Raw genomic sequence first — 144,179 nt, forward strand, 5'->3', positions numbered from 1 at the left:
TTTTCTGATATTTCCAAAAACCTCAATTAAATTATGGCAAAAAATATACTTTACATTAAAAATGTTTGTTATAATAAGAATGTTAATCTAAATCTGCACAGTTCAACTTTATTTGATGCAGTTAATAATGATTGAGCATCCCATTTGGCTTTTCATATACAAGTCGTTTGTAAAGTCATGGGTAACTTCACGAACAGCTTTATGAAACACCCCCCAGGGGAGCTTTTCACAAAGACTAAGATTGACTTTAAGTTGGACTTAACTACGGCAGGCCGGTAGTGCAACAGTTCACTTCACTATTATGATCTTTGGATATTATATTTTCCTTCAATAATGAATTATCCAAAAATGTACATTCTGTAGATTTGTGACCATGATTTGTACGTCCTTTGAGCGACCAATGCCAGTTAATGGTGAGAGCAAACAGTGGCCTGAACAGCCTGCCATATTCAAGTCCCACTTAAAGTCTTTGTGAAACACTCCCCTGTAATGTCTGTACATTGTATTTGAATCACAGGGATGTTGCTTTATGTGTAATCTTAAATCTTGAATTGTAAGCTCAAAAACACTTTATACACTAGCAAGTGAACAAGCTGTAATCTGAACCCTCTTCTTATTAGTTTTTTTTTTTCAGTTTCTCTTCTCTCTTAGCTCTTATATCTTTATCTCTCACCCACTCCACATCTCTCTCTCACTCCCTCCCTATTTCTCCTCCCTCCCTCCTTCTCTTATCTCTCTCCCTCCCTCCTCTTCATCTTTCTCTCTCTCTCTATCTCTCTCTCTCTCTCTCTCTCTCTCATCACGCCCTCCTCTTCCTCTCTCATCACTCCCTCCTTTTCATGTCTCCCCTCTTCCTCTCTCTTACACACACATAAATACATAAAACAATACTTCATATAGCTCTATAATTCAGTTGTTTTCAAGGTTTTATACATGAACATTGATCTGCCAAGCATGAATTGTATACATTCAAAATAGTAGCATCGTTTCACACATGATTATGGGTACCCACAGAAACATGAAAAAAATCATTGTTTCATACCTTTTAACAACCAAGACTATGAAATGTCTCATTTAAATTCTCTCCCTCTTCCTCTCTCTCTTTCACTCTCTCTCTCTCTCTCTCCCTCTCCCCCTATCTCTCTCTCTCCTACTTCTTATCTCATCCCCACCCCCTTTCTCTCTCTTGGTCTGCCTATTGCTAAAATGTAATCTAAATTTAATTTGGCAAGACCACTAAGATATTAATTTTAAAAATAAAATGCTTTAAAAATTACATAATATTTTAACAAGCTCTTAATCATCATCATAAAATAATATCCATTTTGATCGACACGTAGCTCTTGGTACAGACACCATCTACAATAAATCGTTTCAAAATATGCCTGTGAGCTAAGGCAAAAGTATACAAACTTAATGTGAATTACAAGAAAGGGGACATATAAAAACACCACATGAATACAAAGGGCTTCAAAATCATCTCAAAAATATGAATCACGATTCATGACATAACAAATCCATGATTTGTTTCAATTATCACCTATAATATACATGTATTAATATTTCATTCATTGCTACAAGTTTCAAATATGTTCATAAGAACCATGTGCATATGTAGTACGAGTCTTCAATCATGGCGGCTTTGCAGCTCTTTCTATCCTCTTTCAATCCTCGAAACAAGCGGAATAGTCCTCTGAGTGCAATCAGAGCATAATTCTGTGTGTTTTGAGGATCGACAGAGTAGCAAAGCTGCCGGAAGTACAGTGTTTGCAGTATATATGATTACATACATATCCTTATTATGTTAATCTATTTGAATTTACATATTGCATACAGACAGATTTTAGGCATTCAACTGGAATAACATGCAGGCTTGAGATTGACTCCTAACTGCTTATCACAATTAAAAGTAAACAAGTAAACATGAAATTAAAAAACATGGGCTCCTTCCCCCTCCCCTTGCAAATTGTGCAGACCCTTTGATCAGAGATTATTCTTATAAATCATTCTGACAGACACATTGTTGTCTGTTTTCAAACTTAATTTTCCAGCTATCCACAGTGTACTTATGTAATGACATACAAAAACTTGTAATGATCACCATCTACAATGCCTTTTGCTTTGTGGGTGTTATCTACAAGTTTCATTCCAGAGATGGGCAGGGCCATATTATATATATTCATTTTCACTAAAGTGACGCTTGCAAGTACTTAACTTAGCCTTCAAAACACATGCATATATCAGAAAGAATTAGACAATAGATATGTAAGATATACAAAGTACTTTCATGGTGAAACTGCTGTGATCAAAGAATGAGAACCATATGATACATCCAATAGATATACTCCAACTCAAAAGCGTACTATTGTATTACCCGCATGTGTGTGTGATTGGCACCTTGAGATAAGTATTGACTAATGGTAGTAGTACTCCAAATGTGAATGAAAATTGAAAACCTGGACAAAATGAGTATAATTTCAGAATATTAAAGACATCTGTGACTAGGTGCATGCAAATGTACAATAATTAAGCCAGATAGTCAGAATGCATTGCTAATACATGTTGTATCAGTGAGCATCCACCTCTCGCTCATGTACGATTCATAAATGAAAATAGGATTGGGGTATGAGAATGTTTATAGTTCATTTGTATCCCCTTTGTTATGATTTTCATATGATATGTACAGGTGTATTCTACAAGCCTGTTGCTTTTTTTTTATTTAGGTATCCTTTTAACCCATTATTTTGCCAATTTATGTATAAATATATAATATATATAATTATAACTGCTATACATGTTGGACAATAAATGAACTGAAATCGACACTGAAAATTGAAAAATTTAATTGAATATAGGCTACATTTCAGACAGGATTTTCCCAAATAGCAAAGAGGACTTAAAATTGCCAATTTAGCGCTCATGCTGCTACAACTTGGACCCCCCCCCCCTTAAGCTATGAAACTCTTGATAACCCAAGTACAATTTCAAAGTCAATGATTTGTATAAAATTTTAGATGCCTCATCACCGTAAAAGTAAACACTTTACCCCAAGTGATATATATGTTATAATGCTAGGAGGAATATACTTCACTAAATAGTTTCAAATCGAGATGAAAAGAATTATTATCTGGCTGTATATGAAGTGATAAAATCATAAAATGAATCCAAGATATTGTATGATTAATAATTACCACATGCAGATAAATAATTTGATCAAGGCACAAGAACATTCCAAACACTCATAGTTTTTGTAGTACATGAATTGTCCGACTTCAACAACCTGGACCTCTATAAAGTTGACTTTAATAAGTTCAAGTTCAAGTTCAAGTTTTATTTTATCAATATGTACAATGTACTTGATATGAGAAATTGTTGTCAAAGTCTAGAGAAGCAGAGAACTGGTGCAGTATGGATTGTGAATTATTAGATGGACGAAAAAACATTACCAACATTGAGTGCATCAGGTAGAATAAGCTGGTCTAAGTCAACAGTTGACAAAAAATAGTCATGATTGTAGACAATGACCGAATGCATGCATGTAGATTAAATTCTTATTAAACTTATTGCATTTACGCAGGACATAGCAGCTATAAACGCACCAATGTTATTAAAGTATTCTCATTAACACCAAATGCAGATCTATATTTACAAATTATCACAATCAATTTGCATAATCAAATTAAGCAGAATACATATCATTTGTCTGGAGCGAGAAGGGAATTAACTGTAAAATGACATGAGTTAACGCCCAACTGGCTCCAAACAGGAAAGCCTACATTACTAATGTAAGTCTACTCCATAGTACATGTGAGTTGTTTATATTTGCAGACATATTTTACATGTATCTATATTTGTTGTAACCAACATTTTGCAAGCAACAAGCAACAGGGTAAAAATTTGTAAAATTGAATCCATGATTTTTTTTTTTTACAAAAATTGATGGACCCAGAAGGATACCTTCCAATATCAGATTTACATTTGATCTGTAATATATTTAAAAAATAACCTTCCATGAATATATTAGCTGCCATTACGTCTGACATGCCTAGAAATGCCTCAGACAACAGGTTTCGAGGTGGTATTGCATTGAATGCAGTGATGATATTTCCAGACAGTGCACAAGAATCAAGATCCCCACTCCATGGGATGTACATGTACATATATCCATAAATCTCTTTAGTGCATATATCCAAGCCATTAATATATTTTGTATATTTGTATTCTGTATAGGAACCACCCAATTCCTGTCGGTGATAAACGGATATTATCCAGTGCAATATAGTTCTATATCCTAGAATTCACTCAGGAGGAAGACATGGAGGGATCAGGGCACATATTTTTATATGCTTGAAAGAAGTCTGTGAAATCAACATACGGATCAATCATGCCATTCTCATCTACCTTTGCCTTGGCTTCACGCCCATTGAAATCAAAGACCCTCTGAGATTCCTCTGTACTAGGATTAGTAGAATCTGTACAGCTTGATGTCCGAGTGTTCTCTGTATCTTCCTCCGTGTTCTCCGCCTGAACCTCATCCTCTTCTTCAGCGTAGGTAGGGCGGGGTGTGTGCTGTAATTCATCGAAATTAGGCGGGGGAATCCCCGGCTGAGGGGTCAGATCACCAATTATCCGTCCAAAAGGAGAGCGTTGCTGGTCGATGGGGGATACAACATTGTTGTCAACCTGGATGTACAGCGGTGTCATCAATGAGTTTTGAGAGTCTGTGCGGGTTCTGTTGGGTGTTGTGATCATGAGTCTTGGAGGTTGCGGCGAACCCTGCGGTACTTGGGGAGAAAACGGTGCTGATACAGAAGTGTACGGGGCTGCTGGTGCAGGGCTGGACATGCGATTCCCCAACGGGAAATTGAAGTTGCGGACGATGAGAGTGATGTCGTCTCGTTTCTGACAGATGGCCATGCGGCCCCCTTCCGACAGGTAAGTGTCGTGATGCCTTCGGACTACTTTGTCAACAACAGCTTGCGCAACACCGCTTAAGGTCGCCTGGACCTCAAACTCAGCCATGGCCATGTAAGCTAGGTCCAGGTTGGCTTGAGAGGTGCCCGTAGCTTCAATGAGTGACTGACTGAGACCATTGGAGTACATCATCAGGAATCCAGTCATGTTGGTCACATCCAAGCCACCTATTATGTCAGGTTCAGCTAGGATGGGTTCACTTGAAGCTTTGCTGTAAGGAAGGTCAAATACAGGGGTTTGTAATTCTACTAAAATAAATGATTGGTTATGAAAAAGGATGCAAAATATAAACTCTTGTTGAAAACAGTAACGATATTGTGATCTTGTAAGATCATATCATAAGTTATTATGAAACCTAATATGACTGAGCTTTAGGAAAGCATTATCTGAGGGAAATATCAAGATATGAATAAAGCATATAAAAGAGCACATGTTTATCAACAATAAAGTTGGCATAGATATTGAATAAATCCAGATACATGTTTCTCTCACAGTATCAATTGAAATCTTTAATGACAATTTTTGTATTTAAGGCGAGGTTTTTGCAGCAGTTTGTTAGATGGATTGATGGAAAAGCAGACAAAAATTTAAAATGTTGTGGGGCTCCATGCTGGCAGAGGCACAACCGCATCCTCCTTTTTTTTTTTTTTAAATGACCATCTCCCAACCGCTCCCTCCAATATAACCCTTCTTTGGGTAACCCTTCAGGTGTGCCAGCCAGTCTATCTTACACTAACCAAATTCCAACTTCAACCTAAGTCGTAACACTACAGCCTAGCCTTAACCCTACATGGTTCAACTTAATATAAAACCCAAATGCAAATCTAGCCCTACATCTTTCACAAAGTAAAGTCTGGAGCAATCTTCTTCAGAGCCAGTGTTGGATCATGTCATCTATTCTTTTTGTTTAAGGAGTGTTTAAAGTGACTCAGTAATCCTTTAGGTCAGTCAGGAATCCCATGACTTTTACAAGCCGATTGCCTGTCTAATTATCAAGATATCTATGATTGGAAAACAAAATTTCCTTTTTCGTTTTCCTAACGGTTTTTATAACATTACAGTCTATTGGGGAAAATTAGTATGGTAAAACTGGTCACTTAAAGATTTTTACTTTTTTGAGGCACTTCTTGATCATTTGGAAGCACAATTTTTTGGGGGGGCTTCAATATTACACCATATCACAGACACGGATAACACGTAGGGCCGTGCATCTCAGATTTAACATTGTTAAACAATGCCTTTAAAAGAAATAGTTTCATCCGATACTTACCATAGCAGTGTGTTCTCCTTGTATCCTCCCTTGACCGTGTGGTTACCGATCGTCCTGGTAGCCATCTTATCTCCAAGCAGCTTGTTAGACTGTACGGTATTGGTGTCTAGACCTAGCTGACTCAGTCTCAGAAGCTCATCTTGATTGTTGGTGGTGTGGTCCACACTCAGCTGTCTTACCTTAGTGGTGTTGTCTGGTTCCAGGGTGCAGAGAAGTGCTCTGGAATCACCTGTGGTGGGAAACATAACAAATAGAGGTGTCGTGGTCGAGTGGATTTGTCACCGGACTGTGGATCACAAGGTCCGTGGTTTAAGTCCCGCCGCGGCACTAATGTCCTTTGGCAAGACATTGATCTACATTTGCCACTCTCCACCCAGGTGTTAAATGGGTACCCAGTAGGATGCGAAAGCTAATGTGGTTAGATTAGCAAGTGTGTGCTTGTAAAAATGACGCTTGACTGGAATGCTCCCCAGGGAGTGGAGAATGTGCATACATTGTGTGCGGTTAAGAATGAATCCGATGACCGGGGTAATAATATATATCTGTAAAGGGCTTTGATAGGGCCTGCGGTCCTGAAAAGCGCTATATAAGAACAAACTATTATTATTATTAAATAATTGGCACAATACTGTAAAACAAGAAAGTTTTGTGGATATGCCATTTTCGTAATGTAACCAAATGTAATGCATGTCTTTGTGAAATTTTGCCTTGATATAAATTATCTTTTTCATCTGATATAAATATTTCAATAGTAAACATGCAAATCGCATATATTACTTGTTGTTATTCTCATTCCCACCTCTTCCTTTTCTTCTCTTCCTCATTACTTATTGTCACCTCTTCCCTTTTTGTTAATGCTTTTGGGCGTTTGTGGTGTGTGCCTATATGATACTGAGATAAAGATACCTGCTGTAATTAATGGTCTTTTTTTTCTTCTAAATATATATATATATATATACAGTATATATACCTTGTAATTTTTATTTCTTTTGCAATTTAATTTATTTTTGAAATATTGTGTTTACCTTGATAAGGGGCTCATTTACAAGCACAAGTTGATTCTTAGAGGTCCTTACCTATTCTTAATTCTGTATTTATGATTTTGTTATGATGCCGAATAAATGAAAATTGAATCGAAGAGAACTATACTCACCTACATTCGCTACAAAGAGCTTATTAACATGAATCAGAGCTACAATGGCTGACGTTCCCCCGCTGATATCTGCCGTCATTGAATGGAATTTCTCCATCTGTTCTGGGTACTTCTGGAAGAGCTCATAGTCACTCACATCCTATTAAATCATACAGAAAAAAAAAGATACATTCAACTTTCTTCCTTCTTCAGATTAAAAGACAGCAAAATCTGATGCCATCTATCAATATAATCTACATGTTTCATCCTTTATCACATGCTACTAGAGAACAACTAAGGCATATCTGTCTGAAACATTATCCATGGTTTACTGCCTATTGCTATTTATTTGAGCAACAGGGCAAATTCAGAAAGTAACAAGTCATGCCAATTACCGTTACCCAATTTAGTAACAGCCAATATCACTATCACGCTTCTAATTTCATCTTGATACGTCGCTCTATTGTGATATAACTGTAGCTACATGCGCCCTCTTTATAGCAAACAGTACCTAAGCAGTGCCCATTGGTCCCCCCATGATCCTCTTTTTCATATGTTAATTGAGAGCTGATTTAATGAGATAACCACCTGTCAGTGACCTTGCAGGGAGGTATAATCCCTCCTGGCGAAACTAGTGCAGACAGGCTTTAAATTAACTTCATACCAAAAGTGTGTGTATAATATGGTGTCACTCCCCCTTCCACAAACTCATTAATAAATGATTGGTGTATGTTAACATGCTTTCCCTTAGCACCATTTTAAGATGAACAGACTTGCAAAAAAACTAACATCAGGGAGGGAGAGTTTAAGATTAGCTCTCTCAGCGACGACGTGATCCAGAGACTCGAATAAACCCCGCTCCACCGTCACGAAGGCCCTCAGCAGGATGCGTTTCACTTCAGCATCATCATGTACTGAACTCAGCTGACCCAGGAGCAGTTCTGCAGGCAAGCCTTGATGGGCAAACCCTGGGGCGTATGTACCATCATATCCATCAAATATGGCATACAAGTAGTCATCTTGTTCCGTCCTATAGGAGGTCGAATAAAACAAGAAATTGTGAGATTCGAAATTGGGTTATTCCACTGCAACTTACGATGACACAGATCATAGTTAAAGTAACCTTTTCCTCCTAAACACTAGTCAAAAACCCAAATGATGTTCGACCAAAATTATAAAACTGCTTCATCGGAGTGATGAATTAAAGCATAGAGGTGAACATAGAAACAAATTAAACTGTTGCTAACCTTTTAATCCTACAATGCCATCTGATATTATGATGTTTTCTCCCATAATGCAAGAGTACACGTACATAGAATGAAATGGGGCTTATTTCACTTTTTATATTCATTAACCTATCCCCCCCCAAAAAAAAAAAAATAAATAAATATATATATATATGATAATATATACCCAACATGGAGAACCATCTTTTGAGACATAAATGAAATATATTGGTAGATCTATATAGTCTACCTGAAATGAAAGAACTTGTCTTCATATTCATGATCTTCGCTTCTGGCTCCATCTTGTCTATAGACCTGATTGTTAGAGTATCCGATCCCTGAGTGACGGCAGACAGGTAAGTCATCGGTCCAGCTCTGCAGAGAACCCTGGGTTTCAAAAGCATAAACAAATTTATTTGTAAAATGAATAGTATTGTTTTACAATATTATAAAGATGAGAAATATATTGTATGTCTATCTGGAATGGAAAGACATTTTGCTGTAAAATGGCAGTTGCTACAATTGTTGTTTGTATGGAAAGATAATTTTGAATTTGTTTCCACATGCACATATATTTGATTTGTTTGTTTGTGTGAAGATTTTTAATAAATAGCCTGTGGGGGGCTCAAAAATTGAAGAAATAAATAAATTTCCATCACAATTCAATAAATGATAAGAAAGGTGTGTTGGCAATATAAGCAGCTAAATAGTATAAAGAGACCTACGTAATCACCCTTCATTTATCATCTTGGACTGATTATACTTTTTGTTTACATGTATTCTCTGTGTTTCTTTGAGTGTGCACCGACTGCCACATTCATGATCTAAGACCTCAAGGCATTAGCTAGAAGCAAACCAGGGCATTGTTTCATGTAATAGTCATATTTACAAGTCGGCCCATATCCCATGGATTGTGTGTTAATTTTAATAATCAATAGGATATCGGTGTTAGTTTCATGAAACAATACAATACCCAGAGGCCAAAAGTTGGGATATTTGTCCATGCTTACAAAATACAAATCAGAGGTGTTTCATGAAAACCAAGTCCATGACAGTCATAATTCATGTCTTTGTCCGCGACCAACGGAGATGTCAGGAAGCAGACATCCAGTTTCACAAAACCATGATTTTGATACTGTGTGTATGTGTGTGTTTTGGGTTTTTACAGACGTGTATCAATCAGATATAACTATTTACGTCTGGGGACCGGCATTTAAACTGTTTGCTAAATAATATAGTCTTTGTCAAGATCCATCACATTTAATACTGAATTACCAAAATAGATAATGAGGCTTAATTTCATTCAAACTTTTTGAAAAAAGTGACAAATAAAGTGAAATGAGAGCTTGAAGATCAAGAAGCAAGTTTTAAAATAAATGTTCAGTTTTAATTTTTTTGCTGCCCATAGATTAACTTAAAGTTGCCTTGAGATGGTGTTCTAAAAAAGATATGACAGCCTGACAGGTTTGGAGTCGCAACAAGTCTCTTGTGTTGTTATTGTACCTACATACTCTTGACTTGGTTTTAAATGCCCAATTAATTATTTTTAATTCTATGTCAAGAGTCTGTGGCATGCTAATCACGTTGAACTTGTGACAAGGCAAAGTTCATCAATCCGTCATTACAGTGTCAATGTTAGTTGTTACCAATAGTATAATTCAATTAATCCATACAGAACTTGAGACTTCAATACTGCCGAAATCGGAATACTTCCGAATTGAGACTCTAGTTTCTCCGTGTACAGGAGAGTCACCACCCTTGCACGTTAAGAACCCATTGCACTATAAGAGAAGGGGGAAACCCTGGTGTAATGGTCCACCTGCACACCCCAATCAGGCCGAGTATACGGCATCTGCAAGAATCTTCAGTATTGAAGGAGACAGATTATCCTGAAGGAGGCAGATTATCTTGAAGAAGAAGAAGACTTCGAGTCGATGACTGCCGTGACTCCGATTGAGCTGGCGAGACTTCGCCAAACTACTGTCCTGAAATATCAGACTCTAGAACTTTGCAAAAGACTATCCTTAATGAAAGTGAGCTATCATGATCTAACGTTAGCAGTTATGCCGCAGTTAGACATATTATAATTCCTCGCACCATGAATATAATTATTTTTGTTCCTGATATTTAATAAGCAAACACAATGCACAATCTATTCGCCCAGTCACTTCAGTCCCACACGCTTCCTTACCTGTGAGTGTTGACTAACAATCGAAGGAGTGGATCGTCGTGGCGGTCTAGATGTCATGTTTTCATGGCATTATAAAGACGACAGACTTTGATTTAGAGTCGATGTAGGCCTCAAATCTAAGAGTCACAATTTGGCGAAATATGGTGAAAATTCCTCCAAAACACGGGCAAAATTAGCAAACACAAATAATCACACGTAACTGCGCGAATGTGTTTAGGTGTAAAGCCCTCTACGTTAATTTGCATACATTAAATACCCTTTCATTTGGTAATGGAGTATATCTGATTGATACACGTCTGTAAAAACCAATACACACACAATGGAGGGGAAGTCCGCCCTGATATTGATTGATTGATTGATTGATTTTTATTCGACAAGCTTCCAACATACAACAATATACAATAATGAGATCAAAACCAGTGGGGTCCCCACTATTATCCTATTATGGGCTGCTTTTGATATAAGCAGAAAAAAGAGAATCCTCCTCCTTCTTCACCCCCCCCCCTCCCCTCCCCCTCCTCCTCCTCCTCCTCGATCCTCCCCCTCCTCCTCCTCCTCCTCCTCCTCCTCCTCCTCATCCTCCTCCTCCTCCTCCTCCTCCTCCTCCTTCTCCTCCTCCTCCTCCACCCCTCCTCCTCACCTCCTCTTCTTCTTCTTCTTCTCTTTCTTCTTCTTCTCCTTCGTTTTCTTCTTCTGCTTCTTCTCCTTCTCCTTCTTCTCCTTCTTCTTCTTCTCCTTCTTCTTCTTCTTCCCTCAAATGCATCACTTTTTTAATGTTGTATATTTTAATCTTAAGATAATAAATACGCTTTGTTCCTTGAATCTCGATCAGTAGGCCTACAACTCTTACAATAACATAATCAGTCAAAGCAGAACCATTAACATTTTCTTTTGAAATTCTTATTCTATTATGATCTTACGTAAAAATATTTTGGTTTTCAGCATATTAAAGACTCAAAAACGTCCCTTCTCGCATAATTATACTTCCACTTAATACAAGTTTAACCTAAAAATGATGCTTGTAATATGGCGGAATCCTCGAATCCCTCCAGAAAGAGTTTGTTAGCCTATATTTCTCATACCTATCGATGTGCAGTGCTATTGCGGGTTTATTGAACAGAATACGTCCCTCCAATTAATTAACTAGGGGGTGGGTGAAGGAAAGGGGACCCCCCCCCCCCGTGCGAAGCCCCCGAACCCCTAGTTTGTACGGGCCTGTGTGCTAAACAATGTTGTGGTAATCAGGGGCGTCGCTAGACCTTTTTCAGTGGGGGGGGGGGGGGGGGGGTGTAGAGGCCAACGATTACCGACAAAAGTAGCCACCAATTACCGACAAAATTAAATTTCCAATATCTACAAATTCAACCCTATAAACCTGCATGGGGCCGAAGGCTAAATTGTTTTTCCTAAGGACTATCTATAGTACTTGCATATGCGCAAAATGGTCATTTTCCTCGACGACATACTGTAAATATACGAATTACTTATTCAATTCAGTCAGCATCATAACTATATATTTTAATGCAGGCGCGGAGCTAGGATCTTATTTTAGGGAGGAGCGGTAGTGAGCAAGAGAATCACTTAAAAGCGCGCTCATTAGGGGGGTGTGGGTGATGGGCCTCCCGCGCGTAGCGCGGAAGCTTACACGTTTCTTTAAATTATTAGGAAAAGAAGACGATTATTGTACCGTATTCGACTGGTAATCCTTGGCTGAATGAAGTTTCCCCCCGCCCCTCCCGCGCGAAGCGCGAAAGCTTTGACGTTTCATTAAATTATTATAAAAAAGAAGACGATTTGCTGTACCGTTCTCGACTGTTTATCCTTTTCTGAATTTAGTATTCCCCCTCCCGCGCAAAGCGCGGAAGCTGTGACGTTTCATTAAATTATGAGAAAAACCAGACGATTCGGTGTACCGTTTTCGACTGGTAATCCTTGGCTGAATAAAGTTTCCCCCCGCCCCTCCCGCGCGAAGCGCGAAAGCTTTGACGTTTCATTAAATTATTAGAGAAAACAGACGATTCGATTCGAAAGAACACGATTCGTTGTACCGTTTTAGACTTTTAGTAAGCCCTATTTGTCTAAATTCAGTTTCCCACTTTCGCGCGAAGCGCGGAAGCTTTGACGTTTCCTTAAATTATTAGAGAAAGAAGACGATTCGTTGTACCGTTCTCGACTCGTCTAAATGAAGTTTCCCCTTCCGGAATTTTTGGCGTTTCATCACAATAAAGAAAGGAAGACGATTCCTCGTACCGTTGTTGACTCTTAAACCTTGTTTGAATTTAGTTTCCCAGAAAATTTTAAACCTCCGATTTCTTTAGCTGGTATTATAGGAAAGTGAAACTTCGAGAAAATACAAGTATTGTAGTTGTAGTCACTCTCGAAGTCGTCACAGCGGATAAGAAGTCACAGTTCGTAGGGAAAAAAACTTGTCGGCCGACTGACAATAATACATCTCTCCGACTTCAAACTTCTGCATTGATATGAGGATCGAGCAAGAATACCGACACAGCTGACCCGACATAGCAACATAATTATTTACCCGTGTCTTTCTTGCTCCTTCGAAGAGACGACTCCACCAAACAAGCCCCTTCTCTCTTTTACTCCCACTCCACCTCTCTCAGACTCTTACCTCCCCTCTCTCTCTCCTCTTTTTCATCCCCCGTTTCTTTTGTTTCCCTTTCACTGTTTTTTTTTCTTTTTTTCCTTTTCTTTCTTTTCTTTCTTTTCCTTTCTTTCCTCTCCTCCCTCTTTTTCTTTCTTCTCTTTCTTTCTTCTCTTTTCTTTCCTTTCTTTTCCTTTCTTTCCTTTCTTTTCCTTTCTTTCTTTTCTTTTCCTTTTTTTTTTTTCTTTCCCTTTCCCTCTCTTTTTTTCCCTCCCCCTTTTCTCTTTTTCTCGACGGCAGCGCAATTTTACCGACAATATCCTCACAGGTGGGGGGTGTCGCACCCCCACACCCCCCCCCCTTTTGGCAACGCCCCTGGTGGTGATCACACCAGCCCCTCAGACTGAATTTTCTATATTTTACTCTATAGCAGGGAAATTATTTCATAAAATGTCTGGATTTTATCAAATCCAACCATTTTACCAACAGATATCTATTTATTGTTTCCATATGTAGTACTCCTGTCTAAGTCCACAGGAAATAACATTTAAATATCGCTACTCGGGGGGGGGGGGGGGCTTCTCGCCATAAGTGACTATTAGGTATATATACCGCGTGAGTCAAACAAAATTACACTCAGGAAAGTGTCATTCATTTTAAAAGTCAGCTATGAACGAAAAGTCATCATTCATGTTTTGAAAGAGTGTTATATCCCGAATCGTTTGGAATCATTTTGTGTGGTATGTGTTCACGCTTGGATAAACAGGAGGCATTGTTTGCGAGAGTGCAAAAATCGACTTGCGTCAAAGTATCAAAATGAGAGAATGAATTGAATGTATCAAATGAGATGCATTGCATTTGCTTTTTACAGAAACAAAGTCACACACATGCACACACCCACACGCACAAAATAATAATGTTCTTTGATATTTGATGTGCAGCATGATTAATTTTGTTATGGATGTTATTTGGATCTGCAAAGACCGAATGGTCTACTTTAGATGACAGTCTCAAACAATCTGCACCATTACGACAATTTAAGTTTAAATATAAACAATATCTTTGCAATTCTAAATAGTCATATCAATTTAAAAATAATAATTATTATTTTTCAAATGTTATCATCGGGTCAATTTAATCTAAATATAAAACCAGATTTTGAAGGGAGGGTCCACCCTGAGGATGGGTTTACTCCGCCTTTACTTGGCCACACACATTCTCATGGTGGACTTCCCCTTCATTGCTACCGGGGTTAGACTCGATAAGCATCGCTTTTTCTAGCCCCATTTACGGCATTTACATTACTTACCTTTTTATGTTTTAATGTTGATGTTTGTTAACGGATGTAGATTTTCATTGTTCTTTTATGCTTATGTATCTGTTTTTCATTTGCTCTATGTGTCAAATGTGTACAATGCATTCTGTTACCTTGTACATTTTTCTGGTTTTTAAATGTGGAAAATCAATTAAATAAAATGAATTAATACCCTTTTATTCAAACATCACAATTCATGTATTACTTTGGGGCAAGTTGATCATAAACAATGTATCCCGTTCATCCAAGCTTGAACACATATTACACATAAATGATACCAAATGATTTGGGATAAAACACTCTTTCATAAGATGTATAATAGTTTACTGTTCATAAATGATTTTTTTTTTTAAATACTTAGCAATATTATTATCTAGGTGTAAACTTTTTTGACTCACACTATGTAGGCTATTAATGTGCCGCCATCATTTTCTTCAACGACACAGCTTATTATGTCTGGAAGGACAATGTGCTACTTACAATTTATTCATTTATTTGAAATCCTGGGTCTTTTGGGGCAGGGGTACTCGCGTGAGGGTTGTTCTAGTCCCCAAGTGCCCCACCCCGGGCCTGGATACGATAGTGCTAATTCGCTCTCCCTCCTCACTCAATTTACTCCCCCCTCCACCTTCCTCTTTGCAAACCACTCCCGTCCCCTCTCCCCCTCTCCCTCTCATCTCTATTCCTCTCGCTTTCTCTCTCACTCCGCTCTCACCTCTCTGTTTATAGAATAAAACATTCTTTTTAGTTATTTTTTTTCTCCAAACCTTTTAATCAAGTGTTAAGATTGCTTTCTCTTTCTGACTCACTCTCTTCGGTCCCATCCAGTCTGTAAATTACTTTTCATTATACAAAACAATGATAGCCAGGAATTTACTTGACATAACATTATGCAAAGGCCTTACAACTTGCGTGAGGGAATACAAAAGGTCTTTCAAATTCAAGTCTACTGAAAGCATAGTATACCGTTATTTAAAGAAATTAGAAGACGTTCTTAAAGAGGATTAATTACGCCGAGCTGGTCTGTATGCTCGAGAAGAATAATCTAGTCGTGAACAAAGGGACAAAGACAAGCGAGCTTGGGCATAGAGCTCCATTCATTCTGACAGGGTATACCTCTATTGATCTCAGACGACTTTTATGCTCTGTTTTAAGTAAAATCAGGACTGGCGAGACACGAATTATCTACTACATTTTTGTCTTAAATTGTTGGTCTTTAAGTAGTATTTCGAGGCGGGTCCAAACCCACCCACGAACGGAGGCGATATTCATTATCATGTTTGAGCATATCTTGAGATTTTATTATGAATTTACAACATCAAAAATTATGTTTGATATAGCTGCTACCCGACTTTATGATTGTATTTTACCTGTCCATGAAATATATCGCCAATATAATTTTTGCTGAACTTATGAGACTTTAAAGATCAAATTGATTTTTTACTTTCAATGGCTTCCATCATTGATGAAAAATTGCAAAGGGGTCAAATAAATGACAGACAGTAAGTAACCTTGCCCTCTTCAGTTGCACGGTAGGCACGAATTTATGCAGCGTAGAATCTGTTACAAAATGATTTGGCGCACTATAATTATACATTCTGTATTAGTAGGCCTGGGGTGTAGGCTACCGGGGGGGGGGGGGGGGGCTTGAAAATTTGGGAGCCCGGAAGCCCTCCCCCCCCCCCCCCCCCCCCCCCGCCGCGGAGCTACGCCTTGGTTGTACTTGTCAGAGAAGCGCTGTAGTATTAAGCGCTATACAAAATAATGTGACTATTATTATCATTCATATCTTATAATGCCGGGTAACAACCAAAAGCCTATCATCTTTTCAACAAGATATCCCCGGATGCCCCAAACACCCTCGGCCAGTCTCCCTTGATAGCGGCACATGTAGCTCATGCCTTTTCCCACTTTTTGAATAACGAGCACAGTGCCATCGCGGAAAAAAGGGATGCTATCTCAAGAAGATAGCTACATTACCGCCATCTGCGCTAGTAAATCTCAGTTTTCTGTACATAATCTACTAGAAGTAATTTAGATTTCATAGCGCTTATATCACAGAGTAAACAGTAAACAACTAACGTGCATTACAACGTACGCGCGCCCGCATACGTGCGAGCTGGAAAAACACGAACAGCTGGCCTGCCTGATAATGGTTGAGGTATTATAAACACACTCTAAATATTATCTCATTTAGAGTAAACATTGGATATGGACCTTCGATCAGTTTTCAGTAATCATTCTACAGAAGGTTACTCAGTCGGCCATGTGTCTGGTAAGTGTTATGACTGTCTGTATAATTCATGCTTTATCCGTCAAACCACCTTACGCCGTTTGTAATCACATGAAAATATGCACCGGCGAAATACGGGTAAGCGGCCTGCGGTGGCGTTAACGAGTGGTATGGCGGCGGTGACGGTGTGCGTGTGGTGACGGCGTTAGTGTGATGTCGGTCTTTAAAAATGTATTGACTGAGTATGAAAATTGACTAGGTTCATAAGGTCGATTCATGTAATATCTTTAATAAGTCAGTCTGTTGTTTATGTGATGTGCAAGTGCAGAGTAGGTCTATGAATTCAATGCATGTTGTACAATATCTTGAAATACAATTACAAAGCTGCAAGAGGAAGTTGTGTGACTAGTATGAGTATGATATGAATATGAACATGGAATGATGGACACAGATGAATCATGATTATTGACAATAGTCAATACATGTAAACATATCTCAGAAAGATGTGAAATTGATCTAGATCTACTTGAGGTGAGTATTCGAAAATTGAATCAACTGTCTTTATGGGCTTCAAGTTCAACCTCCATTCAATTTAGTCTATGCACTTACAATTGCAGAACTGTTGAGACATTTTGTCAAGATGTATGGTTTGGACGGGGGTGTGCCGCTCAAGCCTTGAAACCACTACCCATTATTAGGAGATATTTTTCCCTAAAAGGACACATTTTCACATTTTTGGGTGTTTTCTTAGTGTGGCAAACACACGATATGTTGGCAAATTTTGAAAAAATTGACCCATTTTTAATGGATTTCTGTTAAAAGTGGGACCCATGTTTAGGGAATTTTTTGTGAAAAAGTGATCCATTAGAGCAGCACACCCCTGTATGTCCTAATATGTGAGTATACCCCCCGGGGGGGGGGGGGGGGGGGGGGAGGGGGGGGGGGTGCCACCACAACCTAGCTGGGAGTCAGTACCAGGCTCCAGCAACACTGATAATGATACCATATTTAATTGTATATTCGAGTCCTTTGTTGAAGTGACTATAATTTATAATTTGGGATAGGTAGTCCATGGCATGGGCATGGTCGATCATACTTTGAATTTTATATTTTATATCAAAGTGCTTTTTATTCAGTAACAATTAACAAATAGGGTTGTTACTTTGTTTGGTTGTAATTAGTATATTGTTATATTGATTATATCATCAAACATCGTCTTTTCTCCAATAAACTTGACCTATCATTCAAGTGTAAAAATAAAGACCATAAAATATAAATTTTGGTCTGAAATGCTTTTCTTGCTTTTTGCTACACATTTTAACATATTTTTCATGAAAGGTCTATTTTGTTTCAAGAATTAAGTGATACTCACACTAAAGTAATTAGACTAATGTACATGTATCATACCTTTGATTATGGGCATGAACAGAAAGACAAGACAGATCTTTTAGAATTGAAAATGTGATGCACAATATTTTTTTATTTTTGTATTAACTAATGATTACAAAATTTGACCCTTGATTTAAAAAAAAGGTTAAAATCACCTTTTTTTAAATTTCAAGTACATGTACACATTGCCAACTGTAAGAGAAGAAGAAAGTAGAACAAAAGACATACCTAATGTTTGTAATAGAGATGAATAATTAACAAATTTCATAATTATGGAAATGTTGTATTCTGTCGTGTCAAGTTATTCAACTTTAAATTAAAGATCAGAAATTCATTTAACTTTTGTTCATGTCTTCAACATAAAAACAATGGAAAATTAAATTGCTCTCATCTCATATACACTGTACACGAAAACATATTTACAATAGTTTGGGGGGGGGGGGGTGGGTAATGATTACAGAGATTGGCCTAACTACCAGTAGTAGAAATAGCATGCCATTAGGACAAGAATCATTCAGTTGATGGGGCAAAATCCTAGATTTTAACATAATTGGCCCATGATATTCAAACAAATTTGAAGGGGTAGAATATGAAATATTCAAAAAAATTGGTGATTTTTTTTCTTCAGGGAGAGTTGCTGTTGCCAGATTAATATACCTGGTATGTTATAAAATCTAGATCGTGCAGATTGCACTGTTTTATTTTGATTACCTACAATCTGATAAACACAACTCTGATCAGGAGTTTTAAAACTTTATAAATATAGCTTTGAATTCAGTATATCAGAAATGTTGTTTAAAGAAATGTTCTAGTGAGCTTTTATCAGCAGTTTTGATTAACTTGGCTACTAACGTATTTTGGTTGCCAAGGACCAGTGAGTTTGTAACAGACAGAAACAAACAAGAGACCCTGCAAACAATCTCAAAATCTAGAAAATTAAAGAAGTCACATTCCTGTTTCTTCTATTTACTGTATGTATGATATAATCATCATCATCATCATCATCCTTTATTAAAGTCAGCATTTTTTCTCTTGTGAGGGGTAAAGTGACTTTAAAGGTATTACAAAGTTTTGGTATGGGGTCATGAATTTGGTTCAAATTAACAATTTCGGAAGCATATGCGTTCCTACAATATTCATTGATCGTTGTCGCGGTTGAAATCGAGTCTAAAGTTATGAAATTATAAATAATAAACTCTTTATGTTGTATAGCTCCCTCTCAAGGTCAAATATTAATTTAGCTATGAAACAATGTTTCTTGACTAAAATCGACCAATTAGCTATTCCCGTTTGGAAATTATATATCACAACTACATATTCTGAGATTTTCATGGTTGCAGCTACCATTGTCCGGCCATAGGCGCTATTTGAAATTTATCAACATTTACTGGGAGCACCGGTAAATTTTTATATTCAATTTTTCTCAAAAACAGAAGTGTTTTAGGGGCTAATTTTTGTTGTGCTTATGAAACATCCACAGGGGCATCCAAATATAACAAAATTGTAAAGATTCACTATCCACCCAATTTTCAAAATTTCCCAAAACTTTGTATTACCTTTAACGCAATGATGATAATCCCTCCCTCCATCTTTTCTTGTTTCGATCATAATTAGACCAACCTTCTTTCTTCGCCATATCTTTCCTTGAAATCTTTTGTCTCCCTTTTCCTCTTGAATGTACAGTATGGCATAAACTTCCAGATCCCACGCTCGTTTCACAGATTCATCATCTTTCCTTCTCAACCCATGACCCATCAATCTCAATCCACTTCTCTTTACCACTTCTACCACAGTTTCTTCCAGACCCAACCTTTCAATGAGCTCCCTAGAGTTCTTTCTATCAAACAGTTCCACACCACACTTTTCCATATCATGTATCTTTCTGTTCTTGTCAATATACCCTCTTCTAAGTACTGTCTTCACATTCCATTTCCAAGGTTTACATCTTACATTTCAGATATATATATATATATATATGGGATGTTGATTTTGTGTATGTGAAAGTCTGAAAAGGATCCTTTTTGTTGAGAAGTAAAAATTATAGTTAGTTTTTGTATTGCATTTAGAGGTACAGTCAAACCTGCTTTAGTGACCACCTGTCTTCAAAGACCACTTGTCTATTAAGGCTACATTTGTTGTTTCCCTTGAAAATGGTTTCTCATTGAATCATGTACTAAAGGAACCTGTCTACAAAGACCACCTGTCTACAAAGGCTACTTTTTGTGTTTCCCTTGGGTGGTCGCCATAGACTGGTTTGACTGTACTGCTTTATTCATGCATCACAGAAATTTTGTTTGTGGTACACTTGACCTTTATTATTTGAGCCAAAAATTTGTAAGGGAATGTATATAATCCATGCATTCCGAAGGATTGTGTGTTGATATATATGGCGGGTCAAATCTGTCAAAATTTAAAAGGATTTGAGTGATTTCTTTTCCACAATTTGTGTACTTATCCCTCTCCCAAATACAGATACTCAAACAACCAGAATTGCACACTCCATTACAATTAATTAATTACAAACATTCTGTAATATATATGCCTCAGTTGTACACACCGACATGCACATGTACATGTACATGTAGTTGTGTTTTGAAGATTTTCATTCAGATTTAGGGTTATTCCATTGCACATAGACAATTTTTTTAGGCGTTGAGTCCCATGCAGGTTGAAGTTTATAATGCAGATAATTGTAGGCAAATTTACATGAGCAATTATATACAGACTGCATCTACAATGTAGCTTGTACAGTTAATAGAGTAATTTTGAAAGACATGTTGAAGGGTGCTTGTTTTATGCACTTGTTTAAAAAAAAAATACACTGTACAATACATGTATGTGTGCATGATGCTAACATTCTACATACTTTGCTGATTCGTACAGTATGAGCAAGGATAATATTGTTGTACTGTGAATCAAATTCTAGACCAACCTTCCAAACTCTCATTTTATCTAGCACAATACAAAATAAAGGGGTGGTAATCCTTAAAAGCCATGGAATCAATTCTTTGAATTTAGGGGGATAAGCTTGGTTTTTCAATTGCTTTCAGACTTTTGTGTGTATTGTGTGCAGAGCTCTTCAGGAATCTAGTTTGTATTCAGAGTAGATCTTATCAGTAAACAAGTGTGAGTAGTATGTGTATTGGAACTAAGGATATTTTCTCCATATGTGTTATTTACATGAAGCTTTATAGTTGAAACAGTTAGCTGCATTTATGTACATTAATCTATTCATATTAAAAAAAATGCTTTTGGCAGTCATGTTCTGATCATAATGTTTGGGGGTTTTCAATGACTTCTCAGCCATAGTGTATTTAGGACTGACATAAAATCAATCTAAAGCTGGCTAAGGAAATGAGGAAGAAAACAAAAAACCAAGTAAACCATTCTTTGTTTCCGTCTTAAAGTGTATCAATCACCAACACAATATCTTCAATGTGTACATGTATGTTATTAGTAGTTTGTATGTGGTAATAGTGGCCATAATACTCTATTCAAATTTTGAGCTTCAAATTTTACTTCTGAATTTTTTTTTGCAAGTTTAAATAATACACTTGCAATTAATACTGCTTTCAAACTGGCTTCTATCGGAGTCACACCGATGAAAATACTGATTGAATTTCCCTTATGTAAACAAAGGTGAAACCGCCGTTTTCTCCCTGTCGCTTTCTAACTGCCGGTGAAATTTACTCGCTGTGGCGAGCCCTTGCCGGAAGTGAAGAATCATTGCATAATAAAGCCTGCGCTCCATCTAGCTAGCATGTACACTGTATGCATGTTCAACCATAAGTCAACAAATACAGCTGGTTAGGATAAAGCGCGCGTATCCTGCGACCTTTGACCATTTTAATCGCCTTTTTCTCCCGAACGCTTTCATACTGGCCGTTTCATAATTCATCGGTGTCACACCGATAGAATGAGAATTTCTCCTGCTCTTGAGAAGGAGAATTTAATCGCCTATTTCTCTTCTTTTCATCGGCTGTTTACTCACCTTTTTCTCCTTATTTTAATCTGCACATCATTGATAGTGTTCATCTTCTTCTCAAGTCACTACACAAGTCTGATTCAGTTGAGGATGCAGAATCTGTGAAGTGTCAAAGCATACATGTACATGTACATCACATGTACATGTAGGCTACTACTTTTCTTTGTTATTTTCCTATCTTTTCATGACTAATATGTACATGTACAGTACATGTAAATAAATAATGGTACAGTGTGTATCTCCATGAACCTTATTCTATTCCTGTTTAAATGTCATAAAAGTATGCTATGTACATTTATTTTATTTTGATATTATTATACATGTACTTCAGGGACAACTTGAGTAAAGAATGAAATAATGGTAGTTAATTCGAAATAATGGTAGTTAATTCATGCAGACGCCTGTTAGCCACATTTGCCTAATCTCAGTTGATTCAATGCATCCTTTGACTACAGTTGTAGCTCACATTAGATTGCTTAAATTTGAATATTTTACTTAATAAAAACTGTACAGGCATGTACTGTACATATCATGTCTGTAGTACATGTATGTTTTGATTTAGTCAAGATTGAAGATACAAAATGAAGCATATTGTGAAGAACAAAAATCTATTATTCACAAAAATATAAAAAACAAATGTCAGAAAATTCTTAAAAGATTATACATTGTTGTCCAAAAGTGTACCGCTCTCTCCTTTCTAAAAAATTATGACATCACCCAGTTTCCATGGAAGCCAGTCTAGTTGCTACCAGCTATAAGTAGGAGTAATTTATCCCGCACAGATGGAGAAAGGTTTTGAGGGATGCTAGGTGATAGAGGAGTTGCATGTATGATACACTTGGTAATGCACTATGGATCGAGCGTAGGCAGCTTCATCTTGTATGTACCCTTTGGGAAGCTATTAAGTGAGGGGAGAAAGGGAGAGAGAGAGCGTTAGTGACGCAGTACTGACGTACATTCAAGTCGCCTGCATGCTAATGCCATGTGATTTTTTCTGTTTTGAGAGGAATGATGTACGACACGAGTCAAGGATTTTTTTTTACTGACGATGGGTTACTACTGTACATGGATAAATTTCCCTGTATACATGTACATATTCTGGACTACCGGTAATCAATTTGGTTTGGACAAATTAAGATATTGAAATATTTTTTTTTTAAACAAAAAATAATTGGATTGGGTCTAAGTGTGCAAAAAGCATGACTGTAATGTCTTTTTCCTCCTCCTAAACTCTAACATCTAGATGTTTTAATTTCAGATAAGCTTGATATTTCTTGCTTACATCTGTACATGTACCCACAAGTATATCTGTACATTGTACATTTAACAGGTTTTTTCTTCCAATTATTCTTACTGAAGTAATCATAGTAATGTTCCTTGTATTCTGTTGCATTACTGTTATATATTACAGCATGCTGATTACCGGTACATTATAATAGGTTGATAAAGGTCATGTCATGTTGAAGAAATATATTTAATCTACTCTACTCCATGTAAATGTAGAATACTGAACAAATTATACTCTTGTCTAGAATACCTTTAATGTATAAATGTTTGTTCTGTTACTCAGAAACACTATCAAATCCAATTACATGGGGAAAAATTCCTTATCAAGTTATCAGCACTCTTATCCATCTTTAAATATGAACAGCAGAAAAACATACAGTGGTGAGACAGTGTTTTATTCTTGAGTTAATCCTACAATGTACATGTACGTACCCTGTAACTAAATATTTTGAACCAAGATATACATGTACATGCTTGCACATTATATGTAGAGTATGTACATGTATTGAGTAGCATTTAGCAAACTTAGCTAAAGTTTATCCACATTTATATCAATCATGCTTGTGTTGCTTTTGGATAGTAGTCGATACATGATGTACAGTATACAGAAGTACTGTAGGAGGTCGACTTGGAATAATTCATTTTTGAAAAGTTACACCTGTATAATTAATTATGTGCTAGAGGGAGGAGAATGGAGGAAAAGAGAGAGAGAGAGAGAGAGAGAGAGAGAGAGAGGGGGGGGGGGGGGGGGAGAGACAGACATACAGAGAGAGAGAGAGAGAGAGAGAGAGAAAGGGAGGGAGGGAGAGACAGACATACAGAGAGAGAGAGAGAGGGGGAGGGGGTGGAGAAAGAACAACATAATTTGAGAATGTGACAAAAGTGGTTGAGAGGGTGTTTTGAAGAGCTTTATAAATACATGTACATATTTGTTAGCCCAATCGTACATCTTTCTGTAGGTGTACTTTACACATGTAGGATAATCATAAAAGTGTGATCCATACATGTACCTAAATATTTAGTGGGAGGACTCATACATGTAGGAAAATGGATTGGAGGGGATGGGGATGGGGGGGGGGGGGGGCTCTATTAGTGATGCATAGCCTGCCCCCCCCCCCCCCCCCCCTCAGTACAAAGTATGCTGTATTCACGCAATAAAAGGACTGTATTTGATTTAGTTTCTTTCCGGCATTCAGCCATGAATAATAAAATCAGTGAAAGAGAACAAAATTCAGACACGCATACTTACACAATGTATCTAGGTCATTCAGATTTTACCTCTCCATTTTTCAATGGGAAATCCTGTGTGTGGTTACAATTGACGAATTCTGTTGAAAATGAGATAATGTGTAACATTAGGTATGTCTTCATCAACTCGAGATTGCCAAATAGCCCGCTATTTCTGATTTGGGACATAAGCCTGAAGTTACAAATCACGTTTTCATCAGCTCAAGATATTTTGCTCATTATTCACGCATAGTGCCAGTCTTGGGGCTGGTGAAGACGCACCGGACAAATAGCAGGATATTTTAGCCCAAGATATCTTGACAAAATATCCCACTAATTGCAACTGCGGCTGATGAAGACGCAAATTGGCTGGATAAATTGCGGTCGGGATAGTTAAAAAAGCGGGTTATTTGGCAATCTCGAGCTGATGAGGACAGGCCTATTGGGAAGTTGTAGAACCCAAAGTTTGAAGACACTGAAAGCGGGGAAGACTTTGTGGGATCGGCAACATACATGTAGTTGTGCAAGGGTGCATGGTATTGTGTAAACAAGCTTAATATGTTATAGAATGCAGATGTAACGGCCTGGCAATAACACAAATGCTTGAATTGGTTTAAAGGTAAAATACATGTACATGTACACTGTACTCTTGAATTTCATATATATTCAAATTGAAAAAGAATGGGCTCAAAATGATTATGACTGTTAATCATGCAGTATCTTGATTTTTTGGAATAGCAGATTTTAAACAAATCACATAATTTGAAGGGAAATTTACATGTAATTTGAAATGCCATTAAGGTGAATCATAAGTCACTTTTGCACAAACATGTACATGTACCGGTACATGTATGGGACCTTTTCTTATGCTCATGTTTGGCTGAACTATCTCAGAGTAAATTACATGTACATGTATGTTTCCTTTCTTTTTACACTTGTTCCTCAGTAGTTTTATATAATGTACCAAGATTGTATGGCAGGGAAATATACATGTATTTGTAATTGTTACAAACATTCACTGTAAATTTATTTTTATTGTCTATCAGTAGCAAAACTCAAAATTCCTTTAAGTACATATATTGTACTTGCCGACAGAATCCACTGAAGCAAAAATAATGGAATGTAATCCAGTTTCTTACAAATGGTTGTTTCGCTTTTTATTTTCCTTTTCTGTTCTTATTTCTGTGATTGTTCAAACAAAGTCTTTTGTTTGGAAACATATTTTTTTTTAAATATTGAAAAGGTTGAGGTTTCATTGTTGGAAGGTGGTAAGTGTGGGAGTAATATGGGATTGGCAATATGAAGTACCCTTGTGAAAGAGTGCATGGACGTAAAGACAAAACCACAATAGTGGGCAAAAGGGAATCAGAGAATGTGAAAAGTTTGTGGGAGGTTTTTCTTCTTCTTCTGAAGGCTAGTTAACTCGGTTGGTTGTTAAATTCCGTTTCTGTGCGTTTTGGGGCTTTTGATTTCATCCACAATATTGGCGAGGAATGCCTTGATAATGGAAACTGTGCAGTGGGTAATGATGCTCGCATATTGTCGTCCCTACCAGTTTGAAGGTAATGCAATTTTAATACTTTTTTTTTAAATTTCACTTGACTTATCAAGTAAATTTCTATACTTTCATGAAGGTTTCAACTGTACATTGTACTGTTCAAAGAGAGTACATGAAGTATTATTTATTAGTAAAAAAAATATATTTATACGCCAAAAGCAGCATTTAGTTTCTGCATTTTGTATACTGGCTGTCCTACTCTGTGCTAATAAATACATGTAGCCCTACATTGTGCATTAACTCTATGAATACAAACATTAAAGATAAACTCCAGTACTGGTAAAAAAAAAAAAATTAATTCTCACAGAATCAAACGAAACTTACACTGAATGTTCAAGATTACAAATAAATGACATGTGCCAAACAATTTTGGAAGAAAATGTATACTGGCTGAGTAATGAGCATAGAAAGACGAGGAAATCAAGGTAGTACTAGCCCCGACACCATGTGTGTTGTCCCATATATAGCTTTCTATGTGAGTGCTTGTTACTTTACCAAGACTCGGTCAAATTTATTATGATTTTGATGACTCCAAAACCTTGCAGTGCACACCAATACTTACATGCTACATGATCAACTGTTTCTGATCCTTTCCACACCTTTTCTTTCACAATGCAATCGCATTACCAGTACTAAAGTTTATCTTTAACAAGACTTCTTTTTTATTTGAGAGGGTAGGGGGGACATACTCGGTAGCATCACATTTCAGTGTGGATGTTAGAACATTCTTCAATGAAGCTTACAAAAATGTACAGATTATGCTGCAACTGCAGACCGATATACATGTACCGAGACTTGCTGGTACATGCATATACATGTATTTCTAACGGAAACACGTATTTGACCTCATTATATTCAATTACGAGTGTAAAACATCTATCATTGGGTGTAGAAGACAATTTGTTCAATAGAAAGTTGCATTGAAGAGTGTATAAGGATTTGTATATTTGAGACTTAACATTAAAGGTCGGGTGACGTCCAAAATAAGTTGATTCCTGTTGATATGCAGGGCTGCATACAACTCATACTTTGTTGGTCAAACATCTAAATATATTTCATAGATTTTTAAATGTTTTTTTAAATAATTTTCTCAGACCTGCTAAGCTGCACCGTTAAAAAAAAGATCCAGATCTCATTCAGCTTGTGACATCTGTCAATTATTAGAGAGCTAGCAAGAGCCAGTGGTATGTAACTTCCCCCAACTCATGCTCACAAAAGAATCACATTCTTTCATACAGTACCTCCACATTACCTTTCTTTTCCTGGTGATGCTACAGCACGTCTGACATAGCAAATCCTATGTTGGTATTGTATGGTATTAGGGACTTTTAGATTTGCCGAACGACAACGTGGCTTGTTACGATCGACGTCCTTTTAATGCACTGCCTTGAATGGACGTCACACGTATCAGTCCACGCAAATCTAAAAGTCCCTATTGTAAACGGGTGGTCAGCTCTGGTGAAGCTACATATCACTGTCTCTTGTTAGCTCATCACTAGGAATCAACTTATATTTGGATGTCACCGACCTTTAAGAAATGATTTGTATCTCTAATAAGTCTTGTTCAGCCGATGGCAATTTTGGTCGGGGTAAAGGTTGTGTTAAGAGCTAGTCGGGGTAAATATGGTGAGGTCGGTGTAACGGTCGGAGTAATGACCGTCTGAACTATGGTTGTGTTAGCTACGCCTACCTTTACCCCGACCGATTCATTCCTGGATTTAACTGTGTGGATGATCTCACTTGGCTCTCAGAAGTATCTGTGACCTTTCACGAGGGTTGTTTGTTTGTACAATCGAAAAGGAAAATTAGAATTCGCACAGTTTAGATCCAGAAGGTGGGTTGAGGTGATCCAGAAGGTGGGTTGAGGTTGACTAGTGCGGGCGCTACCGCTTCCGGAAGTTACGCTGGTCGGTGGGAGGTTGTGTTAACTTAATCATGGCAAGTTGGTCCGAGTAAGAGGGTGTGGACAACTAATGGTGTAAAAGTTAATTACTGCTGCATGGATTAACTTACACCGACTAGCAAGCCCCCCCCCCCCTGTCTGAACATGGCTATTGACCAGTTTACTAACATGTATTCAAATTTTATGCAAACTTTGTAAACAAAGGTTGTTCTTGACAATCTGATAGCATGCCCAAGGCTACCCCCCACGTACAATAAATAATGTTGCAGACTGTATTCCATGCATTCATGAATACTGGTACATTGTCGGCTAGGTCCCCAGGAAAGAAACATCCATAAATTTGAATATATAAGTAAAGCGTTCTTTTCGTCCTGATTTTCTGACAAATCACCGCCATAAGATCTGTGTGTATGTGGTAATTCATTCAGAACACAGTGTACCATGGTAAACATCACCCACATTCCAATACTTTCAGAAAATGGCATTCTGAATATTGACAATGGAAAGCAAAAGGTATGGAATGCCAGGTGCAATAGACATACATGTGTACATCTGTATGCAAGATATTTCTCTCATTAACATCCTTATATTAACGTTGAACATCAAGGTATTGTCAACCAGGGACCTGTTTCACAAAGCCTTTTTTTAATGACAAATGACAAAAATCAGTGACAAATATGCTGATACCCAATCAACCAAGCAAATATTTCAGTAGCTTATAAAAAAAACTGTCATTTGTCACGGATGACAAGTTTTGTGAAACTGGTCCCAGAATACAATAGGTGCAGTGGTCAGGTTTTACATACCTGTATACAGGGTATGTGAAACAGTGCATGATGCTCTTGTGGGATGCTTGCATACATGATCAATGTACTGTTTAGCACAGGATCTAGCTTTATATCAGTGATACCAGCTAGACCAGTAGTGTTCTGTAGCAATGACTCCAGGTGTAGCAGTAGAGAAGAAAAAGAGATGTGCTTCTGACGAAGGAGGAGGAGGAGGGGGAGGATGCTGGAAACGAGGTATTCTCAGAGAAAATCTCAGATTTTAACTGTTTTCCTATTTTGGTAGTTATTACAGGCACACATAGCTGCATTACTATCCTGGCTGTGTATTAAAAGCTGTGCTATTGATTCTCAATATTTCAAACACCACTGTACAAAAATCAACTGATTTCACTATCAGTCTATACTGTCAAACTTGCCGATCAGCCACATCGGCATGATTGTGTGCATTTGTGTATTATAAGTACATGTTTATTGACTATTCATGGTGAAAATGCTGCCTATTAACATGTACAGTAGTTCATTGCTAGAGGTCAATAGGCATTAGCATTGACTCCCTATGCTTTGCTGGAGTGATTACAGGTTGTTTAAAAATTATTGATATTGTTGAGCTAATTCATAATAGTTGTATCGTGTTTTCCTGCATGGGCAGTGGTGTGTGAAATTTATTGAAATCTGTGATTTTCAGTGGAGCCAAATATGTCGCAGAAACAATTACCAGCACGCCTGTAAGTCTGTCTTTTATCCACATATATATTGAAAATGTCTGCATATATATGGATATGTATGCTCCATGTAGCAGCGTAATATAAACATCTGCTTATAAACTTGTACAATATATGTATTATTGTATATACATTGTACATGTGCATCTAAGAATAGTGGAGAATAATTGCTGGATCCCGTGTTAAAGAATGGTTAATCAATGGTGGGGACTTCATTTTACCTACCAATATGTCAAAGGGATTGACTTTATATAAAGGATTAATTGCGAACAGTAAATTGGAAGAGAATTCTTCATGGACTAGCAATGATCGTTATGTGCGTCGTGTTAAGCGTAAGTGCCGTTGGTTTAAACTATCATACAGGTATTTATCATGTTCATTTTCTTTGTATGTTCATGTATTTTTGTGAAGGATACTTCTATTTATCTACCGGTATGCACAATATTAACCAGAATTGTTCTTTTTATTTCCTTGTTTTTCTTTTTCTTCCTTTACCCTTTATAAATCATGTCTGTACTGTCATTCCTGAATCTCTTCAACTTGAACTACTTACCTCTGACCCTCTATGTCTCTTACTGTCTCTCTGTATACCTTTCTCTCTCTCTTTGTCTCTTCCCCTCCCCTCTCTCTTCTCTCTTTCCCTCCCACTCTCTCGCTTTTCTTTCTGTCTCTCTATCTCTTTCTCTCTCTCTTTGTCTCTTCCCCTCCCCTCTCTCTTCTCTCTTTCCCTCCCACTCTCTCGCTTCTCTTTCTGTCTCTCTATCTCTTTCTCTTTGTCTTTGTCTCTTCCCCTCACCCTCTCTCTTCTCTCTTTCCCTCCCACTCTCTCGCCTCTCTTTCTGTCTCTCTCTATCTCTTTCTCTCTCCTCTTTCCCTCCCCCTCTCTCGCTTCTCTTTCCCTCCCCCTCTCTTTCCCTCCCCCTCTCTCGCCTCTCTTTCTGTCTTTCTGTCTCTGTCTTTCTCTTTCTCTGTCTTTCTCTTTCTCTTTGTCTCTTCCCCTCCCCCTCTCTTTCCCTCCCGATCTCTCACCTCTCTTTCTGTCTCTCTCTATCTCTTTCTCTTTGTCTCTTCCCCTCCCCCTCTCTCTTCTCCCTTTCCCTCACCCTCTCTCCCTCTCTCTCTCTCTCCCCTCTCCCTCTCTCTCTCTCTTCCTCCCTCTCTCCCCCTCTCTCCCCCTCTCTCTCTCTCTCTCTCTCTCCCTCCCTCTCTCTCTGCTACTGTTCACCATACAGCTGAGACCCTATCAGAAGATGAGGATGAGATGTGTAGCAAGCTGAGCAAACACAGGAGGGGTTCAGGGGGGTACACCCCTGCCCCTGGCGGCCCTTTCTCAGCCCTCATACCCAGCATGTGGCCACAGGATATTCTTGCCAAATTAGCACAGGTAAGTGCATTCTCACAGTTAATCATCCTCCAGCTGTGAAACATGAATGCTGAAATTTTTATTTAAAAAATATTTGTGTTTGATAAAAGGTAAAGACCAGTATTGGAAACGCCCCAATTTCAAAAAATGAAATGGAAGCTCTTATTACCAATTATGTGAAAGAATATGTTTTGACTAATACATGATAACGATTTTGCCGGGAAACTGCCTACTAATTGATATACATGTATTTGGTAAATTAGTTTATAAATCTATTGGCACGTGAGAGATAAACACACGTGTCACGCACGTGTGCGTAGTCCCATATACATCATTCTGTGTACAGTGCTTGTAACTTTACCAAGACTGGGCCAAATTTCTTATCATTTTGATGATTCCAGAACCTTGCAGTACACACCAATACTTATATGCTAGATGATCAACCTTTTCTGATCGATTCCACAGCGTTTCTTTCACAATGCAATAGCATGACCATAACTGGTCTTTACCTTTAAAATCAAAGGCATACTGTACATGCAGCAGTTTATGACAATGGAATGCATGAAGGAAACTTTTTTTTTTAATGCTAAAGTTTATTCCAAACAAGAATAGCTCAAGATCACAAATGTACCCTATCAAAAAAGTACATGCATAATGTTGTTTTATTTAACATATTATGAATATTTGACACCAAACGAAGAATGCCCCTTGTGCAATGAAATGTCAACATTGGCCAGTGCCATGAAATGCCATAAAACATTATTCAGGAAAATTCTAAAATGGTCAGATTGTATTTTGTTAAACAGAACTGCAGTGCATGAAATATAGATATTGTTGAGGCATACATTTGAATGTCTTGTATTATAAAGCAGTTGGATTGACTTCTGAGAGAACCACCCATAAAGGCAGAGGATAGGAGAATAAAGAAATGTTCATGACATAATTCATTTGTGTATAATATTCGTGTAGTATAAGAACTTGTTGTTTTCCCTCTTCCAAAATATGGGGAGAAAGCAAATTGTATACATACTGTACATTTACGTACATGTATGTCTATATATGACGACACACGTTCTGTTATAGATGAAAGAAGTAGATTGCAGTAATTGTTAGGGTTGAATGGATGGCAATATCTCATTGTCACAAAATGTCATGTTTGTTGTTACTCCAGTCTACGTGCAAGATAATAAATTGAATATTAATTTTCTCCCTCTATTATGTTCCTTTTATTTCTATACAAATACACTATCTGTCTCTCTCTCTCTTTCCCTGCCAATCAACATGTGTCTTTTTTCTCCCCCTCTCCCCTCCCTCTCTCTCCCCTCCACCCCTCTCTCCCCCTCTTTCTCCCCCTTTATCCCCCTCTTTCCTTCTCTCTCCCCCTCTATCTCATTGTCTCTTTTCTCTTTCTGTCAACCTCTCTCTTCTCTCATTCTTTTTGTCTTTCATCCTCTTGATTTTCATTCACTCATCATCTTGTTTGTCATCTATCTCGATCTATCACCTTTTCTCTTCCTCTCTGTCTCTCCCCCTCTCTCTCTCTCTCTTTCTCTCTCTCTCTCTCTCTCTCTCTCTCTCTCTCTGTGCTATACTTAACAGACTGAAGATGCCGGTGCTGTAGGAGATTTTCGATATGACGAGTTTGGATTCAGAGTGGAAGTGGAAGGTAAGTGGGTGTTATTTCTATTTCAACTGCATCACACAATAGATTCAATAAAAGGTGGCTTATTTATTCAACCTTGAGTTCATGTTGGATATTACAGATTGCAATCAGTTTGGTATTGTGCCATATGTACCAATGCATGCATATTATTGTGGGACTCTATTTTAGGCTTTTTGTCATGAACTGTGTAAGTGGAACTTATAAACTAAATGCTACCAACCTGCTTCAGTGTATTTTCGTCTGAAAAGACATTGTATTGTATTTTTACATTCTCTCTTCAAATTATATTGAAATAAGTACCAGGCTCCCTGCTACCAATTTTTATTATTACTAATATTAATAAAGACATTTTTTTTTCATGTCTTTTTTTAATTTAGATTTTGATAAAGAGAATATTTCTTTATACAAACACCTCAAATAAATTAATTTTTGTTTGATAAACAATTAATCTATACCATAAAATAATTTCTAAAATTTAAGATTAAAAACTACTGTAAATAAAAACAGATAAAAAAAAAAAACAGATTGCTTACTTCCAACTTTACACAAACAGACAGCTGTGATTTTAATTTTAATCACAGATTCTACATGTATACTCAAGTATGTACTATGCAAATTACACTGATTTTCATAATCTGCACTGCCAAGGTTCCACTTCTATGTTGGCTAGTACACTGTTGTGAATGATGATATTCAGTACATGCACTAGAGCATGAAGATGACACTGGGCAAGCATCTGCCACCAATTATGGCCCAGTATCGCTTATTGAAGAGTGAATATTAAAGGTGTTAATGGTGTTTAATGGCAAAATTTCCCTTAAATTGTATCATAATGTGAATTTTTTTTTTTTAATGACACATTTCTGCAAGGATTGTCAAAACAAAAGTGTTTGAAGTTGAATATTAATGGAAGAATACAAAATTTAAGTTTCCTGGCGTACAACAGAAAAACCCAAATTATGCATTCTTTTATCAATATTATGTCTTTAAAAACATTTTTTGGGGGGGAGAGGGGAATATTTGCAGAAGTGTCTGAAATTCTCTTTTACATTATGATAAAATTTGAGTGAAATTTTGTCATCAAAGTTGGGGCGAATTTGTGGCTCTCAACACTTTAGAGGGGCTTTGATCTTTAACAGGCACTGTCTCACCTTTCTGATATACTGTAGTCACTGCTATGATGAAACTCCTTGATTGTGGAAGCCCATTGTACATTATGAGGAGAAACACAACATCAAGTCAATGTGGTGCAAGAAACTTGCAATCTTTTTCTTGAATAGGCACTTACAGAAATAATGAATTTGTGGGCAATACAGTACAGCATTTTGTACACGTATGTCTCCAAATGTCAATATAGGCATATTGAATACTGATTTACTGTAATGATCATGTAAATATAGATATGTAGTCTTCATGTATTTAGGCATCAACATAACTGTCGTAGGTGTATTTTGACCTTTCCTTTATGTGGTTGTTTGCCCTTATATAAGACGGATCTCTCCCTTTGTGGTGTCGCGTGCACGCCTTCAGATATTTATTTCATGAGAGATTCTCTTTGACAATGCATTTCTTAAAGACCATATACGAACTGAAAAAATGAAATGGATGAATTATATATCAACGGAAAGCTTATAAGCCATAAGATTACAATAATATCAATTATATGCCATTTTAGTGTCTGTCAGAGGAGTATCAGCTCTCTGAAAATTCAAAATCTAATGCTGAAAAAATTGAAAGTTGACATCTTCTTATGTGGAGTACCCATATTCACAATGACTTTCCATTAATTAAGCGTGGCTCATCGCCTCAGCTATAAACATGTACATGTAGGTGAACCAGTCAGGTCCACATGTTATGTCGTTACTTTAACTCGTAATAAGGAGAATGAGGTTTTAACTTGCTTTTGTGCAATAATGAAAGGTTAAATACTTTTTATTCCTCTATATTTTTTATTCTACATTCATTCAGTTTTCCATTTCCATTTATATCAAGTTGTATTTTCATCGGATAGGGTCTTTAAGCATTCTCCCTGCTCATTAGGAAGCTTTGCAAAACCGTTGACCTTCTATGTCTCATTATGCCTTTGGAAGAAATCTTGTAAATAAGGAGCTCAGGCTTATGACGGCCAGATGGAGTTGACATTTAAGATCATGCATTCAAATGTACAGTTAATACATGTGTATATGCAACATGGATCAGTCTGAAGGCTGTTTAAAATATATTTCTAACAATGCAGTGCCTTTAGCAATATTCAAAATTGAACAAACGTTACATTGGAGCATTTTCAAGAAAGCACATATCATTTTTTAAATTTTTAAACGAGATGTGTGCCTTACCGGTATTTATTTCATATCCTTGTTCATGATAAATTGTCTTCTCTTCTTCTTTTGAGTCAATTTTTGTAATGCCAAGCTTTCTTTTGACTCCTTACCTTTTTGGATATTATTACTTTTGTTTCCTAATAACTTTCTGTTCAATCTTATGGAATTGATGAATTAGAAATTAACAGGACAAAATTGAAAGCTACTGAAATGACCTGAAATTGAATGAAACTGAACCAATCTGTATTTAATTTGATTTAACCAAACTGAATTGAACTTAAATTGATAAAAGTGAACCAAAGTAAACCAAACTAAATAGAACTGAACTGAAGTGAATAAAAATGATCTAATCTGAACTGAGCTAAACTGATCTAATCTGAACTGCATCAAACTGATCTAATCTGAACTGAATTGAATTAAACTGATCTAATCTGAACTGAACTGAACTGACTTGAAATGAACTGAATTGAACAGTACCAAACTGAATACAATTGAATCAAATCAAACCGAACTGAACCAAAATAAAGAGTATCCTATGCTTTCCAATTATATCACATTAAATTCATTCAAAGTGAACCGATTTTGACTCATCTAAATTCTAAATACACATGAGGCTCAACCTAACTATAATATCACATTAAATTCATTCAAAGTGAACTGATTTTGATGGATTTTATTTCTGAATACAGATGCAGCTGAACCTTAGTGATATCACATTAAATCCATTCAAACTCAAAGTGAAATGATCTTGATTTTTTATTGATTTTAATTCTAAATACAGATGCAGCCGAGCCCAACTCCAGTAAGCTCCTGAGTGAACCGTTCATAGAGGACCCCCAGCAGAGATTGAAATGGACAGCATACTTCGAGTTCGCTCACAATAAAGAGGTCGGAGATCTCACATGGGAATCGGTAATATAATCTACTTCCATCTCGGGTTTCTAAGATTTTACGGGGTTAACAGTATGTTTGCATAGCTGCCAACTATTACAACAAATTTATAATACACCAGTTTACGGTGAGCACATGTCCAAAGTGACCCAGAATATCCACAGATCTTCAAAACATGAAGAGGTCCCACTTTGTACATTTTGAAATAATCACTCCTACAGCGATGGAGGTACTACATAAATAGCCTTTGTTTCCCCTTTTCAAAGAATACTTCCACCTGTGTATCATGGAGTGCATTGCTTGTGCGTAAATGAATAATGGTTACGTAACTTTCATGAGCACGCATTCGGTATTTTGTCTTCGTGTATTTCACAATTTGGTCTGCAATGACCTTTATCTGCTCATGCTCAGACTGCAACTATGAACTGGCTTATTATTACAAATTTCAGACCCTATGTACAAAATTAGGAATGCACCTTCAAGAATTAGGAATTGAATACTGTTACAAATATAATACGTGGCGCAATGGAAAACTCATACTTTAATAGTGAGAATAATATTTAAAAAAGGGTCAGGATATGGGAATGAGATCGTGATTGACATCTGAATTCGAAGTAAATTAAATTCTAGTTGTTTGCACTTCATGAAGCAAAATAAATTTCAGAAGTTACATCCCAAATTCTATCTTTACATCATCTAGATGGACAGCCGGTTACCCCAGACGGAAAAGTTACGTTCGCTGGTCCGAGAGGGCATTCCACACAGCATGAGGCACCAGCTGTGGATGAGACTCTGCGGTGCGCAGGAGAAGAAGAGTAGCAGCGAAATGTCATACAAGGTAAGTAAGGCTGGCTCCCAGGATGTTGATCGGTGAAAGCAACAGAGCTTATGAATTATTGATGATTTAACAGATTGGATTTCTGAGAGTGACGAATGCTCATGAGTCTTGTGCGTACAAGGGTGATAAGTCATTATTGTGTTTACATACCAAAGTTCACACCTTCCGGGTCGAAGCAACTGATTTGAATATGTGTAATTTATTCATGACGTGAGAGGAGACAATTACAGTGTACAGTCAGTCTAATGATAGCAGAATTAATGTTGTACATACTGTATGCAGTGGGAATAAGTGGTACCTGTAAGAATGAAGGATACTTACAATATTTCAAGTAGATCTCCAAAAATCACCTGGCTTACGAGAGTCCACGCTTTCTACTCAAGTATGTCTGTACTGTACATTGCTTACAGACAATTAAATGTATTCATCACTATATGAATCCAGAATATTATTATTGTTGTAATTATTAAGTATGAAATCATGGCTATATTAAGCGAGTCTTGATGTGAGTGAACAAATGGACACTTGTGGAACTTTACTGTGTTTTATATGTAATTTTCTTATCTCCATTTGTCGGTATACAATTTCTTTATATTATTACAGTTATCCATTTACATATGTCTTAATGAAATGATTTTTCTTAGAATGTTGTTAAACCCTCACAGCAACATACTAGATTCGGAATGCCCCCCCCCCCCCCCCCCGATATCAATTCATTTATCTTTTCCTTCCTATATTACCTTTTTAAAATACATCTACTTGTCTCTCCTTGTACATTGTCATGTGCTTCATGATCTACATACACCTTTTTACCTACACATACCTTTTTACCTACACATGAGCTCTACCCATGTTTTTAGTTCATACAGATATTTATATGTATCTATCTTTGATTTGTATATCATAGGAGATCATCAAAGCAAGTTCCAGTGACCAGTCCATGGCAGCCAAGCAAATAGAAAAGGTGAGAATATGTTATGTCAACACAGACATACATCTAGTCTTTCTACCCTTATGAAGCAGCATGTATACTAAAAAATATTACCTTCATTCCTCCTACTTTAAAGCCCCTCTAAAATGTTGGGAGTCTCAAATATTTGATGACAAAATTTCACTTACATTGTATAAAGATTTGAACAAGTAGGTCATTCAAAACAAACTTCTGCAAGGATTTTCAAAATATATACATTTTAAGGCCAATATTTGATAAAAGAATACAACATTTAAGTTGTCTGTTATAGGCAGAAAGTCCAGATACTTGTCTTGTATTCTTTCATCAATATTCTTCTTCCAAGCACATTTATTTAAAAATCCTTGCAGATGTGTGTGTTACTATGACATCCTCTTTCACATCATTAAATGATTAAGGTGAAAGTTTGCCATCAAATTTTTGACGCTCCCAACAGTTTAGAGGAGCTTAAACAGGATGTAGATACACAGTGGTCGGTTGAATAGCAGATATATACTCCACGACTTCTTTTCCTATTGTATTCACACACAATGCTAATAGTGTCCATACCTTCTCAAAGTCTACTCTCATCCAAAGATGTATTTGAATTAATTTTTATTTTATGGTTTTATGATATTTGATCTTTATACGCTATGATGTTAGGTGATGAAAAATATGAATTGATTGTATTGAAGAAGAAGGAATCAGAAAAGTGAAAGGGCAATATTTCCATGCTTTTATGGGGCAGAACAATACGAGGAAATATCATTATTTTCAAGCAAATATTCCTCTTTTTCATATTCCAAATCATCAGTTCAGTTCATCAAGGATATTAAATCTTCATGTAGATTTGAAACTGCCAGGAAGTATTTTGAATTTTCAATGTGAAAAAATCTATCGCCATCAAACACCTTATTTCAGTTCAATGTATTAGCTGTCATAAATTTTCATGAGCAATGCGGGAAATCATCTCCTGATACTTTCATAAAATGAATCTTTGAACAGGACCTTCTACGTACCATGCCCACCAATGCGTGTTTCTCAAACCAGAAGAGCACCGGCGTCCCGAGGTTACGAAGAGTCTTGAGAGGCATCTCATGGCTCTATCCTGATATAGGCTACTGTCAAGGAACAGGCGTGGTAAGTGGAGGAAAGAAAAGACTATGAAAAATTGCTAAGTCTCATTAACATACCCCGTTTTGGGCCACTGACAACTTGCCACCTTTTTAATGATGTTGTTTGACACCCTCTTAGACAGCATTCTTCCACCACCTGTTTTCATTATTATGTCCACCATAGAATTGTTGAAATTTTATTTATGTATGATAATACTACATGAGATTTGTAAGACGCCAAATGTTCATGGTGCACTTTTGCAAGTATAACATTTGCATTACACACAAAAGAACAGCTGAAGTGAGATAGAACATATACAAATGAAATAGAACAATTAATTATATACTGAATCAAACAGGATTATTAATATTCTTTCTGTTTGTATTCATGTGCAACGTCTCTGTTTGATTGACCGTCTTTTGTCCTACAGATTGTCTCTTCATTGCTTCTGTTCATGGATGAGGAAGATGCATTCTGGATCATGTGTTCAGTCGTTGAAGATCTTGTTCCTCCGTCATACTTCTCACACACGCTCCTAGGTGTACAGGTAAGTCAATGGCACTAGAAATACCCAAGTCACACCAGAGAGACAGACAGCAGAGTGTTTCACAAAACTTGTCATCAGTGACAAATGACAGTTGTTGTTATAAGCTACTGAAATACTTGCTTCTGATTGGTTATCAGCAGATTTGTCACTGACTTTCTCCTTTTGTCATTGAAAAAAGGCTTTGTGAAATGGGTCCCAGAGTGACAACAGACCAAGTAAAAGATTATATTGCTCTGAATGTCCTAGAGTCAGTTGTTTTGTTTGGAGTCGGTTCAGTGTGACTGAGGTATCATTGTGTATTTTAAATGCTTTCTGAATCGTGTGTTCGGTCGTAGAAGATCTCGTTCCTCCATCAAACTTTTCACACACACTACTTGGAGTTCAGGCAAGTACAGAGCGTCATTCCCATATGCCCATGATAAACCGTCTTTTAAAAAAGAAGCAACAGTAAAATAGTGGCATAAGTGTAGTGTGTCTCACTTTTCTGTAGCTCATAACGCGCAAATGAGTCGGTACTCCTTTGAGCCTTCGTTATGCACAGATAACTTTTTCCCTCACTACAACCCCACTTGCCGTTCATTTATATGCATACAAATAGAAAGCAAAGTTTTGCTGTGGTGAACTGTATCAATTTACCACATATTTAAACAAGCCTCCAGTTCTATTACAAATCCAAATCCATGTATGGAAATATGTCTCACTGTTAAAGATGCTATTTTGCTTCTTAAAAGTAATAGAACAGCGTCATGTTTGCATTCTATGCATTCAGTCCTTATTGTGAGTTTTCAAGCTAGCTGTTTGAATTCAAATCCAAATATAAAGGCTGTTATCATGCAGATCAGTCCCAAAGCAAATGGAAGAATACCAGAGAAACTACAAATGGCATGTTCTGCAATGACTGTCTTGATTGTTTGATGATACTTGATGATTATATGATTTTATGTTTGTGTCTTTAGGCTGACCAGAGAGTATTAAGACAACTGATGGTCAGCTATCTTCCAGAGCTTGATCAGCTACTTAAGAGCCATGATATAGGTGAGTTGGACATCATCAAATGTTTATTTATTAATTCAATTAAAGGGAGTGGGTCTTCAGTTTCCATGTGCAGAAGGCCATAATTCATGGACACCTGACTTGGTGAAGATACCGGTAATGTGTGTACATGTCTGCACACAGCAAACCTGTAGGCCTATCAAGAAATACCCCATAGTACAGTTCCGCCTGCGATCAACGTCACACTGATCGCACGCAATTGATCGCGCTCAAAATGCGCGACTATGAGCGCGAGTGCGCGCTCTTGTTATGCGTTATCACTGAATGCGCATACTGTCCTCTACGGCAGAAAAGAGGCGCGATATTCTGTACGGCAGTATTACAAAAGCGCTCGATTCCGTTCAAAACGGCGGTAAAAAGCGGGGGTGTTTTAAAAATATCTCTCCCGTTTCAATATTGTTTTTCTCATTAATACGTTGATTGTTTTCCCTTTTTGAAGATTATCTTGATCATGCATGCCTGCTATTTTTTAATTTTCTACTTCTAAAAACAATAATTATCAGCAAGGTTTTGTTGCCCCATACGGAGATCTAAAAACGATAATTATCGGCAATACTTTGTTGCCCCTACGGTGATCTAAAAACAATAATTATCGGCAAGGCTTTGTTGCCCCTACGGAGATCTAAAAACAATAATTATCAGCAAGGTTTTGTTGCCCCTACGGATATCTAAAAACAATAATTATCGGCAAGGTTTTGTTGCCCCTAAGAAGATCTAAAAACAATAATTATCGGCAAGACTTTGTGGCCCCTACGGAGATCTGAAAACTATAATTATCGGCAAGGTTTTGTTGCCCCTAAGAAGATCTAAAAACAATAATTGTCGGCAAGGTTTTGTTGCTCCTACGGAGATCTAAAAACAATAATAATCGGCAAGACTTAGGTGCTCCTACGGAGATCTAAAAACAATAATTATCGGCAAGACTTTGTTGCTCCTACGAAGGTCTAAAAACAATAATTATCGGCAAGGTTTTGTTGCCCCTCCGAAGATCTAAAAACAAAAATTATCTGCAACGTTTAGTTGCCCCTCCGTCCGGAGATCTAAAAACAATAATTATCGGCAAGACTTTGTTGCCCCTACGGAGACAATTAGTTGTCACTGATATTACCGGCTTTGTGACAAAAATTAAGCCGACGGAAAGAAAGAAATTAATTCAAATATCACTTGCGCTAGAGAAACAAAAAGTGATAGAGATAGAAGCGAAAACGATTAAATATCGCTGATTTTACCGGCTTTCATGATAAAACTTAAGCCGTCGGAAATAAATAAAGAAAATGAATTGCAATATCACTGGCACTAGAGAAATAAAAAGTGAGAGAAAGAGATTGGTGAAAACAATGAAGTGTCGCTGATATTACCGGCTTTCATGACAAAAATTAAGCCGACGGAAAGAAAGAAACGAATAAAGAAAATATCACTTGCGCTAGAGAAATAAAAAGTGAGATTTTTTTTCTTCTTTTCCACCTCACTTTGTCACTATGATTCTATTTTGTACTTAAATTTTTGTAAATAATTATGGGTTCACTTATTAAAACTTACATATTTGTTTGTAAATTGTATTTTCATTGTTTTATATTCTGAGTGGGGCATTCTGGCGACATTCCGAATGCCAATTGTATAAATCCGTGACGTAATTAACTATGAGGCCTAAAAAATAAAAATATATTGTGCCTTAGGTGCTAAAACATGGGTCGGTCGGAAAATAATCATCTTTTTTTCTTCTTTTTTTTCTTTTTTTTTCTCGCCCTTTTTGGGCTGATATTTTTCAGTTTTGAATGTTTTTTTTTTCTTCTTTTTTTTCTCGCCCTCTTTGGGCTGCTATTTCTCAGTTTTTAATGCTTTAATACATGTGTTTCATCGACATCATTCCATTCATATCTTTTCACCTTTAATATACTAATCCATGGTTTACAATGTTGTGTTGAGACAACAACACTCTCTGATTCCCAGCTGATGAGGTTTTTCAACTGCCTGTAAAACTTGCTAGCAATGTGAAGATTGTTGACAAATTGTACAGGTGGTCCCGGGCACAAAGTGGTCTCTTTAATAACCAAAGAAGGGACCGAAACTGACACAGGAAAAGACAGCCAGACACTTTTGCATGCATTAGGTTCAAATCATAGCCTTTTACAAAATTTGTATCTAAACTGGCCCGCTTCATAAAATATGCTCTTCATTCCTGTTTCAGTCCTGGGGATTGTTCCAAGTGTATCACTATGAACATGACAGACAATGAAAGCGGACAAAATATACAGTTCCTCAGGTAGACAAAGGGACATCCCTTCACTGCTATTATGTAAAAATGTGTAGAACAGGTGTCACATGCATATTCACCTGTTCTACACATTTTTACATAATAGCAGTGAAGGGATGTTCCTTTGTCTACCTGAGGAACTGTATATTTTGTCCGCTTTCATTGTCTGTCATGTTCATAGTGTATGTTTGTATCCGTTTTTTGAGTTTGAAATGAGTCGAATCTGACCCCAAAAGATTTAACAATTCATATACATGAATATTTGAACTCACTGTATCTCCATGTTTTAATCTGAGTTGTACAATTTACAAAGTTACAAACCAACTTACACTTTGTCTTGCTGGAAAACTTTAATAAAGAAACAATATTTGAATAAATAAACACAAATACATGTGTGTTTTCTCGCTCACATGAGCTTCATGGAACAGAGCGCATACGATCCCATTTGATTGCAACTGATCGCAGACAATTATTACTGCGTGTTCTGGTAACGTAGAGGCTTGTGGATATAGTTCTCAATGTTGTAAGGTAAGTTTGAAGGAAAGAAAAAGACAAAACTCTAACGTTTGAGATTCGAGGAAACATAATATGGGGATGTATGAGTAGATTCTGTCATGGGCGGAGATTCCTTTTCGAAAGGTTTACAAACGTGTATAGTCTCATTGCAACAGCATTCATTTGCGATCAGATGCAATCACGTGAAGAAAAAAGGGTCTAGCGGTAAAAGGCACAACAATTATAATTTTGGTGTAGAAAGCCCGGTCGACAAAGCCTATTCAAATTTTACATGGAGTTAGATGAAACACAAATTATGTTCTTTGTAAAAATTATAGTGCTATGGTGTACTTTGAAAATCAATCAACGGATCATTCTCGTGGCTCCTCTTTGAAAAGATATAACGGAAGAATGTGAACTCATCATACCAGGTGTTTCGGGGTTAAGTTAAACATTTTATGCATCCTCAAAAGATTCCCTTTTTCTTTCAAACACAATTCTTGTCGTTAAGCAATATCCCTATTTCTGTGAGAGCATTCGCACTCAAGTAGACTATGAATCTTAATTTTGTTATGTCTCTCCAATGTATATAATAGTTTAAATAAAACGACTATCAATCGATCTTTCCGTACTGTAGCTTTATGCTTGAAATTCATTTAAATTATCCACCCCGACTGCCGCCTATATTATTAAGTGGACACTGTTCAGCTATCGCATCCAAAATAGTTTAATCCAGCCCAGCAAAGATGAAAAATTATAAATGTGGCTGGGGAGAGAGATGCGGAAAGCTTGAAAATCTTCTATACAAGGAACAGAGCGCATACGATCCCATTTGATTGCAACTGATCGCAGCTGATCGCAGACAATAACTGTGTGTTCTGGTTACGTAGAGGCTTGTGGATAGTTCTCAATAGTTTGAAGAAAAGAAAAAAAAAAGAACCCTAACGTTTGAGATTCGAGGAAACATAATATGGGGATGTATGAGTAGATTCTGTCATGGGCGGAGATTCCTTTTCGAAAGGTTTACAAACGTGTATAGTCTCATTGCAACATCATTCATTTGCGATCAGATGCAATCACGTGAAGAAAAAAAGGGTCTAGCGGTAAAAGGCACAACAATTATAATTTTGGTGTAGAAAGCCCGGTCGACAAAGCCTATTCAAATATTTTACAAGCAGGTAGATAAAATACAAATTATGTTCTTTGTAAACTTGATAGTGCTATGGGGTACTTTGAAAATCAATCGACGGATCATTCTCATGGCTCCTCTTTGAAAAGACATAACGGAAAAATGTACTCTCACCGTAGCAGGTGTTTCGGGGTCAAGTTAAACATTTTATGCGTCCTCAAAAGATTCCCTTTTTCTTTCAAACACAATTCTTGTCGTTAAGCAATATCCCTATTTCTGTGAGATCATTCGCACTCAAGCAGACTATGAATCTTAATTTTGTTATGTCTCTCCAATGTATATAATAGTGTTTAAATAAAACGACTATCAATCGATCTTTCCGTACTGTAGCTTTATGCTTGAATTTCTTTTTAATTATCCACCCCGACCGCCGCCTATATTATTAAGTGGACACTGTTCAGCTATAGCATCCAAAACAGTTTAATCCAGCCCAGCAAAGATGAAAAATTATAAATGTGGCTTGGGAGAGAGATGCGGAAAGCTTGAAAATCTTCTATACAAGGAACAGAGCGCATACGATCCCATTTGATTGCAACTGATCGCAGCTGATCGCAGACAATAACTGTGTGTTCTGGTTACGTAGAGGCTTGTGGATAGTTCTCAATAGTTTGAAGAAAAGAAAAAAAAACAGAACCCTAACGTTTGAGATTCGAGGAAACATAATATGGGGATGTATGAGTAGATTCTGTCATGGGCGGAGATTCCTTTTCGAAAGGTTTACAAACGTGTATAGTCTCATTGCAACAGCATTCATTTGCGATCAGATGCAATCACGTGAAGAAAAAAGGGTCTAGCGGTAAAAGGCACAACAATTATAATTTTGGTGTAGAAAGCCCGGTCGACAAAGCCTATTCAAATTTTACATGGAGGTAGATGAAACACAAATTATGTTCTTTGTAAAAATTATAGTGCTATGGTGTACTTTGAAAATCAATCGACGGATCATTCTCGTGGCTCCTCTTTGAAAAAATATAACGGAAGAATGTGAACTCATCATACCAGGTGTTTCGGGGTTAAGTTAAACATTTTATGCATCCTCAAAAGATTCCCTTTTTCTTTCAAACACAATTCTTGTCGTTAAGCAATATCCCTATTTCTGTGAGAGCATTCGCACTCAAGCAGACTATGAATCTTAATTTTGTTATGTCTCTCCAATGTATATAATAGTTCAAATAAATGCCTATCAATCGATCTTTCCGTACTGTAGCTTTATGCTTGAATTTCATTTTAATTATCCACCCCGACCGGCGCCTATATATTAAGTGGACACTGTTCAGCTATCGCATCCAAAACAGTTTAATCCGGCCCAGCAAAGATTAAAAAATGATAAACGTGGCTTGGGAGAGAGATGCGGAAAGCTTGAAAATCTTCTATACAAGGAACAGAGCGCATACGATCCCATTTGATTGCAACTGATCGCAGCTGATCGCAGACAATAACTGCGTGTTCTGGTTACGTAGAGGCTTGTGAATGGTTCTCAATAGTTTGAAGACAAGAAAGAAAAAAAAAGAACCCTAACGTTTGAGATTCGAGGAACCATAATATGGGGATGTATGAGTTGATTCTGTCATGGGCGGAGATTCCTTTTCGAAGGGTTTAAAAACGTGTATAGTCTCATTGCAACAGCATTCATTTGCGATCAGATGCAATCGCGTGAAGAAAAAAGGGTCTAGCGGTTAAAGGCACAACAATTATAATTTTGGTGTAGAAAGCCCGGTCGACAAAGCCTATTCAAATTTTACAAGCAGGTAGATAAAACACAAATTATGTTCTTTGTAAACTTTATAGTGCTATGGGGTACTTTGAAAATCAATCGACGGATCATTCTCATGGCTCCTCTTTATAACGGAAGAATGTACTCTCACCGTAGCAGGTGTTACGGGGTCAAGTTAAACATTTTATGCGTCCTCAAAAGATTCCCTTTTTCTTTCAAACACAATTCTTGTCGTTAAGCAATATCCCTATTTCTGTGAGAGCATTCGCACTCAAGCAGACTATGAATCTTAATTTTGTTATGTCTCTCCAATGTATATAATAGTTTAAATAAAACGACTATCAATCGATCTTTCCGTACTTGTAGCTTTATGCTTGAATTTCATTTTAATTATCCACCCCGACCGCCGCCTATATCATTAAGTGGACACTGTTCAGCTATCGCATCCAAAACAGTTTAATCCGGCCCAGCAAAGATGAAAAATTATAAATGTGGCTGGGTAGAGAGATGCGGAAAGCTTGAAAATCTTCTATACAAGGAACAGAGCGCATACGATCCCATTTGATTGCAACTGATCGCAGCTGATCGCAGACAATAACTGTGTGTTCTGGTTACGTAGAGGCTTGTGGATGGTTCTCAATAGTTTGAAGAAAAGAAAGAAAAAAAAAGAACCCTAACGTTTAAGATTCGAGGAAACATAATATGGGGATGTATGAGTAGATTCTGTCATGGGCGGAGATTCCTTTAATAAAAGGTTTACAAACGTGTATACTGTATAGTCTCATTGCAATAGCATTCATTTGCGATCAGATGCAATCGCGTGAAGAAAAAAGGGTCTAGCGGTAAAAGGCACAACAATTATAATTTTGGTGTAGAAAGCCCGGTCGACAAAGCCTATTCAAATTTTACAAGCAGGTAGATGAAACACAAATTATGTTCTTTGTAAAGTTTATAGTGCTATGGGGTACTTTGAAAATCAATCGACGGATCATTCTCATGGCTCCTCTTTGAAAAGCGTAACGGAAGAATGTACACTCACCGTACCAGGTGTTTCGGGGTTGAGTTAAACATTCATGCATCCTCCAAAGATTCCCCTTTTCTTTCAAACACAATTCTTGTCGTTAAGCAATATCCCTATTTCTGTGAGAGCATTCGAACTCAAGCAGACTATGAATATACATTTTGTGTAGAAAGCCCGGCCGACAAAGCCTATTCAAATTAATTGCAGTATCGTTTTTTTTTCTGGGAGGCACTGTATAGGCCGATAGCTTATCTGAAATGAGGTGTCATGTCAATCAACACCAAAGTTCAAAATACCGCATATTATACGCGCCTTTGTTCTAAGAGCGCCGACTCAGGACATACTTGTGGTTGGAATGTAATAAATCTGTCATTATTTGTAAGTCGTTGTTGTGACTGGACAACGATACAGAGTAATGCCATGTGGCATGAGAACAGCATTGTTCAATTGTTAGAGCATACGGACCATTTAGATAGGAAATTAACAAAATTGAGGAAGCAGTGGCGGATCCAGGATTTTCCAATAGAGGAGTGGGGGTGGGGGGCAACGGGGCCGGGCCCCTTCATTTTCTTAATTCATTTCTTTCTTTCCGTTGGCTTACTATTTGTATAGCCGGTAACATCAGCGATATTTAATAGTTTTCGCTTCGCTCTCTCCCGCGATCTGTCTCTCTTTATATTGCTCAAACGCTGTATTGTGATATTGGCATTCATTTCTTTCATTTATTTCTTTCTTTCCGTTGGTTTACTTAATGATAATGACTTCATCAAAGTGCTAAAGCCCAAATTGAATATGAGACAATAATTTCACTGATTTTTCTCTAATGGAGAGTTTTCTACATTATCGATCGTGGTTTGACTGACTTGGAAGTTGCTGATAAAATGCTCAGAAACCAGATGGTTAATATCATATCCAAATTTTAAGTCTATTGCTTTTGTAACTAAAAAGTTATAGCGCTCTAAAGTTGACACTTTGTTGTGAGCCAAAATAGCAAATTTGGTTGCTAAGGGCCTTCTCCTTAGCAACGGTAACACAGTGCCGTGAAAAATAGAATATATCGCGAGAAGATGCTATCACCAAGCAGATGAATATTTTGATAGGAAGTGTGATGTCAGATGATGCATTTTCATCATACTTTAATATATCTTACTTAGTTCATGTTGCTATGGTAATAATATGCCTAACAACCGATATATAATGTGTTCTCAGAGTCAAATCAGGATATAGGTCAAATACTATATAAAATAAGACCTGTACCAAGTGACAGACATAATTTGCCGTCTTGAATAATTATGTTTGTGCATAGTGTTGTTCAGAACTTTCTCCCTACCCCCTCCCTCGCTTGAAATGCCCCCCCCCCCTCCCACCACCATTAAAATCAAGAATAATTTTGGGATGGGGGCAGTATGTTGTGTAGGACATGATGTGTGATCGGAAATGATGCAGGCTAAGAGTCTGTCAATAACTAAGTGACACATAAATTAAGATGTGGATCCAGGTGATAGTCATGATTTTCATTCCAAATCATTAAGACAATGAACGGAGGGGTTCAGAATGTGCACCCTCCCCCTTCTGTGACCCCCCCCCCCCCGAGTATGCAGCTAGGTGCCGGAATACATCTTAACTGGAGTATTTTTCATGACAAAATGACATTTCTACCATATAAACTAGGTGTACTTTCTAAAAAAATTACAATTTGGAGTTACATCATAATGGGGGAGAAGGGGTCTCGTCAAATTATATAAATCTTTAAAAGGGAATATAAATGTCAATGAAATTTAAGCACAAAGCTATATACGGAAAGATCGATTGATAGTCGTTTTATTTAAACTATACATTGGAGAGGCTTAACCTAGCCCCCGACTATACACGTTTGTAAACCTTTCGAAAAGGAATCTCCACCCATAACAGATACTTCTCATACATCCCCATAATGTCTCCCCAAATCTCAAACGTTAGGGTTCTGTTTTTGTTTCTTCTTCAAACTTACCCTACAACATTGAGAACTATCCACAAGCCTCAATGTTACCAGAACACACAGTCATTGTCTGCGATCAACTGCGATCAGCTGCAATCAGATGGGATCGTATGCGATCTATTCCTTGCATAATTTTGTCAAATAATTATATCCGACGTGAGAAGTAATGCTTAATAAAAAGTTTTTTTTTTTAAACATAAAGGAAGAGCCATATAATAAGAGGGGGGGGGGGGGTCCAAGATTTGACTCAGCCAGCCGCTGAATCAGCGGGGGGGGGGGTCACCTTTTTTGGTCACCCCTTTTATAAAAAGAAAAAGATTGAGGGGGTCCGACCCCCCCCCCCCTTGCGTACGCGCCTGATTCAGACATTTAGTATAGACAGTAAAAACTAGAATGTGTACAGGAAGACTCATTTCTAAAATTATACATATACTTCCAGAGATGTTGGTGCTTTCATAAACAAGTACAATTCGGTGTGTAGCAGAAGTGGATGAAATCATGTGTGCAAGAAAACACACATGTATTTGTGTTTATTTATTCAAATATTGTTTCTTTATTAAAGTTTTCCAGAAAGTGTAAGTTGGTGTGTAACTTTGTATATTGTACAACTCGGATTAAAACATGGAGATACAGTGAGTTCAAATATTCATGTATATGAATTGTTAAATCTTTTGGGGTCAGATTTGACTCATTTCAAACTCAAAAAACGGATACAAACATACACTTGGAACAATCCCCAGGACTGAAACAGGAATGAAGAGCATATTTTATGAATTGAGCCAGTTTAGATACAAATTTTGTGATAGGCTATGATTTGAACCTCTTGCATGCAAAAATGTCTGGCTGTCTTTTCCTGTGTCAGTTTCGGTCCCTTCTTTGGTTAGTAAAGAGACCACTTTTTGCCCGGGACCACCTGTACAATTTGTCAACAATCTTCACATTGCTAACAAGTTTTACAGGTAGTTGAAAACAACTTCGTCAGCTTGGGAAGCAGAGAGTGTTGTCTCAACACAACATTGTAAACCATGGATTAGTATAAGGTGAAAAGATATGAATGGAATGATGTCGCTGAAACACATGTTTTAAAGCATTAAAGTATTTAAAACTGAAAATTAGCAACCCAAAGAGGGCGAGAACAAAAAAAACAAAAAAAAAACAACATACAAAACTGAAAAATATCAGCCCAAAAAGGGCGATAAAAAAAAAGGAAAGAAAAAAAAAAAGATTTCCGACCGACCCCTGTTTTAGCACCTAAGGCACAACAGTAAAACGGCGCAATTTTTTGACTTTTTTTAAATCACCCCCCCCCCCCCCCCCCCAACCTGGCAAAAAGCTAGATCCGCCCCTTGATCGACCCAAGTCTTAGCACCTAAAGGGCAATACGATATCTTTTAATTGTTTAGACCCAATAGTTAATTACTTTGTCGGGTAACCTTTGACCTGAGGCGTCACGGATTTATGCAATTGGCATTCGGAATGGAGCCAGAATGCCCCACTCAGAATCCATTGTTTTGCGCGAAAGCTTGACGTTTCATTAAATGTATCAGAGAAAGAAGACGATTTGTTCTCGACTCTTAATCCTTGTCTGGATTCAGTTCCCCCCCCCCCCCGCGCGAAGCGTGGAAGCTTTGACGTTTCATTAAATTAGTAGAGAAACAAGACGATTCGTTGTACCGTTCTCAACTCTTGTCTTTGTATGCTCCTTTTTCTTCCTACGTCCTCTCCCTTTTTTTCTCTTCTCTCTCTCTCTCTCTCTTTTTGTTGGGGGGGGGGGGGGTCGACTGCCCCCACCCGCGGCTATGCGCCTGACTTGTAGTGGTATTTAAAATTGGTGAAGAATGTGAACTTAAAACACAGGAACAAAGCAAATGTTCCCCAGGACCGTACTTGGAATTTATATTTTTTTAAATTACAGTTTGACCAAAATGTGCGATAAATATAATTGATATTAAAAGGTCTGGTAACAACTGCAGCAATACAAGTCGTGACTCCTTAGTACAGTTTCGCGACCTCCTCAACTGGGAGACACATTCTGAATTGTCTCAACTCAAACACAACAGAACTACATCTTCTTAAAATTTGTGGGCTATTGTTTTACTTAACATTTTCTAATTTTTGTTTTGAGATCGATTACATATCGATACCATGTACCATTGTTCAATGACTTCATCATGCACTAATAAACCTTACAATGATATTTACTTCTAAAACATAAGCCCCAAAATAACAAAATTTGAGGTCAGTAAAGGATAAAGAAATTGGAAAAATCAAATCAAACATTTAAAACAGCGCAATTTATGTTTATGTTTTAAGTAAGTCATATGTATGTATGCTGTGCATCATGTATATCTTGGAAGTGACATGTTACAGTGTAGAATTAGAAAGGTTTTTCACACATGTTACTATTAAAAGTACTCTTCTATTATATAGCTTGTATACGTGGGTTTTTGTTTTTTTGTAGTTAATGTTTGTATTAATATCAATACAAATTACCACAATAAGATAATACTAACAATGTGCATTAAAGATGTTAATACATGCATGAAGTTATTTAACAAACAGGAAGTACACAAGTTGAACAAACAAAATTGAATAAAGGGTACGTAAAAAGTTCTACATAAAGAATTTGCAAATAATGAATAGTGAATAATGAAATAGTTGCCTCATTATGAGCTGAAAAGGTGTGACGGGAAACTCGCAATCGACTCGGAGTTTCAGGGGCCTTATTATTTAAGATATTTGTAGGCCTATTTATACTTCGTTCATGTAGGCCTATATATCAATTGCTATTATAGTCAATTTGTGATTTGAGTGGCAATACTACCTTGTGATAATACTCTATGTATATAGGCCTAAATAAATTTGGTACCCCAAGTGTGCAGTCAAAATTGTCTCTCTATACTTTGTATAAGAGCTTCCAAAACTAAAGATCTATCGCTATGATCTACAGGCCTAGGCTATAGGCCTACCGTAGCTTTTGTTGATAGTCTAAAAAATACTCATGATTACTTTTCATCGGATTACAAAAAATAATTACGGTCTAGTTTAAATTCATGTATATTATAATAATAGGATCTATATTAAGATTTGAGAAATACGCAACAATTTCCTTTCCCAAAAAATTATATTCAAATACGAGGATACCAACGTATTTGTACCGAGGTCTCGGGTCTATATTTATTTTGTTCTGTATTTTGAGTTTTTGCTGTTACGAGTTTATATTCAAAATTGATATCGAATATTATTGTTACCAATCAGGGCCTCATGGAACCACCACTATCAGGGAAATTAGCCACCCTGTCTAAATATCAGAAATATATAACTCGAACGCGTCATTTAAATAGACTACGACCTGACCTCTCTGAAAAGGCGACCTCATTCTCATAACATTACTCATCGTGCTCTATTGTGCATAGCGCACTGACGACCGACTATGCACTGACCTCAGTGCGACTATGTACTAATGCGCGTCTAGTATGTGTGCAAGTGTGATTTATACACATACGTATGCTGTATGTATGTGTATGTAGCGCGTGTGTTATAAGTGTTCTGGGTACTTGTGTGTGTAATTATGTCCGACATGTGCGCATGATATGCATGCGATACTAGAAAAGCAAACTGTGCATAATTAGGTGTAATCTTGATAATTGAGATGTGTATATATACGTGTGTTTTACGTAAATGATCCAATTCTGGTTTTAATACACTAGCTACATAAATGCAAGGGAAACCCAACCCGACCCGAGTAACAATTGTAATTGTGTGAAAACAGAAAAATCAAAGAAATATATAGTTGAAAGTTTGAACTATTAAATCGGACAAAGGAAATAATAAGAAAACTCCTTGCCCTTAAACATACATCTATGTGAATCTCAAATTAGCATATTGGTCACTCGACTATGATGTAGAAATATCCAGGTACAACAACTCTTCCGTCAGGCGTCACATGTAGGCGGCCTACACTGAATTATCATTAAAGGAGAATTAACCTTTTATAAAGCAGATTGCTTGGACAAATGGAGAAAAATCAAAGAAGCACATTAGTGAAGGTTTGAGAAAAATCGGATAAATAATAAGCTCAGATCGCACAGTGGGCACTAGGCTTTAGAAGTTTTGAATTATTATCAATAAAACGTGTCAATTAAAAAAAAAAAAAACCTAGTAGGCCTACATGTAGATCATATGAGGAACCTGGGAAATGAAGAGAGCTTGAAAATATCAGTATAGGGGTAAGATACAGATCCGCTTCTAGGATTTACGGTGAATGGGGGGGGGGGGGGTATAGGCATACACATTTCTGACCCACCTTCAATTCAATCAATAGGCATAAAGTAGGATAACATAGTTTTCACTAAACTGTCGCATTCATTTTAGCAATGTTTTCATGCATTCAAGTGATTGCGATCGATTGCGTTCGCAAGTGCACGCATAATTATGCGCGCGGTCAACTGTGATGTGAATATATTTCACTTTAAAAGTCCCCCCAAAAGACCCGCCGCAACTCTAAATAATTTTTTTAAAAAGAGATAACGTCTAATATATTTTTTCGCCACCGATTAGTTTTTACTTTGAGATTCCCGCCGTAACTTAAATCATCTTTTAAAAAATAGAAAATATTGCGTCATAAAAGATAACAAGTCCGCCAATTTGATTTTGGTTTAGAGAGTTCGAAAAGGATCCACCTTCAATTTAATCAACTAGCCTAAAGAAAGATAACATAGTTTTCACTAAACTGTCGCATTCAATTTTAGCAATGTGTGCATGCATTAAAGTGATTGCGATCGATTGCGTTCGCAAGTGCACGCATATGCACGCGATCAACGTACTGTGACGTGAATATATATATATATATATATTCCACTTTAAAAGTCCCCCCAAAGACCCGCCGCAACTTAAATCATCTTTTAAAAAATAGAAAATATTGCGTCATAAAAGATAATAAGTCCGCCCATTCGATTTTGGTTTAGAGAGTTCGAAAAGGATCCACCTTCAATTTAATACAAAATAGGGCATGGGTGTCGATCCCGGGGGGTGGGGGTGGGGGGGATATATTCCCCCCCCCCCCCATATTTCAGGTGGGGGTGGCCTGTACATTACCATAAAAAAAGCCCGATGAGAGTAGTTAACGGTTATTACTCGCAAGATGACCATCAATATACACATTTTGCTATCTCATTTTCATGATACATACGCAAATAAGACAACCGTATATGAGACAAGAATAAATTGAATTCTCGCTCATACGGCTTCATCAGGAATTGATGAATTTATTCAATCTAAAAGCTAAATGTTAAGCGCGAAGCGCAAAAGTGCAAAAAAAGAAGTAGAGAGTAGGAATAAGAAACAGAGAGGATACAGGCGCGTAGCCATGGGGGTGTGTGGCGGTGGGGGCAGTCGCCCGCCCCCCCCCCCCAAAAAAAAAAAAGAGAGAGAGAGAGAGAGAGAGAAAGAGAGAGAAAGAAGAAAGGAAGAGGACGTAAGAAGAAAAAGGATTAAGAGTCGAGAACGGTACAACGAATCGTCTTCTTTCTCTAATAATTTAATGAAACGTCAAAGCTTCCGCGTTTCGCCCGGGAACGGGGGGGGGGGGGGGAGGAACTGAATTAAGACATGGAGTAAGGGTCGACAATGGTACAACGAAACGTCTTCTTTCTTCAATAATTGAATGAAACGTCAGAGTTTCCGTGCTATGCGCGGAGGAATTGGAACTTGATTCATACAAGGATTAAGAGTCGAAAACGGTACAACGAATCGCCTTCTTTCTCTAATAATTGAACGAAACATCAAAGCTTCCGCGCTTTGTGCGGCTGGGGGGGGGGGGAACTGAATTCAGTCAAGGATAAAGAGTCGAGAATGGTACAACGAAACATCTTCTTTCTCTAATAATTTAACGAAACGCCAAAGCTTCCGCGCTTTGCACGGGAAGGAGGGTGGGGGGGGGGGGGGACTGAATGGTACAACGAAACGTCTTCTCTCTTTAATAATTTAATGAAACGCCAAAGGAAACTGAATTTAGACAAGGATTAAGAGTCGGGAACGGTACAACGAATCGCCTTCTTTCTCTATTAGTGAAACGTCAAAGCTTTCGCGTTTCGCGCGGGAAGGGGTGGGGGGGGGGGAGGAACTGAATTCATACATTGAGTAAGAGTCGAGAATGGTACAACTAAACGTCTTCTTTCTTTAATAATTTAATGAAACTTCAGAGTTTCCGCGCTATATGCGCGGAGGAATTGGAACTTGATTCAAACAAGGATTAAGAGCCGAAAACGGTACAACGAATCGCCTTCTTTCTCTTATAATTTAATGAAATATCAAAGCTTCCGCGCTTCGCGCGTGAAGGGGGGGGGGGGGACTGAATTCAGACAAGGATTAAGAGTCGAGAATGGTACAACGAATCGTCTTCTTTCTTTAATAATTTAATGAAACGTCAAAAGAAACTGAATCTAGACAAGGATTAAGAGTCGAGAATGGTACAACGAATCGTCTTCTTTCTTTAACAATTTAATGAAACGTCAGAGCTTCCGCGCTACGCGGTAAGATACAGATCCGCTACTAGTATTTCATGTGAATGGGGGGTATAGAAATACAATTTTTTGACCCACCTTCAATTCAATCAATAGGAATAAAGTAGAATAACATAGTTTTTACTTAACTGTCGCATTCAATTTTAGCAATGTTTTCATGCATTAAGGTGATTACGATCAATTGCGTTCGCAAGCGCACGCATATGCGCGCGATCAACTGTGATGTGAATATATTTCACTTTAAAAGTCCCCCAAAAGACCCGCCGCAACTCTAAATAATTTGTTGAAAAAGAGAAAATATTGCGTCATATAAGATAATAAGTCCGCCAATTTGATTTTGGTTTAGAGAGTTTGAAAAGGATCCACCTTCAATTTAATCAACATGCCTAAAGAAAGATAACATAGTTTTCACTAAACTGTCGCATTCAATTTTAGCAATGTTTTCATGCATTAAAGTGATTGCGATCGATTGTGTTCGGAAGTGCGCGCAGTCAACTGTGAGGTGAATAGATTTCACTTTAAAAGTTTCCCAAAAGACCTGCCGCAACTTAATCATTTTTTGAAAAAGAGATAACGTCTAATATATTTTTTCTCCGCCGATTAGTTATCAGTTTGAGGTTCCCCCGCAACTTAAATCATCTTTTGAAAAATAGATAAATATTGCGTTTTATAAGATAGCAAGTCCACCGATTAATTTGGTTTAGCGAATTCAAAAAGGATCCACTTACAATTTAATCAATATGCCTAAAGAAAGATAACATAGATTTCACTAAACTGTCGCATTCAATTTTAGCAATGTTTTCAGTGCATTAAAGTTAGTGATTGCGATCGATTGCGATCGCAAGTGCACGCATATGCGCGCGATCAACTGCCACGTGAATAGTTTTCACTTTAAAATTCCCCAAAAGACCCACCGTAACTTGAATCTTTTTTCCAAAAAAAAGAGACAAATATTGCGTCATAAAAGATAACAAGTCAGCCGATTCGATTTTGGTTTAGAGAGTTCGAAAAGGTTCCGCCTTCAATTTAATAAAAAATAGAGTGATATTGTCTAACATATTTTTTCGTAACCGACTAGTTTTCACTTTCATATTCCCGCCGCAACTTAAATCATCTTATGAAAAATAGAAAGGTATTGCGTCTGATAAGATAACAAGTCCACCAATTTGATTTTGGTTCAGAGAGTTCGAAAAGGATCCACCTTCAATTTAATCAACTAGCCTAAAGAAAGATAACATAGTATTCACTTAAGTGCCGCATTCAATTTAGCAATTCCATGCATTAAAGTGATTGCGAACCGCCTTAAATTCAATCGAAATTGAAAGATAACGTCTAATATATTTTTTCACCGCCGATTAGTTATCACTTTGAGGTTCCCGCCGCAACTTAAATCGTCTTTTGAAAAAATAGATAAATATTGCGTCTCATAAGATAACAAGTCTACCGATTTAATTTTGGTTTAGCGAATTCAAAAGTCATCCGCCTTCAATTTAGTCAAAAAATGAACGTCTAATATATTTTTTCCCCGCCGATTAGATTTCACTTTGAGATTCCCGCCGCAACATTATGCGTAAGTAGCAACAATAACTGACAAAAATAAAAAAGCAAACTATCGCCAACAGAGGGCGACATTTCATACGGACGGACTGCATTACATTTTAGCAATGTTTTCCACGCACTAAGCTGATCGCGATCAATCGCGTTCGCGCGCAAGTGCACGCGTATGCGCGCGATCCACTGTGACGTTGATCGCAGGCGGAACTGTATCTCGGAAAGTCTTCAGTTGAGGGAAAAGTGAGATAATGACTTCACCATATGGGGGAATGTAAAGCATTATATAAGGCCTGTCAGTCATAATACTGAAGGCTAATCCTGGTGATTGACAATACCTGTTATTGGGTAAACACTGGAACATTTTTTGCAATGCACATTTTTTTGGCAACATACATGTAAACCTTAACAAAAAATTTAATGATTAATGAAGGTAGAGATAAATCTTATCCTATTACACCAAATCAAAATAATCTGTCATTTTCCTTTTCATGTTCATTCCTACAGAGTTATCCTTGATCACACTGCATTGGTTTTTGACTGCGTTTGCCAGTGTAGTTCATATGAAGGTGCTACTGAGAGTCTGGGATATGTTCTTCTTCGATGGATCTATCGTACTCTTCCAGATCACACTTGCCATGTTCAAAATGAAGGTAAGGGCTGCTTTCTTAGGGTTGGATGGATGTTGACTTTCAATGATATTGCTCCATAGATGTAAAATCATGTGTATTCCACTGGCATAATGGGAAAAAGGTTAATGTTACACTTTATTATTTCACCAAAAGTTGACATTTTCAAGGAATTACCCTATTGTAAATCCAGAAACGTTTGTAAAATGAAAGATTTGCAAACAGTTCATGACAGCCGTTTTGATGGCAATTTTTTTAGAATAAATTCCTATTTTGTTGTTGTGAAAAATGAAACTTTTGTGTTTCTTGACCACTTAGAAAATTTGTGAAGTATCAAGGCATTTGCACATTTTCCTGTTTTAAGGCAGATTTTGAAGAGTGGGATCAATGTGGGATAGTGGTTTGTACATAAGACTTTCAGTCAGGAGGTCCTAGGTTTGAATCCTGTCCTGTTGTGTGTTCCTGTAGGCAAGGTATTTCATGTACATACAGTACCATTCTTTCTACAGGGGTTTAGTCATTGCTGAAGGACTTGAAATTTCTTGTGAATGAAATGAAATGTAGATGGCATTTACCAGAGTGAATTCCATAATAAAAGTGTCAAAAGGGAAATCCAACCTCGATAGCACAATACTTGTAGAAAGCAGAAAAATCAGAGAAGCAAACTGATGAAAGTTTGAATGAAATCAGAAAAAAATAAGAAAGTTATGAATTGTTTAAACTTATAATCACTATATGCGCAGGAACTTAAAATGGGCTGAATTGGTAATGTCACTGTGATGTAGTGCCGGACAACTTTCCCATTTGTTCCTACACATAAAATGACTAAAATTTCATTTCAAATTGGTTGAATTGGTAATGTCACTGTAATGAAGTGATGGACAACTTTCCCATTCGTTCCAACACAAATGGATGACTCGGGAGTGTCTTTTCTCTTTAGAGGACCTACAATAATTATATACTATCCATAATATTTGTTTGTTTGATAGGAGGAGGAGCTGTTATCGTTGGATAATTCGGCTCAGATCTTCAATGCCTTGTCAGACCTGCCAGGAGTAGTGGATGATATGGATAAACTTGTAAAGGTAAGACACTCACATTCATGCACACTCATCTCTTATGCTCTTTATAAAACTAAGAGCTCTAATCTTTATTCTTAACGTTTATGTTGTTTATTGTTGTAAGTTAAAAGTTTGTCCCATATGTCACCAAGTATTATTCAATTATGTTATGGAATTTTTTAACATAAATAAAATTTAAAAATATATATATATATTTTTTATTAGATGTTTTCGTCTTATTCAAGCTCTAGTAGGGCTATCTGCTTGATACAGACATCAGATATACTGAAATCTTAGGCGTGATTGCAGTATGGGACAAAATAGCTGGGACTCACTTTGATTTAATTCAAACTTCTCATTGTTAATCTTATTCTGTTAATGTATTTATATTTTTCTCTGTCTTATTAGTATTGTTTATTCATTTCAATTATGTTATTCGATTTGTAATTTGTATCTTTAGTATATTGCAGCCAGAAGTATTTTTGTATTATTATAATTATTAATATAATTATTTATATTCTATGTAAATAATGTTCTTGTATTATAATCATTATACAATAACATGGGATATTGTAATGAACAACATTTTTACAACATTTTTATTACCATCAAAATCATTCTTTCATTGCTCTCTTTTGCTGCTTTAACACTCATGTGTCTTTATTTATACATTCTCATCAGACACTGTTCACATATCTATCTGGAACTGAAAAGGCATTAACTCTGATATTTAGGATATTACTGTGATTATGAATATTCCCATTTAAAAGCAAATTATTTACCAAATGTAACAAACAAAAATGTTTATAATACATGCATTCATGTAGTTGTACAATTTGTTTGCGTGTACATGTAGGTCGTTACATCACTTTCATTGTGCAAGGTCCCATGTAAAGGCTTGTCGTACTGTTTACTTATACCATAACAAACTACATTCTCTCGTTGCCATGGTGATATTCTGATGACGTACATTTATTACTTCCTGCTCATTTACATATGAAAGGAGTACAACACCCTAGAGTGACAACAGAATCACCAGCTGTCTATATTTATACAGTGTTATCAATATAGCTGGGGTTTTTACACTTGACTGATTTTGAATACTCTGTATGTAAATCAATTAACCCTACAACCCTACATAAGGCTTGTCGTCATCAGCTCGAGTTTGCCAAATAACCTGCTATTTTCAGACTCTTGATATTATCCCAAAGCTCAAAATTGCGTCTTCACCAGACCGATACGCTCATCATATAGTAGCTCGGACTAGTGAAAATTAGCCCGCTATTTCCCAAATAGCGGGATACTTTGGAAACAAGGCCAAAATTTCTCAGGATATTTTCTCGACCAAATATCCCGCTAATTGCAACTGCAGGCTGATGGGGGATAGTTGAAATCGCGGGTTATTTTGTAAACTTAGCTAATGCAACAAAGTGTTATAATTAGTCCTTTGTCTTAGATAACTGGTATCAGTCTGTTAACACGGTAATCTCTAAAGCAGCTTATGTCAGATGAGAGAAAAAATGTATTTGAGAACCCTGTAGTGATCTAATGTTACAATCTGAAATTCTCTTAAAAGACTTTAATTCCAAATCACCATGTATTAAAGTGCATTATTTTATTTTTATCTACTAAAAGAAAATGAAGAAGAAAAACAAAAATCATATTTCAGTTGCTTGGATCATGACTAGGCTATAGAGTGTCAAAAAGTGCAGCCAGATGCTAGCTTGCCGGAATTAATTTTAGATCAAAGTGTTATGGTGTTGGACCATTCCATTAAGACATGAGGGGGGTAATTCCTCTTCATATACCAGTCCTTTAAAAAAAAAATTGGATTGTAGATTAACTGATAGTATTTATTTCATATTTTTATCTCTCAAAAAGTGAAACAGAAATAGGCCTACATATATGAGCTTCATTCCAAATTATAACCCAATATATATTTATTTTTCTAATTTTTCTAATGAATAAAGTAATAAAACTGTATCGTGTTGTTTGTGAAATAACTTCAGTACTTAGTCTTTATTTAAATCAAAAGTGGGATACAAAGTGTCACATTTTGTGTCACAATTCTGAAAGAATACTGACATATTGACATACACATACTGTAGTTCACCTAGATCTATGGATAGAAAAGAAATAAAATTAATTTTCTGATATATTTGTACAAGTTGATATCAACATAGCACTGTAATGCCATACATTACACGTACATGTACAACATGATTTGAGGCTAACATTTTCATGATTGTTTATGTCAATATATATATGCTCAGCGGTACTACATGTTCTTAGGGTACATGTATATGCCCAGAGGTACCAAATGTGATGCAGGCTTAATACATGTACATATTTGCTGTTATATATTTAGAGGTAGCATGAGTGATGGAGCTTACAAAATAATCAGATCCTATAAGTGGACTCCACACTAGAAGGTCATTATCCCAGAGGAATTATTTACAATGTCAACATTGGGGTTTGGGTGATATTAGCGTAGCCTCTATGTGGCATTGTCTTCTAAATGTCACCGCATATTTTAATATCAATCTTTCTGCCTTGATGTATTTGCTTTACCTCCCTCTTTCAATAATATTACCAAACCATGCAAATTCAAATACGTGGACTGGTTACCATATCTTATGATAATGAGTGTAATATACTCTGTACAGTTTGAATATTAAGAAGGGATTATATCTTTTCCAAAGCTGACCAAGATAAAAAAGGAAGGGGCTGATTTACCAAGTTCCATGTAAGTGCGAATACTTATTGTCAGAGGCTAATAGATTTTTTTAAAATTATTGTCGACTGCATTATTAAGAAGATATGTCTAGTACATTATGAGCTTTGTTTATTATATTTGCACATTATTTTTGTTTGAAATACTTGTACCTGTACTTTCATTTAATCGTTTAATTCTGTAAATAAGATAAGGGTGGTTAGATAAATATAATACCAACAAAAATAATTCAAAACATGCCAGTTCTGGTCGATTACTACGTGTTGAAACCAATTTCATCCCCCACCCCTCCAACATCAACCGGATGTAGACTTAAGGTATTATGGAATAACATCTATATTTATGCAAATAAGGGAGACACGTGTCATAGGCCATTCCACTCATCACTCCTGCCTGTAGGCTGGCGGAAGTTCCATTGCTTTGAATCAGTGATGGGAATGAAAACAGCTGGCAAACATTTGATCAGTTTACTAATTCTCCTATTAGTAGATCCACTTACATTCTTTTGTTGGGCCGTGGTAGTAAGGGTCAATGTCGGGATGAAGGATTGGTAATTCAGATTGCAGACTGTGGATGGATTTTATAATTATTTGGAATAAATCATGGTGAACTCTAACATGGACAGCTCCAATAGACTTTTAGCTGCCCTCCAAAATAACAAGGTAGAATATAATCTAAATTTTTTGACAAAATTAATACACCTGTTGAAATATTGGATTTCACCGGGCTAATCTACATGTAGGCGATACAGATCTTGCATACAGTTCACACACCTAATATGTCTGTTAATTGATTAACATGTTTGTGAATAGTGTGCATTGCCAGTACTAAATATGACATGTTTCTGCTCCAACGTTACATCTCCTCGATAGTCGGCAGTAAGGATACTTTTAAATGTCGAAGATCAGGTGTGTATTGGACCTGAATGTTTTAATTGTACGGTGAGTCAAGGAATTCATGTCATCAAATCTATTTTAGAATGAGCACTTTTATTCTTGGGGTTAGATATGGTATAGTTATTCACCATTGCTTTTGATTTGTCTTCCTAGATATTTGAAATTCTATTAAGTTTATTCATTCCCTGCCACTTTTTTGTTGTAGTTTACATGTAGAACCATGTAAAGTGGAGACTGTTTCCTGATCTGTCAGCATATAAAGCATGCATTATGACTGGCATTTTTTAATGATATATGGGTAGTAAAAACCAAAGAAAGGTGGGAAGGGGGAGGGGCTTGATTATTGAATACAAGCCTTTTCCATCACTTTGGGAAAACTTAAAATGCACAATGTAATACTTGTGCAGGTGAGAAGTCCAGGTTTGAAATAATTTTTAGATTAGAAGAGAACTTATGAATACAATATTGCAGTCATTGGTTGATATTGATCAAAGAAATTGTAGTTACTTTAGATTTATAGCCAGCAAAAAATGACAAAATTGCAATAACTAAAAATACATTAAATGTTGCTTTCCAGTGTAATTACTGAACTGTTCCTGTCATTGTTTTTGCTAAAAAATCTCTCGTGAATTAACAGGCTTGCCTGCATTATCTGTACCCTGTTTGTGTGATCTTGGGAAATATAAGGTTGCTTTATGTTTATTTCAGATACAATATTGACATGTATGTATGGTATTATAATGTAAAAGCATACAAAACTAGTAAAGTGAATTATGTTGTGGACTTGAGGTTAGTGTGGAATATAGTGCCTCTGTGGCTTAATATTAATAGAAATTGAAATGCTCTGAATCTGTGCTTTAAATTACATAATATTTTGAAACAGTTTATATCAAATTGTACTTGTTGAGGAGAGATGGTGAACATCATGTGCTGAAAGCCAGAAGATGATTAAGTCTGCATATTATATGAGTCGATCCTCTTCTGGCTCTTCTCAGCATATATATTATTTGCTGATATTGATTTTCAGATAACTGGACATTAAAATAAAGATATATAAAATGTATTTCTTTTTAAAAACAAATTAAAATATTTATCAAAGACCCATGTCAAAGGATAATTGTGGGGAATGATTGATTTTCCTCATTCAAACACACTTATATGTAGACCTTTATAGGACACATGAACATTTATGTAGATATACATGTACAGGTTTGCTCGCTATAGTAACATGCAGTGTAAAACATTACTACTTTTACACATCGAGCTTCTAGGATATTTTTTATATTTGGTTATACACAGGTACATGTGAATGTTTATTTATGTTTTTTTTTATTGTGTTGTTTGTCAGTCTTGTTTCTGTTATGCCTTCTTTCACAGATGGTTGACTGATTTCTTCAGCTTTATCTCTTACCTTTCCTGAATCTTATTTTCTAAAGATTCTAAAGATTCTTTTTCTTTCAATTATATGCACTTTTCAGTAATACAGCCCTATGGAACTATCCTTTCTGGTTTACATGTACCTGCGTCTAGACCTGCATTTTTAGACATTTTCTCTTTTCAATGTAGCGAATGAAGACTTTCTTTTTTCTTCCTCTCTTTTATTCTCTTTTTGTCTACATGATCTTTTGCTACATATATCTTCTCTACTTGGACAATAATCAATAACACTTTCACAGAAATATGAGGTGTGTATTTTACTCTGTATTCCATCAGCTTTTACTGAGAAATCATTTCTTTGTTTCTCATTTAGGCTACCATTTCACCCTTCATTTAGAATAGACCTCAATGGAGCATGTCTCTACCCTTTCATGTATATTGGTAGATTAACAATATTTAGGTATTTTTGAGTGATATAATGGAGTTCCCCGGGCATGGTGATGGTGTACTTACAATATAATTTCTACTCATTTTGAAATCTTAACCTACTGTACTTGTGCTTGATTTTTCCATGCATCAAAATATGTGTCTCTTTCTGTAACTGCTTTGTTTGAAGAAAAGAAAACAAATTGATTTTGTTATCATTACCTGGGTATTTAAAGAAAATGATACAGCATGTTGATTTACATTCCTGAAGTGCACCCACTGCTCATTTCAGAGTGATTTTAGAAAGGTTCATTTTGATTTTGATTTTAAAACAAATTTATATTCCAACCAAACAATATTTTGAGCCAAGCTTGTATCGTCAGTAAACAGTATGCATGGTTTTGTAAGGCTGGGAAAAGATACATGTACATACATGTACTGGTATGTATTGTCAATGTAGAAATGTTTGAATTAGTCATCATGTATGCCTGGAAACATACATGTACATATCGAAAGGTTAACATTCAAATAATAATCATCTGGGCCAGTATTCAATTCAATACTTAGCATAAGTAAGATATTTACTAAGTAAATGGCTAAGTTAAGTAATTGACTTATCTCGTATTCAAATCGCATTTTAGACTTATACTTACGTACATGTAAGACAAAATTTAAGTAAAATACTTACTGATAAGCATTGTGACGTCACACGGTCAATCAAAAGTAATGCGCAATTGATGCATTGCAATAAATGCGCGCTGATATAATTGTGCGCGGGATATAATACTGCGTAAGAAAACCATATGCCTGCCAATCAAGGCCACCAAATAATTGGCTTAAGTCTGGTATGCAGTTGGCTTAGATTGAAAGTAAAATACTTACACAAAAGTGTGAATTGAATACCAAAATTGGCTAAGTATTTTATGTAAGCCAAATACTAAGTAAAAAGCTTAAATTTTGTACTTAAGTATTGAATTGAATACGGGCCCAGTAGTGTGTTTAAAAAGAGAAATCAAGGATGTTGTCCTTTCCCCCTTTGTTTTCTATATCTGTATGATGAAAGAGAAATTATTCTTTTTCTTTTTTCTTTTTGGCTGCATACATGTACTAGTTTTCTGGACTGTGTATATTGGAATGAAAGACCAGAAACAATCATTTAAAGGTTGGAGGGGTGGGGAATAGGGGTAGGATGGTTGGAATGGGATTGGTAATACTTGCAATAATGAAATAATGTATGTGGCATTGGCTGTGAAGATTCCATTAATTCTTGTAGTTGTTTGCCCCTCCCCCCCCCCCCATCCCCTCTTGTAGTGGATACAAACATATCTCTAACATGTTGTTTGTATTTGGGAAAGAAAAACAGGCTTGCATGTCCTTCAATGTATCTTCATTGTGCATCTTGATTGCTTTTGAATGCCTTCAAATAATCCTTTCATAGCAACCATTAACCATATTCTAACATCTTATTGTTTCAATCTAGCTGTAAATGGGTTTATTAGAGTATTGTAATACATAGATATGACCAGTATGTGCAATGTCTTGTCCTTAGAGCCAATAAGGTATTCATTTTACATGCAATTGATGCCTTTCTGACCGCTTTTGATAGATGAGATGTAGACTAGACAAAATATTCATACCTCTCTAGACTCTAGTCAATTAGCAAAAGTTGGAAAGAGAAATGTTGAATGTTGGCTGTAGGATCGTGATCTACAGTAAATCAGCCTCACCATGCTATTACCAAAATGCATTTTGCTCTTGCAAAATATAAATAGGAATTGAGAAAGGGAGAAATAGTTGTACATGTATGTAAATTACCCAATCCTCTCCCAAAGCAAGTTTTGCATTGTTGTGATCCATGAAATGATTATCATCTCCTTTTCCTGATCCATCCATGAGCATGCAAATAACCCTATTGATCGATCCAGTCATGAATATATGATGACTATTTGATTTTAATGTAATGATCTACTGTTTATGTTTATGTGTAATTCCTTGCCCACAACACCAATCAACAACTTGGTCTCAATCTGTTATACTGTACATGTATATGATGTACAATCAGCAATGGTGTTTCAATACTTGATGGATCCAGTATGAGGATACATTCTGTACAGGTTGTAATCTACTGAAACCAAATATATACTTTGAAAGAGTGTTGATGACACCAGACCATAGTTAGGAAAGTCTTTCATATACAGGTAGGTCATTGGAAAAGTTGCCGTGTTTATACATACTTTCACCTCCATTCAATGGATAACTGAAGCTCTTCTTCCAAAAGTCCTGAATAAGACCTTCAAGCAACTATTGTGTATTATGTAATCTCTTTGATGGCAGACTTATTTAATTTAAGTCTACGGTAGTTAATACCGCTATACAGCTATACCATTTGAAGAAATCTTGTGCACTGACATGATTAATGGGAGTAAACTTTCATTTAATGTTATTTGTTGTCTATTACAGATTGGTATGCGCCACTCTGCCTCCCTGACAGACATCATTGTGGACACACACAGACGGAAACATCTAGCCTATCTCATGGCTGAACAAGGTGCTATCGTCAACCCAGAGTCCGCAGGAAACCTTCCAAAACAGGTAACAGTTCACCTTACCTCATTCATTGGTTCAGCTTAGAGGGCAGCAGACAGCTGTTAATTGGTGTTACCTTACCTCTGTCTTTGGTTCAGCACAGAGGGCAGCAGACAACTTTGATTAGTTAGTGTATTATTTTTGTAGTATCCTAGGTCACAAATGTTCAATCTATAATTGGCAGAAAACTTGCCAAAACAAACCACCTTACCTCAATCCTTGGGTCAGCTCAGAGGGCAGCAGACAACTTTTGATTAGTTAGCATATTAGTTTTGTAGTATCCTAGATCACAAATGTTCAATCTATAATTGGCAGAAAACTTGCCAAAACAAACCACCTTACCTCAATCCTTGGGTCAGCTCAGAGGGCAGCAGACAACTTTTGATTAGTTAGCATATTAGTTTTGTAGTATCCTAGGTCACAAATGTTCAATCTATAATTGGCAGAAAACTTGCCAAAACAAACCACCTTACCTCAATCCTTGGGTCAGCTCAGAGGGCAGCAGACAACTTTTGATTAGTTAGCGTATTAGTTTTGTAGTATCCTAGATCACAAATGTTCAACCCATAATTGGCAGAAAACTTGCCAAAACAGGTAACAGTTATCTCAATCTTTGGTTTAGCTCAGAGGGCAGCAGACATCTTTTGATTAGTTAGCGTATTAGTTTAGTAGTATTCAAGATCACACCGTGCAATCCAGACTCAGCAGAAAACCTCCCAAAACATATTACATTTAACTATTCTCACTCAAGGGTTTGGGCAGTATTCTAAAGGCTATTTTTTCTTCATTGTCGTCACAATTGACTAATTCCAGAGAATGAGCATATTTTATGAGTGTTTACCCACATTTCGATTAACTATGTGTTTACGCATGCAGTCACAAAAGTGTATGTGCAGTCATCAACTATTGACATATGATTCGGGATAGTTATGACATTTAAAATAACTCTTAGAATTAATGATATAATCATTTTAAGAATACATGTAACATCCTTGGTTCTCTCCAGGCTGTATGCTTGTGTTTGTTGGGAGCCTTTTTACTGTCAAACACTCATTACTGATTCTCTATAATGCCTTGGATGTACCATTTATATGTTATTTACTCAAGTCATAAAATACAACATAAATTCCCCTTTAATCACCTCGCTACTTCATACTTCCATTTGAAAGGAACTTTCCTTATTTATCAGTACAGCTGCAGGCCTTAAAATAAGTACTTAAATACCCATAAATTATGCCTTGCTATACTGTATCCTTGTATTTGAAAGGAACTCTCTTTTTCACTACCAGAGAGAGATCCATATCTGTGATTCATGTACCTTAGCAGTGACATTTGACCTTGTGTAGTATTGCTGGTACCTCTTCTAAGTTTTTCTGCTGCAAAATCAGCTTCAATGCAATGCAGTTTTCACATCAACATAAAATATATTTGTGTCTGTGCATTCGTTTCCAATGAATGAGCAATTGTAAACGAAGCAAATATGAATCCGTGCTGTACTTCTTGTGTTCAGGTTTGTATTCAGCTAATATTGAGATCATGGTATTTATTCTTGCCTTTTTTTTCTGCACAAACTGCCTCCGTGCCATTCAACTTGACTCTTTTACTGTTGTTGACATTATAAAGACTACTTATATGTTTACTCTGCTCTTTGCTTAGAGGAAACTCTCTAATCAGATTTTACTTTGTTCTCTTTTTGTTTCTGCAGCAAGTGAACAAACGTCAACTACAGAGGAGAAAATCTCTGATGGGGGCTCTATTCCGTAAGTAGAAAGGACAAATAATTGAAGCAATTCCTTATTTAGGGGAAGGGAAAAGGGATTTGGAGTTGTGTTTTTTTAGGGACAGTGGTTTTGTTAGTTTTCTCCCAAAAATGTTCAATTCATGACATTAAAATCTGGTACAAGTTGTGTATTGCTTTATCATACTCACAACATATATATATATATATATATATATATATTTTAACAATCTTATAATTTGACCGGAGTCAGAAGAATGCAGGAATAGCTGTGAATTATAATGTGTGTGCAGGTTTACCGCTGTTTAAATTAGTTTTTGGGGTATTCTCTTTAATATGGTTCTACAATGCATGCTCCGTCAATGGTTACTCTGCAGTCATTACCTAACATCAGTAAATTAAATTGCTAGCTTCAACCCACTTCTATACCTAATAGTATATAAAACCCAGTCGCATCCCTAACCTTTCATTTTTGATGAAATAAATCCTGGAGCAATCATTTTTCTCCCTCCTGCAGCTAATCAAGATGACTCTAATGACCTGAAAGCCAAGAACATCCACCAGACAGAGCTTGTATCTGATCTCAGAGAAGGCATCCAACAGATCGGAAGACACTTCCAAGCCATCGACCCCAAGAATGCAAAAATAGTAAGTAAACTCATCTCTTTCAGCCTAGCTAAAACCCATGTCTATACTTTGCAATGAAGAAGTGTATTGTTGTGTCCACCTTGCTTTAAAGCCTATCTGCACTAGTATGGCAAAGAGGGATTAGACCTCCCTGCCTGGTCACTGGCAGGTGGTTATCTAATCAAATCAGCTTTTAATTAACATAAGAAAAAGGGGACCATGGGGGATCAACTATCGCTTAGGCATTGTTGGCTGTATAGAGTGTGCAAGTAGCTACAAGTAGTGCAGTTCCGCTTTAAGAATTAGGAAGGAATCTTAACTTTGATTGTTTTACTTTAGTTTTAAGTATTATATGTAGGCTCACATATATTCGTTATTAAGCACTCACAAACATACACACACATACCTTCTCACCATGATTTTTTGGGGTAGCTCAAATACTTTGTGTAAGTGTACTCACCTGAAATCTCACTTTCAATGCAATTTGTGTGTAGATGGAAATATATTTTATCATGCACAAAGTCCAAACCCAGGGGGTCATTGATGTTTTTTGTTTGTCTCTGCTCCCTAGCTTTATGCATGTATGTGTGTATGGCACTGACAAATCTATTCCCAATGACTTTTACAATAAGCCTCCCAGGCTCCTAGTTTTCTTCTAGATACAGAGGGCTGTGATTTAATGGAAGTTCACCCACAGTGTACCGACACATCACATAGACCACAAACCCACTAACCCCCTTTTGACAGAGCTCTGTGTCTTGCTCTAAACATAATGAGCATGAATTTGCAACCAAACTCCCTGAAACAACCTTTTAACTCCTGAAAATTCCTGAAAATATTGGTGTTCACATTACTCCCTGAAATGCCTGAAATAAAATCAAACAAAGAAGCAAATGCCAAATACTACCTGCACACTCTTACCTGCTGCCCACCAGCAAAAATATGGGTCTAGCGCCCTCACATGTCCATAATCTTGATTCTTGATTCAAACATACTTTGGACAGTTTTGTTTTTGTTTGTACCTGGCTGAAACTGTGCAAAGTAGTAGGCAATTTCTATTCAGTTTCTATTTTCTATCACTAAGTTAATTAAAAATTAATAAATATTTAATCAATAATCGTCTATTCTTGTGTAGGGCATATCATGTAGATGTATTTAGCAATATCTCTATGGACTTCTATAGAGCTTTGGATCATTAATCTGGCTCTAGCCAAGCTGCTGCCATAATTATGCTTTCAAAAAGCTTCTTCCTCTCCGTACCCACCTGGTTTGAGTGTGGAAAATGTAATTTTACGTCTCGCCAAAGGATGTGTGTCCTATACCATTTATTGTGACTGGTGCACTAGACCATGTGGCCTGTAGGTTTTAATAGATCAACTAATCTGTCTGATGTGTTTTGTTTTGAACAGGGTTTGATACCCGACTACTCTCTTGAGAGCCATCAGAAAGACCATGAACAGTTTGTAAACATCACAAGAACAAGGAAAAGAAGGGCCAAAGCACTGCTTGACTTTGAGAGGCACGATGACGATGAGTTAGGCTTCAGGAAAAATGACATCATCACAGTAAGTATTATTTCTCTGAGTTTGTCTACCTCTTTTTCTTCCTCTGACTCTCTTTCTCTCCTTTTCTCCCTCTGTCCTTCTCTCTCTTTCTCTCTGTCTCTCTGTCACTTTCTCTGTCTCTCTGTCACTTTCTCTGTCTCTCTTTCTTTCTATTTTTTCCTTTCTCCCCCACTACCTCTCTCTCTCTCCACTGGCTTATCAATTATTGTATTTATGTTTTTCAACACAGCTTAAGGGTAAATATGTTGGCCTTGATATGACTAATAATGTCAGAAAATATTTGAAAATGAAAGAGCATAGATAAAAGCTGGAGGAGTACGACTTGAATATTGCTTAAAATTATGGCTCAAGAAAATTACTTTATTCAAGATTCAGAGTTCAAGGTTCACAGTATCTTTATCCTGAGTTTTTTTACTATGGCATCATGAAGAGAAGTCACCAATTTCTTTCTCAATAATATCAATTATATTTGTTTTCTGCATAGATCATTTCTCAGAAAGATGAGCATTGCTGGGTTGGAGAACTGAACGGTCTTAGAGGATGGTTTCCAGCAAAGTTTGTAGAGATCTTAGATGAGAGGAGTAAGCAGTACACCAGCGCAGGCGACGATGCCGTCACAGAAACTATCACAGACCTAGTCAGAGGATCGTAAGTAACTAATAGTAGCTGGTATCAGTAATAATGATGAAAAGACTGTTAGAGACAGATGAGGGAGAGGGCAGTGTGAGTGAGAAGGAGAGAGAGAGAAAAAGTTTGTAGAGATCTTGGATGAGAGGAGTAAGCAGTACACCAGCGCAGGTGATGATGCCGTCACAGAAACTATCACTGACTTAGTCAGAGGATCGTAAGTAACTAACTGTAGCTAATATCAGTAACAATGATGAAAAGACTGTTAGAGACATATGAGAGAGAGAGAGAGGAGAGGGGGAGAAAATTTGTAGAGATCTTAGATGAGAGGAGTAAACAGTACACCAGCGCAGGTGATGATGCCGTCTCAGAAACTATCACTGACTTAGTCAGAGGATCATAAGTAACTAGTGTGTTGGAATTATATGAGAGAAATGGCTTTCAAGAGAGATGAGGAAAGGGAAAGAGAAAGAGAGAGACAAAGAGAGTATTGGGAGTTTGTAGAGATCTTAGATGAGAGGAGTAAACAGTACACCAGAGGGTCGTCAGTAATGAATGTATTTGAATCAAAGATGAAAGTCTTTTCCGAGAGACTGTTAATAAAATTTTGATCAAGACATGAAGTAGAAGTTTGCTTTTTGATGAATAGTACTTAATTTGGAATTCACTTTGAATATATTTTTCATCTTAACTTTCTTTATATGAATCAACTATTTCAGCAACAGACGAATGTACACCGAAACCAGCATAAAAGAGTATTTGATTATTGATTGATTTTATTTCATTATCAATGCTAACAGGTGAATGAATTTGTTCTTGCATTTCCAGGTTATGTCCTGCTCTGAAGTCTGTATTTGAGCATGGTTTGAAGCAGCCTACAATCCTAGGAGCAACATACCACCCATGGCATTTCATTGAAGAGGTAAGCCCTCACATCCATGATAAACGATACAGTGAAACCTGCCTTCTTAACCACCTGTATAGAAAGACCACCTGTCTATAAACACCCCAGTTTATGTTTCCCTTGAGCATATTTAAATTGTGCAGAGGCTGCTTGGAAAAACTTTTTTTTTTTTTTTTTTTAAAGCAAAACAAAATTAACCTGAACTCAACTGATAAAGTAGTTTATTTATACATATAATCGTATTTTTATCATACATTGGATTTTTTTTTATCCCCCCCCCCCTTCCCCCAATGTAAAATAGTTCATTTTACATTTCATTCAAGTGAGATATATATTAGTAGTCATAACTTATGTAAATTGCAGAGAGAACATGCATAGCATCATAAAAGCCTGATACACATAAAGCTCTCCTGTCTATCTAAAAAAACAAATAAAAACAAAAAACATCAACAATAAAGCTCTACTGCCCATTATCTCTATGAATATAAGTAGTTCACGCAGCTACTCTATACACTGTAATGAATACATGTTGATGGGATTGAGCTCCCTATTTATCAAACCCGGTTATTGTTGATGCGACCTTGCAAACTGTTTTGTAATACTGGAGAAAGACCGCACACAATGGTGTCGGAATAAAGGAAACCCCCGCTCTCCCTTAAAATGTCAATATGGTGAACAAAAGGCATGCGGGCACATGTGACTCATACCTTTGTGTGGTATCAGAAAGCAATAAAAAGGGAGAAGAGATAAATACGGGGCCCTTTATTGAGCGAGGCCGGCCGGGAAGAGTTGATAATAATAAGGTCATGATATCGCTTGTTTGTGTGCACCTAGTCTCTCCATCTCTGTATTTTCTGCCAATTCTGCGAGTGTGTTTGGCATTTGATTTGTTGTGAAAACTCTTAATCTGACTTTTTCTGTCTATTTATTCCTGTTGTTTGTCTCACACAGTTTGTCTTTTTATTTCTGTTTCTCTATCATCTCACTCTCCCCCTTTCCTCACTCCTCTTTTCTAACTCCCACTTCCCTTTCCCTCTCTCAATTTTTGTTGTTGTTGCTCTCCCTCTATTTTCTGTCCATGGATTCTCTTCCCCCCCCCCCCTCCCTCCCTCCCTCCCCCGTACTCTCTTTGGTAGGGGTAATGTGTCAGATGGAGCCTTGAAGAAGAAAAGTTTACCGGAAATGCGTATTGCCCCATAAAAACTAAACTAAACAAAACATTAACAAAAACAGCCTGATTCTCTTTTTTTTATAAATCTAGGTTGTTGATCAACTCAAAATGAAGGCATACAAAGTTAGTGTAAAAACAAGTGGAAGAAAATCAATATATTCAAAGAACAAAGCCTTGAAAAGGGATTAAGTGAAGTCTCTATTATAATGACTTGTGACATGTAAATACCGGTAGGGGAAAACACTGGTGAAGGTGATACACTTTAAAACATCAATCAGGCACGTTCGATATTGAAAGATTACTTTGTACTTTGTCGGCATATGTATGTAATATAGAAGTATTTCAAACAACAGTGTGAAATAATAAAAGTTTGAGAAACCTGTCATAAACTATAACACTAATACTAGTTCAAAAATATAGTCTCAAACTATCATTCTTTAGACCGGTAACATTGCCTCGGATTCTGAAATAAAATCCCGGATTTAGCTCATGCTGCAATGATAATTATAAACTTTTAGCTCAGTCAGGAATCCCATGACTTTTACAAGCCGATCTCCTGTCCGATTATCAAGATATTTATGATTGGAAATCGATTTTTTTTTTTTTTCTTTTTTTTTTTTCTTTTCTTTTTTCCAACGGTTTTTATAACACTACAGTCTATTGAGGGAAATGAGTGATGTAAATCAGGTCACTCAAAGATTTTTATTTTTTTGAGGCACTTCATGATCATTTTGAAGGACAATTTTTATAGGGCTTCAATGTTACACCATATCAAAGACACTGATAACAAGCACGGGCGTGCATCTCAGATTTAACATAGTTAAACGATGCCTTTAAGCGAACCTCTTATCCTTGTCTCAGCTAACTAGCCAGCTGATTTACAGATGCCCTTTTTGAGCTCTGTCCAAATTATCGATTTTTATTGTCCTCATTAAGCCCTTCCTTCTCGTAGAATCAATATAGTTTTGTCGAGGGGATATGATCAAGGTGTTCCTTGTGTACATTGGCTGAGCCTAGAAGGCCATGTGTCTTACCACTGTGTGCCCATCCTTGTTAACACAAGACAATATAAAGTGGACACTTTTATACCATAGTATTAACTATTGACACCCGTCAACATAGCCAAGGTACGCTCATCTCACGTTCCTTAATATTTGTCATACCATTGCCGTACTAGATTGTATGTATATTGCTGGGTGCGTAGGATAGTGAGTTTCAAGGTTAGGTTTATAGTTTAATATAAAATGAAAAAGGTGATCCAAAACAGGGAGCCTATGGTGGTTCTGTGAGACAAAGTTCCTGCTAATATTTCCACTAAGATATATCATTGATTGTTATCGAGTAAATTGTGTTTTGTCTGGATTGAAGGACAGATGATAAAAGAAATAAATATGGAGGAGCAATAGGGGTTGGTATTGGTCTGAAACCACCCCCCTACCCCCCGTGCCATATTTTTCAAGTTTCGAGATCCTTGCTCTATCTACCAAGTCATGATTAAATGCCTAACAGGACCCGATATTATGATTTGCACCAAAAACCTTGTTAAAATGCTTTAATAAATTCAATAGTTTTCTTGAGTATAGCTTTGATTGTAAATAACCTAGACTCTGGGTATCACTTTAAAGTTTGAGGTACCCTGGGTTGCTTTTATGAATAAATTATGAAAATTGTTTTCCAGGTTTCTACCGTGCATGCACATACAGTACAAAAATGCATAATAGATATGGGTGGACAGAAAAGAACTCTTAGTTTTGTGCCATTGTACAATTCTTTCATTGAAGCACTCTTTGATGACGGAGCACAACATTATCAAACAATGCAGTCTAAAAATCTGTTTTCGTCAATGCACTACATAAATATACAATCAAGATTGCAATACACATACATGTATAATTATATTTGCATTTGCCCACCCTCGCCTTTTTTTTTGGGGGGGGGGGAGGGGAGGTTCAAAGGAGGGGGCCTTCTAAGGATTTGCCATTAAAAACAGATCAGGAAAATGGTCCGAGAATGATTGGAAAGTGTTAGTGTCCCAAATGCATGTGTTCGTCTGCCACCTTCTCTGTTTTTGTTTTTCCATATGTTATCTTTTTTTATTTTACTTCTTGTAGTTTATGGTCATGTTTTGGGGGTGTTTTTTTGTTGTTGTTGAAAGAAGTACAGGGTGTATAATGAATATACTTGTTTTGCTTCGTATAAATTTTTCACATTGTTTTTGTCTTTGTAGGCAAGTGCCAAGGAGGTTGAGCGAGACTTTGAATCTGTGTACTCTAGACTGGTGCTTTGTAAGACATATAGGTAAATAGCATTTTATATTTCAAATAATTATTTTGTTAAGCAAATGAAGATTAGAACTTCTTCATGAGTTGAACTACATGTACATATGTACATATCGAGAATTCTCTTTTTATATTTAAACTGATGCAGAATGATTCTGATATTCATTTGATATTTTCTCGGCATATATTATAGCAGAACCAATGAGGATTAAGAGAGTAGTATACACATTTTTTCAGTAATGGAAGGGTCGTTTATTTTATGTTTCTGCATGAATAAAAAGTTGTACATTCTTTCTCTTAACAACCACTAAAGCAACACATTTTTCCATTTTAAAATGTCCCAGTGAAATTCATCTTTATAACCCTTACCATCTCTTATTGTAATCATCAAACATGAGTTTGAAACAAATTTGTATTATTTATTCATATTTCCTTTTGATAGATTGGATGAAGATGGTAAGGTATTAACACCAGAAGAGCTTCTCTACCGGTCAGTCCAGGCGGTCAATCTAACCCATGATGTAGCTCATGCACAGATGGACGTCAAGTTCAGATCATTGGCTTGTCTAGGCCTCAAGTAAGTCTCAATTGTCTTGAAATGTGCTATTTAAAGCAATTGGATTCTTACGTTATCCTTGCAGGCCTTAGATGCATGGCTTATATGTAATTGATTATGCTGATCTTCCAGGATCGATATAGATAATGAAAGATGTCATCAACATTTTGTTCAAGACCAATAACATTCTAAAATGAAATCCAAAAATACCTGTTAATATAGGACCCAATATCCAGATATGATTGCAATCCATAGTTCTGTCAATTAAGGGGAATCATGCAATATGCATTTAAAATAATTTGCTTAACAGGACACTCATGTAACTCTAAAGTTTGTCTACCTATCCTTTTTTCCCTTCATGATAACTGTTTTGTTTGTTGTATGCTATAATTTGGTATAATATTTTTTCCTTTCAATCTTCATCTTCACTCAATTTGTTAGTATATGAGTATATTTGTCTTCAGCTAGGAGTAGATCTGTGCTGTAAATCTTCTGTTCCTTCTCTCCTCCAGTGAACAAGTCCTCCACCTCTGGCTAGAAACCCTGTGCTCCTGCGACAAGATCGTTGAGAAGTGGTACCACCCGTGGTCCTTCCTGCGTAGCCCTGGCTGGGTCCAGATCAAGTGCGAGCTTAGGGTCCTCTCAAACTTTGCCTTCAACCTCTCACAGGACTGGGAGCTGCCAATCAAGAAAGATGTAAGTGGATGATGGGTTGCTATGGTTACAGCTTTGATGCGGGATGGTGGCGTGTGTGATGGAGTGATCTGGATGAATCTGGGTGTTTTTCAGAGTGAAGAGAGTGAGAGAGAGAGAGAGAGAGAGAAGGAAGGGGAGAGAGTAAGAAAGAAGGAAGAAAGGAAGGAGAGAAGGAGAGAGAGAGAGAGAGAGAGAGAGAGAGAGAGAGAGGAGTGAGAGAGGAAGAAGGTAGAGAGAGAGAGAGAGAAAGAGAGAAAGAGAAGGAGAGAGAGAGAAGGGAGAGAGAGAGAGAGGGGGAGAGAGAGAGGAAGAAGGTAGAGAGAGAGAGAGATTAGAAAGAACGAGAGGGGGAAAGATAGAACAAACATGTTTTGGTTCTAGTTACAGTACGTTGAAATACCACCTAGATTGATACTGTCAAGTGAGAGTGTTACTGGTACTAGAGAATTATTGATACAGATACAGACAAAGCCAGGGAGAGAGAGTTCAAAGGAAAAGGAGAGATAAGTATAGATGGCAGTTGATAGTGGAGGAACAACGTTTTAAATGACATGGAAAGATTATATTTTCCATTAGAGTCGGTTAAATGTAAAGTGCTCATAATCAAAATGATTTCATCTCGTTGATTGCTCAACAGACATGGGGAAGAGCCGTGAATACTCCACAGGTAAATATCAAAACAATGGCTTCAAGTATAATCAAAAACAATAACAAGCTTGCTATGCATGTACAATGCATCAGAGAAATGCATGTTTTGCTTAATATGCAAGCATGGGAAAGTTGCATGTTCTGCTTTGGGCAGTGGATTTTTTTTAAATTTTGAATTCATCATGTAATATTTAACATCACATTGCTTTTATTTGGTGGAGAGGATTTTCTTACTCCACTCAATTTTATTTCAGGCATGATTTTCTGTTCCTTCTTGGAGGTTTTTTTATTTTCCCCATATATCTTGCATGGCTTTAGCTGCAGTGTGATAGTTATTATTGAAGAATGGTTCCAGAAACACATATGGTTAGAAATGTAGTTATCATACCCTATGGTGTTCTCAAGCTTCCTGTAGTTTGCTATGTAATTTATTTTTGCTTCTATTACTGCTGATATTAAGACTACCACTACCATATTTATACCAAAAAAATGATGTTTGTAATATTTGCAAATACATTACCACTTTCTCATTTCTTAAAGAATGACATCAGAGAGAGTTTTCAGGTAAAAGGAGGAACTTAGATGCATTTTGGCTTGGTTTTGCTTTTTGGAGAAGACCCATTTAATTTATTAACTCTAATTCATGTGTTGAAAAAATATATACTGCTCAGCTGCATGTAAAGCTTGAAAGGTTATGGGATGCTTTTTATTTACTATTTGATTATTTTGATTATTTTGATCATATCCTTTTATTTTATCATGTTTTTATTTGCTCATCCAAGGTTTTAATCCACAGTGCTTCATATAAATTATATAATTATTTTCTACAAGCCACCCTATCAAGCTTGTTTAAGTTTATACATTATATTTCCATCTTTTCTAATTGCAGGTTTAATATTGATTAATAATCTCTTTGGCACAAATCCTCAAAGGAGGCTTAAATTTAACCCACGGTTTAAATCTTCATTTACATAACCAATGGTATAATATTAGTGCAAAATAAGCGTGACACAGTCAGAGGTCCAATATTAGACGTGCGCAAGGCAAGGTAGGCTTCAATTGCGCTAATTTTAAACCTTGGGTTACGTAAATGAGGGTTTAAACCATGGGTTAAATTTAAACCTTTTTGAATTCAGGCCTTTATGTCTGCCAATTGTTCTTTCCTCCTTAACAAATTCTCTAGGTGTTTAATCATATCATCTGGAATCTTAACTACATTTAGTCCCACATGATATATGTTTTGTCCCCATCTCCAAAATGTATTGACATCATTGTCCGCAAATATGAATGCCTTTTTATTTGCAGGTACTAACCTATTAACCTCTTGTTGCACAAGTATGATTTTCATTTGATTGAATTCTGCATCATTGATTTATATGACATGTTATGATTCATATGTCTGTGGGGGTTATGCTTCAGAGATGCAGTGTCATTCACTGTTCAGGGAAAACAGATGTGCATGCTATTTATATCCACTAAATAGGACAATGGGGCGAATGCCATTGTTTACTTGGTTTTATGAGGGTGTACTAAAATATCATCTGCAAATTGTGAACTACATATTGACGTGATGCTCAATGAATGGGAACAATCTTGTTTTCTAACCATGTATTCATATCATATTTCAGATTGTTCATTAAATGGTAAATTTACTCTGGCTTTTGGTGAAGGCCCTTGATTGGATCTATGGATTATTATTAATCCAAAATATACATTCAAATTATTTCAGTAAGGAATTCTAGATTGGGAAGAACCTTTTATTTAGAGGTTCTTGTTCTTTGCTTTTGGAAGGTATAAAAGGGCTATATGGGCTGATTGTAAATATCTTTTCACCACTGTACCCCTACTGCACTTATTTGGTTAACTATGGCTATATGGTTAACAAATGGTTGTACGGTTAAGTTATCACATTGTTTAATAATTCATATTGGTGTATTTGGTAACTCTAAACAAAACTCTCTGTATCTCATTTTCTCTCTCTCTCTCTCTCTCTCTCTCGGTCTCACTCACTCTCTCGGTCTCACTCTCTTTCTCTCTCTCGGTCTCACTCTCTCTTTCTCTCTCTCTCACTCTCCCCCCCTCTCTCTCTCTCTCTCTCTCTCTCTCTCCCTCCCTCTCTCTCTCTCTCTGTCTCTCTCTCTCTCTCTCTCCCCACATTCTTTTCACACCATTCCTTTGTCTCGTAGAGCCAAAAGTCGTTAAAAGACAGCGTGCAAGACATGCTCATCAAGCACCATCTCTTCAGCTGGGACCTCTAACTTCTAACCTTTGACCTTTGGTTGACCCATGACCTCTGACCTTGGATGGGGGTCAATCATTGCACATCCGGAAGCTCACTGCACCCTCCTGATTGGATTCTTTTAGGTTCATTAATTCATCTGTGGATTGTAAGGTTGATTAACTTTTAAGTTATTACAGATATATTGTTAGTAGCATGCAAGAAGTCGTGGGACTTTATTCTTATGGTACTCTCATATGTCATAACCTCATTGAATGAATCCTTCTTTTATGGTTACTTTGTTTTACTCTAACTTGACATCGCACTAATGTAGTATTTATATGGTGACCAAGGTCCATGTGGACATTGCACATGTATGTCAGAGTTAAATCCTCAATTATGTGCACTTCATGTATTTCATGACGGCGTAAAGAGGCTCATCGTTTTCTGCCAAGAGGTTATGAAAAATTAAAGGAAAATGCCAATTTCACTGATGTGACAAACATGTTTTGATGTTCGATATCAATTGTGTGCTATTCCCGAGGGTGACAGTGCTAGGCTCAGGTCATCTCACTTTTGCTGAACAATTTATTTGTACGATTCACAGGGGAATATTCAAGCATGAAAACAAATGATCCGTCTTTAGAATGTCAGCGTGTAGGAATTTTAACCCGGGAAGAAGAAAGTGTGTTGAACCCTGCCTACAATAGAACATTCCTGTATCATTGGTATTGTAGATTCAGTATGATCATTTCTTTTAATAGTCCCAGCTGTTTGTTTCCTTGTGGGGATGTTGGACCCCGCCCTTCTTCCTGACACAAAAAAGTTTGTTGATCCCAATATTAAAGCTCTGATTGCTTGTATGAAGTTATTATGTAAACACAAAGATAGTCATGACCCAAAATGGAACATGGAACGCTCTGCAAACATATGACTATTTGTGTAAGATGATCAGTCAAATCAAATTTAATACCTCAGTCAGACTGCTAGATCGACTCCATACCAACTCCAAACCGACCGATTCTTTGCCATTGGAGGTAACATCATTGTTTGATCGGTCTGTTCTCGGTCTGTCATTGGTTTGGTAGGTGTGACTGTGGTATTAGGACACATGCCAACAGAATGGACTGTGCACTCAGTACAAGTGATGTCAGGCTTTTGGAATGTTTTATTTTCGGTTCACGTGGATTGCAATGTGCAATTTGAATTCTCATAGTCGATGCTAGTGAGCAAATTTGTCATATAAATAATTTCATAGTACAATCTGTATTAAGTGATTACAGGCTTTTGTATGTATTTAATGATAGATGTTTCAAGAAAAAATTCTGAAAAGGAAGAATTTCAAGGATAAGTTATACTGAGGTTGGAAATATATACAAAGAGGGTTTCTATCTACACTTTGAAGTTCAAGAAAGATAAAGATCTCCACTCAATACAAGTTGTTTTCATCAGGAATGGTTTTATATCCTTGGAAATTCCTGTTTAAAATATTATCAAACATCCTCAAAGTCAATACCGGCCCTACTCACACAAACGAGACCACCAAAAGACCGAACAAGAATTAACCACAAATGCCCAAGAATCAGTCAGTTTAGAGTCGGTTTTTGGTGGTCTGACTGAGGCACAAGGCTGGTAATATATACTGGATAGTTTGCAAGAAGTTTTCCAGCTTGAATGAACAGATCTTGCACAAAACACTTGTTGTACATGTGACCAAACTCATGTAGTAGAGTGTAGGGATATCCCAGACCCTGATGTCATTTCTACACACACACACACACACACACACACATGTTTGTTGAATTATCAAGGCTCTCCATACCCAGAGGGCAGGGAGAATCGGATAGAAAGGGGAGAGTACTGTCCAGCCAGCCAATCAGAATGCTGTGTTTAGAAAGAGGGCGGAGTCTGCTTGTGGTGGCCCCTCCCATCTCAGTGGGCTGCATTCTAGGAAATGCACATGAGGAAAGACAAAAAGAGAGAGAGAGAGCTAAAAATAGCACCCCTAACATTTTGATTAAGATTAAGGCCAAAACATTAACTACATAGTGTATGGAAACAGCACACTGTACAAGGAACATATTAAATCTGCCTTAGAGGCAAAAGAGCTGTAACTTAGAAGAAGATGTTAAGTTAACATACATGTCGAGTTCATGCCTTTTGGGTCACAGCAGACAAATTGCTAATATGTATGGTATTAACATGAACATCCTGGAGCTTGCCGAAAGAAAATTATTACTTTATTTTCAATCAGTTATATAAATAGCTGGACCACACCCCTTTGTTTTTTCTTATCTCCCAGATGAGTCAGTTTGTTTCGGTACTGTTTGTCTGGATTACCTTAACCTCATGGAACTTTGTTTTGTCTCAATTTTTTCAAGTTCAATATTCATCAAACCATGATGCTAGGTCTGACAATCAAATTGAAAGCTTCCTTTTCTTTCCTTTCAAGTGTGTGGTTAGAGAGAGATCTTCTAGTCCAAAAGTGGAGGATGAAGTCCATGGCAACTTGCCAAGAAATTAATTTGCCACTTTATGAAACCTCAAATTACTATGCCATGAGCGTTTACGAAATATGCCATTAAGAAAACCACAGTATTGCCTGCCAGTCAATGCCATGAAGCTTATTTAGGTTTTAGTCCATTCACAACATTACTAGTTGTAGCAGCTGAAAGTTATTACCAGTTTTGCTTTGGCATGGTGCCATGTGCTCAAAGCTGGTGACCAGTTAATGAATCATAACAAATGGATTTGCCATTTTGTAAATAAATCACTCAAACTTCATTTTGTGTGATTTTAATGAGTGAGGTAGAAGAGGGTGTTAGCCGTATTTAGTTTGCAGTTTTAATCAATCTCTGTTTTGTGGTTTTATGATTATATGTACATGTTCATTAGGTTTTGCAGTTGAACGGTTGGTCCCTTTCTAATTGTAATTGAAATGCCAAATCGAAGGGCAAGGACCTTTAGTATTTATGTTTGAGTTTGCCACCCAAAATATTACTTGTAGTCTTTGGGAAAGTATGTATGTCAATCACAAGTCCTGATCTTTTTTCAAGTTACTGTTTTACTTTTTTGTTCACATTTATTTAATGGATTGTTGGTATATTTGTTTATATACTTGCAATGAAATTAATCCATATTTGAAGTTTGGCTTACTCTTTAGAGATGTTTTTTCCCTGCTGATTGTACTTACCGGTATGAGCATCTTTTCCAAGGTTTTTGTCTCTATCATATTATTTAACTTCATTTAGATAAAATTTGATTTAAAACAAAATTGTTCCAGATTTTTGTGTTACTGCCAAAGAAATTGTTCAGGGAGGGCAGAATTATGCTGTGTAGAATATGTGCAATGTTAACATGACAATTAAAAGGTTTTTGTTTATTGCCAAGTTTTGTATTACTGTTTATGATTAGAAAGAATGATTTATTTAGCTGTTAGTTTTAAGCGATTACCATTATTTTGTGAGTTAAATTTGATTTAATTTAAGTTATGTGTCTGAAATATTTTGTTTGATTTGCCTCATTTGCTGGAGTTTTTTTCGTCGGTGGATATGTTCTATTTTCTGATTAAATTGAGTCCATATCTCATTTGTTGTGTATTTTCCATAACACATTATGACATATGCAGTGCAGCTCTGGAAGTTTTAACTTACTTTTGCATTGTATCACAGTGCAGGGTAGCGTGACCTTATTCAGTAGTGCATTGTGTACAAAACAAAAAGTTTGAGTCCATTGTTTGAGCCAATCTATTGTGCACCCTTATATGATATTGCATACTGCTCTACTTATGCTTACTGGTGAGGCACTATGCATGTACAGCATGGGGCTGTCAGTACATGTTTATAAACAGCACTTGCTCATTCAGTTCTACAAACAATTTTTCATTTTCCAACATAATGATTTTTAAGATTATGTTAAATATCTTGATTCTAACATACATGTTTAAGCACCTTGGAAAGTCTCTTAGTACATTTGTTATTTATTTTCTTAATCACAAACAAAATATGATTAATCCATCTATGTCCAAAAATTGAATAATATTGTGAATCATATAATTTAACAGTGAATGTCAACACATGGATTTCTTGCTGGTGTGATGTTATTAATAGTTTAGCACTTGACTTGAATTGGATCATTTAGAGATACTCATATTAAGTATACAATTACAGTATGGATACCCATACATGTACATCTGCACACTAACATGTAAACAAATGTACTATTATTGTTTATGACTTAGTATGTAACACTTGTATTCATTAGGTTATGATCACATATTCCATTCAACACTTTCCATTCCTAAAGCATATTATTACTTGTATTCATTTGAGGTATGATCACACATCTTATCTAACTTTTCCATCCTTATGGTGTATTTATCTTTGTATTCATCTTTGTATTCAATGTGTAATGCATTCTTTCAGCCATTCTCTCATTCATTCATTCATTCATTCGTTCGTGCACTCATTCATTCATTTGTTCGTTCTTTCACTCATTCTTGTATATTCCTTCACTCCAGCATGCATACGTTTTATCAACATGTTTACTCCTTTGGTATCGTGCATCATTGTGTAGTAATTCTTTTTGACTTACAAACTATCCTTTCAAATTCCACTGTCCTAATTTTCTTTCATGTTATGTCATATGTGTGCTAGATAACAGTGCCTAACCCAATTAAATGGGCAAAGAGCTTTGATGGGATTGTACAAGGCCAGTAACTTAAGTGTATCGTCTTGTAAAATCACTATTGTGAATATCAAGACATGCATTTAAATATGTATTTATCCAAAAGCTATATATATATATATATATGTAAATTAAAAGTAGTACTGTTTTGTCTTCAATTTGAATTCTTTCGGAGAGGGATAAATGAATCATTCCAATAGTTCAGTACTTAGAGTTATAACTATATATGTTTAGCATCAAATTCAATCATTGTAATTGGCAAGCATTCCACAAAGATATGTTTACAGTGTTGTGGTCAGATTTTCTTTCATATAATGTGTGCAATCTTCTATCCCAAATTGTCTATTCTTCAAACACATATATTCCCATATTGAAATATACCTATTTATTATACCTATGAATTGGTTAAGTGATTTATTATGTAGATTTTGTTTTAAATATATCTTTAATAAAGATATAATTTTTTGGTTATATCAAACTTACTCAAAATCAAATAAGGAGATTGCAATATTGATTTTATTTTGAAAGCTTGTTGTGGGAACGTACAAAAACAACAAAACTATGTTGCTTCATCAAAGAACTAGTTTGAATAATTACAATGGTCTTTATTGGGTATCAAAGATGCAAGTACATGTACTTCCAATATTACTATATGGAAGATGGATTAGGATTGGCTAATGCAGGTACAGATGTATTTCCATTGACGAATGAGATGTTTTCTTTCTTTGATCAGGAGAAGGTAGCTAATAGGGTGAATTTAAACACTTCGTCGACCTCGACATTTGTTTGTTAACCATTTTCCATCTTCATTCCTGTTTCTGTCTCCTTACTTACAGACATTGCCAGCCCTGAGAGCTAGTGTTCGTGACATGCTTATTAAATATCACCTCTTCAGTTGGGAACTGTGAGGGCGGTAGTTAAGTCACAGTAGGAATTGTTGCGTCAGTTATGAAAGTTATGGGAGATTCCTTAACCAACACTACTTATTATTGGGGTCAGAGTTATTGGAAAAATAGTATGTGGACGATTAATGTGATACATCTGTGGGTTAGTTCAAGGAGGCATTCTCCACAGTACATTTATTATTGCATATGCGGCTTATGAAGCGCAATGGCTCAGTGGTAGAGCAGTGGTATCGTAATCAGACGATCCCGGGTTCAAACCCAAGTCGATGCTTTATTGGGAAGGCATTAATCTTCATAACTAAGTCCCTTGGAGGAGGATATCATTCCTGACATTTTGTTTTTTATCCAAACATCAGTGTAAAAGGGGCAATAAATGTATTTGTGGGGTTGTAAAAGTTTGTAGGGTCTCTAATAAATTACTAGCAATACAAGGGTTGTTTGGGGGTTGGGTTTAGCTCAAATGTCAGGTAAAACTAATTACCCTCCACAGTGAAACCCGGTAGACACCCAGAAATAAACATAATTTGTATATATTCTCATTTATTTATCTCGCTTCTCTATTTCTTATTCAAAACATCTCATTTATTAAAGACTTGATGCTTATATTTAAAAAAGGAGTTCCAACTCTTTGGTTAGATAAAAAAAAAGGCTTGTTTTCTTTAAAGCTCTCACAGTTGAGTGGCTTCAAAAATGTACTTTATTAGCTATTTATCATATCCTGAAGCACACAAAACATAAACAAACATCCCAGTCTTCATTATTGTCCATGTACTTTACATACCACTCATTGTGTTTGACAACACTTTCTGGCTTCTTAATTTGTTTACCTCTTCTTTCTTTTCTGTTGAGTGTTTGTTTGACAATGTTTGTAGGATGATTTGTTTGCCATTTCTATCAGTGCTTTAGACTGGTTACGAGCAGAGTGTTGCAGCAAACGGTACTTAATCAAAATTAAATGTCCTAAGAATTTTAATGAACCCCTCGTAAGAATGGAGTTATCCAGAGGGTGGTTCACCCTTCTTTGTGTGTTCTCTATTGTGTTGTTGTAAACACCAGTGCACAGTGTAAATAACTTGTACCTTTTTTTCTTTCTATTCACTCCTCTGAGTTAGTGTGCTCTCTATTTCTTTAGTTTATGTTTTGTAAGTATATACACTGTTGTCCGTAAATTTGGAATAACTTTTCCTCCATCCTGAAATGATTGTGACGATATGGTTAATTCCTGATAGATAAAGTTAACATCTTGTTTTTGATAAGTCAACATAGGTTTGTTTTTTCTTGATAGATGAAGTTTATATCTTCTCAGAACATTTATCAGAATGTAAACGTACATTGTACATTGTAAAGCGCTTTGAGAGGGCCTTCGGTCCTGAAATGTGCTATAAAATAACGAACTATTTTATTATTATTATTATTATCGATTAAGCTTTATATTGGTCAATAAAGCACTGAGAAGGTGTAAACTTTATTTATCAAGAATGAATCAAATTTTCACTATCATTTCATGAAAAAAGGGTAAGAAAAATGAATATTTGAACTTCACGGGCAACAATGTAGATCAAATTCCTATTGGGAATTTTTGTCATGTTATTGATATTTATTGTGAAGAAAAACAAGAGGTGTATTATAAGTACTATGTTATCTGCATAGTACTAATAACTTAGTATTATGTTATTATCATTCCATTGTATCACAAACCCATGCAGTGGTCTGTTCTTAGTTCTTTCTGTTAATGTGCAATGTTGAGAATACTTCAGAAGAGTATCTGAAAAAAGACAAAACTATTGAAAGGTATTATGACTTAGAGATGTATATATATATTGTATATATTAATGTGTATCATCACTTGTAGACGAACCACAATTTTTGTGCATGAATTTAAAAGTTGAAGTTACATGGACATGGAGAATATAAGCATAGTCGTGGAGTGTTGTATGAATAGACACTATATTAATTTATGACAAGGGTGAATTAACATTTTGGCGCCTCATAAAGGGATCTGATATGGTAATGATCAAAAAGAAGATTGATAAAAAAAAGAGAAAGATATTATTTTCTTGTGACAGTAGTCAGTCTAGAATAAAGTCGATCTAACTGAAGACCAAACTGGTGTCTTTGTTTTTCATTGATGTATTGTGGGAATGTGTTTGTGTGTCAGTAAAAGAGAATAGGAGAATTTAGCTACATGAACTGTAAGAATAATGCAGTAGCAGATTTAAGGGGGGTGAACATATAAGGCCGCTACCCATTTATAAGCCCAATGTTCCAAGTAATGTACCTAGGTATCCAAGTATTCTAAAGAAAAATAATAAGCCCTCCTGAATTGCGTTCTTGTATCCCTCGTTAAACTATCCGATGCGAAAAGCACCCGACAATCCGTTTTTTTTTTTTTTTTAGGAGGGGGGGGGGGGGGCTGTTTTTGCTATGTTTTGTTCTGTTTTTATTTATTTCACATTATTTTTGCTGAACTTTTGAAGAGGGGGGGGGGGGGGCTGTAGCTACGCCCCTGAGTCTATCCCACAGCGTAATTCCACGTTGCCTGGCCAATTGATAGGCACAGTATGAGTCATACTGATCTCAAACATTCCACAGGTGCTACAGGTATTGACATAACACGCACCTGGATTTGGTTCTCAACTGGAAAACAAAATAGTTTTAATAAAAAACGAGAATTCCAGATCCTGTTTCTCAGTGTACATAGTGGTTACGTGCTTGGGAGAACGGAATAGTCTGCATTTTGATTTCTAGGGTTCCTATGATAATTTTCTGGTCCGAGCTGATATAAAAAGTGTCCATCCTCAAAACAACATTCATTTATCATCTATTGAAAAGGGCAAGAAAATCTTATATCCAGACGAATCAATCTAACATTATCTCATGTCCAATAAATATTTGGGAAAAAATAACCAAACATAGCCTCTTCTCTAAAGAAACGAAAATAGAAGTAGATGTACAATTTTGCTGTTGATTTAACTTTCTGGCCATCTTAATCTTAGAAAAAAGTTCGGTGGTTATAATGAAGACTTGAACCAGATAATACTCGAGAACACATGAGAACGACGTTTTTTTTGGTGAGGATAATTTGAAAGTGATGATGATAATGGCAACGATGATGATGGTGATTTTACAGAGTTGGATAGCAGTGGCAGATCCAGTATTTATGGGGCGGATCTACCACACAAGACAACGTGAGATGGAGTTTAAGCGTGCACCCCCTCCAATCATTGATTAAGATGACGAGGAAAATCTCCACAATACTAGCAAGTTACGGAGAGCTACAATAAACCAAACATGTTCATAGCAAAAGTGTTTGTAGCAAAAGTTTGTTGAACCTAGATTCATTCCCACCTCGATTGTGACGTACTGGGCTGATGACTTTCAGCTATAATCCTCATGGGAGTGATTGCACAAATACGGGGAGAGGAGAAGGATTTTGGGTATGTTGAGAACTTGTGAGACTGTGAAACAGTTGCGTCGAGGAGCAAGGGAGCACACCCCCCCCCCCCCAAATCGGGTGACGAAACGAAGAGAGCGAGAGAGAGAAAGAAAGAGAGAATGGGAAGGCAAGGTGAAAAGGAATATCTGCATCATCTCGCATTGCATCCACCTATTAGCAGTAACAGTGCCCCCTCCCATCCATGACATCAGTGCCCCCACAGTGTCTGGACCTTAGCTACGCCATGTTGGAGGGAGGGGGCTGATGTGATCTTAGTTAAGGCCAAGTTAGTAATGTCAAGTGTCGGAGCAATGAGGAAGCGCAAAGTCCCTCTGTCAATTTCTTGAAATGCGACAAGTCCCATGATTGAAAACTCAATTTGAAGATTTGGCAAGAGGTAGAGAAACAAATGAAATATAGCTTAGAGTCTGAAGAACATCTGGGCCCCGTCTTACAAAGACTTACGATTGATCCAATCAATCGCAAGTCCTTCAATCAATCGCAAGTTTGCAGTCTCTTATCTCTTATGTACATAGTTGCGATTGATATCAACCGCAAATAGGTTGCGATTGATATCAAATCTTTGCAAGACGGTGCCCTGTAATATCAACTATACACTAACAATGGGGGATTTGCGGGGGACGGGGTACACCAGCCAACGCCCCTTTATTAAAACAAATCTATGTGGCATACCTTAGTGCACCGACATTGCCCCTCGTACATGTAAATGTGCCCCTTTCAATTTTCCGACCAATATTCAGAATCCCCCCCCCCCCCATCTCCTCGCCAAATCCTTACTCCGCCCCTGTAAACTACCACGGTGGTTTTACTCGAACACATGAATCAAATTTGAAGATAAGATATATTCGCATGTGGCTGAACACAAACGTCATCAGTAAATATCATCTCGTATCTTAAAAGGGCAATAATCATGTACCAGTCCCTAGTGTGTCTCTGACCTGCCTCTGAACCACTATCCACCCCCAACCGTAAACCGTCACGTCCCTGTTCGAATTAAATTTAGACGGAGACCCATCACGGTCTATTTCCGTATTAGACATAAGGTACAACAACTACAGTTTGATCAAATCAACAAGTTGAATAGAACACCAGAAACAAAATGCAAAAATGGGGCACAATCCCATTCGGAAAAAAGCAGCGACAGGCTCGGCGTAAATTTTTGGCTTCCTTGAAATTTGAAAGCCTTTCCCGGTCATTCCGCTTCTTTAAAAAGAGTTTTGAAATGTCAGTGTTTGAAGAACTGGTTTAAACCGGTCTCTTAAGTTCATGCTGTATAATGGCTATTATTTAAGGCAACATACATTTACTTTTTTGAGAAACAGGGCGAAATACGATCTCATAAACAACTCGTATCTCAAACACATCTATAATTATTAACAATTATTTTGACGAATATAGGCCTAAATATGAACTTTGTTTGCATATCGTTACACAAATAACTACACACGAGCCTTCTCCCAAGAGAGAGAGAGAGGGGGGGGGGGGGAGAGAGAGAGAGAGAGAGAGAGAGAGAGAGAGGAAGGGTTGTTTGCGACCGAGAGCATTCATGATAATACATGTCATGAATAGCGTATTGTTCTGTTTACCAGGTCAGTGTCGTACCCCCGACACACCCCCCAACACACCTCCCAAAGGGAGAGACCATCGACCAATGACAAGTCAGATTCAATGGTATTATGCAAATGTCGAGAGGGAAGGGTATATATAGAGTACAAAACAAATCTATATATGCAAATGAGTGAAATTGACATCGATACCTATAGGGCATTGAAATTAAAACATTGATCGGTGCTGTCTCTCTCTCTCTCTCTCTCTCTCTCTCTTTCTCTGAGAGTTTTTCTCTCTATGTCTCTCTCTCTCTCTCTCTCTCTCTTTCTCTACGAGTCTCCCTCTCCCTCTCTCTCTCTCACTCTCTCTCTCTCTCTCTCTTCCTTTCTCTCTCACACTCTCTTGCTTTCTCTCTCTATTTGCATGTCTCCCCTCTCCCTCCCCGATGACAATGATAATTCTGAAAGCTCTATAGTTTCATGTCTGCTTAGTCAACCCTTCTCAAGTTATATCTAGCAATGCTCCTCGAAAAAAAAATAAAGAAGGAATAATCATTCCCTTCAACGAAACACGTTTAACTAATCTTCAATTGAGTTCTTTCTTTGAAGATACGTTTCTCATTAAAACCACTTCTCCAGAAACACTTTAGCTTGCTCAGTTACTTATAATAGGACATAACATTTTCTTAAAGTTCGGCAGACAATATAAATGGTCATTTGTTTTCCCCTTTCTATACGTTGATTTCCGTAAGTCACCATACAGTGTGTCAGGATGTATGATATTAAGAATAGCTATAAAAATGTCAATAGACCATGAGATTCGCTAGAAGATGATGTCGGGATGATGTACAATAAATGATTACACATGAAAATGGTAAGATGCGGTGGAACCATTTCAAGCTGCTTGAAGGGTCGACGTTGGAAAGAGCACCCATAGTAATCGGTTGTGAAGGGGGTGGGTGTGTAAACTTGTAAAGGAATATATCGCGAAGATTGGACAATCTCGCGCTATAATATGGAGAGAAAAAAAATGACTATTTACATTGTTGGCCTTAGTTTAAGAAGATGTTATGCCCTAATATAAGTAACTGAACATGCACAAGTTTGATGATAAACTCATGTTCGGAGAAAGAACTCTATTTCAATTTCAAAGAACTCCTGTTTCAATTGAATTAATCGTGTTTCGTTGAAGGAATTGATTATTCCTATTTATTTTAGAGCAAAGTAAACAATCGAAAAGACACGTACAATGGCCTAGTAGAACCCGGGTAGAACCATAAACTGAGGATTCTCCTGACTGAGAAACTAGGGGGAAATTTGCCTCCTATAGTCCCTTCCATTTCCGACTTTCTTAAACATTCAAGGTTGAAATTATTGGAACACTTTGGCATGTGAGAACGGTGGTGTAGTGAGGGCAGTGGCGTACGCAGGATTTTTTCAAGGGGGTGTTTTAAAATTTGAAAATCGCGCCGAAAATTTCGGAACGACTCAGCCAGCCGCTGAATAGGGGGGGGGGGGACACATTCCCCCCCCCCCCCTCCTTAAGCACCAATCTTTTTTTTTTTTTTTTTTTTTTTTTTTTAATTTACAAAAAATGGAGGGGGGTTAACCCCCCCCCCCCCCCCTGCGTACGCGCCTGAGTGAGGGTACAGAGTGTAACAGCAGCATGGTCTAATTTCTCTGTGGATGAAAATAATGGGAAGTAACAACATAGGGGTGTTCGCGAGAGGGAATCACAACATCCTCTTTTCACCTCTCTTGTTGCCACCATCGATTCGATTGGTGCACATCCATCCCCATAACTACGCACCTGGTGAGAAATTTTGGCCAATAATTTAATTTAATTTATTTGTTTTCATATTTCTGATGTTACATATACATATCAAAATAGAGTACAAGTTGTTTGTTTTTTCGGTGATAAAATAACAATCAATAACACATAATAAATAACATAAATATAAGTGGTCAATATAGAGTACTGATTTAACTGAGAGAGATATGATGGGACCTACATGAAACAAGCTTGTACAGCTGTAGGCCCCGGTGAAATAATTTGTGGTAATGAATGGAGGACGGATATAAATAGTGACAAGTCAAAATAAATCAAAAAATAAATAGGGAAAGAAACATGCGGTGGTGCTGTTTATAGTGTCCCTCCCTTTATTACAATGTAGACAAAGGTACACGTACTTAAATTATTGTACAATGAGTGGCACACCCACCTGCATCTTCCCCTTACCTGTCTGGATATGGACCTACTCAGAGATCCTTCACCTATTCAGATTCCATAACAATCGCTATTATCACAACAGTCAAGGTCAATGTCAAGGACGAATGACGGTGTCACTGAGCTGGTATGTGATGAAACAAAGGAAAAGGAAAATGAAAGACAGACATACAGACATGAATCATGTATATTTATGTCTGAGTATTGAGCAATGACATGGAAAAATCCCCAACTTCGTATTCAAGCCGAAATTATTCTAGAGCATGAAAATGATAGATGTTAAAAGTCGAGGTGGCAAACTATAGATTGTCTGGTCGGATGAGGGAAAACACCCTGGGGGAAGAATTAGACTTTCAAATGTATTGTTGGGGTCTAAAACAGCTGTAGGGACACAATTAGGGGGAAGGACGTTTTCAGTTTTTTTCATTTAATGTGTGCTTAATGTAAAGTGTACATTATGGTACGTCACATTGCGGGGGTGGTGCCCTTATGTTCCCGGGATCAACAAAATCATTATTTTGTTTGTTTGAAGCACTTCATGCATGCAGATGAGAAAATACAGTAAATAGAAACCAACTGAGCACGTCGAAGAAGCGAATTGATTTGAAACACAGACAATAGTTCCATTTTTGTTTTCGTTTTCTCCTTGGCCTCCGGTGCCATTGACTCAGTGCGTTAAATTCAATTTTCTAAACGAGTTCGTCACTCAAAGTGAATGTCCGGAATCAATCTATTTTTTAAAGAATAAGTTTGCTTTAGGTTTGTTTGATCATTATTCCTGCCCACGTTGAATCTTTTTTTTCTTCTTTTTTTTACCCTCTACCCAGGTGAAGGAAATTGGTACCCGGTAGCAAGACGTTCATTGGACCATCAGCGCCTTTTGTGGCACCTCTTATAATATATTGCCAGTGTAATAGTCGTATAGCGCCTTGTTTCCTCAGGAAAAGGCAATGTATGAATCCAACTGTTAGAATTGACGTAGTAGTTACTTAAATTAGCAGAAAACAGCATTCAAGACAAATGGTTCCTGTATTCACACCTATACATCATTAATGCAATCATGAGAACTCTTTCTCCACAATGCTGCTAAGCAATGAAATGGGGGGAGAGAGAGAGAGAGAGAGAGAGAGAGAGAGAGAGAGAGAGAGAGTCAAAGTGACAGAGAGAAAGAGACAGACAGACAGAGAGAGAGAGAGAGAAAGGGAGAGGGAGATAGGCAGACAAACAGACATAGTTATGGAGAACTGAACAACATTCACATTTAATCGTGTTTGAGCAAATTAGTTTGTTTGTCATCCTCTGTTATCTCTTAAAGATTGAATTAATCTAACTGTGAAAATAATAAAACCTTGATATTATAACAAGGAGTGATGGTGTAAAATTGGCGTCAAATCTGTTCTCAAGTTCATCCAAAGTATCTCCACAGTCACGCAGCTTCTCTTGATTTACGACAAGACAGTATCGAAGAAAGATCAAAGCAATCAACAACAGAACCAGGGCCATGCATTGGTAAGATGGGATGAGCGGGGGTTGTGGGAAAAGAGTTTCAGAAGTTACTCTGTTGCCATGGTAATGGTGTTCTTGTTGAGATGATAGATATCATGTTTCGGGTGAGGAAAGAGAATGATCTGTGCCATCCCCGCCGATGAGAACAACATCTGCTGTTTTCGAAACAGGGAGTTGTTTGGAGCCAGATTTGTCTCCTTTCCCCCGTTTATTCTTTCTTTATAAATTGTATATAACAGTTCGTTATCTAGGTCTAAAATAGGATGACCGTTACCCAATGACCTATGTTATAAGAGGTAGGTCATAAACCATCTGTATAGCTATTTTGTTCTTCCTTGAATCTCTCTCTCTCTCTCTCTCTCTCTCTCTCTCTCTCTCTCTCTCTTTCTTTCTTTCTTTAAAAATATCTTCCAATCTTTATCCAATCTTAGAAAATCATCGTCAGTCAGTCACCTGCTGTCAGCGTGTTCCCATCCAACAAAATCAATGATAATAATTTGATAGCTTCATACTTTTCTTTCACGATTTGTTTTCACAAATTCAAATAAATAAGAACGTTTAATTATTGTACAAAAATAAAAATGAATGTGTTGACAATGAAGAGGATGGGGTAAATTCTCTAAATTATAAATTATGAGGCTTGCGATGAGGCGGCTATAATAATTATTTTAGTGCATGATTTTATAAATTCTATGTTCGTCATGTTGCAGAGGTTCATCCATAATAACTCTAAGCCCCGCCCAGTTATGTACATCCCCGTCCCGAACGGTGCCCCTACCTCATCTACACCCCTCCAAACGTCCTTGTCTGTCCTTGTCTTGTCTCGTTTTTCAATTCTCAGAAAGTTATCGACCCCCTCCCCCCCCCCCCCCCCCCCCGCCCCCAATGATGCGAGCTGGTGGTGGGATAAAGAGGTGTGAAGGATAGACGTCCCCACCTCCCCTCTCCTCCCATTGTTCTACATTATCTCATAACACAATAATGTCTAGACGGGGTATATAGATGATTACTTCAATAAAGAGATGTCCTTTGTGGGATAATAGCTTCATTCAAAGCCACGTGGTTTCGATTTAAGTAAATGTGGTTATTTGTCCGCGCGTTTACCTAATTCTTTAAATGGTTATGCCTTTCAGCGTTTAAAAAACAACTTGATCTGTTATACTATAGGATTGCACCATGTTATTTCTTGAGGAAGAGGGGCGATCTATATCAATCATGTTTTCTTATAAATGAAAAAAGGATAACAGTTTTGGCAGTTGAACAATTTCCTCTATAATATGCACATCTATTTTCCAGTGAAGATGCATGATTATTATCCCAATTATTATTTGTAAAACAAGATAATTTCATCTATATTGTAATGTACTCGTTTTTTGTAGGTCATAAGATTGGCTATTGAAATCAGAACTCCTAGTCTGTACGACTTCATTGGAAATAATTTGTATAGCAATTCTTCAAGCTACCAGCTTCTCTTGACTACAAGATGATTGAATGAATTCATCGATGAAGTTTGTTTTTATTATCGTGTACTTCTTGTATTCCATTTCGGTCAATTTGTGTACATCTCATTTTAATAATTATTGTAGTCCATGTTAATTCAGTCGTAAGACTGAGTCCCTTTAATTCATTAATAAAGCCTTTCAAACAATGCAAAATCCTCTAAAGTCAGAAGAAAGATCACGAACATTTCCAGATAATTTTTCAACTACCAGAGAAAAAAATATGTCATAAATTATAACTCCTCGCTAGGGCGTCGCAAGACTAATTATAATCGGTACGTTGGACCAACTTTGCCGACAAGCCAGCTGAAAACTTTCCCAACAAGCCGACAAAAAGGGCTCATCGGTGTCTCAAGTATACCTGTAGCCAATTAAATGCCAAATAAGTCGATAGAATCTTTTTCATGAGGGGGGGGGGGGTCACAACCCCAAACCCCTCAACAGACGCCCTCGATCATCGACAGTATACCATGCACGCGCGTCCTGGTAAAAAAAAAAGCCAGACTCTAATCAGAACGTCTAATTCGTCTAATCATTGCTTCCACAATAGACATAATACGCTCTTAAAGAGCTTTGCGAATACTTCATTCATACAGGTAATTAACAAATCATTAATCCCGTCTAAGCTTATTAAACGTGGACGTGTATCAATAGAGGATTACAATACGAATCCTAACACCGGCTATGCTGTGTGTAAACACGGAAACCAAATGGTCATTATCATTAACTTCCGTAGGCGGAATGGATTTCAAGTCAACTACATAATTTAGATTAATTTGATATAGCCTCCCGCCCCCATTACAATTTAAATAATTTAGGACTGTGGGATGTTGGGAAAATCATGTCGTTATACTTTCGCAATATGTGTTTATTTGGACGTGACTTAATTACCATCTCAGTAGGTGCTAAACATCAGGCGAAATGTGAGAAGGAATTTTGGTTTCTATACAATTACTTTTAAATAAAAAGATAATTGTAGTTTAGATGGAGAAAGGCTACTTTTGTACCATTCATTGGGGGTATAAAGGGTAAAATAATGCATCTGATCTCTGTGACATGCGTCTTCGAGAATGAAAAAAATACCTGATAAATTAAGTTAGTGCCTTCGTTGTCATAATACATAATAATAATAATAAAAACTGTGCTTATAAAGCGATTACCACCAAAGTCTCTAAGCGCTATAAGGGGAACCGAAACTGTGTACCTGTATTGATAATTACGTAACTGTGTGATATCGAAATATCGGTAATTGTAAACATAATGTATGGATGCATGTTTATATATATATTCACTTCGAAATAAGGGTATAAAACTACCTATAGTTCGTCTGATATATACATTTCCCAACGATGGATAAGTTTTTCTAGAAGTTAGTTACCCGAACAAATAATTAAGAAAATACAGATTGAAAAATCTTGTATGTCTTAGATACTTCCTCATTGATTATAGTCATAACAAGGAGTAGTATCCCTTCATATTCCATAATCAATTAATTTACCAAATAAAGACAAACATCCCTGGAAAAATATATATATATCACTGTTTCGTAATAGCAAAAATTGTGTAAAGTTTATGTGCAAGTGAGTCTAAAATCGTAGACACCATCACAGTGTAGATGAATCATTTTAAATGAATTCTAAGTAGTATCACGTCCAATGATACTTAGCTTCCCAGCAGCTTTTGGTCTGATTGTTCAACACGTAGCTCTCTACCTTGAACAATGTTGAATAGAATTAAAACTGGAACAGAAACTTGTAAAAATGACAAGATGGATAACGGGATGTGATTAATGTAGTTATAGAATTGCAAATTCTACAACTCTTTTATGGTCAGTGTCGTTCACTTCAGACACAATTCACAATTGATTGTGATTAAGCCTGTCATGAAAGACGTGGATCACGTACTATTTAATATATTGAAAGGGACTAATAACGATGTCGTCCTATTTATACAATCATCCGATCTAAGGTGGTCTCTAACCGTCTGGATTCTCCCTTCCATTAGTCTGGCAGATCTTTGTACAAAGCGGTCCTGTCCATTTGTAATTAAAGATGCAATTATCATTTCTCTTGTGTGTTGTTTAATATCCATTTGCCATAATTAAACATGCTGTGTTACTTTAGGCATAGGACTACTGAGGAAGATCACGTTCTATCAGCAAGGGAGGGGGGGGGGGTGCGACAATAATTTCACTCATGAACGTGATTTAGGGAACCCCAGTGGCACTCCCAGTCTCTTTTAAGGCGAGGCCAGAGCGGGGGGGGGGGGGGGTGATGGGGTGCAATGTGGAGAGAGGTGTAGCTAGGAGCAAACCGTTTTCACAATTTCTACAATGGGACAGTTGAGGGGTTCATGAGTAATCAGACAAAAAGTATTAAATAATGATTTTTATAAAACGTCGGTAAATTATGTGAATAAAATATTGAAACAAAAGGCACTAAAAACATTACACGTTGACATGCATGGATAAAACATATGTTATGATCATGGCATAGAAATTCAGCATATCTCAGACTTTCTTTCTTTGAAAAAGTGAATCACTCTGTTTCGTTTCATTCTTCTCAAACCTTTGAATTGTGATGGGATAGTGGGAATACGGGGATTCCCCGACCAAAGATAAGAACGTTCTCGAGTGCGCCAATCGTTGTTTTACAGAATCATGCGACTATTCAATATTAAACATAATGGCTCTAAAACAATGGATGACTCATTTATGTTTCATTTTCCTCAGAACTTCAAATAGTTTTGTAATGACAGTATATTACTAAGAATTTCCCCGCCTAACAATTCAAAGTGCTCGTGAGTTAATCAGTCGCTCTTTTACAGAATCATGGAAACCATAAACCAATAATGGGTCATGACATTAGATTATTTTTTCACCATCAGTGATCAAGTGTGACCAATACTGACAGGAAAAATTATAATTGAAGTTAACTTAGAAGAGAGAGAGAGAGAGAGAGAGAGAGAGATAGAATGCGAGAGAGAGAGAGAGAGAGAGGGGGAGGGGGGGGGGAGAAAGAGAGAAAGGTGGTGAGTAGGCGAGGTTCTGGGGAGGGGCACTGGGGAGGGGTGTAAAATACACTCTCCTAAAATACGTTTGATGATGAATTTGTTTCATTTTGATTATCATGAATATAATAATAAATAATGAATACTAATGACAAACTGATTTTTGGGGCCGTTGATGTTGCACATATTGTATCACACCTTTCCGACATTAAAATTACAAAAACTTCCTCCCACGATATTCACCCACACCCGTATCGGACGCTCCGCTTCCTCGCAACAGTTGAGCTCCTGCCTCCAGCACCCCCATCCTATTATTCTTATTGAATATCACAAGGCAGAAAAGGACACGTTTTATGTTTTCATGGTGTCAGAAAGAGGTGACGCACATCTTCATCATCCCATGAATGCAGAGAAAAGAAACGCAGAAAACAAATGAAGCCTTTCTGTTCTAAGAAGACAATTACTTCATGTAGACATAATGATGTTTACGTGATACATGTGCTACATAATAATGTAAAGGCAGTCGTTTTGCACGTAGCCTACATTCGGCACAATGACGTTGTGGCTTGGCTTCAGATGTTTTCCCGCTCTTGTTCCCCCAATTCTTTTATGTCGTCTGCCAATCATTTTTGTTATCTACATGGCACATTCAGCACGTACTGCTCGTAAACCCAAGCGCTTTCTGGAAGAATATTGGGGGAGGGGGGGGGGGGGTAGAGGATCTTGCATTCATGGGTCTTGTATTGGGGGGTTGGGCCCCCTCCCACCCTTTTATAATCCCTAATTGGCAAATATATCGCAAATTTTATGCAGGGACCCTCTTAATGTGTAGAAAGCTCTGTATTCACACTGATCTTAATGAAAGCGAGATGATTTGTTTATTTTGTGGGCTTCATTAAGTTCATTTAGGAACACACTCCGTGATTTAAAACCCCATTTCAAATAGACCAGCCGCAACAACTAAATTTCCGGAAAATCTTCAGGAAGGGGGCGTTTGCACTTGGGCCTAAGCCTAAGATTTGAAAGTAAAATCTTTCTAAAACTTTTAATCAAACATACATCTTTAATATTGATGGTACGTGTGAGATTATTTTTAAAACCACTAATTGAGATGACCACCATCGGGGGAGTAGATTAAAGGTTATACAATGACCGCAGTAAACAACACAACAAAAATGTAGTACCTTTACATCGTACATGTTTGTTGACATAATGTTCTTAGATTTTAATCGGTGTGAGATTATTGGCTTCATCTTAGAGTCAGATAAAAAAAAGAACTAAAAAGTGAAGACAAACCTTTTACTACCGGTAATCGTTTTTCTCTTTCATGCTCATCTATCACCTCGATCCTTCCTCATCTCTCTATCCATCTCTCTCTCTCTCTCTCTCTCCACCTCTCTCTCTCTCTCTCTCTCTCTCTCTCTTTCTTTCCTAATTTCTTTTCTTCCGTGCCCCTTTTCTTCCACGTATCGTACTCCCTTCATCTCTCTTTCTCTCTCTCTCTCTCTCTCTCTCTGAAAGATGAAACATCCATAATTATGGACATGAAAATCGAACAAAAAATCTATATCTCATATAATTATGTTTCCAATTTAGAGGAGAACGATTTATATTTCAGCCGTGTATTGTGTGATTGTATGCCTGGTTTCATCTTTAAAAGATTGAGTTGTTTGCTTGTTTGAAGGACTCAATTAAGCAGGTACTGGTAGCATTTATCATTCGATTGGATGTATGCATAAACGTTTAGTCAAACATGGCCGACAACATAAGCGTTTGGAACGGAAGTCGCATGTCAATCATGTTTCTTAATGGCACAATTTTCAGCAAATTATCAATATCAAGATATATCCTATTTTATTGTATTTTTACTTAGGAAATTGTTACTTTTCATTGGTAAACTCCGACGGTACGACATTACCCCCCTCCCCCTTCAAAATAATGTTCAAGTGATGCCTCTGTGATCGATCGACACCGAAAGGAAAGTTCAACATGATCAATGTATTTGGATTATAGTTTATCGGACCATTATTTTAAAATCTTCTGCATTCAAGTTAGCCACAATACCCTAATTTATAGTGATATTACAAATTATAATAACTTTCATCAACTTTAGCGTGTGTTTAAAAATACTGTCGAATATTGGTCATTATTATTACATATACGAAAGGAACATAGGCCTACGTCTAGAATTTATTTTGAATGAATGGTTAGTAGCACTTTAAGATGTGTTGTAAGGTTCAGAGCACATTAAGACGATAACAAATGAACCAAATTCTTGCTGAAAATCAAATGCAATTTAAAAAAAAAAAATCGCTGCAAACATACAAGACTGTATAATCACGTTGAATCATTTTAGTCATATTTTGAAGATGAGGGCAATTTCAGGAGCAATCTATTTCATGCAACGTTACGATACTCTTCTACACTGGAATTTAAAAAAATGAGAAGGCCCACAAATCACTTTCAAGTTTATTCGAACTCTAGTGTTTAAAGGGACTTGGGAACATTGTTCAGATGAGATAAAAGGGTGCTAAGGTAGTGACTTAAATGCCAGATGTACAATTAAAGATAATCTGAAAGTTTGAGTGAAAACAGACAATTATTAATGATAAAAATTGGGAAAAACTGATCTGATTGATTCCTTAATTCTCCCAACTATGTTATTACACTTTAATTACATTTTAGGTGAATGTAAATTCTCACAAAGCAATCAATTGGCTCTATTACCATTCCAGACATTTAAGTGTTGAAAGATTTTTAAAAGTCTTATGTCTTATTTTCATGGAAAAACGGTTTGGAAAATTTAAAAATGGTTGGGAGAATTTACTGTTAGAGGGTGTTGCACAGTGACTCCTTCAAAGAAAACCATAAATATCTTTGTGGTTTGAGATTTTGTCAGGATTTGGTTGCATTTAATAGAGGGTTAGTACAGTAGAAGGAATATGATAAGTAACATTTTATACCAAAATTACGCAATTTTTAACATCAACCTTCAACAATGTAACCGAGTCACTTTAAAACTAAGGGTGCCTGTTTTGCGTTAAGATATCTCCACTCAGAATGTCTGATTTGGGTACCAAGAACCCCGAGGTTCAATAGCACATATCGATCTACTATCGGTTGACTCCATAGCTTTCTAATCGTCTGCTCTTCCAATAAAAGATAAAACACAATGAAAGCGACATGGCTTGTCTGTAACTGTAGAGGATTGGACTAAAGCGCGTCTGTAACCTCTGGATCATTAACTCCAGGTTATTATGGATTATTTCGTGAACAAAAGAAGGGATTTAAATGATTCCAGACTGGGTAATAATCACACCTCTTCTCTATAGCTTATCACTCGCCATCGTCATTTTAGGCTTTTCAGTTAGGACAATTTACCGGCGCGAGATGAAACTTGAAAGGAGCTATACGACGTTTGTCATAGGTGAAGCCAGTTTTTACCGTGAGGTGTGTGTGCGTGTGTGTGCGTGTGTGTGTGTGGAGGGAGGGGCGATATGGTAACCAATCTATATGTAAACTTGCAGACAAAATAAATATACTGACTTTCCTCCCCTGTGTAGTGCTTGGTATATAATTATGGACAATGTAGGCATGATGTAAAGAGCATTTATTATATATATTAATCTACTTTGACACACCTCTGCATGTTTTATTTAAGATAGGATACATAGACCAGGAAAAAGTAACTGGGTAAATTTTTCTCCAAATATTTTACAGCAGCTCCGATAAGGAGTGACGATTACGAAACTGCAACTATAGTACCACGTGGGTCACACGATTTCTAGTCGCCATTTTCACCTGCATTGAATCGCTACAAGTGTACACGTGAATTCAGCTACATGACTGTTTTCATCTCTGTAATATTGAAGTTCTCTACTTGTTGACAGATTCAGAACCTCACCCCTGGGGAAAACAACCTGCTAACTTTACAAAAGTGACACGCCCCTTTTCTCCTTTATGACGCTCAGGCCCCGCGAGCAGTTCAACACGCACAGATGATTGACATCCGCATCCGCCAATAGCAATCTAGCATTCGTTCCGACTCCCTCCCGCGCTGCTGTGATTGGCTGGTTGGTGAGAATAGTCTTTATTGACAGCAGGTCCTTGACTTCTTCCCCGGCAAACAAAACTTGTTTTTATTCTAGCGAAACCACAGAACAAGTGACTGTACCGGAGAGCCCCAAAGCGATGGTAAATACGTATAAATATCCAGGTCGCTCATCTGTTGTTATCAAATTCGTTAGCCGAGCCTCCACTGAACAACACCTTACCTCTCAAACATCTACGGATTTTCGCCATTCTCAGGAACTGTTCCTCAAAAAAGTGTGTCGCTTAAATTAAAGCAATATTCAGCTTGTGTTTATTTCACTGCTTCACTGTTTCGAGGTTTACTTTTCTCAGACGATACCAATCTTCCAAGATGAACATCTTCCAGATCCAGCTTCTTCTCCTTGAAGTCTTCGTTTTCATCTCTTTATCGATAGCAAGTAAGTCTACTCTTTTAGTACATTTTACAGTTTTTTAAAAACTTTCTATAATGTTCTACTTTTCACATTTTATTATATTTTACATTTTATGTTCTCTTGATCTGGTGGAATTCTTTTAAGAATGCTCAAATTAATGTCTGTTAAAAATGTAAGGATCCTTTTACATGTTACGTGTGTAATTATTCAAAGTATGTAAATTAGTGTAATATCATGTATTGCATTTATGGTACAATCAGAAATTGGAAAATACAATGTTTATACTATAATGTCACATGTTAGGTTTATTCTCAAGTAGGGTCTGTGCTGTACCCCTTGTGTTGTAATCGTATATTGTAAAATGATCGTCCGGCTTCCTGCATGTTCGATAAAGTTTGTAAAGTTTTAGACTTTGAATCTTGAGAGATAAGTGTTATAAATTACACCCCTCTTTGTTTATCATTTACGTTCTCAATCAAACTCAAAGGTCGGGTAAATAGCAGTTACAAAACTGGTAACATGCCAACCATTACGACATTAAATGTCTAAGCATGGCTAAAGTAATTACGATGTGTGTATTTTCTTTATCTCACATGGTACTACCATGGACCTACTCCCGTTGTTGTCTGGATGATGATTACATACACAAAATGTTATTGATAGTGTAATTAGCCTCGTTGTGAGTAGGTCTGTATATTTCAGCTATATTCATATCTAAACTTCAATCATTGACATACATCTAGTTTCAGTTTGCATCGGTAGATATGCGAATCGACTTACAAGTATTTACCTATTCCGCATGGCGTCCATAATTGTTAATTTAACAGTACAATTAATATCAGATGGCATGTTATGGACTCCGTGAATACAAGGTTGAAATAAAGGCAATTTAACCATACTATTTACTCGAACAAGGAAGTTAAATTATTCTGATGATGTGGTCCCTAGGCAAACCTCAATCACGGATGTTAGGTGTAGTCCTTGCCCTGTTGTCCATATGGTTTATGGCTCTACCGCCTTTGCCATCCAGGGTAGCTTTATCCATCAGCCTTGCAACTCAACTTGACCCTAAGATCGGTAAAGCAGCTTGATCTAGGAGCACCTGCTATGAGTACTGGGGAGAAGATGATTAGTTGGTTGGGTTGGATACTGATACTTTCCCCTGTAGTTAAAAGCTTCTTGATTTTTCTGTTACAGCCCTGATTGATTAAGATTCTGTCTGCCTTCTCTACACTGCCAAACAAACTATTTCTTAAGGTTCTTGTTAACATAATACAAGAAAACATTGTGACCTTTATATGAAAATACGACAAGCCACATAAATGGGGGCAAAGAATACCAAGCAGAGAAGGGAAATATTACAGATGTGTTGATTATGTAGTGATAAAGGACACCAAGATCGAAGAAAAGACGTACTCATTAATGTTTATTCTGTGATTGCACAAACCTCACAGTATGTATATCAAAGATATCAACAACATACGTCATGCCGTGTATTTGTATTACCCTTTATCCTTTCTTACGATTTAGACCTTCCAAGAAAACTCTGTAGTGAAAGTGAACGCTCTGCTTGACTTTTATTCTTAAAATGGCAAAGAAGTATTGTATTTATAGATTTTCTTCGAATAGAGCGCGACACCTCTGAAACATAAACCAATCCCTATGGATGTCAGAGGGAAAGAATCGATATGTCCCGAGCTAAAGAGATAAATAACTGATTGTTTGGCGCGAAAACTGTAGTCCTCGACCTTCTTCATAATCGATGAGTCATCGAGGGATGGAAGACAACTAATCTATTGAAACATTTAGGACTCACCTCAAAATCAATTTAGTTACTTGGCCCTAGTCCATGGATATGCCAAAAATAAAAACACGACCTCGTTCTTCCAGGCGCCAGGGTGGATTGGCTATGAGGGGGTTAGCGAGTTTTCCACACGGGCCGCTAAATATTAAGACTTGACCGCCGGTCGATTCGCGGTCTGAGGGTCGGTAGGATGTTTTTTAATTTGTTTCGAACTTAAGTTCACTCGCAGCCCGCCTCAGCCCTTTTCTAGCTCTTTATAATCGCGGTCCCCTTCTAACCTTTTCATATCGTCATTGAATCCCACTTTTCTCTTAACTTGTAACACTTTCTTAATCTTATCGCAAATATGTTTACGACATTTCGGATAATGTTGGGGTCGATTCTAAATCGCATTAAAGCTGAACGTTGAAAATGATTCCTCCCCCCAGTAAGCTCCTCTCCCTCCCCCTCTCTCTCCCTCTCCTCTTTTCTACATTTCTTTCAGTTTTATCCAAATGTAATCTTGTTAAACAGAATTTCTTTTAGTTGACCTATCTCTGAAAATAGAGCACTAATAGGTCCTCTGTCCTTCAGTATAATATTGATAAGAATGCACTTTGACCTTCAAATCTATATCGTCCTATTTGTCTCATCGTATTTCATCCACGGCGACCAAAACTGTTATGACATGTGCTGCATATTGGGATGCCATGTCTCGTAGTGCAATGCGTTTACAGAGTAAATATCCAGATAAGTTGCAGACAAGTTATCTGTACAAGGGTTTTATAAACAAGCTTGACTGACGTCTTGCGTTCTCTAGATATTTTATCTGAAATAAATAGACTTTGGAATTATTTACTTTGACGTAGTCTGATTTATGAGAAACATATTTGTCTTGTAGTGTCGTATGCGAGGCCGTGAAAAGGGTGACCAAATAGAGCATAACTTGAATCAAAGATTGGCAAAATATGGACTTTGTTTTTTACACGCGAAGTTGTTATTAATGAATGGGTAATGGTGCCAACAGTAAAGATGACTTAATGCTTTTGTACTGTAAGGTTTGGAGTGAGGTTTGTAGTATTTTCCAATAAGGTTCTCATCAAATTTGTTCGTTTTTAATAGTTGTTTCAAACATAAAATAGTTTAAATCAATTCCGATTAACATGTGCTGAAACGTCCGACACGTCCTAGAGGATGCTTGGTTTTCAGTACATTAAGTGCTCTTAGCATTGGCCTTTTAGTTTTGGTGTTTAATCTACCACATATGATTTAAAATGAGAGGAATTTATATTGGGGATTGGGAGGCATTATTTTCTTCTTTCCCGGTCGCGGTCCCCTGTTGATGTCTATAACAACGATAGTTCTTTAGAGGCGTGCTGTGCTCTTCAGTTTCATGATTTCACCAGTTGTTATTGATGTGATCCCTACGTTTTGTTTCCTTAGTTAATGCTGTAGAAGTTTCACATTGTTTTATTCTCTGATGTTCTCTGATCCGGGGCATGTGTTTACTCACGTTATATAGTTCAGTGCTTTTAGAGAGCAACTCCTCCGTCAAAGTCAAAGTCACCTTGTAACTAAACCGGCAAACAGCATGCACGCACGACCTTTCACCTTTCATCCAGGGGCGTACGTCCCAGGTCCGCAGCGGGGGACGTGAGGGTGATGTTATAGGGTCAGGCAATTGAGTGGGGTGTGACGATGCCAATAAAGGGAAGGAAAAACTTGTGCAAGATATCAGTAAACACATCGAGTTCACAAGAGCAATTACGATAATTATGTATCCAGGGAACGGAATTCGTTGCTTAAACATCCAAGGGTAGGCCTCCATGAAATTGGCCGTTTCCTCCGAAACGAATGATCTCGGGAATAATAATTTTGAATAAGGAAAAAGAAGTGATTTTCAAAGGGAGAGGCAGATAATTAGACCGAAGAAGCAAAACGTGTCAATAAAAGTTCATATGGTAGGGGGTGTGTTTGCTGTGAAGTAATCAACCAATAGACGTCCTTGTCCTTTTAAGGTTGTTTTTTTCCTCCTTCATAAATTTGAGTCGAGAAAATTCTTTTAAAATGTCATTATAGTACATTTTAAAGGTTAGACGCATCAATCGGCAGGTCATTCAAAACGGATTAAAAAAAAAATTATAATGACCGGTCATTGGAAAGTGCTAATCACCGATTACGCGCTGCTAGCTGACCAATCATTAATATCATTTTATAATTTGCAAAGATTTTCTCTAACCAATATCATTTCTTTTCTTTCGTTTCAGTCGCCCCAGAGCGAGCATGGCCTCTCAACTTGGTACCAGGCCTTCCGACCTCAGCAGACCTGCCCTCACCGGCCGACCAACAACAGGATGTCCTTGAGACCCTAGAAGCCATTGAACGAGAGACCTTCCTACAGATCACCGAACATGAGCTCACACGAGACAACCGACAGTACACACCTCACAAGTGCTGCAAGATCGGCAAGAAGGTCGCTGATAAGGGTCTCTACTGCACAATTGATCTCATGCAGGTAATTGGAAAGAACTTCTGTCATTTTTAAGGTTGAAGGGGCACTTGGGCTCAGAGATTCTTTACTAGATAGCCTTGTACCTGGAGTAATCTACATCTTTATTTGCAAATTTGGAAGAAGACGACGAGACAAAGACAACCAACAATGTTAAACGGAGAGAGATAAAGAAGAAAAGGGGTCGGGGTTTCGTTACAGTCTATATCAAAATTGGGTATTATTTTATCCATCTTTGCAGCCAGAACATCGTAGTTGTAATACCAACAAAAAAAGGTTGCTGATAATGTCATCTTGAGTATTCTAATTTTTAGTGTAAGAATTGGATAGGAGCATAAAGCCATGTCGAAATCGTTACCAAAGAAAACGGAAAGTAGCCACACTATGTTATGATATCATGGATGTACTCCAAGTTTGATGATGATATCTATATACAGAAGTTACGATCGTCTTTGGTTCGTATCAAACGATCAAACGACATCATTCTGAACGAAAATTTGAATATTATTCTTGAAACATTCTCTCTCTCTCTCTCTTACCAGGTTGAGAAGAAGAACAACCAGGTCTACCGTCGCAAGATGAAGTTCCAGGATGCCGTGCCACACGCTTCAGACGTGACCTACAAAACCCTGATGATGAAGGTGGAGAAGTGCTACCCCAACAAAGCCTCAAGGTCAATGTTCAGCAAATGCTGCGAATGGCAACTGCAGATCAACACAGACATCGACAACTGCAAATACCTGGAGTCGAGAGAGGCCAGGAAAGAGTGCAAACAGAGAGTGAGAGCGCGGGAAGCATAGAGGGCGCTCCTCAAAGACTATGAAAGGACATTCTTGTAAATTGTATATTCACAACAGAGACGGTGTTCTTCGATAATGAACGACGACGTGCGCGAGGTGAAGGCGAGAGGTACTACAATTACATAAATTATGAAAGACATCTGCATGGTGTAACTATTTGCTCGTGGCATGATACGGTTGCATGGAAAAGTTGCGTAGTTGATTCGATTTGAAGAAGGTTAAAGAAAGTTCTGATATTATTTATGTCGTTTATGCTACACAGGACCGAAAAGGGTCCAGTGATAAATACATTTTCTTACAGTTTAGATAGAAACATCTATTAAGGACACGACTTGAAAAATCAGTTTGAAGTGTCATGACATTCTTGGGCTAATCAAGGATTGTGTAAGACGACAGTGTTTTACATGGAATCCATTTAGTAACACGTTAAAACAGTTTACTTGGATGAACAAAATATGATCTACACTTCTATCAACCTGCTTTCGAATCCTCCACTACCATGGGGGTAGATGTAAAAAAAAAAAGGAAAGTTATATTGATTTGATTGATTTCCTTTTGAAATCTAAATTATTGTGCACTCTCGCTTTCTAAAATCAAGCTTTACACAGTAGTTTTATGAAGTGTGTAACTTTTATTAATATATCACTGCCAGTATTAATTGAGTTTAGTGCCTTCATTCATTTGTATCTAAGCAGTGTAAATATTTTATGTACAATTCACTCTTGTATAGAATGCAGCTTATTTTAAAACTATTTTCTTCCAAGTTCTGCGTATATTCAATTGTATTCCAACCACGGGAGATTTCAATTAATAGCGGCAAACCTTTTGGGGGTTGGTGAGGATACGGAGAACTTTTGCGGCAATATCGACGTATTTCGGACGTCATTTGAGAATCGTCTTCCATCTACCAACTTAAGGTCAAATCGATACTGATAAAGTAATGGTAAACTATTTTATGGTCAATGTGTGATTGTACTAAACTTATTTATTATGATTAATGATGATAACTTTCTATAGAGAACATCCAACAGCGGTCAGTTTAAATTTAATTCATTCACGTGTTATTATACTGAGGGGTCTGTTTACTCGACCAACGGTGTGTTGTTTGCAGGTTGTTTGTCCATCTTTAGTGACCCGTATGTGTGAAAGGCATCCAGGCCAGCGTGTTTAATTAAGCTCCGGTCCAATAGCTGGTCCTCAAAATGCAGATGTTTTTGTAGGACTCAGCTCCTCTTATTTGCAGTTCTTTGGCCCAGACAAAAGTGAGGTCTAAGTACCTCTCGTCCTTGGATTTATTGTAACAATTCACTTCTGGGAACAGTGTTCTGTTTACTTGCCACGTATTTCTCGCATTGAATAAAGACGTTGATGACGATTTCATCATCTTTGTGATGAATTAATGGATGATTATAGAGGCCGAAACACTGAAGAAAATGGATACCAGTGTACCTGGAAGTTGGATACGAGTATGTAGATGAACATTTTAAACTGAAATGGACTTGAATTCAGTTGACTTCTCTATTTATATTTATGTACTCCCTCTGTAGTTAAAACTCTTATTGCGAAAAGATTTTGTTTGGTTACGTTTGGGCAAAAAACGAGAAAAAAATGTTACCAAAAACCCCGACAGAGATGCACTTTGAGGGTATCTATGAGGAAGTTCGTTGTTATCCTATTTTGTCATTTATGTCATGATAATACACAGCGAATGTGTATTCGTACTGTAATAAATATCAATGTGCAAATATCATAATTCCTATGTGTATTGATATGTCATTGTTTTCGAAGTTTTTCAAGGCTGTGTGAAAGCGGGCGGGGATGCTGATTGTGACAGGGAGGGAGAGAGGGGGTGGAGAGCGTCGTCTGAGAAAGGGGAAAGAAAGATCGAAAGGAGAGATATAGAGAAGGAGAGAGAGAGAGATATATATATATATATATATATAGAGAGAGAGAGAGAGAGAGAGAGAGAGAGAGAGAGAGAGAGAGAACGGAAACAAGAGTAAATATGTGAAAAAGCGAAAGGGGGGAGAACGGAACAGAAAGAAGGCAATGAAATTACATTAAAAAATGGAATAGTCCTACTTTTCTCGTAAACATCTCGTCATATACTTGGTAGCCTATATCGGATCGATATTGCATCACATGTTAAAAAGAGACGGAAAGCCTCTTTTATAAATACTTACACGAATGAAAGGCCGACAGAGACGATGTCCTTATGAAGTTATTATTCAAGGGAAAGTGGTCACAAAGATAATTTATAACGGTCATTGATTAACGATGATTGCGAAGGACAGATGTTTGATGACATATACCTGTCGTTGTGACAGCACCATAATATCTGAACTGACATGGGGTGGACCAATTTCGTTTTTTCCGTAGGCTTATAGATCAGAGGGGAGGACGAGGAAGCTCGATTAAAGCCCCTTTCCCCTCCTCCTACTCCCCTCCCCCTTCCCCCTCCCATGCCCCCTCCCCCCCCCAAAAAAAGGCTGCTTGCTCAAGTGCATACCTTGATGGGAATTCCGCCCTTTCCCTTGACCAATGTCGGATATGCCTCTCTGTACAAGTGTTAGAATGAGCGCCTTTCGCCATTCAGAGCTGACTCAGGATTTGGTAAAGAGGGGCGAGGGGACACGATTCTGAAATAATACCCAATTCAGGGGGCAATTCTATCGTCTGTTTAAGGTATGATAATGAGGTATCTATAACGAGGCCTGGGTCAGTTGTGTCCCCTCCTTGAATCCGCCACTGTTCATAATGAGTAAACAAGATACCAGTTTCTAATCAAATCAACAGGAAACGTATTTTTATAATAAATGGTTTTGGCAAGAGGCCGATGTACATCGAAAGCGATATTGTGATGTACTGATGGACTCTTATTACTTTTAAATTATTGTTCCCCAACCGTATCTTTGTCATAAAAGAGGAAGCTAAATTTAGATTCAATAACATATTGAAAATAAACCAAGCGGAAATGCAAAGGCAGCATTGTTGGATAACAAGTAGGGCGAAACTTCACCTCTTGTTAGTCTATGTCGGTTCAGAATACTTTTCAATATTCATCAGTTGATCTAGTGCATTTAGAAGCATTACTAGGGTCCCCTATGGTGGACTGTTCCTTGAAGATTGATTGCCCACGTCTGGAGTATAATACCGGTTTAGTTGTCAGGTTCTTCAAGGAGAGGTATTACTCCGCTTAATATTTGTAGGTAGAATATGGCGGTATAAAATCTCTACATTATTTACTATTTATTATCTACTCTGTAGGAGGTGCCCTACTGTAACTACTGACAATGACATATGGTATACGATGGACCGTTTAATCAGATTTGGAAAAATATACGGCCACCGTTTTTTTCTCGAAAAGATGTATATTTAGTGTTTTCTGTAGAGTTGTTTTCTTTTAAGACCACATTTTAATGCCCCAGTTGAGGCACTTTTGTACTGGCATGATTGATATATCAGATGCATTTTTAAATGTGGGGCTCCACATGCCCTATACATCACGTGATTCATTGGATGCACAGCTGGAAAGTAGGACAAAATACTAACCTCTCTAATGTGAATCCCAACCCCTCGAAACTTTCAATCTCTCTCTCTCTCTCTCTCCCGCTCTCTCTCTCGTCATCGCTTTCAATCTATTTATAATTGAATTTCAGATGGGTGTAATGTTCGCTCGATCTTTTTTTCATTTCGCACCCTCTCTTCTTCATTCTCTCGTCTTCAACTACTCTAAGTTACGAAGAACGTTTGACAAGGATAGAAATAATGTGAGATATTGTCGAGATGCCCTTTTTTTGAAAATACGAAAAAGAACGAATAAAAAGACTGTAAATTTCAAAAGCTGATAAAATGTATTTTATTGCATAATATTAAAATATTATGACAAAATATTAGAATGAAAAAAGTGATTATACAAGTACAGGTATAATATTGACATTTAATACAATTTTCTTAGTAAAATTCCTACAATTTAAGACCTTTCCCTGATGGGCAAGTCCTAACAAGCAAAAGAAATCGTAGGGAGTAATTAAATGTTCTGGAAATGAAACAACCATGGTTCATGCACTTGATTATCTGTCAAAGGGTTTTATTTAGGGTTCGAATCCTAGCAAGACACTAACGTCTTTTGGCAAGACATTAATCCACATTTGCCACTCTCCACCCAGGTGTAAATAGGTACCTGGCAATTGCTGAGGTAGTAATAACTGCTGATCCCTCCTGATGCGGATGAGGTCTCCCTGATTAAACTCAATTATTTATCAATATTATGTACATCCCGACATAGCAACTGATCAAACATTCACCCCAATGATCCATATTGTTTTCTGATGAAGTTGAAGAAACTCAGGGAAAGTGCTTAAGAGATAAGATAATGAACATTCTCTTGAAATTTCTACTCCAGCCTACCAATATTTATCAATATTATGTAATATTATGTACATCCCGACATAGCAACTGATCAAACATTAACCCTAATGATCCATTTTATTTTCTCACGAAGTTGAAGAAACTCAGGAAAAGTGGTTAAGGGATAAGATAGTAAACATTCTCCTGATATTTTTACTCCAAACATGACTTATTGTAAGAGGGACTCGTCTTTCTCAATCTGGGAAGCTCGTATGAAGGTGACCTTCAGAACAAATGGATAAACAGTTTTGATATCACGGCTCCGTCCTTTACAAAGCAATAATCGTGAGAAACTACACCGACTTCGATCATTCTTTTCATTTATTTTAACAGCTCCATGAACAACGGTTATAGAATTGTGTACAGATATGATAACAACCGCATATCATGACTTTGCGAAGGTACTGGTGTTGAGGAAAAACATGTTTTTGCTCTTACGAGAGTTGTGTTAACCCGAAAGGGTGGTATGCAATAACATGGATAAATGCAGGTAGTAATGATGGAAGTACATCTACCCGAAGCGTGAGAAGTTGAAGTCCACCAGGTGAGGCCCCTCTACCCCAATCGAGGAATAACAAAAATATAGGAAATATTTTTCTCCACTTTAGAAAACATTTTGCAGAATCATGGAATCTTATTAATTTTTTTTTTTTTTTTTTTAATAATTTTTTTTTATACCTGTTCGTTATCATTGTTTCTATGATGCACAGTATATTTTGGTGGTCTCCATCCTCCTGAAAATGACAGGAGGAGACAGGGGCAAAAATACAGATTACCTCCCCCCCCCCCCCCCCCCCAACCACCACCCACCCCTCCTCACTCTTTGGGATCCGCCTATGCCCCTGTGCAGTGCAAACGTGATCCAAGTATAAGGGTGGTGACTGTTGTTTTCTATAACTAATACATGATAAAATATATCTTACTTTCTTTCATCTTGTTTTGTTTTCATACCCTTAGTTTGAAGGCTAATCATCATCAGCCGGGACGTTTTTTTTACAGGAGGTCTTAATGTCTTTATATCTCAAAATCTTGCAATAATACTGTATATGGTTGAGAAAAAAAACGAGTAGACCCCCAACCCATTTAACAGCCCTATTTGAATTGTATTTTATTCTTTGGAACACCCGTAGTTTCTTTCTATGTCGTTAACATGAATAATAAATGAGAGGAAGACTTTCCCGCAAACATGTAGTAAAACTTATATGCATTAGTCCTTTGGACGCGATTGAAAAATGTCGTAAACTTTTACAATGATCTGATGAGTAGATATCATGAAATGTCTGATTTATATAGGCAATAAACTTTGCAAAAATAAAATAAAAACGATGTTTAATCAAACAATTTGAACTCCATCAAAAGTGAGGTTATCCTTGAATTTGCAAAGATGCGTGACGGGCCATTGTTGCTTCGAGCTTGTAAACACTATTGTTTGGAACTGTCAAAGGGGTGACGAGCCTGAAAGAAAACCAGTTTAGATGGAGCTACAGAATGAAGAAAATGAACTGAAAAGAAATGTATAAACCACTCTAGCCTACAGAGTCCACAAATATAGTTGTTAGTCATAGCATTGTTGATAACAAGGGTAAACGCCTTCCAAGGCTATCTCAGAGGTTTACCAAAACAACGGTGAAAATGAACAAACAATGGAAATTAATTCAAAAAAAGTTTTCTAGTGGGTATTTAAGCCCCATTCGTGTCAGTGTTTCGAGAGATGTTTTCAGTTTAGTCGTATTATCCACCAAAAGAATATCTTCAAGCTTGAAATGACAAGGACAATGTATGTGAGATATTTTTGATAGAATCCTTATGAGCTGTAAAATTTAACAATAAAGTTCAGCAAGTTCATTATTTGTTCATTTAAACAAAATCAATCATGATGAAAACAGGAAAAAGGTTTCGAAAAAATAATAACATTTTCTGTGGGACTACTTTGCTTAATCATTTTCTGTTTGTCAAGGCATGGACTTGGTGTTGGTTATCACATCCTCGTTTAATTCTCCCTGCAAATGATAATATAATTTCACAAAATGGCAAAGGATATGGGACATGACGACGTGACGATTCGTCATGTTTGGGTTCCCTTTGGCCATCTTTAATAGAACAGACCAGTCCAAATTCAACGTTTGCCAAACAAAATAGTATTCACCGTATGATGTCATTGGTGATACATTGCCATTGATGAAAAGTTATACTTTTAAATTCTCAGTGTTTTCTGATAAATTGTCGTTTTGGGGATATATTTATATACCGGAGTGTTGGCTCAGTCAGTAGAGCGTCCGCCTCACAACCGGGAGGTCGTGGGTTCAAACCCCGGCCGCGTCATACCAAAAGACGTTAAAAAATGGGAGTTGTTGCTACCTTGTTTGGCGTTCAACAATAAGGGATAGAGCAACGTCGATCTGGCGCTGCTCAGTGGCTGCCGGGCTCACGATCAATTGGGCAAAAAGAATTTCCGTTTCGGTTTAATAAAATTTGGAGTGGACTATTAGGCTATTATTATTATATTATTATATTAATATTATTATTATTATATTTGGGCTTAAAGCCCTCACAAAAGTTCTACTGAAAATGTATTATATATCAATATAGGTTGGAGGTTCAAAATAATTGTCGTATCGTCGAGGGCAAATATTGGAATCTGAGGACATGTTATTGCTTTAGTGTAGAAATATTTCGTTTTCTATTCGGCAAATCTGACCGTAAATCTCACCCCCATTCAAATTTTGTAGCAGTGCCGAGATTTATCTATTAATTATTATATACAAAGTGAAACACCATTTTTCTTTCTAAATGATAACAAGGTAGAAAGAAAGATACAGAAAGATAAATACTCTTTGTTCTACTTTGACAGACTAAAGAGAAAGTTTGGCGTGTTTAAAAATAACCATCGTCACGATGACACGTATTACTTTCGGAACTATTCAAGTGTGCACAATACAAAAAACGTCCTTTCGTTTGATGGACAGAAATATAGTTGATTCGAAAGTATGAATTTAGTACTTCCGTGTAAAGCCTGTGCTCATTTTACTTAAACTACGTCGCCTAGTGGTGAGATATAAGCAGCATTCATAATACCACGATATGATGTATTGATTAATTTGATAATAATATTTACATACATGACATACCATTAAAGTCCACATACAGATATATTCCAATGATTCCGTTATATTGAAATAAATACAATCATTATATATGTATTACAGACAAGTAAAGTAGCCCTCTTTCTTGCATTATAAAGCGTTGGGGGGGGGGGGGGGGCTGTTACTCAACCAGAACAAAATTACAAAGTATGTATCGTCAAATTGTGTGTGTACCAACAAAATACTGTCAGGTGTACAGGCAAATTGCCTAAATTACTTGAAAATAAAATCATGATATATTGATGGATTTTCATGTAAACTTTACAGAAAGTAATCAGTAGTTCGGGTAGAAAACTAATCTTGGCGTCAAAGGTGACTCTTTCCTGAGCAAAATGACCATTTACGTCTTAAAAGCAAGAGCTATATAAAATAATTGCAAACACAGGACTAAAACTTAAAGTTTCCGTAAACACCCTCCTTCCCCTTACCAAGTCGGGTGTCGAACTAGTTACTGAATTGGTTGACGCGTTGGTTACTGATTTGGCTATCAAGTCGGTTGCCGAGTTGGTTTCCAAGTTGGTCTTCGAGTTGGTAACGGAGTTGGTTGCCGAGTTGGTCTTCGAGTTGGTAACGGAGTTGGTTGCCGAGTTGGTCTTCGAGTTGGTAACGGAGTTGGTTGCCGAGTTGGCTGACGATTAGGTTACCGAATCGGTTGCCGATTTGGTTACTGGGTTGGTTACGGATTTGATTGCTGCTTTGGTTATTGTTTTGGTTGACGAATTGGTTACTAAGATGGTTTCAGAGTTTGTTGGCTACTTGGTTGACGAGTTGGTTGACGAGTTTGTTGACGAGGTGGTTGGAGAGTTGGTTGATAAATTGGTTAGCGCGTTGGTTTCCGATCTGGTTACCGAGTTGGCTGTCACGTTGGTTGTCACGTTGGTTACGGAGCTTGTAGCTGATTTGGTTACTGTTTTGGTTTACGAGTTGGTTGCGGAGTTGGCTGAAGACTTGGTTGTCAAGGAAAACTTTCGTTAGGAAAACTCTGATCACTGCGTCTAAGACCCGTTGGAACAACCTTCCGACTATTATTGACGTTACTTGTGTTCTACCTCTCGAAAGCAGGATAGGAATAATCACCTGATGTATCCATAGACACATCTTTCTGTTCTCCAGTTATTGGTTTTAAATAAGTGTGGAACAGATTAATTCCCAGTATAGTTGTTGCAAACTGTGTTTTGCCCATGTGTAGTTATAGCTCCAGTTTAGTTGTTGCTAATTGTGTTTTGCCCAGCTGACGTTGATGTGTAGAGGACATCGGCATGAAGTTGTGCGAACGTGCTCCACACCCTAGTGATGGTGGTATCTATCAAAACTTCGCACACCACGACGTTATAGGAATGTCCAAGACGATAATAAGAATGCATCTCTTCTCGATACGAGATGTTGAAGAGTACTGGCTCACCATCAATGTACCACGAGAAAGTTGGTTGATACCCTGTCATGTCTACGGCGCATTTCAGAATAGTTTCATCTTCTGATTCGGAGTACAATTCGAGTGCCACTTTGAACTCGGTGTGATCGATCGAACCAGCCACCCATTGTTGATTATCTGGAGTAGAGATTGAAGAATTGTTTTGGAAGGTCAACGTTGCATGGGCTTCGCGAGCTAAGCCAAGGTTACACTGAACTCGACAAGTAACTTTCACATCACCATTAGAAGGAATCGGCGCCGTCGGGTCGATACCGAGTAAGAGAGTATCACTATTGCCAAGACAGCCACGAACCATAGGCTCACAAGACCACGAATATAGTAAAGACTGGCGCGAGAGTTCTCTCACATCGCACCAAAACTCGGCTTGATTGACCAGACCGAAACTGATGCTGGTAGTGTCTGGGATGATTCTCGGTGGTTGGACAATCTTGATAAGACCGATGATACAAGGCTCGGCTGGAGCTGATGATCCACTGTTCATGTACCTCCTTGCCATGCAATAAACGATCCGCCCGTTTAATCTTGGGTCCCATCGCAGGGTTGAATTTATGAATCAATGAATACCTGTAGGTAGTTCAAACTTATACATACTTCAGTTCAAACTTATACATAATATATTATATACAAACCATCACCTCTTCCGTTTTGGTCTTGTCTCGACTAACTTATGCTCATTTTGCGAAAAAGATGAAGAAACATATAAACATTTATTCTATACTTGTGAATTTGCACAATCAGTGTGGGAAATGTGCACGAGATTTTTAGACTTTGAAATACATAACTGTAGTTTGGAGGAAATTCTGTATGGGAAAGAGGAGAGAAATAAAGGAAAATATCAATTAATGAATCATGTTTTAATTCTTGTTAAATATCTGATTTATAGAAATAGAGAACTTAAAAAATCACCCTCTTTTAATGAAATAAAGAATAGTATAATAGGGGATAAAGTAGAAGAAAGGAAATTGGCAGCAATGAGGGGAACTCTCACTATTCATTTTTCTAAATGGGAAAACCTGAGTATTAGACAAACAATTGGAACCCAGAGCCAGTCGTCCACCGGTTAAGAGGGGGGGGGGGGATGGGGATAAGGGAAAGGTCGGGTAGGGTAGGGTTAACAAAAAGAGAAAACTTTTCTCTCAGGACAACAGTATAAAAAGAAGTATAAGTTGCTACATTGTTAAAACAAAAAAAATTTGGATTATACAACTGCATATGTTTTCTTTGAAAATATGAATTTTTGTTTCAAATATGATGTATAGGAACTAACTATGTAAGTTTCTTTTGAAGCCGTTTGTAAGACAAAAATTTATACTGATTTATAATGTCATCACATTTGCAGTGAGAGTTACATATGATGATTGTAATTTGTACTATGATTATAATTTGTTTCAAGAGAGAAAAGAATAAAAACTGACCTTAAAAAAAAAAAAGGTAGGATAGGAATAGAAAATATCGTAAATTTCATATAAATACAAGTAGATTATATTTTTGTACAAAGCTTCTTACGTAATTATGTTTAGAATATTTCAGCAGGAGGAGGATATAGGCATATCTCTCTATTGATTATTCAAAGATATGAAACTTCGATGGGCGTTTAAAAAGACCACACTGCAGAGGTTGGTTTTTCGATTTCGATTTTTCGTCGCGTTTGCCTGTAGTTGCTGTGCTATGCAACTAACGGCGAAACACCGGAACGTGAGAAGAAGAAAAAACGACGATTTCTTGGTTACAGTGTAAAAGCAGCTAGTAGGATATTCTTGGATCAAGTGAATGATGAACCCTTGACCACCAGACTTAGTGAATTTGGGACGGTTTTCAAAATGGTCTCCGGAAATCCAACGAAAGCCACATTGTCGGTCTTAAGTATCAGGGCTATATCCCACGAGACCGACATTGTTGGTTTTACAGGCCTTCTGACAAAACATTTTCCAGGATTCCCAACTTACCATTGTCATCGCGAACAAAATCAATCAGATCATTGATATTATTACCAGCTGTATGCAATGCTTTCCATCTCAAATCGACTATCGGCTGTCGTGTGGCCATACATGACATCGTGACAGAAGGACCTTCCTGAAACAAGTGAATGATTTTTCCTTGACTAGACTTACTGCAATTCACTGTCCTGTTGAAGGTCCTTCGAGAAATCAACGACTGTGCAAAGGTAACAAGGTTTCCCCCTCGGCCGAGAGAGTGCACCTCACAAACATACAAACCCACGATAAAATTTGGGCCTGGTGAAGAAAGAATCAATGAGGAACTGAGTGTCCTAGACGAGGTGTCCCTGTTGGTAGTTTTGTTGCTTTGTAAAGTTTCACGGCTGTTTTGAAGAGAGTCACTCCATTCGATCTTGTACTCCTCAGGGTCAACATTGCTGACCGTACATTGAAGCGTCACGTCCTGTCCATCAGAAATAATGGCGTTTTCTGGTGTTAAGACAACGTTGACTGATCCAGAACCATTGGAAAACCTAACATGTGACGACATTACTAATAGGAGGGTGAGAAGAAGGTGCCCCACCGAGTCAGTTATTTTCAACATGCTGCACTTTATTCAACCACAAAGATGTTACGAATAAATGTAACTTCAATCTATGGTTTCTTCGTGTCAGATTTTCCAAGTCGATGACCCAAACAGCAACAGAGCTCTACTAGAATCCAAATGAACGCCCCGTCGTAATATTCACTTATCGATACAAAACCAGCTGGTGGATCAAGGATGTTCAGAAAGAAGGGGGATTCAAAACCCCGCCAACCCTCTTTAGGCTCTTCCTTATTTTTGGGTGTGTGTGTGTGTGTGTTTTGTTTTTTTTTGTTTGTTTGTTTTGTTTTTTTTTTTTGGGGGGGGGGGGGGGGGTAGGAGGACTAATAAATCCCCACCAGCCCTCTGAAGGTTCGAAAGGATGGGATGAGTGCAATTTTTTTTAAATCAAAGAGGGGGGGGGGGGGGAGGTGTCGATCCCTGGATCTTATCGCTATCAATGATTTCAAAACTCTTTTTGCGTATTATGAGACAAAGAACGATTTTTCTTCTTTCTTCAGGCGAAAGTAATATCGAAAGTCCTCTTCACAATAATAAAATAATATACCAATTATCTTATACCACGCTATAAACAGATTCAAGGAAGTACATTGTCGGGGAAAGCTCCTGTAAGTAGGGGAAGGTGAGAAGTCAACCAGGGTACAAATTTGCATGAGCAAATCCATTCCAATAAGCATAATTTGGACCAGGAAGAGTTTTAAAGCATCGTGGCATACTATTCATTTAATCAGCATTATGGTGGGACATCCCATCGTCTCTCAATATCCTTACAATTGTATCGTGTGTAATGAGTAACAAGAGACTATCAACAAGATAATAGTAACCAAAAAAACAAAATTCTCGTTTAGGCCTAAAGGTGGGCTGACTTAATCTGGTTTACATGCTGGTCATATCGCCAACCTGACCCCTACCCGAGTCCATCCCAACCCGAGCCGACCGAATCTTGGACATTCGGTGTAATGTATTTTTGTTGTTGCTCGGTCCGTTGACGGTCTGATATCGGCCTCGTCGATGTGACTGGGTATTAACTGGGTCCACTGATTTTGTTTAGAGTGCCTTAAACTTATTTAAAACTCTTTACTGTAGAATTTACTATAATCATGCGACGAAATGAATAAGGCTTCGTTCAGATATAGTAGCACAGTGTAGTAGTAGAATGGTTTATTATTTAAAACAACTGCAAAATGGTAGCCCGAGAGCTAAATTACATTGCAAGTTTTACAAGCTCAGATTTAAAAAAACATTTCAACGAAACTTAGATATAGACAAGTACATATAATACACATTAAAATAGATTACAACTAGTACATATTCCTGACTTGCAAAAGCAATTGGATGTAGTTACAAATAGTTAAAATTCGTCATTATTATTACTTTTAATAATCATTATTTAGTGAGGAATATTCATATAGTAATTAAAGCTGATTAATTGAGTTTATGACAAGTAAATACTGAAGGTTTGTTTGATGGAAACTGTTTACACCTTTGAGAAGAATACTTCTTCTTACTACAATACTACGACTTGGGAAATAACATCGAACCATAATATATACTGCAAATTATATGCCTTTTCACATTGCTACAACAAGTACAGTCACATCACACCAGTCCTCAAATCACTCCATTGGTTGCCCGTAGAAAAACGTGTTGTTTTCAAGATTATTTTTACTATTATTTCACTGTATGCATGGCTCTGCTCCGCAGTACAACATCGGCTTGATTAAGCATTACTTTCGTTCTCAAAACTCTGGCTTACTTGTTACTCCTAGGGTTAAAACAAAGTGGGGAGCGAACCTTCGCTCATGCTGGGCCTTCGTTATGGAATACTCTCCCTCAATGGATTAAAAATAGCAGTTCTGCTGAAGTGTTAAAAAACAATCTTAAGAAATATCTGTTTAATTTAGCTTATAATTGATTACCATAACCTTTCATGTATGTACCTTTCCTATTGCACTTTGTATTAATGTATCATGTATGTATTTCATCTATTGCACAAGCTGCGCCTTGAGCATTTGACTGTCAAGTGGATTTGGCGCCTTATAAATCTTATGTATTATTATTATTATTATTATTACTCGATAATGTAATTCAACACAGTCACACACAATATAGGAGGATTTCTCTTAGAAACATAATTAAACAATACTGACAGAACGAGGGTGTCGGGGAGAGAACAAGTCAAAGAGAGATAGAGAGTATAAGGGACACATAGATATTGAGAGAGAAAAAGAGGGTGAAATTAGAAGAAGAAAAATGAAGAATGAAGACAAAATAATGCAGAAGAGGAGAGAGAGAGGGGGTGACATGAGAAGAATGGAACAGATGGAACTGGGAAGACATGAAGAAGAAGAATGATGACATTAAGATGTCGAAGGAAAAGCAATTGGATGTAGTTACAAAGGAAGTTGTTTATATTGAGGAAAATTTTAGAGTAAATGTCAACATTTCTGTTACAGAGAATTTTTTTTTTTAAACCAAATATACATGACTAAGATAATAAAAGAATATATGCGCAACAACTGTACACCTGTAGAGAAATAAGATATACATAGAAACGTGCGTAACTAAAAGAAAAATGCCCTAGTTAATTAAAACACAGGTTTATCCATATTGATTCATTAAGATGGGGATTAATTCCACTGATCATATATATTGATAAATTTACAGTAGTGCAAGTACCACTAAAGCAAAAGCAGGCATACATTTGAATTTGAATAAGAATGTGGTTTTCTACAAACACTACTTGATAAAATGTATTTTACTTTCTTTCATCTCAGCTATTTTCTTTTCATACCCATAGTTTGAAGGCTAACCATGAACAGCCGGGAAGAATTTTTTGATTTTACATGAGGTCTTTGTATCTTTTTATCTCAAAATCAATTTGCAAAAATTGAATCAAACAATGTTTGATCAAAAAATGTGAACTCCATCAATAGTGAGGTTATCTTTGAATTTGCAAAGATGGGTGACGGGCGGCCTTTGTTGCTTCGAGCTTGTAAACACTATTGTTTGGAACTGTCCAGAAGGTGACGAGTCTGAAAGAAAACCAGTTTAGATGGAGCTACAAAATGAAGAAAAATGAACTGAGAAGAAATGTATAAACCAAATGGGTGAACGCTATCTCAGATGTTTGCGTTCAAATGTGTAGCGGTGCCGAGATTTATCTATGAGTTATTATATACAAAGTGAAACACAATATTTTTTTCTAAATGATAACAATGCAGAAAGAAAGATACAGAAAGATAAATATTCTTTGTTCTACTTTGACAGATTGAAGAGAAAGCTTGGCGTGTTTAAAAATAACCATTGTCAGGATGAAACTTATCACTTTCGGAACTATTCAAGTGTGCACAATACAAAAAACGTCATTTCGTTTGATGGACAGAAATATAGTTGATTCGAATATATGAATTTAGTACTTCCGTGAAAGCCTGTGCTCATTTTACTTAAACTACGGTTGTCTGATGGTGAGATATAAGCAGCATTCACAATACCATGATATGATGTATTGATTAATTTGATAATAATATTCACATGCATGACATAAAGTTAAAGTCCACATACGTATATATATAAATGATTACGTTATATTGAAATAAATACACAAACATACAATCATTATATTTTAAGTGTTATTTACAGACAAATAAAGTAGCCCTCTCACTCGTAACTGGCATTATAAGGTCGGGGGTGAGGGGGTGGGGGGGGGGGGGACTGTTACTTAACCAGAACAAATTACAAAGTGTGCATCGTCAAATTGTGTATGTACCAACAAAATACTGCCAGGGTGTACCAGCAAATTGCCGAAATTCATGATATAAATTGATTGATTTCCATGTAAACATCACAGAAAGTAATCAGTAGTTCGGGTAAAAAACAACTCTATAGGTCAAAGGTTACACTTTCTTGAGCTAAATGAGCATCTACATCTTATTTTTGAGTTATGTAAATGATATAATAAAATCTTCAAATACTCTAACTTACATTCTTTTTGCCGACGATACAAATATACTTTACTCACACACAAATATTGATACACTTGTTGATACTGTAAATCATGATTTGTGTAATATTTCAATATGGTTTAAATGTAATAAATTATCCTTAAATATAAGTAAAACTAATTTTATCCGTTTTAGAACTATTAACTCCCAGGACCAACCACAATGTAATTTGTTTATAGATGGTTTATCCCTGGTAGAAAAACAATCGACGAAATTTTTAGGAGTTATTATTGACTCAAATTTGTCTTGGAACGAACACATTCATAATATAAATATTTTGATATCCCGGAATATTGGTATTTTATATAAAATGAAATGTTTGATAAATGATAGATCTTTGTTTATTTTTTATAATACTTTAATTTTACCGTATATAACATATTGTAATATTATATTGGCAAACTGTAGTAAAACTAAAATAAACTCAATATTTCTTTTGCAGAAGAGAGCAATTCGTATTTGTACACACTCTAACTATCTTGCAAATTCGAACCCGTTATTTAGTCAATTAAAAACATTAAAGGTTTATGATATACATACGCTCCAAACTGCCATTTTTATGTATAAGTACACTTCCAAAACTCTTCCAGCATCTTTTTAAAACTTTTATTTATTAAATGTAAACGTACACTCATATTTAACTCGACATGCTCATGATTACCATCTTAATAATCCCAAACTTAGTTTAGCCCTACGATCAATTAGACACCATGGACCAGATATTTGGAATAACTTACCAAACCATATTAAAACTAGGACCTCCCTGTATTCTTTTAAAGCTTATTTGAAAGCGTATTTGTTAACTCAGTATAGTTTACTAGATCTTACATAGAAATTTAAAAATTATCGAATTTGTTTTGTCTTGAATTGTTCTGTCTTTGTTTGTCAACAGGAATGGACCCTGCATACATTTAATATTATCACCCGTAACTGAAACCGACACACAGTTAATATCACGGTATTAGGCTCTTTTTATTTCACCAAGCTAAATTTTTGCACCTTGCACAAATGCACTTCTCAACACGAAATATTTCACTAAATTTGTTTTGTTATTTTCGCTCAAAATTAATTCAGCCATGCTCACTTTTAATCACTTCAATTATATCTTATTTAACATTGAATACAATGCAGTTGCATGGGTTGTTCTTTTATTTTGTTAACTCGGCAGAGGCCACGGTCATGTTCAAGCATTTACGCTTACGACATGTGGTCTCCTGCTTTTTCCTTTTGTATGAAACTTTTATTTTAACTAGAAACAAATTTTGTCAAACTTACATGTTATTCATCATATTTATTTGTATGTTTCTTTGTATCGATATGAAAAAGTGGAAATAAAACAAAGCAAACAAACAAACAAAAACAAGAGCTATATAAAATGATTGCAAACGCAGGTCTAAATCTTGAAAGTTTCTTAAACACCCTCCTTCCCCTTACCAAGTCGGATGTTGAACTAGTTACTGAGTTGGTTGACGAGTTGGTTGTTTACTTGATCACTGATTTGGCTATCGAGACGGTTGCCCAGTTGGTTTCTGAGTTGGTTGCCGAGTTGGTTGCCGAGTTGATTACGGAGTTGGCTGCCAAGTTGGATGACGAAATGGTTACCGAATCGGTTGCCGATTTGGTTACCGAGTTGATTACGGATTTGGTTGCTGATTTGGTTACTGTTTTGGTTGTCGAGTCGGTTCAGGAATTGGTTTCCGAGTCGGTTCACGAATTGGTTTCCGAGTTGTTTGGCGATTTGACTGCCGAGTTTGTTACTGAGTTGGTTGTCACGTTGGTTGTCACTTTGATAACGGAGTTGGTCGCTGATTTATTTGCTGTTTTTGGTTGTTGAGTCGGTTCAGGAATTGGTTTCCGAGTTGGTTCACGAATCGGTTGGCAATTTGATTGCCGAGTTGATTAGCTACTTGGTTGCCGAATAGGTTGTCGAGTTGGTTCACGAATTGGTTGCCGAGTTGGTTGACGGATTGGTTACTGAGTTGGTTGTCACTTTAGTTACTGAGTTGGTTGCTGATTCATTTGCTGTTTTGGTTATCGAGTTGTTTGCCGAGTGGGTTGCCGAGTTGGCTAACGAGTTGGTTACTGAGTTAGTTATCGAGTTGGTTGACCAGTTGGTTACTGTGTTGGTTGCCGAATTGGTTGCCAAGTTTCAGTACATTCTTACTGCAAGTATTCGTGATGTATTTGATGAGATCTCTTACTAGACGATGGATCATCTTGTTGAAGGAAGCAATGACCAGTGTGATATTCGTGAAAAAGGGGTGGGCTTGAAGAGGGACAGGATGAAAAAGATGACGAATTTGATGTTGATGGAGAGGTTGAAGAATTCTGATTTACGTACACTTGATCTTGAGAATCTGTCTGACATCGGTGCCATCTTGGACAGAGGTCTCCACCAGGGATCACTTCGTAATGTGTTTCGTTAGGGAAACTCTGATCGCTGCTTCTACGACCTGTCGAAACAAGCTCCCAACCATTCTTGAAGTCACTCGGATTCTTCCTCTCGAAAGCAGGATAGGCATAATCACCTGATGAATCCATAAAAACACCTTTCTGTTCTCCAGTTATTGGTGTTAAATAAGTATCAGTGTCATCCACAGGGCATTTAGATTTGATTTTTAAATTGTTCGTCTTCGGGGATTCCCTTGGCTTCCATTTAGTAATGTTTCTTGTAAAGGTACTCACGGCCATCCATAGGAAGACTACTACCGCCATTGAAGCGCAGATGGTGATGATTATTATTAACTGCCTAGAGCTTACAGGAAGACTGAAGAACCCAGATTCTCTTGCGGTTGTGCTAGTAGATGACTTAAGAACAGGATATTTCTCAGTATAGTCGTTGCTAATTGTGTTTTGCCCATGCGTGGTTATACCCCCAGTTGACGTTGATGTGTAGAGGACATCAGCCAGAAGTTGTGCGTACGTGCTCCACACCCTAGTGATGATAGTATCTATCAAAACTTCGCACACCACGACGTTGAAGGAATGTCCAAGATGATAATACGAATGCATCTGTTCTTGATCCGAGGTGTTTGAGAGTACTGGCTCACCATCAATGTACCACGAGAAAGTTGGTTGATACCCTGTCATATTTACGGCGCATTTCAGAATATTTTCATCATCTGATTCGGAGTACAATTCGAGTACCAATTTGAACTCTGTGTGGTCGATCGATCGATCCACCCACTGCTGGTTATTCGGAGCAGAGATTGAAGACTTATTTTGGAAGGTCAACGTTGCATGAGCTTCTTCGGCTACGCCAGGGTTGCCTACGCCAAGGTTGCACTGAACGTGACAAGTAACTTTCACCTCACGATTAGAAGGAATTGGCGTCGTCTTGTTGATACCGAGAAAGAGTGTATTACTATTGCCAAGACAGCCAGGAAACATAGGCTCACAAGACCACGTATAAAAACAAGACTGGCGCGAGAGTTCTCTCACATCGCACCAAAACTCGGCTTGATTGACCAGACCGAAACTGATGCTGGTAGTGTTTGGGATGATTCTCGGTGGTTGGACAACCTTGACAAGACCGATGATACGAGGCTCGGCTGGAGCTGATGATCCACTGTACCTCGTTGCCATGCAATAAACGATCCGCCCGTTTAACCTTGGGTCCCATCTCAGGGTTGAATTTATGTATCGGTGAATACCTGTAGGTAGGAAGAGGGCAAGAAAATATCTTAAATTATATCTTATATAATAATTATATAGCTCTATGAAGAGGTTGGCGTTGTACCGTATATGAAATCATAACAAATGGACCTTCCTGTCAGATGTGAATGATTTCCCAACAATGTGAAGTCTACATGGAATTGTATATCTGTCATTTGATGTCGATAAAGAATAGCTTCAACTTGGAAATCTCAGGAAATGAAACACACCCACTAAGTTATAACAGCTTCATCAAAACATTCACATTGATATAAATAATTTCTTCAAGTATACTTGGCTGATGTATAAGTGACATAACAACTATTTCAATTACATTCTTAAAAAGAAGGTAATTTCGGAACTGTACTCCATATCTTCAAAAGAATCGAAGTATTATGGCGTGTTATATTTGGAGTTATCCAAGTAGACCTACATACCAAAAGACCGACAAGACATTAAATACATGAGAAAAAAAAGAATAGACTGAAGAAACTTCTGAAAGACCAAGGAAATTAACGGCCCACGAGACCGACAAAACAAGGAATAAGATAGTAAAATGTTGTTCTCGTGTCAGATGTCAGACCCTTGGGCTGTTGGTATATTGTACAGTCTGAAAAGCGGCAAGAAGGCACAAGAGACCGACGTCGTCTGTCTATAAGTGTGCTGTCGCTTGTCGGTCAAAAGTGGACCCTCAACAACTTATCAGAAGTCCCACAAGACCGACATTGCTAGGTTTTCTGGGCCTTCTGAAAAAATATTTTCCAGGATTCCTGACTTACCATTATCATCGCGAACAAAATCGATCAGATCGTTGACAATATCATCAGCTGTATGAAATGCTTTCCATCTCAGCTCGACAATCGGCCGTCGTGCGATCCAACATGACATCGTAACAGAAGGACCTTCCTGAAACAAGTAAATGATTTTCCCTTGACTAGACTTACTGCAATACACTGCCCTGTTAAATGTCACTTGAGAAACCAACGACTGTGCAAAGGTAACAAGGTTCCCCCCTTGGTCGAGAGAGTGCACCTCACAAACATACAAACCCACGATAAAATTTGGGCCTGGTGTGGAAAGAATCAATGAGGAACTGAGTGTCCTAGACGAGGTGTCCATGTTGGTAGTTATATTGCTGTGCAATGTTTCACGGTTGTCCTGGAAAGAGTGACTCCATTCGATCTTGTACTCATCAGGGTCAACATTGCTGACCGTACATTGAAGCGTCACGTCCTGTCCATCAGAAATGAAGGCGTTTTCGGGTGTTAAGGCAACGCTGACTGACCCAGAACCATTGGAAAACCTTACATATGAGGACATTACTAATAGGAGGGTGAGGAGAAGGGGCCCAACCGAGTCAGTTATATTCAACATGCTGCACAGTATTCAACCACAAAGTTGTTACGAATAAATGTAACATCAATCTATGGTTTCTTCGTCTCAGATTTTCCAAATCGATGACCCAAACAGCAACAGAGTTATACTAGAATCCAAAATGAATTCCCCGTCGCAATATTCACTTATCGATACAAAACCAGGGGTGGATCAAGGATGGCCAGAGAAAAGGGGGACATTTTAAAACCCCGTCAACCCTCTGCATGCCTCTCTAATACTTGTGGGGTGTGTGCGCGTGGGAGGGGGGGGGGGTGGGTGTTAGAGGATTAACAAATCTCCGCCGGCCCTCTGAAGGTCCAAAAGGATGGGGCGACAAGTGCAATTTTTCAAAATAAAAGGGCGATGTCGACCCCTGGATCCTGGATCACTGGATCATATCGCTATCAATGATTTCAAAACTCTTTTTGCGTATTATGAGACAACGAATAATTGTCCTTCTTTCTTCAGGCTATAGTGATATCGAAAGTCCACTTGAGGAGTATACAAGAGTAAAATAAAATACCAATTATCTTATACCACTCTCTGAATGTATAGATTCAAGGAAGTGATTTGTCAAAGTTGGGGCGTGGAAAATAAACCCAAGTACTAGTTTGCTTTTGTATTTGAAAAACTCCATTCCCATATGGATAATTTAGACCTGGAAGAATTTTTTTTGGCATCGATGCAAACTGTTCTTTTAATCAGCATTTTGGAGGGACTTCTCACCGTCTCTCCACTTTCTTACAATTATTGTTTCATGAGTACGGAGTATCAAGAGAGTTGAAGAGTCCATCAAAAAGATGATTTCTAGTGAAGAAAAAAGACTCCTCGTATAGTCACAAAGGTGACACAAAAATCACAGAGTCATACAGGTACACACACTGTGGTTGGTTTAGGGTTAGGGTTAAAGGCCAAATCCATTCCAAAAATAACTTACTTATAATAGAAGCACAAAAATCGGACAAACCAATCAAAAAAAGTTCGAGCAAAATCGGATAATTTATAAGAAAGTTATGAATTTCGAATGACATGAAAAACTTATTTATTCAGTGATTTCCATTGTTCCATAGTTTTTCATACTTTTTTCAAAAATTCATAACTTCCTTATTAGTTATCCGATTTTACTCAAACTTGTTTTGATTGTTTTGTCTGATTTTTTCTGCTTCTATGGAAATTAAGTTTTTTTTTGGAGTGGACTTGGGTCTTGGCCCCTAAGTTCGGTGGATGATTTTCTAATAGCGGATGAATGGGGGAATTGCCCCAGTATGCCTCCCTTGGCTACGCTTATGTAGACGCCCTATATTTCGTCATTCGTTCAACAAGAGAAATTAAATCATAAAGCGTCCCTAACGTAAGCATTTATCCACTCGAATTGAATTGAATTATATTAATGTACATAATTATAAAGGCAACTGTTTACAAACATAACAAGAAAAACATACTAAAGAACAATAACATGATAAGGTACAAGAAAAATAAAGAATAATCAAATACGAGAAGGAGAGACCAATGAGACATTGTTATCAATTGTGCATTTAGCAGAATAGTTAGCAAGTAAGTGCTTATAGGAATTTTCGTAAAAAATCTTAGGTAAGTCTATTTAGTGAAACACGCTCACTTGAGCAACAGGTGACTCACACATAAAGAAAAGGCGTTTTGCTTCGACAGGAAAATCAATAAAGAAATCGAAAACGCTTGAGTTTGTGAAGGTGACTTTCAGAAGCCAGTCAAAGTTTACAGGAAGGAGGTCAATACTGCGTGCTCGATAATTCAATGCAAGTTATATTACGAGTTGTATACGAGTTATTGAAATAAGATAAATGAATGCATGTGTTTGCAATGGAAGGAGAATATCGCATCTACATTTACGATTATCACATTACTTTTGGTGAATGGAAAGATAATAAAATCTTGTGTCACTTGTCAAAACAATCTAATCTGCGACGATAACAGACAACATTTTCCGTTTAAAAGCTCGTCTTTGCTAAGATCACACTTTTAAAAAAAAATTCATGTTTACAAAGGTGGACCCCATATTATATATCATATTGAATTGCAATAAGCGTTTTTCATGATAAAAAATACAAACATCCTTTGCCAAAGTGGTAAAGTGCATCAGCATTTTTCTCATTCTTCTGTGGATGTATTATCGTATTGTTATGAAGGTCGTTTTTTCTCACACCGAAAATCGTTTAAATACATTGACACTTTGCTTTCTTTATTTCATGAAAGCGTACTGTTTATAAACAAATAAACCAAAGGTTTTCCCTCACGTGTACAACAACGACCAACGCTTCATTTTGGCTTGAATCCAATGCGGAAAGGTTTCTATATTATTTTGTTTCTGTGTTTAGACTTCTCTCTCTTCCTCTCTCTCTCTCTTTCTCTCTCTTTCTTTCTCTCTCTCTCGCTCTCTCTTTATTAATTATACATACATGACAATGAGGGCCTAGAAGTTTGTAAACACTACACGTTCATAAAAGCCACGCCTCTTCTGACCAGCCCCTCCTCCTCCCGGCCCTCATCACTCTAATCTCAATCGCTTCAAACAACTCACAATACAATGATTAAAGCGCTTTGGCTCCCTCACTCCTGCAACGTGCTGGAGCACTCACACTCTATTGTTGTGTTGTATATGGACTAGCGCCATCTATCTTCAGAGTTTTTTTAATGATCACAATTTCATGCGAAATTGTCACAGGACAGAGAGAAACAGAACGGGGGAAACAGATATAAAGATATAGAGATAGATAAAGAGTGAGAGAGAGAGAGGTGGAGAAAGAGAGAGAGAGAGATAGAGAGAGAAAGAGAGAGAGAGAGAGAGAGAGAGAGAGAGGGGGGGGGGGGGTGCGGACTTTAAAACTAGAAGGCTAGTTTTACTTTCGAGATGACCATTGCAAGCTCTAATTCCGGTCATACTTATCAAGGAGGATCAGTCTCTGTCACTGAGATTAGGCTAAGGTCAAGAAAGGTCAAGTTCGGTCAAGATCTATAGTGTCCTAACTAAACTAAACTAAACTATTTTACCTCGCCCAAAGAGAGTGAAAAGGAAGAGGTAAAAAAAAAGGTATATTCTGTTACCTAAAAAATGTTTTGTGACAGTTATTACAGTCAACATTATTTGAAGATGATCAGCGTCAGTGACCTTTATTTCCACCGGCCTCTTTGATGACGTCACGACGAGGTCACTTAGTTAGACTGAGTTTGAGCATAGACGTAATTACGTCTATGGTTTGAGGGTGAAAAGAGCAAACTCGAACCAGCAATTCCTCTGGTCATTTGGTGTACTGGGAAAAGGATGAGGGATTGGTGTTTGTGGGCGTAAACCTGCTTGGATTGGTCGTGGCTGCTTATTTATAATTAGCTATCATTGTATATAATTACTAAAGGGCTAGGTGTGTAGAAAATTATTAGAAAGAAGGGTTTAGTAAAAACAAACAGACAGAGAGAGGGGGAAATGCAGAAAGAGGGAGGGGGAGATGACGAGAGAAGGGGGACAGTGAGATGAAAAGAGAGAGAGACAAAAAGAATGAGTGTGGGAGAGAGAGAGAGAGAGAGAAAGATAAAGAAGAAAAAAAATGCCTGTTTCAGACATTTTGACAATATTATGAAGACACCGCATCCAGCCCCCACCCCACAAAAATATGTATGGTATAATTTAAAGAATATACGTGGCGTCACCTTCATTGACTTAAAAATTAATTAATCATTACAAAATCAAAAAAGATTTATGCTTCCTCACCACCTGTGTACTCATTGCTATATTTACCATGACCTATACCAAGGGGACTCATTGTAATAGACCTTGGTGGGGGTGGAAAACAATGAAGGTCAGAGGTGGCCACCTGAAAAAAAAGAGAAAAGGATTGTTCCATTTTTTGTTTTGCATATCAGTGCATATTTTCATAAAGAAATAGGGTATTGTGAAAAACAAAGACTTCCCATTGCGATTATTGATTTCTTTGAGGGAAGTATTTATATTGATCCCTTTTTACACCATGATGCAAGATCAACACCAAAGAAAGTGCGTTACGCGCTTTGGGAAAACCAAGACAAATATCATCGAATTAAATACTTAGCTCAAACGATAAAGTTTGAAGGGAAGTCCAAATTTACCAACAGACGTTTAACAACGAAAATGGACAACACATGAAAACGAAAATAAAACAAAACGACATGAATTGATTCAAAGCGTTTCAGCATGTATGTCTCCACGTGGGGAGGGAGGCAGGATTGAAATTGCTCAGCCCTCATTGGAAAACAAATCACAAGAGCGATATATATTACGCTCCACAGATATGGAATTTCCAATTTTTCAGAAAATTCTCAATCCACTTTTTGTTGAAAAGTATGCAGGGTTTCACTCACTTTGTTTTTCCTTTATATTTTGCAACTAAAAGTCTCCATTGCCAATGCTTTAATTTTTGCATCAACTTCTCTGATCACGTATCCCTGTATGGCTTTTATAGTGGTATATAGCCATGGGTCGAGTCATAGGGATATGGGGTAAGTGCGAGCAAGCAGAGCGACCGAGCAGGGAATGGTGCCTGCAAGGAGAGTCATGTCATATCTCCCATGCATCTCTATCTCTCCCTCCTTTTATCTCTCTCTTTCTTTTTCTCTCCCTCTACCTATCCTCCCTCTCTCACTCTCGCTCCGTCTCTCATTCTCTCTCTCTCTCTCTCTTTCTCTCTCCCTCTATTCCCCTTTTTGCTAGCTGATGGAGGCAAGTGCCCCCTTAAGTACCTACGCTAATGTCACTTTCTGTTCCAATCGTCTCTGTGTCACCAACCCTCTGTCAAACCACCTGTATCCATGCCATTACTCATTCATTGTAATCCAGACTTCAATCTATTTCCTCTTCTCATAACTCATCTTGGAGTCGTTCCAAAAAGAAAGGAATGCGATATCATTATCTAGCATTAAACAAAAGTGGAATGACGAAGCAGTTTTAGATGTAGGTCATCTTTCTTATCAAAGAAACAAGGGTGACAATGACTTCATCAAGTTATCTTGAAACTCGATATCGTAAAGAGATGCATGTATCATGTGTGTAAACTAGAAACTAATCGAGGTGATGAGGCTCAACAATGAAAGTGTTTTGGAAGCCGACAGGTGTCTCTGGAAATGTTGCCAAGTATTCCTGGTGTGGAGCATGCTATGTGCTCAAGGTAGTATCTCACTGAGCGGCGAATGCTTGCGAACGTTTTTTGCGAATTTGGGGTTTCGCCAGGGTTCGTAAAAGGTTTGTAAAAGATTTGTAAAAGGTTACAAGAAAGTTCGCAAACAGTTTTTCTTGTCGCAAAGAAATGTTGAACATTAAAAAAAGAGAACCCTGATTTTCGCCAACATTCGTCAGAAAAGTCGACGAATCCAAATTCGCAACGTTCGTAAGCGTTTGCCGCTCAGTGAGATAGCCCCTTAAAGTGAAACGATATGATTGGGCGTCGTGTTGGTCCACAACCAGCTCGTCTACTACTCAATACACCATTTCATAATGTAATCAACATTAGGCATACATCTTTGTTAAGTGCCTCGTTACAAATTATTTCATTCACCTGTTACGAATAATGGTTTGTCAATAGTCGAAATGCGAGTTGCATACATTAATTTTTGCAAGTAGGACAAACATTACGGCTTGTCCTACTAACATGTATGCAGAACGCATTCTGTCTATGGAAATACAATTATTCATATAACAGGTGAATGAAATATTTTGTAGCGAAGCTTTGATTTTAACAAAGATTTGTGCAATAAATTTGATTACATCACACATGACTTTCTCAATTGGTCTAATCCCATATGGTCTACACCCACCCTACCTAATATCCATATGTTCTATTAATCATTCCGTCTATTTATCATTTGGTCTAATGACCATTTAGGCTAATATTCATTTGGTCTAATGTCTATTTGGTCAATCTACTGTAACTCTGCTACCCATTTGGTCTATTGCTCATTTCGTCTAATTTCCAGTCGGTATAACTACCAGTTTATCTAAAGCCCATTTTGTCTATTCTATTCTCCATTTGGTCTAATAATCATTTAATCTTCATTAATCATCACAATTCATGAATGTTAATCAAGGCCAAATATGTGCCGTTACTTTCACAAAAATATAAAAAGGGATGCTCGAGAAAAACAAGTCTCTCTGGATTTCTACCTTCAAGAGAGGAGCTGGTTCTAACATACCACTATACTTATTATCCACGTATCCATAGATGTTTAGGCATATAAACATCTTCATTGTGTATTAGCGCTACTCTATATCCACCACAACATTTTGTATTGATAAATCAAACATACTCAAAGAATACTATCCTGATCGTTTTCATTGTTGTCCGTGGAGAAAGTGACATTCTGCATTATTATTAGAAGAACGGCGTGTTACAATATAATTCAAGGCATCCGAAAAATATTTTTCCTTTTCCAAAGGTTTAATCATTCACAAAAACAAATTCGACAAATGCAATCATGTACATCAGCGATGAGGGTCTTTACGGGAAATTTGGTTATAAGCATGAATTCGGCGAAATGTAAAATGAAGACTGTTATTAAATTTGATACCACATCCCTCTAAACTTCAATTGAATTTTTTATTAAAAAACAAGATTGAGAGAAGATAGGTTGGTATTCGAAGTAAAGCAGCACTAATTCGAATATCTTAATTTCGACAACAGGATATTATAATCACTGGATTTTTACCATTTTGTTGATCAATAATTGATCCATCTTTCCACCGTCACCGCAATATCAGCTAGATCTAATTTAATTTACAAAAACGGTGCGCCAACTTTCAAAACATTTCGAAGAATACGCTGAACTTGAAATAAGCTATGCTACTGCCCCAAAGTCACGATTTCATATCACATATCTTCGGCTTTTTTGGTGTGCAAGCACTTCTCAGTGTCAAGAGACAAAAATCCTTGTGGTGTATTTCACAACGCTTCTGCCGAACTGTCATATTACCTGCTCATTTTATTTCCACAAAAACATCCAATCCATCGACACTCCTAGCTCAAGGCCTTTATAAAAAAAAAATGATTTAACAACTTGAAACTAAGAGCTGGATGGGCTCTGTAAATAAACACATAGTTACTGTCAAATGCAATGTCAGAGATCAAATTTGAAATACTTCCTTAACATTTTTGTTCCAATGTCTCATAAAAGGTGCACTTGGCAGGCGTGATACTTTGTGTAAACATTCTGAATGTCATTATTTCTTGAAGTGTCTGTAAGTTATCTCATCCTTTGGCTTCACATGTCTCGTGGCAAAGACGAATGACGCCCATAATGACGTGATCATTCTAGTCCTGATAACCATTTCTCTTATGACAGTGTGAGAGCTTTGGTTAAGACATTTTAAAGGCAGAGAATCACGGAACAAGATAACGTTGAAAATGTTGTTTGTAAATTGTAATTATCTATTATTTTGGGTAAATATTCGATTTTAAGTTTGATTTAAAGTCAACATGAGTCAGTGACATTAAAACAAATCCACAGGAGCTCCGAACTCTTACTTTTATGGAAATGTACCCTTTTTTCCATTTGTGGAAAGAAAGTAATTACAGAATCAAAAGCGGTCCAAAAATGGATGGCATCTGAGCAGTGGTCGTAACCAGGATTTTTCTTCTTAGTAGGATGTTGAGGAGGAGAGGGAGCTCCAGGAGTGGTGCGACAGTGGATTAAAATGTTACATTTAAGCTCGTTGGATATTACGTTCTTATGTTCGAGGGAACATGTCAACTTCAATATACTAGAGTATTGACAATTGGCATCTAAATGCATCGCAGAATTTATAAGTGGTACTAAACATTTACTAATAAAAGTGATTAAACAAGGATGAATTTCCAAAATATGGTAAACTATCGTTACATTATCTGATTATTAGCGACCTATTCCTGTTCTGCAGTCATATTTAGATTACCCTCTTTATATCTTTGTTTATATCATTGTAACCATGGTGTTAAAAGTGACATAACATGACCTTGAATGGCCAGTAACCAGATCCATGGCTAACAAATTGTTTCCAAGGAAATAAAGGGTCGACTGTCTGGTTTGGACAGTCTACAAAATTCTCCCACTGTATGTTTATTGATCTAATAACCTTTGACTTCATATACATGTATACCTATATTTTTTCAATTCAATTCAATTTCGGTTTTATTACAAATATACCAAATAAAAAGTCCCAAGACTAACAATATACGCATTTTATGAAATATAGACAATAAAATGAATCAATTAAACCGGGTAATAATGATTTACTCGATACTCTCCAGTTCACTTTAAATAATTAATTGAAAAATTATAGCTCAAACGTCATAATTGTCGTTAAATAGTTCACATTTTCAAAAAGAACTATTACGTTTATACGCTTGTTAAAAGCATTTTACAAAATTCCACCTGCAACATGTGGTCAAAATTTGATCAAATAAAAATAGACAATTTTTCACGTCACGACTTTTCCTTCCATGAAATATGCCATCTGACACACAGTAGCTCTTGAAATTATTGACGTTTATGGTTATACTATCAGGACTGTAGATGAATATTTAGTAAATTTCTAATAGTGCAAATTCAATTACATTATTCTTTTTATTGATTTTCCATTTCAAGTGCAAATAACTATGTCACCAAAGTCGTCAACAAAATGTAAATACATTTATGAATGACATATGAAATACCCGTGACCCTTCATCACATTGCCACCTTTTCGGAGCCTTGATAAGACAGAGTCACGTTCCAAATTGACAGCGTCACTCATAATTATTTCTCATTTTCATTTAGCATTTTGAAAGACAAGAAGTCTTCCCAAATTTTACGTCATTTCTCCAATTATAACAATGACGACACCGAATGTTATTATTCGTGACGATTATACAGAAAATTTTATCACCGGCAATTTAATTTTCTATATAGGCTAAACCAAGATTGGCTGACAGGTGGACGGTGGGCGGTGGGTGAAAAAAAAGGGGAGAGGGTGGATAATGCTTGAAAAAATTAAATGCAGCATCACATACGTCATCTATACCTGTCTGTAAAAATGTGTTTCAAAAGTGGGTATGGGGCAATATTTTTCCCTGTGTGGATCTGCGTTTGGTTAAACCATCGTAGTTTCTGTCCTTAAAAAAAAATATATACAAAATGTCGTCTGGGCGATTAAAAAGTTCACGATTATTCCGACCTCTAAATGGATGTCCAATGGGTGTGGCGGTCCAGCAGACATGTGACAACAAACCGGCAATATTCCATGCTATTGACGGGAAGTTCCCGCCTAAAATTAGCGGAAGATAGCACATCCCATTGTTTCAAGACCTCCGTTATCCCGGTAGATAGTACTATACTATAATACCTCATCGTGTGACTTTGTGTAGGTGGTTAGTGTAATAACAATAATAACTAAAGTTTCTGGTTGAGTACGATACGGTATTAGTAAAGATAATGGTGTAAACAGGTGGAATTGAAATACTGAATAACTAATATTAATGTAAATTTTCAAAATTTTGACAGAACAATCAAATTATATGATGATGATGACATTATTATTTTGTCTGAGTAATATTTTACGATATTCATCTTGATGTTGGAGCTTAGTTCAGCTTTTAGTTCAGCTGTGATCCTTTGCTAATTACGCCATAAGTGAATTAAGTATTATAATTATAGTCATGTTAATATTTAAACAATCAATTAATCATAATAATACAATCAAATCTAGCTCAGAGGTAATAGAAGAACGACTTATACCACATCGGTGATTCTTAGGCACATTTTCATAATTTGGAGGAAATACAAGATTTCGTAGGTTAGCGAACTACTTATTCAGTCAAGACATTAACCACCCCCCCCCAAAAAAAAAGTTTTTGTATTGAAGACAAAAAAGACCGAAGCGCTGTATTCACCTGTCACTAAAATTGTAATTGTTAACATTTTTATAAATCACGTATCCTGGCTACTTTTGTTTTTCTTCTGTGATCCTGGCATGCACTCTGCACATTTTATTGAGTGATTTTGAGAATTCTTAGATTACAGTTTTCAAGATGATGTCATACACTTTGTATATTTTATAAGGTTTTTTATGGATTTTATCTTATCGTCTGATCAGGAAAAGGAAGGTAGTTGTATATAAGGATGTTATCGTCTCGTATAAACACAAGGATCATTCCGGACCATTGAACTTTGTAAAAAAAAGAGATAGAAAAGGTGGAGTGTGAGAAAGAGACAGAGAGAGAGACAGAGAGAGAGAGCGAGAGAGAGAGAGAGAGAGAGAGAGAGAGAGAGAGAGAGAGAGAGGGGGGGGGGGGGAGGGAGGAGGAGAAAGAGGGAATATACTTTCAAAGACCGACGGCTCCGAGGTACTTGGTGATGAGGATTAATGCATTACCAACATGTTCTCGAATCTGGGACCTCCCGGTTACGAGACCACTGCTTTACAACTGAGCCATCACTACTTTGAAGATAAAAAAAAAATCATCAACCAGGTTTATCATCATCATTAGTGACCACAGTTAGTCATTCAAATGAAACAGGCCTTTCACCATACAACAGTGATCATAATATACTTCTGCACTCGATCATGACTGACATCATGCACATGAACACCCCCTGATAAATGGTGAGATGGGTCATTTCAATTACCTTATCGTTTTCTTAGTTTCGTAAAATGAATATGGTATTTTTTAAATTTGTTCATTTACCACGATATGTATGGGAGTAATTTCAATAGTTCAAAAGATATGCCTTGATAAAGGAGTTGCATTTCCTCGTTAAAACTGTCACCAGAACCTTCACTGCATAAGGGAAAAGGTAACGCCTGCTTATATTTTATGTTTTTTGGTAATTTCTCTTATAATTACTGTATAATATTTCAACTGCTCTTTCTAAACGTCAGTTTTCCTATGCAAACAAAAGGAATGGTGATGCGATGACGTCACTCTATAGGAGGACATCGTTCCACCCTACCGACCGATGATGATCCGAGATTCAGTCGAGATCTCATTCGCTCTTCCCCGGTGGTGCGATGTCTGCACTTCATTGAACACGAACGAGTTAATCTACGTACCACAAATAAAATCGATTAGTTATATCCAATTCGTCATGCATACTCTCTGCCCATTACGAATTTAGGCTCTTGTGTCACGAAGCCCAGTAAAACGTTTAATAATTGTACGCCCCTTTTTGTAAATGATATAGATATTAAAAGTAATTCTTCGCAACCAAATAAACGCGGGTATAGGTGAAATGATATGCTTGGATGTAGGAAAAAATACTGCACGCCCCTTTTAATTAGGTCACTTCACATTTCGGAATATCCCCTCTCCGCACGCGCTTGAACCACGGCTTTACATGTAGATACAAGTATGGTCCGATTATTTCGATGGTTTTAAGGACACGTATATCAATATACACTAATTATATTAATGTGAATGCATGATGACTGTATCGTACGATTGTCTCATTTTGATATTTCGTTATAATCATTATGAAAGGGAGATGTGAGTTGGTCTAGCGGTAGTTCCACTTGGTCAGCTCTCTGTCTTCGCCTACAAACTGATTTAGGCGACACCGGTTCGAAACTGAGTAACATCTTTCGGGTCGATCCCCAGACGTAAATAATCATAATCTGATTGATATGCATTTGTAAAACCCCAATTACAAATTACATTATATATCACGACTCTGCAATGTGCGTTTCAAATGCCGTATAAAGGACGAGCACATGAACTTAACACGAAGTTCAACGTGGCAATATTTCACTGACTGAATATATCTTTTAAACACAAAATATTTTGATGATTTCTTTGGGTGGAAACGGTGAGGAATAAGTTCTTTCTATTGTTGAATAAAAAGGGGATTCATATAACACCTTTGTCTAGTACTATTTTGATAATTTCTGTGGTTGGAAACACTGAGGAATAAGTTCTTTCGATTGTTGAATAAAAGGGAGTTCATATAATACATTTGTCAGGCAGTGCCATGTACGAGGTTTCATTATCACTTTCAAAGTGATATCATCATCCAAGTTCTTGGAAAAACCAGTCACCTTGGGTTTTTCATATCCCATTAAAAACGAAACGGAGACTATTCGGATATCATTTTTGTGCACGCGCTAGTTTTGCAATCATCTGGACTATCGCTTGAAGTCAAAGTGATATTGAGAGATTAACGTCTAGTACGAAAGCATTACAACGAAATTAAATAACGTGGCTTGTGGAGGGTTAAACAACTGAAAAATACATTTTGATTCAATTTTGTCTTTAGTATTTGTAATTATTGCAGGTGTCACCTTACGTTTTATATCAAACATTATCAGACAGAAAGAAAGAAATGCCATGAGTGCAAGTTTCAAATTAAAATGTTTCAAACTATATGATACTCATTTCCTTTGAAAGTATAATTTACCCAGTGAATCAAATAGTCCAATGCATAATTTAGTCAAAACAGAAAGTATTTTACAAATCACCTTTCATTTGAAAGGTTTCTCACCAATGTAAAGTAGAATATATCTGATACTGATCTTCGATTTCTTCTCCATGCATCTTCCGCCGTTAGCATTTTAGAGAAGAAAAAAAAACCCGCCTGTCCATGTTTAAAAAAGAATCGAACACAAAATACTTCATGTGTAATTGGAAAATAGGAAAGCAAACACAAAAAACTATAACATGTAATGCTCCATCAGATTAGTGAATAAAGCTTTATGATAAAAATGTCAAAATACAACTTTTTCTGAATTTATCAAGGTTCCATTAACTAAGAAATGTATTGTTATGTTGTAAAAAAAAAATCTCTGATTATGAATTTCTAAAAGATTGATTACAAGGATAACGCCATTGAGAAACCCTGACTAGCATTTCAAAGAGTTCTATTCAATTTATAAAAAAGCACAGTTTCACGAGTTTGATCGATGCCTTGACCTGGGTTGTAATTTACATTGAAATGGATTTCACTTCAAGGAAAAATTGCAGAACGGCATCATCTTATTCTTAAGATTATCTTATTGCTAAGTATTACAGTTAAAGTGAAATATAAACGTGACAAACCAACCACCGTTATTGAGAACACTTTAATGAGAGGTCATTCGCCAATAAGCATGTAATGAATACAGTTTTAAGACAAAAAGGTCACTCGGACAAAGGGGAATGAATATAGGGAATGGTGAGTTGGTTATATGACAAACGCCCCTCAGATCATTTCCTTTTTAGAAAGGATTCCAAATGCCCATTTTCAAATCTTATCATCACTTCGGAATCCTTATCTTTTAACCACATTATAAACGTCAAGTCCAGGGGCGTAGCGAAAATCCAGCAATTAGAGGGACACTAGCAAAATGGGGGTCTCACTCGGAAATGATATGCTAATTTATTTGGTTCTCATTAGGGGGGCTGAAAGATGGTCCTTTCATCTCCCCCCATTTTATTTCTCTCTCTCTCTCTCTCTCTCTCTCTCTCTCTCTCTCTCTCTTAAAAGAACTCTTTCTTCTTCTCTTTTTTTCGTTTGCCATGCGAAGCGGGGGGGGGGGGGTGGTTTGCGTGTGCCCATATAGCTAAACAATTGGTTAAATATCACTTTGACGTCAGAATGCAGCTTGTACAGATAGCCGCAAATCACTTCCTTTCAACAGAGCTGGGTCGGGGTTACGTGGTCAATGTTCTTTCTAACGAATACAAGACAAATCAATTCGATTCATAAAATGGCAACCTTCATCTGATAAAAGGGAATGCATAAATGACAGAATAAAAGGACGCGAATAAATCAATTAGTTTGAACCAATGCCAAGAGTGAAATGATGATAACTTATTTTCGGGTTCTAGAGGAATATATATATATATATATATATATATATATATATATATATATATATATATATATATATATATATATATATTTGTTTGGCGGGGGGGGGGGGGGGTTCTGGGACCTTTGATGGTGCTGGGGGTTCTTGCATTAATTTTATACAAATATGCCTCGCAAATTAATTTATAGAGGATTGAACAAAATCGGGGGAGGAGCACCAACAAAAACAAACAAACCTCCCTCTCGGACCGGTTAATGCTTATTCTATCATAAAATGGGAGGTGTGTTTGGGGATTCTTTATAAGTTGTAACGAGTTGTAACCATATTTCAAACTTAGTCACGTTGAAGAAAGAAAGAAACAGACCATATTTCCAAATAAAGTATGCTTTCGTTGAATCAAGCTCCCTTTTTGATATCTTATTTTTCATTAATAATTATCATCTGCAACGCTTACACGTCTTTCACTTAAATCAGAAATTATACGATTGGCCCCTTTTAATCGTTCTTTTTCCTTTTGCTGTTATCACCCCGCCCCGCCCATCTTTATTACCCCTTCCCAACTCCTCACTCTCTTATCCTCACTTGATATTTTCTCACACTTCTTTCACAACAATATTCCTTCAGGAGTCCGTGTACAAATCCGCCGTGGTCATGGTTATTGTGATGGCTTGTTTGTTATCAAAAGTTCTCTTAAAGTTCATCGATTGATAGAAAAGTGCAGCTCATCAATGAAAGTATCGGAACTTCTTTACGACGAAATTAATAGTAATTTGGCTCTTCGCCAAGAGGGTGTGTATGTGATTGTGAGGTATAGTCTCTAATTTCAGGCTAGATTCCATGGGTGATCAGATGACCAGCAGGAGGGAGTGAGGTGAGTGAATGGAGCAGCGGACGTGCACCCTCCTGTTAAATGGCGAAAATTGGGGAAAAAGTAGAAATTGGGATAAAGGTAGACAGATAGATAGATAGAGAGAGAGAGAGAGAGAGAGAGAGAGGGGATATGCAATGCGCCCCCTCCCCCTCCTCGATTGCTAAATCATGTGCTCTCTCTCTCTCTCTCTCTCTCTCTCTCTCTCTCTCTCTCTCTCTTCCCTCCCTCCCTCCCTCCCTCCCTCCCTCTCTCTCTCTCTCTAGTGATTCCTTTGGTGTTCTCCTTTCTTTTTCCCCCTTTTTTGCGGCTTGAGTATCTTTACAATGACCTATAAATAAACAAGTTGACTCAATAATTATCAACTGTTGCAAATGAACCGCACAAAAAACACTATTATCCTACCGCGTAAAAAAAAATCTATAATTATTATCTTGCCATGATTCATGAACAATAAAGTTGTTCCATCAATGAAATAGCTCCTTGGATCCACCATTGATTTTAAGATGGTCAATACATGAAGCACATTCTTTGTTGTTAAACAACAACAATATCTG

General features: G+C 37.1%; 3 protein-coding genes across 11 annotated transcripts; 2 read left to right on the forward strand and 1 right to left on the reverse strand.

The window, feature by feature from the left end:
• Positions 1-3,264: 3,264 nt before the first annotated feature.
• Positions 3,265-11,011, reverse strand: LOC100887846 (TGF-beta-activated kinase 1 and MAP3K7-binding protein 1). Its single transcript, XM_003730255.3, has 6 exons — positions 10,794-11,011; positions 8,853-8,989; positions 8,166-8,406; positions 7,398-7,536; positions 6,245-6,473; positions 3,265-5,185 (listed from the first exon to the last, which is right to left on the reverse strand). The coding sequence occupies exons 1-6, from the start codon at positions 10,848-10,850 to the stop codon at positions 4,303-4,305; spliced, it is 1,686 nt and encodes a 561-aa protein (XP_003730303.1). The 5' UTR covers positions 10,851-11,011; the 3' UTR covers positions 3,265-4,302.
• Positions 11,012-16,821: 5,810 nt separating this feature from the next.
• Positions 16,822-86,378, forward strand: LOC105439020 (small G protein signaling modulator 3 homolog). Of its 9 annotated transcripts, XM_030984091.1 has the most exons (25): positions 29,151-29,314; positions 31,035-31,186; positions 32,765-32,831; positions 35,931-36,061; positions 36,741-36,878; positions 37,786-37,842; positions 38,833-38,967; positions 39,374-39,490; positions 40,447-40,525; positions 57,777-57,922; positions 58,888-58,983; positions 64,266-64,274; positions 66,853-66,984; positions 68,684-68,738; positions 69,234-69,364; positions 70,753-70,908; positions 71,393-71,487; positions 71,684-71,752; positions 72,364-72,457; positions 75,838-75,908; positions 76,332-76,466; positions 76,958-77,141; positions 77,779-77,808; positions 78,330-78,353; positions 85,530-86,378. In XM_030984091.1, the coding sequence occupies exons 1-25, from the start codon at positions 29,230-29,232 to the stop codon at positions 85,599-85,601; spliced, it is 2,460 nt and encodes an 819-aa protein (XP_030839951.1). In that variant the 5' UTR covers positions 29,151-29,229; the 3' UTR covers positions 85,602-86,378. The 9 variants fall into 9 exon arrangements, with proteins under 9 accessions (XP_030839953.1, XP_030839951.1, XP_030839956.1 ...); XM_030984093.1 differs by lacking the exons at positions 29,151-29,314; positions 71,684-71,752 and adding an exon at positions 16,822-16,985 and having other exon boundaries at positions 71,393-71,556; XM_030984090.1 differs by lacking the exon at positions 71,684-71,752 and having other exon boundaries at positions 29,153-29,314; positions 71,393-71,556.
• Positions 86,379-102,994: 16,616 nt separating this feature from the next.
• Positions 102,995-110,154, forward strand: LOC575348. Its single transcript, XM_794705.5, has 3 exons — positions 102,995-103,333; positions 107,360-107,607; positions 108,144-110,154. The coding sequence occupies exons 1-3, from the start codon at positions 103,267-103,269 to the stop codon at positions 108,399-108,401; spliced, it is 573 nt and encodes a 190-aa protein (XP_799798.1). The 5' UTR covers positions 102,995-103,266; the 3' UTR covers positions 108,402-110,154.
• Positions 110,155-144,179: the final 34,025 nt, after the last annotated feature.

The sequence above is a fragment of the Strongylocentrotus purpuratus genome, unplaced genomic scaffold (assembly GCF_000002235.5).
Source record: "Strongylocentrotus purpuratus isolate Spur 01 unplaced genomic scaffold, Spur_5.0 spur5_scaffold_14, whole genome shotgun sequence".
Classification (NCBI taxonomy): Eukaryota; Metazoa; Echinodermata; class Echinoidea; order Camarodonta; family Strongylocentrotidae; genus Strongylocentrotus; species Strongylocentrotus purpuratus.

What these genes read in the sequence shown, in the direction of transcription:
- LOC575348 (XM_794705.5), top strand. Translation starts at nt 103,267, where the DNA reads ATGAACATCTTCCAGATCCAGCTTCTTCTCCTTGAAGTCTTCGTTTTC. An exon ending in CATCTCTTTATCGATAGCAA is followed by an intron (nt 103,334 to 107,359) that starts GTAAGTCTACTC and finishes CTTTCGTTTCAG; the next exon opens with TCGCCCCAGAGCGAGCATGG. An exon ending in GCACAATTGATCTCATGCAG is followed by an intron (nt 107,608 to 108,143) that starts GTAATTGGAAAG and finishes CTCTCTTACCAG; the next exon opens with GTTGAGAAGAAGAACAACCA.
- LOC105439020 (XM_030984091.1), top strand. Translation starts at nt 29,230, where the DNA reads ATGACTCCAGGTGTAGCAGTAGAGAAGAAAAAGAGATGTGCTTCTGAC. An exon ending in GCAGCGAAATGTCATACAAG is followed by an intron (nt 36,879 to 37,785) that starts GTAAGTAAGGCT and finishes TGTATATCATAG; the next exon opens with GAGATCATCAAAGCAAGTTC. An exon ending in TCTGATGGGGGCTCTATTCC is followed by an intron (nt 68,739 to 69,233) that starts GTAAGTAGAAAG and finishes TCCCTCCTGCAG; the next exon opens with CTAATCAAGATGACTCTAAT.
- LOC100887846 (XM_003730255.3), bottom strand. Translation starts at nt 10,850, where the DNA reads ATGACATCTAGACCGCCACGACGATCCACTCCTTCGATTGTTAGTCAA. An exon ending in GACAAGTTCTTTCATTTCAG is followed by an intron (nt 8,407 to 8,852) that starts GTAGACTATATA and finishes GACCTCCTATAG; the next exon opens with GACGGAACAAGATGACTACT. An exon ending in GCTCTTTGTAGCGAATGTAG is followed by an intron (nt 6,474 to 7,397) that starts GTGAGTATAGTT and finishes TTCCCACCACAG; the next exon opens with GTGATTCCAGAGCACTTCTC.